Source organism: Pelecanus crispus, chromosome 5 (assembly GCF_030463565.1).
Source record: "Pelecanus crispus isolate bPelCri1 chromosome 5, bPelCri1.pri, whole genome shotgun sequence".
NCBI classification, from domain to species: domain Eukaryota; kingdom Metazoa; phylum Chordata; class Aves; order Pelecaniformes; family Pelecanidae; genus Pelecanus; species Pelecanus crispus.
This window is the reverse complement of record NC_134647.1, coordinates 49,802,147-49,946,325: the sequence shown is the minus strand read 5'-3', so window position 1 is coordinate 49,946,325 and position 144,179 is coordinate 49,802,147. Positions and strand designations below refer to the sequence as shown.

The 144,179-nt window shown below is 40.8% G+C and overlaps 1 protein-coding gene across 1 annotated transcript; it reads left to right on the top strand.

Moving 5' to 3' along the window:
* The first annotated feature begins 32,063 nt into the window (after positions 1-32,063).
* PLA2G4A (phospholipase A2 group IVA) lies at positions 32,064-106,939 on the top strand. The gene is made up of 17 exons (XM_075711067.1): positions 32,064-32,096; positions 39,790-39,871; positions 55,871-56,019; positions 59,822-59,935; positions 63,221-63,258; positions 65,422-65,563; positions 76,752-76,888; positions 80,924-81,146; positions 82,403-82,517; positions 87,920-88,057; positions 88,361-88,453; positions 94,413-94,484; positions 96,462-96,704; positions 102,001-102,185; positions 104,650-104,845; positions 105,055-105,212; positions 106,808-106,939. Exons 1-17 carry the CDS (start codon positions 32,064-32,066, stop codon positions 106,937-106,939), a joined length of 2,250 nt encoding a protein of 749 aa, XP_075567182.1.
* The last annotated feature ends 37,240 nt before the right edge of the window (positions 106,940-144,179 follow it).

The window sequence follows — 144,179 nt, the reverse complement described above, 5'->3', positions numbered from 1 at the left end:
ACAGGGTTCATGCCTCATACAGACTAGAGCAGCACTAGGTATGCAAGACTGGGGCAAAGCAACCTGCTTTGTGCTGTTACTGATGTACTGTTACAGTCTTAAGACTAGTCAGTTTGGCACTCCACACTGCTCAGCACTCCTCCCACTTCTTGCCTCTTTAGACTAAATTGTTTGGGGAAACACATCTGCTAGCTGTGCTTTTGGAGGTCAGTCACATTGTGGCCTTAGGCTTGGTGGAAGCCCAACAACTCAAATAACAAGAAGATAGCTAATAACAGAAATGGCAGCTCTTTGGAGGAAAAAAAATTAATCTGACCCCGGAAACTTTCAGTCTGCTCTAGTGTTGAATTGATGGAACAAAGCACATTGTGTGTCAGTCTGCCTGCAGGTTGAAATAGCCTCCTCTAGGTGTATGTTCCTGCTTTAGAGATTATAATTAAAAAAAATAAGTGAAAATTTAAGAGAATGAGGGAAGGTATAGGAAAATCACTTGGAGTAACTCGAAGTTGTGCAAAAAGGCAAATCAAAGGATATTCCCAAGCCCCAGGTTCTGAGACATGAAATGCAGATTTTTTTTTTCCTGCTATATTGGGTTGCCCAGGTTTGTCTGTAGAACTGTAAAAAAATATTTCTGAATGCATATGTGTTATCAGCATTTCCATGTTGATCTCTGTGTTGGTCACTTCATATATTTCTAGGTTTTACTTCTATTTCTTAACTTATACTTGCAAAATTGACTGTCATTTTGTTATTTTGAAGAGAGTGACAGATTGCTGCAGGGTGGGGTGATGTTGGTGATGTTTGTTTGGTCTTAACATTTTCTAGCAATTTCTGGGAGCAGATGTCTTTAATCATTAGAATACTTTACTTTAGAAATAAAGAATGGAAGTATTCGTAACAGTACATAAAATAAACTGCCAGGATCAATTTGATAAGTAACAGAAACTCAGAAATTCAGCTTTCAAATAATGGGAAGTCTTTGGGTTTACTCTTATTCGGAGTGCCTTTAACCATTTATAAGATAAAGAAGGGATTTCATAGTTTCTCAGTGAGAGATGTTTAAGTCTGTATAAACTCTGAGAAATAGCTGCCTTCTGATTTTCTTGGGTTTATTTGTATACTAAGGCAAACATTTGAGACATGTTTAACTTCCAAATTATCTATTCCTTATAGTGCAAAACAAAAACAAAGCCAGAAAAAGATACAACTTTCTCATTCTGCAAATGTAAAAATTGTTCACTTCTGTGTGCATTCTGCAAATTTGGACTCAGTTCTTCCCAAGCTTTAAAAGTTGCAGGTTGAGAGATTGATCAATACAAGACTATCAGATGCTTGATACCAGATAGCATGTGTACATTGGGGTTCAGCTGTTCTAGAAGTATTTTGAAAATTCAAATTCATCCTCAGTACACTAAAATGCATTAGTTTCCTTGTAACAGAAAAGGACTGCGGGTCCATAACTCTTACTGGTAAAACGATTTTCTATTTGAGTTTAACTTGTTTTACAGAGTTGTTTCTTCGTGATTAGGGAATATTTTTATGTGCTTTGCTTTTGTCATAATAATATAGTAGATTTAGACCATTAGGGAATAAGGTTTCCTGATAGCCAAAGACTTCTTAATGGTATCTAGGAATTTCGCTGAATATTAGAACATATTAAAAAATAAAGCCACTTCTCTGCCTAGCATAATTTCTCAAATTGGTCTTTGTTATAGGTTTTTTATGTCTAACTTAGTTTATGGACATGAGACAAATGAAATAACATTCAGGAGAATGAAGACAAAATAATCCAAAGACATTAAAGCAGAATTTATCAGCAGAAGATGCAATACTCAGCAAATGCATTTCTCAAGAGCTTCTTCATGTTGGTCTGTCACAGCTGGATTCCTGGGCGTGAGCACTCCCTGGAGACTTCTCTGCTCTTTAGCAGCAGGAGGCACTCTTTGGAAATAGCACCTGAGATTTTCACTACTCCTAGGCTTCCATTTTAATTTCTGTGGGTGTTGAGCCTCTTCTTGTGGTCACAGCAAAGCTCAGATCGATTTTAGCCAGAGGAGAAGCAGAGTAGTAACGGGCATTGTGAAAAAAAAAAAATTCTTTTAGCATATAGGATAAATTGGAAATCTGGGCTTAAGTAACAAAGACAGAAGACTGGAGTTGAAATGTTCATTGAAGAGGATGCAGCTGAAAAAATGCTTAACCTTCTTATGTCACACATTTTCATTTCTTAACTGCCTGAGCAAATAGTTCCACTACAAACAGAACTGTATTAATCTGAATAAGAAAAAACATTTCTGGAGTATTTTAAATGTTTAATTGAAACAGACTACTGCAAAAGAAGAAACACTTAAAAAAAAAAAAAACTTCAGAAGAAAAATTAATGCCAAAATAAGACATCAGAGATTTGCTTACAGTGGTTTGTTACAGTAGTGGAAATTTTGTCGTAAATAATACAATGAGAATCTTTGCCATCACAAAAAAAAAAAGAAAAAGACATTATAACAGAAGTGCATTCATTTAGGAGAGGAAATGTGCAAGTTATTCTTTAACTGGAGTGTTCCCTTTGGAGAACCTGAATGCAGTATGTAGAAAACCAGTGATCTGTGATGTTAATAATAGTGTGTCAAGAGAATGTTTATTATGCAGTAATTCTCAAAAGGGCAAACAAGGTTGTGCAAACACTACCTTCAGCTTTTTAACAGAAATATTTTATCTCCTGAAAAGCATCTCTCAAATATAAACTATGTGTTTCCTTCAGTTTTCTTGTGATAGCTGTGTGAGTTCTTTGCAGAAAATATAATTTGCTTGATTGAAGCCTTAGTCCTCTCCAGGACTACACACTCAAGCACAGCAAGTATTCAGGCTGCTCCGTACTGTCAATGTCAGAAACTTATTTCTAAAAAATCCATATTTTTTTTGAATCATGCACCCCTTCCAGTTCCTACATTTTTATCTTGAGTCCCACTACTGGTCACAGTTGAAGACAAGATATTGGGCAAGAAGGAAGGTGGGAAATTACAGTGAGGACAGCAGATCTTCAGAATAACTAACTCCATACCATTCATGTTGTTAAAATGATTTTTTTTTTGTCTCTTGCTTCTTTTTGTGACTGATTTTTGTTTAGACTGAGGCAACTATATTTACTTCTATAATGTAAATGGTACTCCAGGTTATAATAAAATATTTGGTCCTGTACTCATCTCCTTTAAAATGAATGCTTTTAAGTGGTCCTAGTATAAATAAGATCAGCTTAGTGTATAATTATTCTAATTTGTTGAAAAGTCACATGATTTTCCTGTCAAGCATGTGGCAAAGAAGCTGGTAGTACCATGTATGAGTTTTAAATAATGTAAAACTACCTTGAAACATCAACTGCTGTCAGATTACTTAAACTGACCTGGCAGGTCACAAACTGGCTCTGCGGAGCATTCAGCTGGCCCTTCAGGTTGCACTGATTCGGGGGGAATCCAAGTGATGTGTCACTTCATGATAGACATGGCTGTTCACCAGTTCAGGATCCAATGTGAAGTAGAACAGCTCTGCCTGTGGGGAGGGGATCGAGAAGATGGACCCAGGTGGTACATGACTGGGTATGTGATGGGGAGACCTTAGCCAATGGCACAGGCTGTCCAGAGAGGTTGTGCCATCTCTATCCTTGGAGGTTTTCAAGTTCCCACTGAATCAAGCCCTGGGCAACCTGGTCTGACCCCAGAGCTGCCTCTGCTTTGAGCAGGAGGTTGGACCTTCCAGCCAGAGTTATCCTATGATCCTATCATTTTATGAGGTCAGATGTTGTAGATATAATAGCAGACAATTATAGAGGCTAACTTCTTCCTTAATATGAAGGTTTCAACCGATGTGCTGTACTTCAAGCTCTCAGAAGATATTTCAGGACTGTAGGATTGTGTCTGAAACCTGCTGTTATTTTAGCCCTTCATGTTTGTTTTCATAAGTGCCATGGGTGACTTGGCCACAACCCCAGAAAACCACCATGTAGGTGGAAGGAGGGACAGAAAGAAGGGGTCTGCCAAAGAATCAAACACGTGAGCATAATTCTCTTTGAGTGCAAATTTCCTCATTCGCAGCGGAAAGTCCTCCAGAATGATTAGTTATTCTCTAAGTGATAGGGGAAATGTTTGCATGTGGTTGTGGGGAGTAAGTGCAGAGGCAAACTGGCTTAGAGGAAATTTCATTTTTCCGCTGTACTGATATGTCTGATAAATTGTCTTAGAGGAGTAAACTGGAAATTAAGAGTTTATTCTCCCAAATGGCAATGATAGGAGGCACTGGATAGCTGCTGCTAGCTGAAAATCCAGCTTTAGGCAGGGACCCAGCTACACCATTTCAGGTTATGCAATTGAGAAGCAAATGGCTATTTTTCATTAGAAGCAATCTTAATAGCAAGATTTACAATTTTTCACCCCTGTGGTGTTATATACAATGGATTAAATTATTTTCACCACAGAAAGAGAGATATTTTATCTTGACAGGAGCAAATGTCTCAGGCCTCATGGAGGACTCAGGAATGTGGAGTTGGAGGTAGTCCTCTATGGAATAGCTGGGGTTTGTAAGCCTGATCAAAGAGTGATTTTTTTCTGATACATTGTGAAGTGTCTGTGCTTAAAAATGACTGGAAGAAAATACTGGGTTTTTGTTAAGCATCTGACAAAATATTCCTTTTTGTTTAATTAGTTGCTTGTTTGACCTGATACACCCAGTCTCGCTTTTCCGTGGTTTGCCTAAGTTGTGTCTGAGCTTTGAGGCTCTCGAGCAGCACCCTAAAATGGCCTCTATAATTTGTCATAGCTTCCCTTACAAGTCTGCTTCAGAAGAGACCTTTGTCTGCTTTGTACTTCACAATGCCGCTTTCCACACCCTCTAATTGCCTCACTGCAGTTCATGGCTTGTTTCCACTGTGGACCAGACATTGTCAGGGAGAAAAGCTAAGGAGGCAGCTCGTAGTCTGGGGGCTCTGGCAGATCGAAACATATATACAGCACGTGTTGATCAGTGGGAGACAGAATTTACATTTCACACTGCAGGGTATTGCAGAATGAACAGCAGCAGCAGGTAGTTGTTAGTGGGTTGAAATCGTCTGAGATTAAAAAAACAATAACTTCACATAAAGAGAATGGAAGGAGGTTTCTTAACCCATGTAATTCAGAGATTAGTTGACAAGGTACCCCACAAAATCTTACACAGGTGAGGTGAGTAAGAGGCTACAGTGTGTGGGGAAGAATGAGAGATGGGGAAGGCATCTGCTAATCTTGTTTTGTCACAGGGAAAAAAAGATCATGAAACCCTATCCGCAATTTTCTTGAAAAACGATTAAGACCGAAAATAACTTTCATAATATTATATGAAATAACAGGAACAGTCATAGTGTAAAAGAAAGCTTTTAATTTCTTCTTGCGTCAAAAGAAGGGAAGAGGAATTTTTGCTTGCCAGTTAGTCAGCTCCTTATCAAGAGTCTGTGTTGTTTCCTTGGACAGGAAGAAACCAGAGTTTTGCTACTCAGAACCAAGTCAGGGAGTTTTGATAGAAATACTGGAGTTCCCCTATTTTTTGGGTTTTGTGTTTATTTTTGCATTTGCTATCTGTAAAGTCACAAAGAATGAATATAACCTGAGCCATACCCTGGGAATCGTGTTTTGTGTACATTTAAAATGCCAAGAGAGAGAGTTGGAGATTAAGCCTCAGTTTGCAGATAACCCTTGCTTGGCACAGTTCAGGGACAGCTAATTAAGCCTGTCAGCAACATGTGGCTCCACAGAAGTTTGTATGTGGCTGGAGCAGGACTGTGCCAGGGTGGAGATGCCTGGGAGAAAGTCAAGCAACAAGACCCCTAGGAACACAACTCGTATCTGGGCTGGAGTGATGGGTGCTTACAGTCACCTCTGATACATATGCAGCTTCTGGAAACTCTGCCTCTCCAGCGCTCACCAGTATGTAGTACACGTCTTGGACACTTCAAAAAAAGAAAATTTGGGGGATTTAGAGCATGGGAACGGTGGTCATACCCTCAGCCTTGCCAATCAATGACCAGTCAAAGGGAATAAAGTAACTAACTTGCTAAGAGCAATCATATTCATGCCTTTTGTCATTTCAACATGTCTCAAGACTATTACTGAGCTCTTCTGACACATTGTAAAGAGTCCTTTCCTACCAGAAGATGAATTGATGGTGATCTTCAGACAGTAGTTGACATGGAAGTCAAAAGGATCTGAATGACACCATCATGGTTTTGCTGCATTTTTCTGGTTAATGTTGCCTCAAATAAGCATGATGAGGAAGTGGGTGAAGAGGTTGTCCACATCAAATAAGTGCTTTCTGAGCTGGCAGTCCTAGGTTTGCTTTCTAAACATAAACTTGCCCTTCTTTGTGACAGCACTTACAGGACCGCACTTTCCTACCATGCCTTTTTTTCCTTACAAGATGAGACAGAAAACTAGGTTAAAAGTAATGGCCAGAGTTGCTCAGCTCTTGCAGTGCATCATAGCAGGAGACCAGTAAGATGATGGAGAAAATGAGGTTTCTGGCTTGCATTGCTTTGCACCAAGGAGCAGCTTGCTATCCTCTAATTGTGGCTACCAGTTTGCTACACATTAAGGAGCCTTGTTTACAGAATGTGAATGCCACTTACTTACCTCTCACTTGTGGAAGTGTACCCTTTGGTTTTCTGTGCTTTGAGGAGGTCCTAGTTGAGTCATTTAAGCCATTTTTTTTTATCTCTGCTTTTTTTATGGCCACATTTTTCAAAGAAGTGAGTTCCTATTTAGACACTGAGTATGTGCAAAGCCCCAGCAAATTCCATCATAAAAGTTAAAACTGGGTATTGGGAAAGAGCTTGATACCAACATCAAAGTGAAACTCAGTCTCATCTTTTGGTGTGTCTAGAGAAGAACTGGCTTCTTTGAGATCTGTTGAGAGCACTAGTTATGGGCGAGCAGCAGCTGAGGTTCAAGCCTGTCACGTTCTCCCACTGACTCTCTGTGAAGTCCACAAACCCAGGTGGGAAATATTTATTTGGGTGTTACTGATGCAGCAAATAATATAATACTTCAATTTATAAGTATACTTCAGTATATTTCAAAATACTTCAATTTTAAATCCATTAAAGCAAACCATAAAAAACGTGGAAGGGAACTTTAAGGTCATCTTAAATCTTCACAAAGGGCAGAAGTGATAGAATTAATAAAAATGACTGTGTTGCCATAGAAAACAAACAAAACCAGCCAGCTGCTTCCCTTAACCCCCTCCTTCCCACTTCCCCTTCCTCCAGGAAAGACCATTGCACATAGCCAAAATGTGCAACTTTTAACATCGTATGTGCCAGATGAGAAACCAGTGGCATAATTTGAGTAAGGTGTGTTGGGGGTGTAGTTCAGACTAAAATCTTTAATAATGCTGAAGTGTGAGGGGAAGCAGTAGCCTGACAGTGAAGACTTAGTGACAAGGAATGACTTCAATGTGTGCATAAGCTCAGCTGCTTTGCATTGGTAAACCTTAGGGTGGTAAAATACTAACTTGAAAGTCAGATTCTGTGCTACAGAGACTTTCTTCTCACTGAGCTGAAGGATTTCTGTGTGGACCAAGACACAGAGACTTCGCAGGCATCCAGCAAGCCCATGTGCGTGGCTCAGTGCAGAGCCATGCAGGTACACTAGGCTGGGCCCAGGCAGTGTAGTATGGGGCACTGACCCCAAACTAATACCCTGGCTCCCTAGTTGTTAGTGACACTGTTGGTATAGAGGTTCTGGATCCAAACTGCCTGCTTACTGATTTACCGTGCTAGCAATTTAGGTATCTCTGCACTGAAGTGGGCATAATTTCATTCTGTTGCTCTACTGCTTTGATACTGTTCTTTGTAATTCAGGCCCATGGAAGGGAGGGGAAGCATCACCTGATAGTTTTAAAAGGAGATTGTAGTACGTGTTGTGTTTAATAGACAGAATTCCCATTCCTGTCCATAGCTCTGAGGATTTTGAGTCCTGATAAACCCCTGGTGTCAGGCCCGAAGCGGGCTGCTGGCTGATGGGCCAGAGGGCTGGTGCTCTTCCACCTGCATTGGGAAGCGGTCACGGGCTGAGGCAGCTGTGTCAGGGTCAGGAGATTCACACTGGTGACAAGCAGGACTCGAGCACTTCAGCCTCCCAGGCACTGCTGAGGACGGTATCGCAGCCCTAACACGCTAGAGACCGGCTGCTGAACAGCGGCTTGGCCACCACGAGCAGCTTCTCCCCTGTTCCCACAGCACCCAACACAGTGCTGCTGCAGGCACTTGGGGAGCAAGTAAACGCGGTATTGAGTATTTATTCCCACATGAATATCCTCAGATTGTCACTGCAGCAATGATAGATAGTTAGATAGTTGCCTGTTAGATAGTTGCTTTTTTTTTTTTTTGGTCACAGCCAATACCTGGTTGCTTTCTACGGCTTCAACTTAACGCTACTCGTGAAAAGGCCCCGCGGAGAGCCGGTACCACCCGAGGCGGGGCAGCACCGCCCGTGCTGCCCGCCCAGCTGCCGCCGTCTCCCCTCTCCTGTCCTCACGGGAGCGCGGGCCGCCGCCGTTGGGCGGGCAGGTCGCCCTTAAGGCTGCCCGCCACTCCTCGAGGCTGCCTTTTCCTCCGCGGAGCCTGACCACCGCCGCCCCACCATCGCCGTGCGTGCCCCCAGAGCGGCTGAAGGTAGGAAAACCGTGCCAAAACCGGGCGCTTTCCCCTCACAGCCGGCCCGGCAGGCCGGCGCCTCACGCCTCCTTAAGAGGCGGCGGTCGGCTGACGGCTGGCGCCTCCCCCGCCGCGAGGGTGAAAAGTGCTGTATGCCCGCAATGGGGAAAGGGAGCGTGCCCCAGCCGAGAGGGATAGCCGAGCCCGCGGGACCCCAGGCAACCGTAAGCGCGGTGCCTCCTTCTTACGCGCTCAACAGCGGCCCCTCCGCGGGGTGGGAGGGGAGGGCTGACAGGGCGGCTGCTGCGCCCGACCCCGCGGGCAGGCAGGGCGCGGAGGGCCCGGGCTGAGGAGGTTGAAGCACCCGCAGGGGTGGGCCAGAGGGCGGCGGTGAGGAGAGGCGCTGGCCGCCCTCTCCCGCGGCAGGGCAGGCGGCTGCTCGGCCCCCCCTTCTGTGAGGGGCGCCGAGAAGGGCGGCCGGAGCCGGGGGAGCGCCGGGCGGTGCGGAGCGGAGCGGCGTCTTCCCATGGCTGCCGCCTCAGGCACCTGCCGCTGCGCGGCCCGCCCGGCCCTGCCGGCTCCCCGCTCCCCGCTCCGGAGTGCGCGGCCGTGGCTGCCGAGGAAGGCGCGCTGTCCGCTCGCCTCTCTGTCGGAAACACAGTCGCTGTACGGCGTCCACTCTCCCCAAGCACATGCGCGCGTAAAGCGAAGCTTTCATGAGGTAAAAGAAGGGTGGCGAGGGGTAAAAAAGCGCTTATAACGCTCGCTCTGTGTGCCAGAGCTGCGCAACGTGTGCAGCGAGAGGTGCGAGGGCATGCCCGTGGTGATTGTGCAGCAAAGGGAAGGAGGGACTGCAAAGTTACATAAACTGCATTACTCATCAGTCCCTCAGTCTTGGGGCGGTAGGTTTGTGCTTGTCTGTGTCCCCTGTCACTGGAACTGATGTTGGCAACAAGTACTGCGAATTTTGCCATCTCATTTACTTAGCCTCACAGTATGTGCGATGAAGCAATCCGTTTTGAAATTTATAGGGAAGTGGAACAATACAGCTGTTAAGGAAAAATGTTACAAAATGTCTGCGACAGCAGCTTTTCTTTTCGGTATGATTAAAAAAAAAAAAGTCTCTAAGAGTTCCTGTTTGATTTACATGCTAGCAGATGCCTGCTATATTTGAAGTATGATCACAGATTATAATCCCTTATTTTCATGGGGTTACATGTTTCTCTTTGGGAACAAACTTGCATGCTGTTACTGGCAGAGGTTAATTTGTGGTCCTGGTTCACCTCTGGTCAGTCCTGCTGCATCATTTGGAGGAGCTGCTGCCTGAGTGGTGTGACCAGTTCCCATGCTTCCCTGCCTCTAGCTTGGTGGTTTGCATTGGTACAAAGTCGGTCACCTTCCCTTGAGCAGCCACTGCAAGTGGGTTTGAACTACTGTGCTGGGCTGTGAACTGGACTTGTCTGTCAGCACCTTGTGTCATACCTTTGGGGAAAATCCCTTTGGCCACCTGAAATGTGGAGTGTGAAACTATCAATATGGAGGCTCCTTGCAGATGAAGGCATGCAGACTCTGAAACTAGATAAAGATCTAATCCCAAGTGAGGAGCAACATGTGGGTAGGACTTCAAAGCATCAGCTTCTTTGTGATTACCAAGAGTTGTTCAGTATACTAAGACTTGCAGAGAGAAAATGTGAACCTAAAACTGATGTGCTTATTTTATTTTCTTTCTGTTATGGGGAAGGTTTTGTATATACATTGTAAAGTGCTCCTCTGCCATTATTGTCTCTCAAAATCTCCAACTTGTCCCTTTATGACCACCTTTCTGCACTCTTGTTCTGCTATGGCAGGGATACATAACAAAAGAGAAATGGAAATACATATTTCTACTTGAATCATATAATTTAATCTCCTCCTGTATGGCCACTTAATCTGCACTGGAAAAACACCATTTTGACTCTTGGCAACAAGTGCTGTTTATGACTTGTTTTTCTTAGAAGAATTAGACAAAAAAAAAATTCAATGCTGTTGCTTCACTAAGATTGCATACTTGATTTCATCTTAACTTGAATGTATTTTATTGAACATAGTACTATAAGATGCCCTTCTTGAATTTTTATGATACCTTGAATCGGTTACTTTTGTCAGCTGGACTAAAATAGCCAGAATAGGAAATGTTTCAGCCAATCTGTTTTTGCCTTAGTGTACTTCAGTGCATAGCTTTTAGTCATACGTAGGGGAAAAATAGTCAGAGCTCACTCCGTGCTCATTATTTCCCTCAGAGGTATTCCTGCAAAGCCATTGAGCAGGCTTCACTGACATTTTGGGTAACCCCTACTCTCTTCCTTGGCATATTTTCCTGACAGTACCAAGGGACTCAATCCAGTGCAATGTAGCAATGACTTTCCAGGTGCGCATCACTTCAGTAGTAATAGAAAATGGCTGTGTTTGAGTCTTATTTTAATTGACACACAATATTCAGGTATGCAGCAAGTCACAGAAGTTGCATATAGGATGGAAGAGGACAGCATTGGTAGTAGAACTGAAGCTGTTCTAGATACTTGGGAACTGTGAATTCAAATTGGATTAAGTTAATTGACCAGCTTGGGCTGGAAGATATCAGGGATAGACTTGCATAGCAGCTAGAGAAGGTGGTGTCTCCTGCTTGTACCAAGAAGTTCAAGCATATGAAAACTGACTACAAAATATGAGAAAATACTGAGTTTTCTGTGGAAACTCTCTAGCACAACAGGTAGAAGCTCAAAGTATGGTATGGCCCATGGTTAGTACATGGAGTTGAGAGATGGGAGATTAAGTTCAAATTTATTCTTTACCTGATACAAAATAGTGATGTGGATCAAAGTCTGCTTACCCTTTCAGGGCAGCATCTTAACAAGGGGAGTGACCCTGAGGGAGCAAAACCAAATTTTTGACTTATTGTTTACTTGACATTGATGGGGAAGCCCATGTTTCAGTGGTTGCTGTAAAGACAAGTACATGTCAAAAATATCTGTGACTTACAGTCCTGAGGTGGTTTAACTGATAAAATCAAGTACTTCCCTATAGCTCTGGTTCAGCTGGTGTTTCAGCTCCTAGCTAAAGCCTGGGGGACCAGTCATGAGACACATTTTTAAATTGAGTTTACAACTGGTCTGTTTTTTTTTCTTTTTCATTTGCCTCTTTCTAAACAGAAGCTCCATGTAATCTGTGGAAGGATTTATCTTTGACTTCACAGGCAGTGGGAGCAGAATTGGCTATCATCTTCCTGAGAGGTGATGAACTCTCTCATGTGTTTGCCATGCCTCAGTAATATAACTGCGTCTTTCTCACTGGCCATAAAAACAAATCCCAGAACCTGTCTTAGTAATGGAAATGATCTCATCACTGCCCTAGGTTATAATAACGTGATGTAGTAACAGAATACTTTCAAAAGAACTCTCTCTTGGAAAAAAACAAAACAAAAAACAAACCACCCAAAAAAACCCCCCGAAACCGCTCTGGTATTCAGACTTTCCTGAGGGCTTTCATTTACTGTTTACCTCAGAGAAATGATACGAATTTCCTGAGTGTACCAATTTCCAGTAGCCTGTGTGTCAACATCTGGAGCAGCATTACTCAACCCGTGGTACGGGGACAGGAGGTGGTCTCTAGGATATATAAAAGTGGTCCACAAAGCACCAAGAAGCTCCAAAGAATTTTTTTTTTAAACAGATTGTGGGGAAAGTGAAAATAACTAATGAACATTTAAACTTCAGCCTAATTTTTTAAAATGGAAACTATTGTGGCAATACTGCAGGAAAGAATTGGTGGACTATCCTTAGAAAGATCAATTAGTTCTTCAACTTGAAATTATTGTATAGAATGAGATGATTTCTATAAAAAATAAGACCACAGTGTTGGTGAGGGTAAAAATATCATACATATATTGATAGATGATGGGGCCATCACTGTACTGATTTTACTCATTTTTCTCTAATGTTTGTAATGAAATCCATGGGCTGTTGCCAGTGGTAACTCTGAAGCCTGTCTTGGTCCTGTATCAGTTGGCAGGTGGGCAGGGGCACAGACACTGCAGTTTTTCTCCCAATGTGTTTTCCTTTCCCAGAAAGATTGTTGCTGGGATGACACTTTCCATCTTGGCTCATGCTTTTGCTGCATGCTGAGGCTTCCACGACTGTCAGCATGTGTAGTGATGGGAGCTTTTGAAATCTGAACTGACAAATACAGACATTGTAGAAGTTGATGTGGGAGTGAGTTGCCCAGACTCTTCAAGTAATCCCCGGAGGAAAAACAGGCGCTTCCAGGATAAAATTAATGTGATCCTAAAGCAGATGCTTAACAGGCCACATAAATTATGTGCTAGGAGTGCCTCTTTCTCTCTGCTAGCTAAGCACAGATGAAGACTTTTATATGGTAGGCATTTGAAGTTAAGTGAGGTGAATCCTACCTCTGGGGTGTCCTGGTTTTGGCTGGGATAGAATTAATTTTCTTCCTAGTAGCTGGCATAGTGCTGTGTTTTGGATTTAGTTTGAGAATAGTTTTGGTAACACTGGTGTTTTAGTTGTTGCCAAGTACTGCTTATTCTAGTCAAGGACTTTTTCAGCTTCCCGTGCTCTGCCAGGTGCAAAAGAAGCTGGGAGGGGGCACAGCCAAGATAGTTGATCCAAGCTGGCCAAAAGTGGTCTGTGACATCATGCTCAGTATATAAACTGGGGGAAAGCTGGCTGGGATGGCTGTGATTGCTGCTTGGGAACTGGCTGGGTATTGGTTGGTAGGTGGTGAGCAATTGCATTGTTGTGATGGGTTGACCCTGGCTGCATGCCAAGTGCCCACCAAAGCTGCTCTATCACTCCCCTTCTCAACTGGACAGGGGAGAGAAAATATAATGAAAAAGCTCATGGGTCGAGGTAAGGACAGGGAGCGGTCACTCAGCAATTACCATCACAGGCAAAACAGACTTGACTTGGGGAAAATCAGTTTAATTTATTACCAGTCAAATCAGAGTAGGATAATGACAAATAAAAACTAAATATTAAAACACCTTTGCTCCACCCCTGCCTTCTTCCTGGGCACAACTTCACTCCTGATTTTCTCTACCTCATCCCCCCAAACAGTGCAGGGGGACAGGGAATGGGGGTTGCAGTTGGTTCATCACACGTTGTCTCTGCTGCTCCTTCCTCCTCAGGGGAGGACTCCTCACAGTCTTCCCCTGCTCCAGCATGGGGCCCTTCCCATGGGAGACAGTCCTCCTCAAACTTCTCCAATGTGTGTCCTTCCCATGGGCTACAGTTCTTCACAAACTGCTCCAGCATGGGTCCTTTCCACAGGATGCAGTCCTTCAGAAGCAGACTGCTCCAGTGTGGGTCCCCCATGGGGTCACGAGTCCTGCCAGCAAACCTGCTCCAGCATGGGCTTCTCTTTCCATGGGTCCACAGGTCCTGCCAGGAGCCTGCTCCAGCGTGGGCTTCCCACGGGGTCACAGCCTCCTTTGGGCACATCCACCTGCTCCGGAGTGGGGTCCTCCATGGGCTGCAGGTGGATATCTGCTCCACTGTGGACCTCCATGGGCTGCAGGGGGACAGCCTGCCTCACCATGGTCTTTACCATGGGCTGCAGGAGAACCTCTGCTCCAGCGCCTGGAGCACCTCCTCCTCCTCCTTCTTCACTGACCTTGGTGTCTGCAGAGTTGGTCCTCTCAAATATTCACGTTCCTTGCTCCAGCTGCAGTTTGTGTCCTGTTGCTTTTCTTTTTTTTTTTTTTTTTAATCCCTTCTTAAATATATTATCACAGAGGCACTACCACTGTTGCTGATTGGCTTATCCTTGGCCAGTGGTGGGTTTGTCTTGGAGCTGGCTGGCATTGGCTCATTGGCTCTGTTGGACATAGGGGAAGCTTCTAGTAGCTTCTCACAGAAGCTACCCCTGTAGTCCCCCTGCTACCAAACCCTTGCCACGCAAACCCACTACAATTGTGCATTACTTTTGTATATTATTATTATTATTATTTTCCCTTCCTTTTCTGTCCTGTTAAACTGTGTTTATTTCAACCCACAAATTTTAGTTTTTTGCAGATTCTTTCCCCCATCCCACTGGGGAGAGGGGAGAGTGAGCAAATGGCTGTGTGGTGGTTAGCTGCCTGCTGGGTTAATCCACAACATGGGGTCTGTGTCTCTGAGCTCAGTAGTCTCCTGTGCAGACTGCACAGCTCTGTTTGCAAGCACTCTTTTTAAGTTTCAAGATGCAGTCTCCTTTCAAATGAGTGGTAGCATTGGTAATTGTGCATGCTAAGGCTGAGCGCAAAGAATATAGTGCTGCTTTTTGTCTGCTGATAACAAAATTACTTTGGCAGACACTTATGGACTTACGTACTAAATTAAATGTTGCTCATTGTTAATTTTCTCCACCTTAGGATGCTGAAAGTGTATTTTTTGAAATATAAAGTAGGCTGTTTGCAAACAAGAATCCTTGTCTCTCCATCGTTTCAGCTTTCATCCCTAAATATGCAGATTTAGGAAGGAGACAGAAAACGTAGGGTCAAAAGCTTCCACATACACAAGTTCAGAACTATACATGATTTGACTCCATCACATTTGTGTTTTTTGTGGTTATCTGATAGTAAAGCCATTGAACTGACTCATTTGATATTTATCTAATATTTTCCTTAAAATGATCTCAGCATAAATCAGTAAAACTTTTATTTCTTTTCCTACTGGTATTATCAGACAGTTATATCAGGACTTATATCCTTAGCCAAGATCTATAGGAATGTGCACTTTCATAATAAATTATCATTTTGTATTTACAGTGATTATAAAGTTATATATTTATTTGCACACATGGAGGTTATAATAAGATCTGTGCAAATGTCTGTTTACTGTAATAAGTGGCAGCCACAGCCCCCAGGGGATTGCATTTTAGAAGACGTGCACGATGAACAAGACTGGTAAGTGGAATGTTGGGGTAGATGGAGATGATGGCGTAAGAAGCATGGTGAATGCATCTGTACGGGCTGTCTCATCCCATCTGGTCCATTGCATTGGCCAGACTATTTAATAGAAAGATCTGGCTTTTGGAAAGCCTTGTAGGTTAAGTGTGGAGGTTTTTTTTGGTTGGTGGGTTTTTTTTTTTTCCCCCCCTTCCTGTTAACATGTCTTTGTTTCCAGGATATAGACCGTAAACAGGGCTTAACTACTAGAACTGTATTTCTCATGCATTTAACTTATTGCATTGTCAGCTGGATGCTAAAAATAAATGTCCCCAAGTAGAGGATTGATTTTGGCCTGTTCCAAAACCCATTAATGTCGGTGGCAAAACAAAAAACAGTCATGGGCAATTGTACCAAACACAGAGAAGCTGTCGCTGTGGCCTGAACCATTACTTTGCATGCTCTGTCAGAAGAATTGTGCCTTTGTACTCAACATGCAAAAGTGTAACTCTATGCAAAATCAGCAGCTGGTGCCTAACGTTGCAGTCCTGTTAGGAAAAAACCAGAACTACAACTCATTTTTGGGAGAAGGTGACTGTGTAGACCCTTGGAATGTAACTAATTAGAAATCTTCTGGTTGTTACTCTTGGGTACTGTCTTTTAAAAATAACTTATAATGGAGAATTGTAAAAATGTTGCACTTTTGAGGCACTTCTGTTCTTAAAAGTTTTGTAAATATGGATGCCTGCTTAAATGAACATCTGGAATAATGATGATATCTTGACCTAAGCAATTTCTATGAAATATGACACTAACCATTTGTATGTTGCTGTTTTGTTTGACTCCTTTTTCCATTTAATCCAGAGAGAATTGATAATGAGTTTCTAACTGTAGCACTAAGTGCAACACACCTTTATCTTTTGATAAAGGCATGAATCTGCAAAGTTTTCAGAACCATGGTGTTTTTGGACTGTTGTCTTATGTGGGAAAAATACTTCACATAACCAAAACCCTGCAACTATGAATCAAGGACAGCACTAGTGAAAAACCTCAAGACAAATGAGAATAGCAGCTTGTATGATATCTAACAGGATGATGCTAGGGAGCAAGTCCTGGCTCTTCTTATATCCATTTTATTTTTATGGGTTTGTGTATGTTCAGGAATGATACTTGCAGAATCTTTTTTTTTTTTTTTAAACCAAGTAGTTTAAGGCTCCTGTAGGAAGTTAGTGTGATGTCTATGGTGACAGTAATGAAAACCATTTTTTTTTTTCCCTAATTGCAAAATCTGCTAACATCTTGCATTTCGCTGGTGTTTTCCACTTCGAATAGCACATGCTCACACAGAACTTCCTGGTAAGTGACTGATTACATTTAATGATTACATGCTTCCAAGTCTTATTTTGCTTTTTATACTTAAATTCCTTTTTCCAAGAATCCCAAATTTATTAATTTAATGAGCTCTTCAACTCTCCTGAGGCCTAGTGAATATGGGTTTAATTTTTATAAGGGTGTTCTTGATACAGAGAAATTAAATAGCTTCTTCCTCATCATTAAGTCAAATCTGAATCAAAATTATATATAAAAACCTAAAACTGTGTCTCATAGTCTCACCTTAGATATTCTTCCCTCCCCGATCCACAGTGCTATGAAAAAATGGCCACTATAATTATGGTGAATTTTATTAGGTATTGTTGTCTGAACAAAATTAAGGTGTGAGCTTTTTTTTTTTGGCTTATCTTTTATGTGCTTCTGAGGATTATCTCTTGTAGTTTAGGAACTAAAATAAAGCAAGCGTGAAAAAGATCTTTGATATGGCTAAAGCAGAAGGAAAACAGGTTTTGTTGCTTGTAAACTTTTTTCACCAGTGAATGCCAAGTAAGGAGGATCATATGAACTGAGCCTGGCTTCTCCCTCCAGTTCCTTCTTCTCTTTAAAATTCCTGTTTTACATAGGTCTGTCTATGATCGGCTGTAATGCTGTATAAATGTTTCTGAAAGAAGCTCAGAAAAAATGGTGGCACTAAACAGGGTGGAGCAGGACAGTGCTGGCTAACACACTGCTGTGTGCAGGAGGAGAGTAGTGTCCAACCTGTTTTATGCATAGTTCAGATGAAGAATTTGACCTTGAATTTTTTGCATGCTAGAGAAGAATGTATGTATGGTTGTGGGGCAGTCCTGCTTCTTGGTTTCACTCACTATGCATAATGAAGGGACAGAGAACAAGCATTGGGGATGAGGGAGATCAAAATTCATATGCCTGCTTTGAAGCTGAGCGTATTAGTCTCTCCCAACTGAGAGTGACCTGGCCACATACAGACTGGCAATTTTGAATTAACTTCATAGATGTGATAAACTCTCCCAAAAAGAGTTTTATTAAAACTGATGTAGTTCTCTAATGACAGCTTTTTGCTTTGGCAAATTGACACTTTCTCAACAAAAACTCTTGTTGAAAAGTGCTTGAACATATCCACTGGGTATTCCTCTGTCCTGTAAAGCCCTCGGTGTCTTAAGAAATAGTCAAAAGTTTAGACAGTTTGGTAAGAGAGTAGTCATAGTTCATCTAAGTTTTGCTGAACTTTCTCTGGCTGACCAATCCTCTGTGCCTCAGAGAAGAGCATAAAAGTCCCCCTTATGTCCCTAATTTTGCAAAACTGTTTTAACAAGGGAATATGGACATTTGGGGTTTCTTCCTGACTTTGATTGCTGTCCTTTATTTCTTGAGTCATTGTTTGGGTCTCCTGAGTGAATTGGATTGTACCGCATTCCTGAAGACCACAGTAAGGTCTGGGTAGCTAGCAGTTACTGCTTTTTTGTTAGTTTTGTGGTTTTTGTTTGCTTTATGTAACCATTGGTGTAGCTAACCTTTTGGTACTGGTAGAATCGGATTACAGTAAGGTTTGACATGTCTTCTTGCTTATGATAAACAGAAAAATTTCCAATAATTGTGTTAAACCAAAATGTTATTTTCAGTTTTAACCTGTCTCCAAAGCCTTAGTTGGTAATGTTGTGTGTCCATTAATAGTGGCTTAGATCCTTTCCCTCATCCTCTCAGGCCTTGGCTGTGTTGTTAACAGTAGCACTTGAGACGGTTGTCTAAAAATGAAGCAAGCATCACCCGATTCAAAGCTCTCCTCCTAAATCAGCAGAGGGATTGCACTAGAGCTCTTGCAGCAGCTTGGTGTTTTTGCTGTTGTTACTCTGAACTCAGTGGAAGCGGTGGAGCAGAAAATTCAAGCCATTTTGATGCTGCTATTATAGCCATGGGTAAAGAGCAGGCGCAGGCACTTGTTGGCTGGAACATGGATGGCAGGGATGACCAGGGAACAGAGAGCGCCTCAGAAAAGTTGAGAGGCATGGTACAGAAAGAGGAAGCTCAAGAAGGGGCAGAATAATGTGCCACTTCCTTGTGCAGTCGCCAAGCAGGAAGATAGCTTGCTGCTTACCCTCTCCAGCTGGGAGAGGAGGACTGTGGAGGAGGCACCACAAAGTCTTACTGGAATTTGCAGAGAAAATCGAAACCCCTGAGAAAATGCTTTGCCGATGTAAGTTTGGCTTCAAACACAAGCTGGTAACTCGGGAGCTTTTTTCATAACTGCTGAAGTCCTGGACTGAAGGTCTCTCAGGCTAGAGGCTTGGCTATGTGGGGTCAGGCAGGCTTTGCCCCAGGCTGTTTGGCTTTGTGTGGAAGGTGGGTGTTAGATACAAGATGAAGAACACTGCACTTTCTGTTGCAAAAGTGTCGCACTGCAGACTTCTCAAGAAAATGGATAGAGCAGTTAGGCTATCCTGCTAGGTCTAGTATTTATTTATTAAATCAGTTGATTATAAATTTATTTATATATGAAAAATGCAAAGAAAACTTTCATAGTAGAAGTTTACCACTAGTCTCTCCCCTCAGGAATATGATATATGCAGTAGGGATGTCTACCTTTGCCTTTGTGTCTGTGTGTTTGTGTGTAAAACATAGGTTTATATTACTTACTCAGACTCCAGCTTGGCAATAGCCATAAAATATTTCTCTATAAATTTTACTTATGTTGTTTAAAAGAGGCTGAAAAATCTCAGCATCAGAAGTTTGTTCATGACTACTTTTACTAGAAAGTCCTGACAAATTCCTTGAGTCACTCTTAACTACTTTGTCATGCTTTTAGTGTTATGATCATATAGACCAAAGGAAGTGCAGCATAATTTTCCCCTTTATTGCAGACAGTGACCAGAGCTCATATTTTGAGTGAATAGTCCAAAACCGGAACATGAAAGTTGTAATGTTGAGTCATGTTGTACAGACACTATGAGTGTAAGATGATGAAACTCACCTTTTGGGTGCAGTCCTTTCTCCATCCCTGCAATGCCAGTGTGACAGTAGCCTGTGTGTGCTGGCTGGTGTTACAGTTAGTGCTGAAATGCCAGGAAATTCAGAAGAAATAGAGCAGTTTGGATAACATGCTCTGGATACTATATTTAAAGGAAATGTTTGCCTAAATTTCAGCTAAATTTGTTTTATTGTTGACATGCATTACCTGAACAGAAGCTAGCTGTTAATTTCATCAGCTCCTTGCGTTTTTAGCTATTATTGTGGTTGTTCTTTGTGCGTAACCAATGCATAACTGTAATGCAGAAGGATTGTCATCTGCAATTGAAACCTGAGAGCATCAGGCAGCTTTGCATGCTTGTCTCTTCCCAAAAAAGTCAAACATAAATACTTCAATAAAAATTTATTCTAATATTTTACCCAAAAGTTTTTTTTGTTTTAAATCATCCCTATTTTACAGCAGGGAAACAAAAGAAGGAATGAAGGTGTAGATAAGTTAAAGATATACAAGAACCGAACTCTCATTATTTTAATAAAATCTTTAGAAGGTGTTGGCCCAGAAGTATTTAGAAGTTGGATGACATCCCTGTTGTCACCAAGGGAGAGTGAGGGATTTAGATTGAGATCTTGGAGTCTAGATCTAGTACCCTAAAACATTCAACAACAGTTCTTTCCACAGTGCCAATGAGGGTTCTTAAAGGGGGTTCCTGGCGGTTTTAGCAGGCAACAGCTCTCGGCCAGCACACTGTAGCACAGTAGGGGAAATAGAAAGTTTTGTCAAAGATCCAGGTAAGAATGAAATGCAGGGGAGTTTTTTTTCTTTTCTTCCCTTCACCTAAGTTTTTAAGGAATATATTCAACAAACAACTCTGTCCAGTCCGGTGTTACACTTGATATGTATGTAATTTAATGTTGGGAGTTATTTTAAGTGTTTGCATTTTTGGCAACACTTTTAAAGCTGCCACTGGTATTGAGTTTTTCCATTTCGGGAAGCCTGGCTAGACATCTCAAACATGCTAGGTACTTGGGGCACCCATTATCAAGTATGAGTTTTTGCTCTCTGCTGCCTTAAGTTGGGCTTCCAAAAGTAAGAGTACTCTTAAACGAATAACTGTCAAACATAAAAAGTTTTTGTGGAATAACTAAATTCTAAAATCTCAATGTACAGAAATGCTGGGCATTTTTTAATCTTGCTTTTCTTAATTACAGTGTGCATATAACAAATAGCCTACATACAGCTATGTACAAAATAGCCATATGATTTTCTTGAAATTATTTAAATAATAGGTGGACTTGACTGCTGTAATTGTTTTTATGGGGAATAGATCTTAAAAATTATTCTTTTTCAGGGAACTTCCATCAGATTTTTCACATTTTTCTTTGGTTTTTGGCCCCCTTGCTAGAAAAGCAAGCTAGCTGGTTCCCATGTAAGTCCCACAGACTCCACAGGGAACTGACCTACACAGTGGTGATTACTGAGCAGGTGCTTTTAGGTTTTGGATGAATTTTGAGACTCTGCCATCTAAACTATCTGTCTTGTAGCTTGCCTTTCTGTAGAAAAATGCAGTGATCTTTGCCATTGTTAAAGAATATTCTTGGAGTTCCTCAGCTGAGGTTTTTTTTTTACGTTCAAGGCTGTTTTTTATTTCTAGTGCAGTTTCAATTGAAGAAAAAGATATAAGACATTGGAGAAAAGTTATGTAAAGGTATCAACTCAAGTAACACTTTCATTCTCAGAATAAATTAACTCCTCACTTTGAATTTACTTAATTCCACTTTCTAATATTTCTGTAAGTTCCCCATACAGTAAAATCATGTATGATGACATGGCTTTTTCTCGTAACCGCTTGCAAACTGTTTCAGTGAGTGTTTCTTGTTAACTCTCCTTTTGCATAAGCAGTATAATTGTAAGATAAGCCATCATGCCCTGAATCAGTTGCCTCTTCCTTCAGGCCTGTAGTTAGTGTTCATGGTAAAAATACAGTACTCGGCTGGATAGGAAATGTACTGGGAACTTCCATGGTGAACATGAAATAGGTGCAGGTATTCAGGCAGAAGTGCTTCCAGCCTCTTCAGTATTCCTGTTGGTAAGGTAATTTCTTGCAGAATGTAAGATAGAGATTTTTTTTTTTTCTCTTGGTCTAAATCCAGCTTAATTATATTACGGGAGCATGTCTGATTTCCCCTGACTCACCAAGTCTTGCCTCCTGTTACAGGAGGTTACTGTAACATGGAGTTCTCCAGGAGGTGCTGGGCAGTGGTATGTAGAGAACTGGCAATTATTTTATCACTTCTGTCTTCCTCATTTTTGGCCTCTAAAGTAGCCTCCAGCACTAGATAACATATAAATTTACCTTGCTCAAGATTTCTGCGATGCTTCCAGAGTTTCAGCCCTGGTAGGGTATTTTATAGTGCTCTCCTTCCATTGAAAGGAAATCTTAGTTACTCTGTGTCACCTCTAGTTCAGTAATTGCTTTATAGGCTGACAGGTCATCTTTCAAAAAAAGATTCACAATCTTTTCATCTAACAGATGATCGTCTTTAGCAGGAAGTCAGATGTGGTTTCCCAATCTTAAAATCTCCTGTCTAGCTACTTATGCTATGTCAACTTCCTTGCCAAACTCTACCCCAGAGCATCCTCCAAAAATGTGGCACAAAGGTTGAACTTCTTGCTTTGCTGCTCAAAATACTTCCTTCCACCCATGCTCCCTTAGCAAGGCAGGGGAAGAACAGTCATCACATGTCAGCAAAGTATATACTTTTTCATTTGTGATGAAAATGGAGTGATGGGTGCTCTACACAGAGTAAGAGGTAAACTTTGTTTCTTGTGTGCGAAGACCTAAATTAAGAAGTAACATTACAGTGTTTTCTAGGATGCTAGACAAAATCATGTGGAAACAGATTATTTGTTATTTCTGTTATACAATCGCAGGATCAATCTGTAACCAAATAAAACCTAAATAACCTCCTTAAAACCAAATAACCTCCTGATCAGCAGCAGCTCTGACTCAGCATGGGTGAGGACAAGAGTGACAGTGGCTAAACCCCCTCACATACAAGAGCAGCCTCCAGCAAGCACGAGCGAACAGGGCGAACAAACAGGACAGCCTGTGGCAGAAGGGCGTGGTGTGGCAGTTTGCAGGGACAGGGCGTGTGGGCAGGACGTGCAGGCAGGGTGCAGTCCGCCTCCTGGCTCTAAAGGGAGACTCAACTAGTGGTCCTCGCCCTCCCAGGAGAGGACCTAGCTATGGTCTCCACTTGCCTGAAAGGCATTGCCAGAAGGAACGTGGCAACCCAGACAGATCTCCCACACAAACGTACAGCAATCCAGGTCTCTGGGTGCAGGGAGTGCCTGAGCCTGTCACTCATACCAGAGGGCAGCACAGACAACAGCTGCTTTCAGTATGACCCGGTGAATGATCTGCTCAGCCTGGTGGCAGAGCTGAAAGAGGAAGTGGAAAGGCTAAAGAGTATCCGGGAGTGTGAGAGGGAGATAGATTGGTGGAGCCACACCCTGCCATCCCTGAGGCCAAGGCAGCGGATGGATCTCCTACCCTCTTGGCAGCAAGCAGAAGGAGGGGACCTAAGAGATGGGGGGAATGGAAACAGGGCCCTGCTTGGGGCGGCAGGTGAATCCCCTCCCGGCCTCCTTCACCTTCCCAGTTGCCCTTACACAACATATATGGGGCTCTGGAACTTGAGGGCCAGGCAAATGAGGATGTAGGTGGAGGCCCATCCAGGGGGTTCCCTATGGCGAGTCAGTCAGCCCCATGCATTATGACTGCTGCTGTTAAGAAAAAAAGGAGGGTAATTGTTGTAGGTGATTCCCTTCTGTGGGGAACAGAGGGCCCAATATGCCATCCAGACCCATCCCACAGGGAAGTCTGGTGCCTCCCTGGGGCCCAAGTTAAGAGGCATTACTAGGAAACTCCCTGGTCTGGTACGGCCCTCTGATTGTTACCCACTATTGGTTATGCAGGTTAGCAGTGATGAGGTTGCAGAGAGAACTCATAAAGCGATCAAAAGGGACTTCAGGGCACTGGGGCAATTGGTTGAAGGATCAGGAGCACAGGTAGTGTTTTCCTCTATCCTGTCAGTGGCAGGGAAGAATGCTGAAAGGAACAGAAGAACTCACCTGATTAACATGTGGCTCAGAGGCTGGTGCCGTCAGTGGAATTTTGGGTTTTTTGATCATGGGGAGGTTTACACAGCACAGGGCCTGCTGGTGACAGGTGGAGTTCAGCTGTCTCCAAAGGGGAAAAGGATTCTTGCTCATGAGTTGGAGGGGCTCATTGAGAGGGCTTTAAACTAGGTTTGAAGGGAGAAGGGGATATAACAAAGCTCACTAGAGAGGAGCCTGGGGGTGGCATGGCAGTGTTGGGGGTGAAATCGGTAACCCAGCTCAAGTGCATCTATACCAATGCATGCAGCATGGGCAAGAAACAGGAGGACCTGGAAGCCCTTGTGCAGCAGAACACTATGACTTAGTTGCCATCACAGAAACATGGTGGGATGACTCTCATGACTGGTGTGCTGCACTGGATGGCTATGAGCTCTTCAGAAGGGATAGGCAAGGAAGGAGAGGCGGTGGGGTGGCTCTGTATGTTAGCGAGTGTTTTGATTGTATAGAGCTCAATGACTGTGATGATAATGTCAAGTGCTTATGGGTAAGGATGAGGGGGAAGGCCAACAAGGCAAATATCCTGCTGGGAGTCTGTTATAGATCACCCAACCAGGATGAAGAGGTAAATGAAACATTCTATAGGCGACTGGCAGAAGTTTCACAATCGCAAGCCCTTGTTCTTGTAGGGGACTTCAACTTACTGGACATCTGCTGGAAATACAACACAGCAGAGAGGAAACAGTCTAGGAGGTTCCTGGAGTGTGTGGAAGATAACTTCCTGACGCAGCTAGTAAGTGAGCCTACTAGGGAAGGTGCCTCGCTTGACTTGCTGTTTAGAGGACTGGTGGTCAGAGGCCGTCTTGGACTTAGCAACCATGATACGACAGAGTTCTAGATTCTTGGCAAAGTAAGGAGAGGAGCCAGCAAGACCACTACCATGGACTTCCACAGGGCAAACTTTGGCCTGTTCAGGACACTGGTTGACAGAGTCCCTTGGGAGACAGTCCTGAAGGGCAAAGGGGTCCAGGAAGGATGGGCGTTCTTCAGGAAGGAAGTCTTAAAGGTGCAGGAGCAGGCTGTCCCCACGTGCCATAAAACGAAGTGGTGGGGAAGTTGACCGGCCTGGCTGAACAGAGAGCTTTTGCTGGGACTCAGGGGAAAAAAGGAGAGTTTACCACTTTTGGAAAAAGGGTCAGGCAACTCAGGAAGAGTACAGGGATCTCGTTAGGTCACGCAGAGAGAAAATTAGAAAGGCAAAAGACCAGCTAGAACTCAATCTGGCCACTGTTGTAAGAGACAATAAAAAATGTTTCTACAAGTACATTAACAAGAAAAAGAGAGCCAAGGAGAATCTCCATCCTTTACTGGATGCAGAGGGGAACATTGTCACCAAGGATGAGGAAAAGCCTGAGGTACTTAAAGACTGAGGCAAAGAAGGCATTAATAGCCAGACCAGTTATCCCCAGGATATTCAGCGCCCTGAGCCGGAAGACAGGGATGGAGAGCAGAATGAAGCCCCCATAATCCAGGAGGACCTGCTATGCCACTTGGATGCTCACAAGTCTATGGGGCCGGATGGGATCCACCTGAGAGTACTGAGGGAGCTGGCGGAGGAGCTTGCCAAGCCACTTTCCATCATCTATTAGCACGCCTGATGACTGGAGGCTTGCCAATGTGATGCCCATCTACACGAAGGGCCAGTAGGGATCAGTCCTAGCCAGCGTGGGTTCATGAAAGGTAGGTGCTGCCTGACCAACCTGATCTCCTTCTATGACCTGGTGACCCACCTAGTGGATGAGGGAAACACTGTGGATGTCATCTACCTGGACTTCAGGAAAGCCTTTGACACTGTCTCCCACAGCATTCTTCTAGGGAAGCTGGTAGCTCATGGCTTGGACGGGTGTACTCTGCACTAGGTAAAAAAACTGTCTGGATGGCTGAGCCCAGAGAATTGTGGTGAACGGAGTTAAATCCGGTTGGTGACCAGTCACAAATGGTATTCCCCATGGCTCAGTTTTGGGGCCAGTCTTTTTTAATATCTTTATCAATGATCTGGAGGAGGGGATTGAGTGCACCCTCAGTAAGTTTGCAGGTGACACCAAACTGGGTGGGAGTGTCGATCTGCTCATGGGTAGGAAGGCCCTGCAGAGTGATCTGGACAGGCTGGACCGATGGGCCGAGGCCAACTGTATGAGGTTCAACAAGGCCAAGTGCCGGGTCCTGCACTTGGGTCACAACAACCCCATGCAATGCTACAGGCTTGGGGAAGAGTGGCTGGAAAGCTGCCTGGCTGAAAAGGACCTGGGGGTGTTGGTGGACAGCCGGGTGAACATGAGCCAGCAGTGTGCCCAGGTGGCCAAGAAGGCCAACAGCATCCTGGCTTGTATGTGGAATAGTGTGGCCAGCAGGAGCAGGGAGGTGATTGTCCCCCTGTACTGGGCACTGGTGAGGCTGCACCTGGAATACTGTGTCCAGTTTTGGGCCCCTCAATGCAAGAAGGACATTGAGTTGCTGGAGCATGTCCAGAGAAGGGCAAGAAGGCTGGTGAAGGGTCTGGAGCACAGATCTTATGAGGAGCAGCTGAGGGAACTGGGATTGTTTAGCCTAGAGAAGAGGAGGCTGAGGGGAGACCTTATCGCTCTCTACAACTACCTGAAAGGAGGTTGTAGTGAGGTGGGTGTTGGTCTCTTCTCCCATGTAGTTAGCGATAGGATGAGAGGAAATGGGCTCAAGCTGCACCAGGGGAGGTTTAGATTGGATATTAGGAAAAATTTCTTCACGGACAGGGTAGTCAAGCATTGGAACAGGCTGCCCAGAGAGGTGGTGGAGTCACCATCCCTGGAGGTGGTGTTTAAAAAACAGGTAGACATGGCACTTTGTGACATGGTTTAGTGGGCATGGTGGTGTTGGGTTGACAGTTGGACTGATGATCTTAGAGGTCCCTTTCATCCTTAATGATTCTATTCTAGTTTTAGTTTCATTAAAACTAATCCAGCCGCCAAGCCAGGAAACATGAAATTAATTATTACTCTCCCCTTAATTGGTTTAGTGGTGGACTTGGTCGTGTTAGGGTAATGGTTGGAGTGGATGATCTTAAAGGTCTTTTCCAACCTAAATGATGCTATGATTGTATTCTATGAAAATTCTGTAAACTGATTTGATAAAAATGGATGGTGACATTCATACCAAAGGCCTGAGTCAGTAGTTAGTTTATTCTGTACCCCTTACTCTTATCGTATTTGATTGAGCATTAATGACTGTACCAGTGAGTTGCACTTACTCACTTTTTTAATTGTATGTGTCTTTGTCTTTTAAGAATTGGCCAGCTGAATATAAATAATCTCCCCTTTATGATTTTTCTTACAGTCTTGAGGATGCGTTCTGGTGGTGACATTTATACTGTGCTGTGATTTACTCATTTTCAGAGCTTTTCCACTCGGTGAGACTAACTGTGGAGTAAGCTCACACTCAGTGTGAAATGGGGAAATCTCATTATTCTTCTTGTCTGTTGTCCTTGATATATATCCTGTAAAACTGGATTATCTGTAGGAATTTACTGGATTAACACTAAGAATGGTTCCAGTAATAATCTGTGTGTGTGTGTAACTTGTTTTTGTGGAACTGCTGTTTTATTGTCAGTCTTTAGAGACAATAATTCCTTATCTGTTTCAGTCTGTCACCTCAAGTGAAAATGAGCTAAGATCACAGAAGAGTCTTGATTTAAACAGCGATCCACCTATCCACTAATACCATGTTACTTTTGATGTCTGGAACTGTGCCTAACAACTAAATGCTCTTGGGGTGACAAAAGTAGAGTTCACTTTTGGGTGAAAGTGCGATTTAGGAGCTTAGCAGAAAGCTGTCTCTGTATTACATGACCAGGATAAACTGCAGCCTGTTCAAGAGGGTATGTCTGCTATGAAGTTTTTGTAAACTTGGACAACTTGTAAACTTGGACATTTGTCAATAAAACATCAAGAAATAGGTTGTTAATCAGTCTGGCTAACTTAGTCAATTTCGGTGATACTGTATGAATTGGCAGAATTTATGCTTGTGGTGTTGCAGAGGCACTGCCTGTGACGTGCTTTGCTAGTCCTTTAGGAAGGAATGCTATCAACCCTGGGAACAGCACAATCCACAGATGATGCAATACCACCAGATAGCAGGGAAACAAAAATTAGTGTCCTTGAAGATCTGCTTAGAGGTGCTACTTCCCCTGCAATATGTCAAGGGTTGGCCTGCCACCAGCTTCAGCTTGAGTTCAGTTCTTTGTATGTGCTTGTGATACAGTCCTTAATTAGTTGATGATTTTTCCATTAGGCTTTGTGGGATGGACAGTGTATAGTGGCAGTATTAAGTGAGATAATTTTGGGATCACAGCTCTATTTACTGCAGATGTTTGAAGTAAACATTCTTTAGGACTTTCTTTGTGGCTCTTTATGAGCGTAATAAGTAGCTTCTGTTAGTGCTGTATTTTGGCTCCTCTGCCAAAGTCCTCTAAGACTTTAGACATAAATACATTAGTGTGCTTAACCCAAACTCCATTGATAACATAGTGCAAGCTTGCAAAGGATGTAGTGTAATTTTATTAGGGTCAAGTAACTGATCTGATTTAAATCCACTGTAAAGGACATTAGTATTCAAGTCACTTAAACATAGATGTCTGATAGCACTTCAGATGTCCTCCTGGCTTCTGGCAGAGCATGGATACCTGTCCATCAGCACCCAGGGTGCCTCAGATACACTCACATGTCTGAAATGGCACTGGATGCCTGTCTTCAGGTACCTGCCTCTGTTTATCACATCCTGAAAGACTGATTAAGACAGCAAACCAAGAGCTCCAATTTGGAGTAATACTAACATGACTAGGGCTGGGATCCATCATGCTGTTGCTTGGAGCTGTATGGAAAACCAGGATATTGGGCTTTGTGTATCGCATCAGGGTCTGTTTGGTCCGTGGACCTTTTCTCCTTATTCAGAGACTCTGCCTGTGTATCTTTAGCTTGCAGTTTGTGCATGTGTGTTTGTGATACAGTTGTTAATTACGTGATTGCATATTTGTCTGTCTGCATGATCCTTGCCTCACTGAACATGGAGGACAGATGGTGCTCAGGGATTCATTGCGGCTCTGTAGTCAAAGAGACTGTTGTTTGTAGGACCACTAATTTGTTTCCTGCAGATGGTGAAATAAATGAGGCAGGGGGTTACAGGAAAAGAGAGGATGATCTCATGTCTCTTGACCAGTTGAGTGATGATCTGGAGAACTGGAACTCTGCCTTTAGGATGCTGGACAAATAACTTGAACCAAGCTTCTCATCCTAGGCCTAACCCATTTTCTTATTTCCACAGATAGACCAGTATCCTCAGTTTAGTTTCATGTATCCTCTCAAAAGGAGTGTGGTAACTTGTTGATAGTTTACTGTGCAGTTAGGGGGAAACGGTGTATTTTCTTTTTTATGACTTACAAATTTCCTCTTCATTACAGCAGTTGGATAGCTCTCACTGTTCCCTTTTTTTGATTGCCTTTGAAGTTTGCAACATTTCCTCAAAACTGATACGGCAAGGCTTGTTTACCAAGGTTCTCAAATGTCCTACTTTAAGTAGGACAGAAGGTAAAATAAACTTGAATGTAACAAACCAGCTACGCTATATACACAATGCTACTTCCCTCCCATCTGCCTGTTTATGCCACTGATTAATTTGGCTGATAGAATTTTAATAAAAATAAGTCTTTGCAATTACTATTACAATAGGAGAAATAATGGTGGATTTTTGTGTTAGAGATCTTCCTTTAAGTCTGAAAAGCTACTTGCTTTCTGTGATAAAGATGGCTTGTTCCTGTTGCCCTGGTATTGAGCTGCCTTGAATGAAAACTATGAACTGAATGTATGTTAAAGTATTTCTTATTCAGACTTCCTTAGATAAAACCAAATAAAACCAGGGTAATTTCTAGCCTCAAGCTATTGTTAGAGCTGGCAGGATCAAAGAAGGGATATCGTAATGTTCTAGTGATCATAATGAAACAAAATTTTTATGGAAATGGCTGCATCTAATTGCTCAAGAGCAAGAGTTTTGGGAGTGACATAAATCATCATTCTTCGGGGCTTATTCTGCCCTTTCAAAATTGGGGATTAGGAAACATTTCCTTGAGACCAAGCCCTGACACAGTGCTTTTCTTTTCACTCTGAAGCTTCTGCTGATGGTTGAGGTCTGACTGTGGTCCAGGTGAATCTGAGAACTGATCCTGTCCAGCAGTTTCCATGGTTTTTTAGATGCAGAAAGGAGTAACCTCTCTTAATATACTTACTTTGATGGTTGGAAACAGTTCTGAAGTTTAAGACCTCTGGTGGCCCCTGATTTCAGTAGAAATCTTCACAAAGTTCAGAAATGTCTTGGTTTCAGCTGGGATAGAGTTAATTTCCTTCCTAGTAGCTGTTACAGTGCTGTGTTTTGGATTTAGTATGAGAATAATGTTGATAATACACTGATGCTTTAGTTGTTGCTAAGTAGTGCTTACAGTAAATCAAGGACTTCTCAGCTTCTCATGCTCTACTGACTGAGAAGACTGGAGATGCACAAGAAGCTGGGAGGGGGCACAGCCAGGACAGCTGACCCAAACTGGCCAAAGGGATATTCCACACCATATGACATCATGCTCAGTATATAAACTGGGGGAAGGCTGGCTGGGGTGGCTGCTGCTTGGGAACTGGCTGGGCATCAGCTGGTGCATGGTGATCAGTTGCATTGTGCATCACTTGCTTTGTATATTCTATTATTATTCTTGCTCTTTTATTTCAATTATTAAACTGTTCTTATCTCAACCCATGAGTTTTCTCACTTTTACTCTTTCGGTTCTCTCCCCTGTCCCACTGGGGGGAGGGTGTGAGTGAGCAGTTGTGTGGTGCTTAGTTGCCAGCTGGGGTTAAACCATGACAAGAAAACAGTGGCCTATGAAGAACCTGTTTATATCCTGCCAGCTGGTTTGCAGTTTGCCCATCAAAGCCTCTTGTGGATCTCTGTAGACAACTGGGGTGGCCAGGAAGGTCATACACAGCTTCAGCTGGAATTCCCTTCCCAGGTTTACAGAGGGCACTATTGCTGCTCATTTATAGTTAAATGAGCAGCTGCCAAATGAACTCTCCTGTGAACTAATCCTGCTGCGGATTAGATGCTGGAATTTGTTTTCTGTTACTGTCTTACATGCAGTTAGTGTGACTTTGGGAATTTGCTGTTTGTGGAAAAAGCTTTCAAAGTGAAGGTGGTATGAAAGCTGTGTTAAAACGGCTAAATGGACCCTTACACAGAGGGTTGCAGTTGTCTGGTGCAAGTTGCTGACTATCGTGCTTACGGTCTCCAACTGGCTTTTCAGTTCTAAAATTCATGTCCATTAGTGTCAGTGCAGGACATATCCTTGTACCTCGTCTTGTATAGGGAGGAGGACACAAAGAGAAACTTCATCTCTGTCCTGTCCTGAGCATGTGAGCATCTTAATATAGAAGCAAAGCGTGGGAACCAAGAATCTGTCACTACAGTAAAAAGACTATTAACTAAACATGGAGTGGTTTTTTTTTAAACTAGGATTATAGTGCATGGAAGCATATACATTTGAATATATGTAATGGATAAATGTCATTGCTCTATTCTTTTGTTTATCTGTAGAGCTGCTAGAAACACTTGGATGATTGAAATTCAAGATACTTGGTTCGTGCTCTTACCCTGAGGTACAGGAAATAAGTGCAAGAAATTTCTCTAGTTCAGGCAAGTAAATATCTATACCTCCATAACTTATATGAAATTAAGTTCTTGGTAAACAGATCAATTGTGGGAACCATCCTAAAGTGGAGGAACTCATTTGCTCTGTTATAAAATATAGTTTAAAAGGAACACAAGAATTTTAATTTTTTTTTTTTTTCATTATTTAATAGTTAAAGGATCTGTCATACTGAACTCTGCTTTGAAAAACTGGGAAACGTCTTCCTTGTGGAATTGAAGTGGACATTCGACAGTTGTCTTTAATAAAAATTAAGGCAAAAATGTCCGTCATAGATCCTTATCAACACATTGTGGTAAGTAGCTTTGAATCTTCTATGTATACGGTTTTGTATAATATATACTGTCTCATATAATGTATCCTATTAGAAGCTACTCTAAATAAGCACACAGCATTAGTTATCATTAATTCCTTAAAGAAATGGTAAGTGTGGTTAGAACAAATTTCTTCACACATTTATATGAATGAAATACTCAAGTGAGCTTTTTGAAGGTTTGAGTGTAGTTGCTCATGTGTAGGCCAAAATGGAATGTGGGCTCCTAACAACCCCATGGGTATGATATTGTAGGGTATTGTTCTAAAGGACTTGCCTGTTCAAAGTATTTCATCAAAGTGCCAGGAGTTGACTATTTCATACAAGTTTTTCCACATGCTGATTGTCAAACTGAACTGTAGTCTACAAAAGTAGACTTCATCATGTGTCTAACTTTCTCCCTTATGGTACAATTTTTTTTGTACAATTCTAGTTACCTAATAACTCTTATCTCTCTATCCATACTGATGAAAAGGGAAAAGTTGGCAATTTTGGATATTTGGATCTTAAACCAGTGTGTATCAGTGATGTTGATTCAAAGAGAATATTCAAAATACAGCCTGCAAACTCTAGGTAAAGGTCAGTGAAATGATCTGTGCCACTCAACAGCGCACCGCTGCCAAAAGCTCCTGCTCCCTCCTTCCTGCTTTATTCCAGTGTTCCTGCTGCATCCCTTGTACCAGCTCTCGAACGTATCTGATCAGAGCGAGCCAATTGACCTTGCTGAATTGGCAGAAAAACAGTTCAGTGCAACAGATTAGTTCTCTGCTGTCAGAGCTGGCCCAAGATAAGGGTACAACCATGTGAGCACAACCTGTATAAATAGAGAAGTAGGGGCAAGGGAAGGAGAAGGGAAATGGGAGCAGAACTGCCCTTTGTATGGCAAGCTGGTGGAGTGGCTCAGCAGCTTGTTGAATGCTGGCTTGCAGCTGTAATATTCACTCTTATCTTTTGCTTGAGTGTCTTTCCAAAATAAACACTGAAATTGTAATTCTGCTCAAACTGAAATCTTGAAACAAGATGGGTGTGTTCATATCAAGCACTTTTTGTAACAGTCCCAGAATCTCATGGCAGGAAAAGTGATAGTTACCATACACTTGTCATAATGTCGAGCATTTATGTTGCTAAAAATACAGTGTATGCTTCCTTGAAATGATCTCTTATCAATTATGTGGTTTCTACCCCACACAGTCACATCCTTTACATGAGTTTGCAGCCAGCAGATGTCAAACTTGTGTTTCACTCGTTCTGTAGTTCTGAACGCTTCTGTAAAGACAAGTTTCAGGTTGATGTCTGTATTTAATGGTGTTAAAACAATACGCTAACTTACTCCTTTCTGCATCAGTGCCCTCTCCTGGATGGAATGCTTGATCTGATCTGTACCTTTAGGGGAGAAGTCTCTGAGGCACTTGGTTATATTTCATTGAATCATTCACATAGAAGATCTTTTTTGATACCAATATATATACTATAATGAACAAAATGGAGCCTTAGAAGTATATGTAGTTACAGTCCTTTGGCAATGCTGAACTGCTGCTGTGGGAATGTTGCTAATGCAGGAAGGAACACTGTTAATGCAAGAGCTGATCCTGTAATTGCTTGAAAAGTGGATAGAAATCTTTGAGGTTTCTTAATTCGAAAACTGAAATTGCATAGAAAGTTTTACTAAAATTTAGAACAGGCAAGGGCAGCAGGCTCATATCAATATCAAAATCTTGAATTTTTAATGACAGTTGGCAATTGAAAGACTCAGAAGAGTTCTGCATTTTCCAAAAGTCCTTCTGTTAACTATTATGTGTTTTCCGATCTCTTTATTTTTTTTTTTATCCCCTCATTTTATGAAAGACTTGAAGGAATAAAATAAGGCATTCACAAAGTTACTGCAGGTACGGCACAAATGACTGTACTAAAAATGCTTTTAGATTCAGAGAATAGAGAATTAAGACGTATAGCACGTCTTCAGTTACATTGATGCGTGGGATGAATATTATAACAATGGGAGAAATCACTTCAAGATGACATTTGTGTGTGTGTACACGCACAAATGTTTGTCTTAATTGTAATACCCTGTGAAAGAAGAGCATAAGCTTTATGCAAATCTCTTACTTAAGAAAACAGGCAAACATTTTGTTTTGTCCAGCCCAATTGTCAGCTCAAGTGTCCTTAATGTTAAGAAAGTAAGAGTAATAAATACTTATTACACAAGCTTTCTATACTAGAGCTTCCTGATTGGTATTTTGTGTGCAAGTATATCTCCTGATTGAGTTACATTTTTGTGACTGGGCATTCTGGGATATGAAAAATACTACATTCAATGCATGCAAATCCCTTGCTTTCTCACTAAGTGCAGAAAGTTCGTAGGTAAAACCCGATTGTGGTACAGGAGGTCTTAGCATGTTGTTCTGTTTCCCAGTCACGTAGTGGGAAGGTAATGGTGTTTATGTACATACAAATGCAGTCATAGGTAAAACAGAGGAAATCAGATAATTAGGGGAATTTTAGTGGGAGGAAAAAAAGCAGTCAAAAGTGGGAGAGGAACAAAGGGGGCAAGAGGAGGAGTAAAAAGAGAAGGAGAGCTGTGGTGTGCGAACAGGAGATATTGAACCATAGCTGTGCAGCATACTTGGAAAACCTTGTGCATTGAACCAGTACAGAGTGAATACTGTGCACAGGAGTTTCTGTAATTCAGAAAACCCATGTTCAGAGAGGGCATATTGAAAAGTTTTCTTTCTCCTTTCTTCTCTAAATTTATGGAGAAAGAGGAAGTGAAATGAAACACATATGTAAAGCTAGGTCACTTTGGATGATAGGATTTAGGTTTTTGAGTTAATTGTGAGCTTCTGAAATTTTTAACCTGGCTTAGGTTTTTAAAGGTATGCAGATGTTGCTCCACTCAGTGTTGCAATGTTTAAGTGATTTACATAACATTGTCTATTTTTCAGAAGTAATTGTGGAGTTGGCAATGTACAGATTTTTATCAAGACTTAAGGTGAACATAAGTCACTTTAGAAAATGCAGCTTAGTCATCTAAACTAGCAAGGGCTGGATTTATAAAGGTATTCAGAGTCAATACATTTCTTGTGGTATTTACAGAGGGCATCTTTAGAACTCAGTCTTTCTAAAAACTAACCAAAAAATGCTTCTGAAAGTTGTGCTAGCTGTTAATATGGATATTTAGGCCTCTTAACACCCTTAGAAACTGGATCCTAATTGGAAAATTGCCTTAATTTCTGGTTGCACTTAAGTTGCATGAAGAACGTTTATTTTGGGGTAAGAAAAGATCTATCCTTTTGAGCTTCCTGTGAATCTCTGAGTATTTTTTTTTTTTTGCTAAGAGGGAGATTGTTTATTTTAGTAGTTGCAAATTTCTTCCAAGCATGTGATTATAGCCAAATATTAATAACTATAATTATAAGCCTCTGTGTGTTATTTGGGTGAGGCGCAGGGAAAGAAGATAATGTTTCTGTTTTGCCAGACCTCTGTGTACTCACATTCATTTTGGAGGATATGAGGTTTAACAAGGTCAAGTTCCAGGTCCTGCACTTCGGTCACAACAACCCCATGCAACGCTACAGGCTTGGGGAAGAGTGGCTGGAAAGCTGCCTGGCTGAAAAGGACCTGGGGGTGTTGGTGGACAGCCGGCTGAACATGAGCCAGCAGTGTGCCCAGGTGGCCAAGAAGGCCAACAGCATCCTGGCTTGTATGTGGAATAGTGTGGCCAGCAGGAGCAGGGAGGTGATTGTCCCCCTGTACTGGGCACTGGTGAGGCTGCACCTGGAATACTGTGTCCAGTTTTGGGCCCCTCAATGCAAGAAGGACATTGAGTTGCTGGAGCGTGTCCAGAGAAGGGCAACAAAGCTGGTGAAGGGTCTGGAGCACAGATCTTATGAGGAGCAGCTGAGGGAACTGGGATTGTTTAGCCTAGAGAAGAGGAGGCTGAGGGGAGACCTTATCGCTCTCTACAACTACCTGAAAGGAGGTTGTAGTGAGGTGGGTGTTGGTCTCTTCTCCCATGTAGTTAGCGATAGGATGAGAGGAAATGGGCTCAAGCTGCACCAGGGGAGGTTTAGATTGGATATTAGGAAAAATTTCTTCACGGACAGGGTAGTCAAGCATTGGAACAGGCTGCCCAGAGAGGTGGTGGAGTCACCATCCCTGGAGGTGGTGTTCAAAAAAACTGGTAGATGTAGCACTTTGGGACATGGTTTAGTCTAGTCTACCCTTGATTGGTTTAGAGTGGACTTGGTAGTATAGGTTAATGGTTGGACTGGATGATCTTAAAGGTCTTTTCCAACCTAAACGATTCTATGATTCTATGATCAGATCTTACACCAAACTTAACTTTCTTGCAGAACAACAGCTGGAATGACAGGGTTTGCTGCTTAAGTCAATAAAAAGCAGTTCTCACGGTAGTATTAGCAAAACAGTTATCAACTTACAATAGAAAGTAATAATGATCTCTGTAGTGCTGTAATGAGAATATGCTAGTAAGTGGTGTTTTGGCCTTGTTTTGATGGTAAGCATTTTATTTAGGCATATGGGTTTTATGAGTAGGGCTAGGAGATGCCAGAAAATTACTTTACAGAAGTGCTTTTTGTCAGTGAGCATCTTGTAGTATCCATTTTACAGCCAGGATTCTGGGGCACCAGAATTGCACATGAGTTCCATGTTGCAGCTGAGAACTAAATCCAGCACGCCCATGTCCCATACTTGTAATTTAATAACAACTCCATCCTCTTTGTTGCTAAATGTTCAGTGATCTCTGATCTGTGGCCTCTAGTGAGACTGTTTCTTAACAGCTAAGAATAAGGAGAAGGGTGGTGTGTTTGGTCTGTTTCTCATAATTATAAGGTTGTATATGACAAAGGAACTACATCAGACTGTGTGAACAAACTCTGGGGCCAGTGCTGCATTGTGAAACCAACACTTCAGCGATCTGGTGGGGGTGTGTGCGTGAAGGTGACACACACTGATAAAACAGTTTTGAGCACTTTCAGGAAGCAAACTGAAAACGAGGGACAGTGAGAGTCATTTTCTGCAGATTCACAGCTTGTAAAAATTCTTTAAGCAGGGTAAATGACAGCTGGGGTAACTTTACATAGCTGTGTTCACACTAGTACCAGCTGTTCCCAGATACCCACTAAAATCCCCATTTATCCTGCTGTGATGGACTCTGGACTTTTTTTGCCATGTGGCAGAGGCAGAGGTTTGTTCAGAGAGAAGTTCATCCATCCACTCTTGGAAGATGCAATGCAAAAGGTGATGGATGTCACAAAATCATTGGTATGTCTTCATGTCAGCACAAGGCAGGCTGTAAACATGTGTTGCTTCTTAACAACTTTGAATTCCTATATCTAAACCCATTGTGTTGGGTTTGATACTTTTGAGGTGAGTTAACAGTCCCATCTGGGAGAATCGATTAGAGTATGGATTCCATTTTTACTGCAGTTGGTGAACTGCTTGCTGTGCAATGACGATTTCGGTATACCAATTGTAAGTGAACAGTTTACATTGCCACAGTTTTCCCCCTGCCTGCTTACTTGTTCTTTGAACCTGACAACTACAGCTTACAGCGGAAATATTACAGAGTTGAAATTTACTGCTGGGCAGACTATCATGAAATGAGCCTCTAGCAGTTGTCACAATGTGTGGGTGATTACAGCCTTAAAAAAGATGCAACAGTTCAGTGTCTGGGTCAGCCAGTGTCTGCAGTGAAGTCATACCCTCAGTATCACTGTGGGCATTTTCTCCTAGATATTTTGCCATGGTGATGTGGCTATGCCTTTGCAGGTCTTTATACTACAGACTTGTGGAGGAGCTTGTTGGTATCACTTGTGTTGTTTTTTAATATGTTCTGACTCAGCTGTTACTTGAGGATTTGCAAGCCACTTTTGCTGTCTCTAGAAGATTGTTTTTTGCACTTTTCTTTTTTTGAGAAAATTATATATAACCTATAAGAAACTGTCATGTTTTTTTCTTTATTTGTATTAGAGGGATCCAATTTGGTTCTAGTCTCTGGGTGTGAGCATGTTGTAGATGTGAAATAATGAGGCTTGGCTGAAGCAGCCCATTCTGAAATAGTTATGAGAACCACCTGAAGGCCCTTACAAAGTCTAACAGTTGAAGCAGCAGTAGCTTAAACAGAGGCATGTGCCACTGTTGAAAACTAAGCCATGTATGGATTGAGGGGTTCTGTTGGCTTATCTGTTGGTCCTTTTAAAAGGGGGGTTTAAAAAAAAAAAAAACAGGGAACTATCCAGATGAAAACATAGCAAGAAAGCAGCAGGCACAGCCTGAATAAGCATGAACGTCAGCGAACTTCCTGATTCTGGTACTTTTCCTTCTGATTGGAATATGTTGTAAGACCTTTAATATTTGCTTATTTGTTTTGGTCCTAATAACTGATGTGCAGGCATTTCAATGTATTTCACAAAGTAAATGGGTGGTTAGGAAAAGACAGAAAATATCACTGTTTCAGTTTTAGAAATGGAAATCTGAGGTAGAGGTGTACCGCTGTATATGATAGGTGACTACTTGAGGTCCCACAGGAGGTACGCTTTTGATACAGTGCCTTGAGCTGTAAGAGCCGGGCAGATTGGACTTGATGCTCATTGCAGAGGCAGAGCTCAGGTGTGAGGTGGTCCCCTCCTAGTGCCCAAGTTTCTGTTGCAGGAGAGCGAGCTGGCTATCTCCAGGCTGTACCAGTGCATGAGTCAATGTCTAGGCACTGTGGGCAGTCAGGCAGCTTGAGTGTCTTAAGACTGGTTTTAAGATAGTAGTGTAGATGTAAGTGCTGAGAGGCAATTAGAACTGATCCTGGTTCTAATGCATAAAACTTAACTTACCCACAAGCTCTGTACTGTGTCCCTGTAAAGGCCAATGTTGTCTGCTGTGCAATATGCGTGGTGATTCTTGTAACGGTGTTCAGTAGGTTGGTCAAACTCATGGCTATGTAGATAAAGTAACAATAGATGTGAGTTACTGACCTCTTTTCATTAAGGCTTTTACTTTTGTTTCTTAATTTAACACCTTTTTCTACTTCCCTAGTTCATTTAGGACAGACTTGCTCTGTGCTTGGGTTTTGCAGGAAACAGGAAGCTCCAGAAACTGCATGAAATTTGCTTGTGAATGTTTTAACAGCTTGCTTTTCATGTTCCCCCCATTGTCTTCAGGACACTTGCGCTTTGAATATTGGTGTGTACTAAAAAGGTATATTCCATACACTGCTAACTATATCCCTTGCATGTGCAGCATGCATATATCTGTTCCAGAACATATACTTTGAAATAATTCCACCCATTCTTTTTATTGGGGGAAGGTAATTACAAAGACAAGCACACTGTAGAATAGCCCCCTTTTTATTTTTTTTTCTTACCATGCCAAGTTGTCCCTGACTGACTAAATGCCTTAAAGCAGGTTCTGTAGAGAGGAGGAGTGTTACTCATTGAGATTAGTAGGTGTGGCTGCAGGAAAATCAAGCAACCCTAGTATAAGGTCTGACCTTTCAGTAAAGCTACAGGGTGCAGTTCAGCTTTAAGATGCTCTATCCAGTATGAGTTTCACTTACATTTTGACTGGGTGATTTCTCTCTCTGTTTTTGGACAAAATGAAACCTATTTTGATAGGTAGTTTTTTGGTTCTGGAGCTTAATCACCTCTAACTCTCTGACTTCCAGGTGGAACACCAGTATTCACATGTATTCACTGTGACAGTAAGGAAAGCCACAAATGTCACAAAAGGAGCGATTGGTGACATGCGTGAGTATTTCTCTTTCTATTTCATCTTTCTTCTACGAGACTGTTGCCATAGGCAGGGGCAGATGACACATCAAGCTTGTCATGCATTAAACGATTGTTAGTGGGTTGGTGGTTTTTTGTCTTGCTTGTTAAAGCTAGGGCAATGTACCCATTTCATTGCTCACTCTAACTCAGAAAGCAGATTTGCCGCTCCTTGTTTCCATTGATCCAAAAAAGCTGAGTGAGTTGTAAACAATTTGCCTACAAGCGAGCAACACCTACACTCAGTTTTTTGGCTCAGTCAGAATTGTTGTTCTGAGTATAGTGAAACTGGCAATTGCTGTATCTTCAAAAGGCTGTGGTTTGGTGGTGGGAACACTTAAAAAGAAAGAAGCCCAGAGCTCTGCTGTGTCGATGCATTAAGAAGAAAAAAAGAAAAAAAAAAAAATCCAAACCAGATAAGCAGATCTCATGGTGGAGAGCTATATAAGACACCAGCACTTCTTCCCCTTTCTGTTAGGCTTCTGAGCCTCTGGACTTAGTGGCTGAACAGGAAACCACTAGAAGAATGACCCATGAAAACTCTTGTCTGCTCTTAAGGGGGGAAGAGGGAGAGAATAATATATTGGCTGAATCTGTAAAAAGAATATTCCTGCTTCCTTGATTATGACTGTTTTGCTGTTAGGTTGTCTCTCCCTTTCCCTGGTGCTGCATGCAGAGTGTTGCATAGCCCAAGATTTGCAGGCTGGGGCTGGGAGGATGAGTGTGGTACCTTGCTCCTGCTCTCTCATCAGGCTCCTTTGACATGTGATTGTTTCTCTCCCAGTACATTCCTGGAAACTGCTTTCAGGTCAAGCTACAGCAGCTGATCTGACACACAGCTTTGCTTCAGTGGGTTAATGGGTTTTTTTCATAATGAGTGTTGCTGTTAATACTAAACTTGGGGGGTAAGTGTGAGGGACAGTTGGAAGGGTAATGTTCAAGAGCCCCAAGTATGAGGGGCAAGAGGGGAGCCCTGGCAGAAGGGGAGAAGAAGGAATTGGGAATCTGTTTAGTATCTACTGTGGGGTGAAGGAAAGGAGCACACAGAGAAGATGCAGTGGGGTGTTATCCTGGTGGCGTCTGAGAGGGTCTTTTATATAAGAAGACCTTGGGAAAGGTGCTGTCAAGAGTAGAACAAGGGGTCCACAGGTTTGTGTGTGTAAGAAGATGGGTTAAATTGAAAGATGCAGGTTCTCAGACACAGATGTCTCTGGCATGAGACAGTGTGGGGAACATGGGAAGGGAAGAAAGGGGGTTGAAATGGGGGACCCCATGATACGATGTTAAAGGGATTATGGAAAGTGTGAAGAAAGCCAGAAGGCCATGGCATTCCCCTCCTCCACCCCCACCTCCTACCCCCTCAGGACAAGTATGGTCCTGTAGTATAAATTCCAAATATTATCCATCAATATAATTGGAATTTTTTTCCAGACAAAACTCTTATCTTACCAAATCATCAAAGCCAAAAAGCTACTCAGGAAGAACCTTTTAGTTTGATAAAATCTGACAGAACTGTGCTCAAGGGCCACTGAAACCTGCTTGGTTTCCTGTCTGAGGCAGCTATGAGTGCTCTGTAGCCTGAGGCACCTGCAGTCTGGGGCATCTCCGAGTGAGCTTCCAAGTTCCTGGGGCTTGCTCTTGGAGTCCTGGCAAATCTGCTGAAGTGAAAAAAAACCACTTTTGGGAAAATGAAAAATGTTTTTATTTCCCATGTATATACAAAGCTTGGTGTGTTGGAGCCCGGAAGCTATTTGATCAGATCAGTAATCATCTTAATTACTTAAGAAAGGTACATGAAGCTGTGAGTGGTAGAGGGTCTTTACAGTTGATCATGCCAGCCTATATGTTTGGGGTTTTGGGGTTTTTTTTTTCCCATTTGATTTGCCAGAACTGTAACTTGTTTAAGGAATTTCTGAACTTTTACATTGGGTTTCTGATCTTAAGGATAGGATTCACTACCAGGGAGAGTAGCTGTGATACATAATATGAGGTGCCTTGGTTGAGGTGGATACCTGAGTGTTGCTCTCCCATGACAGACACTACCAAGCTGTTGACTCTTCTGGTGGGTTTCTCCTAACTTACTCTGTTCTTGTTGCTACAGTTTGTGTAGACAGTGAACTGCTCTGTGGGCCGGAGAGGTAATTTTACATTGTGGTGGTAATGGAGGTCCTGGGGAATATGAGATGTTTTGCTTTTCTTCTTTTTTCCATATCAGTCTTTCCAAGACTTTGTGGAATAGCTGTGAAAGATCAGAGTAAATCTAAGTTTTGTGGTTTTTTTTTTTTTTTAAATACATGGAAGTGCTTATAATTTTGCTGTTTGTATGATAATTTTCATCTTAAGGATTTGAGGTCTACCTTTGCGCAAGGAGTTTTGATGAGAGGTCTAGTGTGCGTGGTGCCCCACCTCTGTGGGTGGGCATGGAGGACCTGACTTCTCTGGCATAGTTACCCACACCTGTGTCTCCTCAAGCCTAGGCTGGGGAGATATACAGTATTTTAGGCATGTTTTTCAAGACTTCTTGAGCTCTTCATTAATGGAGAGCATAAATGGTTGTGTCATCCGTAAAACTAGGTAACAGATGCCCACTACACTGTAACTTCTACAGGCAATGTATTTCCTTGAGTGAACAGTTCACACACACACAGAACTGCTGATTCAAGACATATTTTTAGTGTCTTGGCTAATCTGGGTGGCTGGAACAACAGAGAAAGCTGGTGCTAGGATTGCTTCCAGCCTTCTATTTTTATTTTATTTGGCTGAGATTTCCCATTGTCTTTGTAAGATTTAAAATTTTTGTAGAGTGATCTGACAAAGACAAGCAATCAAATCTGAATCTGGGTCATACCAGGATCTGAGCAGCTAAGCTACAGTAGCTGCTTTTGTTTCTCACTGACAAAGCACATCAAAATAAATGAAAATGGCAATAATTGCATCGTAGAAGTTTTCCATGCAAATGGTTTTCATACATGAAGTTAGTCTACTTACATCAGTTTGTCATTCTATGAATGTGTGTGTGTATGATAAATCAGAATTACTGTAAGAACACATGACCCAAGATGTTTGGGAGGGTGGAAAAAAAAAAAGTTGAGAGCAGACTCCCTCTTTCCCAGGAGTTCATTCAAGTCCCTTCTTATTTCAGGTATCTGCCCATTTAGTGTTGCCTTTGTATAGGAGTACTTCCTTTACTGATTTCACTTGTTTTAATTTTATGGTGTCCCTTTCAAGGTGACTCTCACACTCTAGATACTGTCCTACCAACACCCAGTTGATGCAGCTCTGTCTTTAGAAAAGATTTAAATTCTGCTTTGTTGACTGTTGCTCTAATAGCTGTGCTCCACTCTTCTGGCTAAGTCTTTTTACAGGCTGGAAGACTTATGAGATGAGCAGCTGTAGCAGATGTGTGGTGGGTTGACCTTGGCTGGCTGCCAGGTGCCCACCAAGCCACTCTATTACTCCCTCCGCCATCAACAGGATGGGGGAAGAAAATGCAATGAAAAGCTCTCATAGGTCAAGATGAGGACAGGGAGATCACTTGCCTAATTACCATTACAGGCAAAACAGAATAAATTTGAGGAAATTAATTTATTCCCAATTAATTGTAACAGAGTAGGATAGTCAGAAATAAAACTAAAACCAACTTCCCCCCTACACCTCCCTTCTTCCCAGGCTCCACTTCACTTCTGACTCTTCTACATCCTCCTACCAAGCGATGCAGGGGGATGGGGAATGGGGGTTGTGGTCAGTTCATAACATGTCTCTGCTGCTCCTTCTTCCTCACATTTTCCCCCTGTTCCAGCGTGGGGTCCCTCCCACAGCATAAAGTCCTTCACAACCTTCTCCAACGTGGGGCCTTCCCATGGGCTGCAGCCCTTCAAGAACTGTTCCAGCATGGTCCTTTCCATGGGGTACAGTCCTTCAGGAATGTAATGCTCTAGCATGGGTCCTCCAACGGCCACAGTTCTTGCCAGAAAATCTGCTCCTGTGTGGGCTCCTCTCCACAGGCTGCAGCTCCTGCCAGGAGTCTGCTCCTGTATGGGTTCTGCACAGGCTGTGGCTTCCTTCAGGGCACATCTGCCTGCTCCAGCGTGGGATCCTCCACAGGCTTCAGTGTGGATCTCTACTCCACCATGGTTCTCCATTGGCTACAGGGGGACAACTTGCTTCACCATGGTCTTCATCACAGGGTGCAGGGCAATCTCTGCTCCAGCACCTGGAGCACCTTCTCCACCTCCTTCTTTACTGACTTGGTGTCTGCGTAGTTGCTTCTCTCACACTTTTTTGTTCCTCTCTCACAGCTGCTGCAAGGTGTTTTGTACCCTTTCTTAAATATGTTATCACAGAGGTACCACCAGTGCTGCTGATGGGGTCAGCTTTGGCTAGCAGCTGGTCCATCTTGGAGCCAGCTAAAACTGGCTCTGTCTGACATGGGGGCAGCTTCTGGTATCTTCTCACAGAAGCCACCCCTGCAGCCCCCCTACCCCTCTGCTGCCCCAAACCTGCCACATAAACCCAATACAAGATGGAATATCTCAATATCTGCATGTTTTTGGCAAGGATTTAATTATTTCAATTGCTTAGCTTTCTGCTGGTTGCAAGGGTCAGTAGACCTTGTAAAATCACTTCTTTGACTGGAGCTTTTGGAAAAGACCTGCCTTCAGTCCAGTGAATTCTTATACATTGGATGTTTAGGTTTGAATCTACTCCAGATACCACACCATACTGTAGAGCCTTTCCTTTCTTCCATGACAGCACAAGAACTTGTAGAAAAAGACCAGAATCCCAAACTGCAGCATTCTGGAAGAGAAATGCTTGCAAACTGTGGTGGTTCTTTACATAGGATCCTGTCCCCTTCTGGATTTTCAAGGGGTGTGGTGGGCCAAGGGAAGTATCATAAAATTTGTCTTACATCTTTGAAGATCTATTTAAGTATACTGGCTTTCAAAACAATTGGTAGCATGTGCAAAAGAAAGTAGTTGTATGACTATACTCTTAATGATCGCTAATCTTGCTTAATCCTGTTTTGAATTTTCAGGTTTTTCTTCATCTACTTTTGATGTTATGATAATAAACAGTGTAATTCTGGACATTTTAAGGAAATGTTTTGTCTTAAAAATGTTTAAAGTTTGTATAGAAGCTGAGTACCAGTACCACAAGCTATACCAGTTTCTGGCCACCCAGTTGGAATTAAGGATGCATTTCCACTGTAGTTAGGCTGCTCAGATACACAAGTTAAAGTATTTTGCGAGCACTCCTGTCAACAGAGCTCAACCCTGCTTGCAAAACTTGTTAACATGGAGGTGGAAAGCAGCTTCTGTAAGTGACTCTTGGCATGGTTAGCCCATGCTACTGCAACCAGCAATAGATGTCCCCCACAAGTCAAGGAGATGTTCTTCCACTGGGGCAGTGTCACTGATGTGCTTCCTGGTTGTCTCTGGCTTCTCTAAAGGAAATGAGCTGTGGCATTGTGTGGGACAAGTGTGCACCTTTCCCTGCCTGCAGCACCAGCCTGGCCCTGGCTGTAGGATCTGCGTCAACAATGTGGATGGTGATGTCCAGTGCAGTTTCAGTCACCATTTCTCTCTTCATATGCCTTTACCCTGGGGAGCTGTTCCCTTTCAGCCATAGCTCTTGGTGTTGAAGTGGGCTCATTTAAAGCCAGTCACAGTAGTCTGGTGCAGTTTAGGCATACATATGCAGTGTTTTAAACCTAAGCTAGCTGAAGGGGAAGGAATTGGAGATTTGCCTGCTTGTGTTAGAGCATGGCCAGAATGGTGTATTACAGCAGCTCATTCAGGACTAGTCCAGCTGTTCTCTGTATCACAGCTGACTGGTCTTGCACCACGGCTTAGCTACAGTATACTTAACTGTTGAAGTGTCATCAGATAATACACTTCCTGCAAGGCTGTGAAGCAGGACCTGATTTTTGCAAGGGAGCTTCAAGAGGAAAAAACAAGCCAAACTCCTCCCCTTTGCCAGCCTAACAACCTGGAAAAAGTAGGTCAGAGTTGGCCAATCTTCCAAGACCTACAAGCTGCACATGCAGATCTTCACATGGCCGGGAGCCACAGCTTATAGATGTACTATATGCCTAACAGAGTAAAGCAGAGGAGGAATGCTGGAAGTATCTTGCAGGAGGGAGATAGAAATATTCCCATTTGGACCCATGCTGCTCCAGTCTGCGCTGGGGTGGCCTGGATGAGCAACTGAGTCCCAGGATGACCAAGATCCACAAGCCCCAAAAGGGCTTGAACAACCCCTTTGATTTGACTCTTCCTGACAGCCCTTATACCAGCCCTACTGTTGGTCATGTCCCGTAGTGGTCCATGCTCCATCGCCAACCATAGCAGCTGACTCTGGCTCTAGAGGCATATCCTTAAAAGATGTGTATCTTCAAAAATGAACAATACTAGTTACAACTGCTCATGAAATGTCTACTGCAGATCTCGGTCTAACACTGAGGCAACTGTAGACTAGATTTCAGTTTCCTTGACACATGCAATATTTTTGCCTTGTTGTAGGGTTAGCCAGAAGCAGTGCTGGGAGGTGAAAGTCGTGTTGGAAACAGGCTTATGTGTTCCACAGTGAACTGATCTAGAAAATGCTGCTCTTTCCAGTTGCAAAAATACCTTTTGGATGAGAACCAAATTCTATCTCTGAACATTTACCATGTAGTTATTGAGGCAGGAACTGTTTCTGTAAAATGTTAGGGAAAACTTGTTTTCATCCTAGAGGAAGGCATTCCTGTTACTCTGTTACACTGTAATGATAACATCAAAGCAGTCATGCTGACTTCGTCCAAGGATCCATCTTGCCTGATATTCTGGTTGAAAGACCTCCTTGTCTTCCTGCCCTTGCCATGCTGTGACCAACTGCAACCCCAGGAGAATGAAGCTTGAGGGTGACTGGGGACTGTTTCTGTGTCATGTGCTGTCATGTATCCAGGCAGAACTTTGAGGTGGGGCTCTCCTGCAGGGAGTTGTGGACACAAATGCTTCTCCAGTTTGAGCCTTTCACTCCCTCCATTTAGGAGGGGTGTCCCTCCTTTTATTCTATTTGTCCTCTGTAAAAATTTGATTTCTTCCCGCTTTCTTTTCTTTTTCCTCTTATCCCCCTTCCCAGGGAGGGCTTCAAAGTTGTGTTAGGGTTGGGCTAATGCCTGATCCTAAGGGAGAATCAGGAAGAACATAAGTCATAGTCAGATACAAAGGAAAAACACAAACAGGGTAAGCATGTGATACTTTCCTCTGATCATCTCCAACCACTCGGCTGTCTTCAGTAAGGGACTCTGAGCTGGATGTGCTTCTGATGTGATTAGTAGCCCTCACTGAGTTTCTCTTGCATAAACTTCACTGGTTTTCCTTGAATCCACATAAGTCTTCTCATCCACAGCTTCTTTGACAAGGAGTTCTGCAGGTTGCTATCTACTGCATGAAGAAGACTTCTAATTTGTTTTGAAAATGTGTTTTTAAAAGTGTGATTTGAAGCATCCTCTGGTTACTTGCATTTTACAGGATGCTAACTGTCCCATATATTGGTCTGTATCAAAGAAAAGTTTTTATGCATAAATAAATATGCTAATTTATATATTTGTGACTGAATGTATTCTGAAAGGGAGAAGAAAAAATATCATTTAATCTTGATCACTACAGAAAGTAACACTTTTGTAAACTGTCACTAAAAGCTATGCTCTATCAAAGTGTCTGGTCAACAGTGTTATAGGACAGTTGAAATACAGGGAATGTCTGCTTAATGCTAGGTTGCTCCATGCTTAGCTGGACAGATTAACTCAGATGCACAATCATCCATTTCCCTTTATGGACCTGTTAACGTTGGTGGGCATATGTTCTTCTGCCTAAGTGCTTTGCAATCCGTTCCTCAGTCCTGTAAATGAAATGCCTGTAATAACCCAACTGAGCAGCGAGGTTGGGGCAGACACAATTCACAGGTGTCACTTTATTTTTGAGTTTCCTGTAATTGCTTGCAGTAGCAATGATGATGGTTTTACTAAGATGTGATGTTTACATAGCCAACCTGAGGCTATACTTAGCTACAGTTCTGCCCAGTTAGGACAGCTCCAGGTTCCTGACAATTGTCTGAGTTAAAAAGTCGAAGGAAGAGCCTCTTCTCGCTCAAAAGCCTGGAGGCTGCACTTCAGCAATATAATAAATCAAGCTCTAGGGCTGCTGGTAAAGGACCAAAACCTCTAAAGCCTCCTGATACCAAACACAGATCCAGTGTAAACTTGTTCTGTGGATTCAGAAAACGTTGCCAGTTTAAATTTGTGTTAGCAGACTTTATGCCAGACTAGGTATAATCTGTACTCCATCAGCTAACATAAATCTGGAATAAAAGTCATATTGTGGGTTTTGAGTAATTTACCAGGAATGTGATGATATGCCTAAACCTACTCTAAACCAAATTATCACTGCCCAGATCTGGCATTACTGTGGACCCACAGTCATAGCTGAACTAGGCAGCCATGCCGCCTATTCCTTCTCTCCTGCTTGTGTCTTTGTTGGCAGAGTGAAATGTTTCACAAGTTCAACACTGAAAAAGCTCTTAAGAACTAGGGGTTTCAATTAATTAAAAAAAAAAAAAAACAAATCCCTTAGATTCTGGCATACTACTAGAAAAACAGATTTTTCTCTGGGCTGTTGCAAGCTAATGTTTTAGACACTTTTCACTGCTGTCTGTCTGCAAAGGGAACTGTACAGGTAATGTAGAGAAGTGAATATTTTTTTGGTCTTGGAACTTCTACAAATTTGGTTTGAACCTACTGAAGAGTTCAACTCACTTGTTTGGGTTTTTTTTTTTTTTCCTTTCAAGGCTGGATCAGCAAAACTGCTAGTGGTGTCCCACCCCAGTAACCTGTGTGAGTGCACAGCCTGTGCTGGGAGTTCAGTTCTTTCCTTCACTCAAGTAATGCCAGAGATGAAAAGCGCTGTAATACAAGGCACTAATAATCTCTAATAAATGTATTACCTAATCACAGGATTTCTCATAGCATAGCTGCTGCTTTGGGAGCTGCCTTGCTTCACTTGTACTCACCTTCCGCTCATGAAATCTCATGCTGCATCATCCCCGTTGCAAAATCCCTCTTGAAGATGAAGGGCAAAAGCCCTGGCATTCCCTGTAGTACCTTAAACACAGGCAGCAAATAACCTGTCATCTCCTCCTTGGGACCCCTTATGTGTAGTCTCTCTGTGTACTCCTGGATATTTTAGGTTCCCTGTGGCCTTCTGGCATGTCTCCGGACTCTTAGTTTAGCATCTGTATTACTGCTAGACTATGAATTTGTCTGTTTGAAGACTCTCAGAAGAATCTGCTCCAAGTGAATGGGAGGCCTGAATTTATAGTGGACTCAGCTACAGTCCTTTTTGAAAATGGAAATTCAGAACATATCCAAAAAGACAGATCAAAAGTTCAGCCTTGTTGCTGTTAGCTGCTGCAGTGTTTTATAGTATTGAATAGAGGGCTTGTGATTTTGCGGCTTTGGTAGTTTTTAACGCAAAGATTACCTAAGAGAGTGACGAGATGTGTTTGCATGTGGCAGCCTGACACAGCCAGTTCTGCTCCTGGCATTCCCGGGCTCCACCTCTTCAGGTGGGAGAAGAACTTCTTGGTGTCCAAAATCATACCCGCCAGCCTCTGCAGCAAAGACTCTACATACTGTTTTGTTGCCTGTGAATTGGCAGGGAGGGTACACCAAGCCTATGTCTTACCCTGAGCACCCAGCAGCGTAATCGGACTGTTTACCATCCCCTCCATCGCGTCACACAGCCAGGTAGCTTTGCTGGCTGCTCTGTGGGGGACCTTGTGGCTCTGCCTTTTTTCCATTCCTCCTTGCCCATCTGATACTGAATTAATTAATCAGTTACTGGTGCCTATGTTCTTCTGAACACAGGAGACATCTTTTCTTAGGCCCTTGTGTTAGTCTGTCCTTTCACTAGTGTGCAGCAGAGTAAGGGTAAGCCAAACCTAATAATTCATATGTTTGTTAATATGTTGTTTGGGAAACATTAATTATTTGGGAATTACTGATACTTGACAATTATTGATAAGTACTGTTTTTAAGAATTCCCTTTTTTAAAACTGGAAAATTGCATTAAACTGGGAAAAAACATTATTTTAAAATTCATTACATTTTCACCTGACTGTGGCAGGGAGATCAAATTGTATTTCCATGCCACTGTGAAGCATATGGTCCAGTGAGCCCCATAAAAAACACTATTTGAATAAAAATTCAGTCATTGTTTTTAAACACACATCAAAACTGTGTTTCTGGCCTAGGAAGAAATTCATGTAGTTCATGCCATGCTGGTTTACTGTGATCGATACCAGTTAACGTTCAACCCATTGAAAACACCTTTGTGCCCCCTACTTTGTGTTTCTCTAGGGAAATGGTAGGTTTGATAACTTCTGTAAAATTCAGAGGAGCCATGCAGCCAGACAGCAGTGAGTGTGTGCTGCACAGCCTGCTCAAGCTCCCTTCACCAGCCAGAACCACTTGTGCATAAGGCACAGCTGGCATTTTTTAGCTTCCTTCCCCTCGGAGGAGAGGGAGGTAGTTCAGCAATTTCCATTATTAGCTTGGCTTCAGTCAAGCCGCTCAGCTGTACGTAACTTCATGCTAACCAAGTTGTACTGTAGTACAATAAGCCAAAAAAATGGTGGGAAGTAGACAAAGATGGTCATTTGTGACCTAGTAAGATTTTATGAACGGGGTTGTGCTTAATGGTGGAGGATGTTGGCTAACCAGAAGGCGAAAACTCCAATGAACCAAACTAATGTAGTTCTTCAAGGAAGTTGTGCCATGTACTTGCTGGAATATTCCTGTAATTGCATAAACATGGTATCTGGAGATCATGGGTCCAAATAATCTGGATCCCGATTTACTTTCTATAATGTTGATGTATATATTAACTGAAATTGAAGTTAATATAGTTTTATTTCATATTCATTATGAACACAAGTGTTTATGACATGCTCATGTGGAAAAAAAGGACAAATTCTTAGGGTGCAGAATTTTTTTGTAGCAAACCAGATTTTGGAATACTTCAAGAACTTTGTATTTCTTTCAGCTTTTGATGGACAAATGAGAAATTTTAATGTATGATGGTAGTGGCTTCATCCTTGGTATTTTATATTTGAACAGGCTTTCTATAGTTCTTTAATGTCTATTATGCTATTGAAATAATTGACATTGGAATGACTGAAATATAAATCATATGTCTGAAATGTTAGTTGTATCAATATGGGGGCCTGATGACAGTCATCTCACCAAATTAGTAACATAAGATCAAATGGTTTCCAGTCATTGTAGAAAATTTTACAGGTTTCTTTAATAGACAGATTGCTTAAAGCATTACTCATTTTTAATGTGAAAATGATTGATCCTAATTACTGTCCATTGTGTGTTTCACTTCATGATTCATAATGTAATTTAGAGTTAGAATTCTATAGCAATTACTTAACCAGTAGATAAATCAAGTGAGGAAAAGTTATTGAATCCTTACTTCCTACCTCTCAGCCATTTCTTAAGCCAGTGTGTTTAAAAATAACATTTTAGATGCCGACTCGGCTTTTGTTATTGGATAACTTTCTTCAACCCCTGGAGATTTGGTGGATGCTGTAAATCTTACAAAAGGATTATTATGAACATTTTGTTAATTACCTTTATAATTCATCTAGCTATAAGCTGCTAATTGCAGGACCCTCTGTTAGTTCCATTGACATCAATGCTGAAACTTAGTTTTATTTTTTAGTGTAAAGATGGGGTTTTAGATACACTTTTTACTTAATTGTCAGCTCATATTAATTTTTTCCTGAGAATACTAATGGAGTCTGGTCCCTCTATTCCAGAGCATTATCTATGCCATTGTGTATGAAGCTCTTTGGGAGAAGTATGACATTTTAGTTGCATGCACATGTTGAGGCACTTATTGTAAATAGTCAAAGAGTGCCAGGAAGAGAGGAATATGGAATCATACCATACAGTTACTGTCTTATGGTAGTGCATGTGTCCATTTGCAAACCTTCCAAGTTTTCCATTTGGAAACGTTCCAAACTTTACCTACATTAAAAAGTTGAGATGCACTGCAGATAGCTAGCCCACAAATTATGCAGTCATGCGAGAAGTCATGCTTGTGCGAAGAATAGCCCAGAGCCTAGCTGAGCTGTATAGAAACTTAATTTTCTTCAGAAGTGTACTGAGGAAGAAGTACAAATTCTTACATGTTGCTTCTTTTGAAAAGTCTGTGGTTGCTATTGCAAGTGGGCTGCTAAAATAAAAGAGCAATTCCATGACAGTGTTGTCTCTACATACATAATTCTCTTGTATTGATTACACTCGCAGAACACCAGCTTTTGACCCATAAACAATTTAATAAAGATGCTTCCAGCTAAAATCAAAATATAGATAACAGCAGTTACCTGATCAAGCTACTTTTCACTTACATTATCAGATTAGTTTTTTTGAAAAACATACCTGGCAAATCTACTAGCAAAAACAAACAGAGGAATAAATACATCTGTGCGAGAGGATACACAGTCTGTCTGCTTTATCTGCTTTTGGTAACTTTAATGTTTTGAAATACATTAAGTGAATACTTTTGTGTTACTTGCCAGATTTCTGGTAGCTGGTTTTTGGTCCCCAACCAATAATGAGTAAGATTTGATTACTATAGTATAGCTTATAGCAATATCTTAATCGGAGCACACAGTCTTCCAGTATTTTTCCTCTTCCTCGGAAGAAGGAAGTTATAAAAGAATAGATTTTCATTTTCTTAATTGAAAATAGCACAAAATAAGCTTTAAAACATGAAAGGGCAGATGATTAACTCTTTGCCTTGGGTTAAAAAAGATAATAAAGCCAGGGAGTGAGGAGGCGGCTTGGCAATACTGATCATGAAGACTGATTTTTCTAAGTTTAGTTGTTCTGTGCCTTGGGTTTAGTTTCTGTTTCAACACTTATTTGGAGTCTGTCTGATACGAAGTTAGTAATGGCACCTGTATGCCAGCTGTGTAATGGTATGGGGTTTCCACATGCTTCAGGATTTTGAATATAGATAGGAAACCATTTGCTGTTTGTGTTTAAAAGAAAAAATTAGAGTTTTGTAACTTAGAGCTGATCACATAATCACATAAAAAATTGAATGGAAAGGGAAGCATTGACATTTTTCCCAGAACATTGTTCAGAACCAGTATTTTGGTAAAAAACCAAGCTATTGTAGGCAAGATCAGTCTCTTAGCAGAGCAAGTCTGTAGAGTTTATTGCCAAAGTAGTGCTCCATGTTCAGACTTACCAGATGCGATCTTGTCACTGCTGATTTTGGTAGGTATTTTGCTGTTTAGTTTCAAGGGGCCTTGATTCCCTTCTTTCTGGCACAATTTTGTGTAGTAATTCAAGGGAGCTAATGTATTCAGTAAAAGTTGGCAATTAGTTACATCTGCCAGTGAGAAAACAGATTTAAAAAACACTGTGGGGTTGATTCCCCTGTTCCCCTGACTTTAAATAGGAGACAACATCAGACATAAATTCTTAGGAGCTAATAAAGATTGCTGTTTAAAGGCTTTCCACACTGATCCCCAACTTTAAGTAGCTGCTTGTTGATTATACAGGCAGCAGTGTGACCTGCCAAATCACAGCAATTAGGTAGACCCCACAGATACGGAGCACAGCGTAAAACTCCCTGAGAAGTTCTGGGGAGTGTTGTAGCAGTCCAAAGAAATTCTCACACAGTGAAATTTTTGAATTACAGTCTATTTACATACAAAATTTTAATTGGGGGAGCCTGAGTCTAGGAGAATGTTTGTTTACTGTCCCTAAAACTTCCCTGGCTAGAGGAGCACTTAATTCAAACCATGACTCTTGTGTGTTATTCTGCATTTTCAGAGATATTTGAAGCACTTTGTGGGTAAGTTCAGTATCTTCTATGTTTGGCAATGGCATCAGAAGATGTGTTAGGTCTGGCTGATGTGCCCCACTAGAATTGCCGGGAGGCCAAATGTTTTGAGTTTTGATTCCGTTCTGCCCTGGTACACATACAGAATCTCCTGAGTGGTTTCAAAAAGCCTTTTATTGGTTTTTTTTTTTTTTTTTTCTTTTTCAAAAAGATGATTGATTACCATCTGAAAGTATCAAACTTTTTTGTTTTGCTCTTTTCCTCCTTCTCCTGCCTGAAATGACCATGTGGTTCTGGGCCTCAGTGATCTCACTGATAAATTTTAATTGAAATCCAAGAGTCTCTAAAAACATTTGGCTTTGTTGAAGAAAGTATCTTTAGACTTAAAGTGTGTACAAGGAGGAGTGTTCAGACCTGTTTTACCCAGTAATGGGTTTTAATCTCTTTCAAAAAGAGACCTTTAAGGCAAAGATTCTTGTTTTTGGTGGGTATTCTATTTGCTTGAAAATGTTTCACTAAAGCAGAGGACAAACTTTGAAGAGAGGATGCTGGAAGGATGTGCGCGATTTACAGAGCAGAGCAGGTGGCTTTTCATGATCACCAAAACCACAGAAATAACTTGCCATGCTTTCCTGTGAAGCATCTGAGCAATGTTTTAGAGAAATCTGTAAAGGACTATATCAGCCTTGGCCCAATTTGACAGAAAAAAAAATCTTATTGGACAGAAAAAAATTACATGCTTTAACCGGTTGGAAAGGTAGGATTTTTAGGGCTGCCAACAATGCATTCTTTGCTCTCAGGAATGGCTATTATTGGACACATCAGATGAGTTTTTGTCAATGTGTATTTTTCTCCCACTGATAATTCTGATTAGCTATAGTTGGCATATGTTTCTGTATTTTCAGTTAGTGTTCTGCGCAGTTGTTATTCAAATATACTGTGTAAATAAGATCTTGATTCTGTGGTGACCTCCACAAAGCTCTGGTGATTGCAATTGTTTTGGATATGAACAGCTCTCCTTATGCCATGTTTAGCAGTACATAAGTGGCTGGACTGATTGCCTTTATGATTTGCCAAACCAGCAAAGGTGAAAGAGGATCCAAAACTGTATACCAAGCTGCTTGTTTTCGTTGTTAACTGAAGACTGTTTTTGTGGAATACTTACTTCTGTGACACAAGCCAAAGTAATTAAAGGCTAGAAAGAGAGGAAGGGGTAAGAGTTTTTAAAAATAATTACCACTGCCTGGTAGAAGTATACGTATTTCCAATAAACTTGAATCAGTTCCAGTGCCATTCTGTTTGTTGAAGGCTTTTCTCCTCCCCTCTTAAAAGCATAATGTCATTTTCTTTTTGGGAGATTGTTAATATCATTGTGTCATTCATGTCATTATATTCATGTAATTTCTATAGTTGAGTATTTTTCAGTCATAGACCATGAGGTGATGTCCTGGTTTTGGCTGGAATAGAGTTAATTTTCTTCCTAGTAGTGGGCATAGTGCTGTGTTTTGGATTTAGTAGGAGAAGAATGCTGATAACACACTGATGTTTTAGTTGTTGCTAAGTACTGCTTATACTAGTCAAGGACTTTTCAGCTTCCCATACTCTGCCAGGTGCACAAGAAACTGGGAGGGGACACAGCCAGAAGACTTGATCCAAACTGGCCAAAGGGCTATTCCATACCATATGACGTCATGCTCAGTATATAAACTGGGGGGCAGTTGGCCAGGGAGCAGCGATTGCTGCTCGGGAGCTGTCTGGGTACTGGTCGGCGGGTGGTGAGCAATTGCATTGTGCATCACTTGCTTTGTATATTAGTATTATTATTATTATTACTATTTTACTTTATTTTAATTATTAAACTGTTCTTATCTCAACCCAGGAATGTTTCTCACTCCTCCGATTCTCTCCCCCATCCCACCGGGGCAGGGGGAGTGAGCGAGTGGCTGCGTGATGCTTAGTTGCTGGCTGGGGCTAAACCACAACAGGTGATTTGTGGTTTCACATAGTCGTATTGATTATTACAACCTAAACTTGAGTTTTATGTAACTGGAACATTGGTTTTCCTCTGTAGTTGACACTCCAGATCCCTATGTGGAGCTGTTCATCCCATCCGCCCCTGACTGCAGGAAGAGAACAAAACATTTCAATAACGATGTGAATCCTGTGTGGAATGAGACCTTTGAGTTCATTTTGGACCCCAACCAAGAGAATGTTCTTGAGGTAAATCACATGGCTGAGCTGTATCTGTGAAAATGGAAGTTGTACAATGTCTGGAAGATTAAAATAACAGTAGCTTGTATGTGTATGGCATCTGTTGTCTCAAGATTTCAACTGTTTTTTAAACATTAAAGGCTGGTTTTTGCCTTTAGGCATGGTGCTAAGCAAGAGGTGTTGTGTAAATTGTATTATTTAAGGAGTAGCCTTGACAGTCATTGTAAGGTATACCTCTGAGTCATTTCTCCGACTGCTCCTGAGGGCTAGTAGCTTGCTATTCTTCATAGAATCATAGAATGCTTTGGGTTGGAAGGGACCTTTAGAGATCATCTAGCCTGAGATTCTGGGCTGCAAGTGCACATTGTTGGCTCATGTCCAGCTTTTCATCCACCAGTACCCCCAAGTCCTTCTCTGCAGGGCTGTTCTCAATCCCTTTATCCCCCAGCCTGTATTGATGTTGGGGGTTGCCCCAATCAGCCATAAATTATTTTCTCCCTTCTTCCTGCACTGATACAACTCTTATGGACAGTGAATAGCTGGGGGTAAAGTCAAGTCTCTGCCCATTCCCTGCTTCTCCCTGAGGAGACAGAAAGCAGAAGCATGGTTCTGCTTTTTCCTCTATGCCTGGAGCCAAGGGCTGAGTAGCCCACCCAGTGATGTTTTGGGTACTCGTATTCCATATGCAGGCTTGTTAACAAAGGCACCATTAAGTCTCAGTATGTTAAGCCTTTCCGGGTTGTGTACAAAAGGTGACTGTTAGGTGTAACTATTTTATAACTGGGCATTGCAAGCATTTAAGGTTATCTATGGCCCTTTGTTAGCTTGGTTCTTTGTAGGCGATGGCCCCAACAAATGAAGTCTTCTGATCCAAGCTTACCGAGTTTCAGTCTAAACTGGCCAACTGCAACAGAGGCTAAAGCTTGTGAAGCTTTTCATTGAGCTCGTAACCGTAATCTCTTGGGGCTAAACTGTTCAAGATCTGAAAATTGAATTGTGCTTCCTACAAGGCTCCCCTGCATTCCTGAGGAGAGGGGTAGGTTCTACAGTTCAGGGAGGAAGAATCCCATGATCAGCTCAATGGACCGTGAAGAACTATCATATGTACCTTGCACAAGAGGCAACAATACTAGGGAATTCACAATAACTTCACTACTGCTTTGCAGAAAGCTTCTACCAGGTGGTCAGGTGCAAAGTCACCTGAGTTGATTCTTACTAAATGTTTTGGTTGTAGACATGCAAACTGCCCACATGAAACTTGAGAAAAGTTTGAAATCTCTGACTGAATTCTTGCTTTCTAACAACAAGTCAGGCAAACAGGTATCACGAATTAGAAAGAGGAATGGAGTGATTCTGGCTTCTTTGTGAGAAGGCATTTGTGGAAATAGGAGGAAGAAACGAAGAACTTGGGTTCATCAACCTGCCTTTGTTGCAGTATGGGAAATAAAAATTGTTTCAATTTTGTCTGTTAAAGCCTTTGTAGATTCTAACAGAAGTCCTGGGGCAGAGAGTTTTACCTGTCTCTTAGCAGATCCTGTGCTGTTTTGGAAGATCTGCAGGAGCTACAGCTGGCTAAGTAATTGACGTGATCTATAGTAGCTCTCATGATCTTCGAAAGATGAGTGGAATGGTAAACTGAGGAATAGCAAATAATAGTTAAAATACAGTCCCTTGGTTTTACTGGCATTGTATAAAGACTGGGTCAGATTCTGCTTTTAATTATACTTAGGCAGCTTCCCTAGTAATGTATGAATTTGTTGAATACAAAATTTTATTCAAGGATTTTTAAAGGATAAATTATTGAAGTCACAAACAGCAGCAGCCAATGGCTTACCTGCTGCCTTCTTGGGAACAGTTCCACCTCTTATACTCTGTATCTTTATGCGTTCTGATGTGAAGAAGTTGAGATGCTTGCAAGCCACTAATTTCTTACTGTTACATGATCTCACATATTTTTGGCCATGTGGAGGCCTGGGTCATTCACTTCCTTCTGTGGTGATAACGTGGCTAGCTCATTTTCCACCAAGATGAGAGCCCCCAGTTACTAAAACATCTTTTGTAATTTGGCTAACATTTTGTTAGGTGTTTCTCAGTTTCTAGCATGCTTTTATGCAGTTGTTATAAAGTACAGGATTTTGTGACCTGGCACACTGTTGATTTCCAGCACAGTATGGCCATAGCTTACTTCCAGGTTCTGCAAGTTTCTATCTCCTGTAACAGAACACAAGAAGATTGATTATATAAGTAGAATTTGGAAATGTATGTTTACAATAACTAAAGGCTGTTGCTTGTTTCTGAGACATACGATATAAAATTCCATGAAAATTGCCTGCAAAGAGCCAGTGATACCATGCAATAATGGTTAATTGTGGACCTGGTTGATATGTATGTTTGCATACATGTATATGTGTTGTTCATGGTAAACATTCTCTTCACCATGAAAGGGATAGTCTTTAGGTTAAATCTGATGTTTGTTTTCTGCCGTTGTTGTACACACACGCAGTGCCTGGCAGAGCCTTTGGATTCTGCATGGATTGCAGTGTCAGAATTCAAATCTGTGAAACCACATCCCCACCCAAAACCTCATTGTGAATTCCCAAGCTCACACAGACTCTACAATCCTCTGGACTCCTCAGATTATTTTAATCTAAATCTTTAACTCTATCCCAAGTGCAGTTTTCACTCTGAAGTGTTAGAAGCTCTCCAAAATCCCATTAAGAAGTTTTTGCTATTGCTATTGGTTTTAAAAGACAGCCCTCAGAGATTACAGCAATGGGCATAAAGTTCTGCAAGGAAACAGAAGAACGTGATGCCATTAAAATAATGTATTCTGTCCTAAAATACAGTTCATTTCAAAGAGTTGCTTGTGGCACAGGATGAAGAAGATTCTTTATAGCTGAGAAGAAGCTGAACCCAGATGTAGTAACTAGTTATTCAAGTGATTGTATCTTGATTTCATTTGTTTTATGCAAAAGATATGGTCCAAGCCACAAACTTATGATATTTTAGAAGATGCAATTCCCTAAAGTGGAAAAAAACCGTAAGCCAAATGAGTTCGGAGAATTCATGTAATAGAAACCATGTAAATGGTAATTTGAAATTCTTTTTACACATCTTGAGAACTTGAAAGGCTGCCACTGAGAAAAAAGACTGCTAGATGTAGACCCACATGGATTAGAGCAAAAGCATTGAACAGTGTTTGTGGTATCCACATACATCTTCGGATAGTATCATATTTTGAAAAGGCATATGCTCTGACATGGAGACTATGCGAAGAGACTTGAAGATCTGGCTGGATACAGAGAAGAGTTTCGTGTAATTTGGAATGCTGCATGTTTTGCCAAATCATTGCTATAAAAATCTTGGTCTGTAGATACAAGGCTACGATGTGTGAATACTATCTTCACTGAAATGTTTTTTGGTGTATCACATTTAAAACTATATTAGTTTCTCCATAGAGAAGTTTTACTAACTGGAAGTTTGAAGTAATTGTATATTTTATATGTATAATTTGAAGTTACTATTTCTGCTTAGAAAGATGGTGAGATTTACTAACAAATGTGCTTAGATGAAAAATGCTTTGTAAATGATACTGTTGTACTCATGCAATTGGATGCCTTGAAGGTGCCACCTGCACTATACATGAGCTTAGCCTGTTTTAAAAGAACATGTCTGTTGGCATTGGGCATTGACTGGGTTGGGTTAGGCCTATTCCTTTTCTGTATAATTTTTTTTTACTTTAGGCATAGCCTGTATGGAATGAAAAAGGGATTAATTGAAGCAGAATTGAATACCTATGTATCTTTTCTAGGTTACTTTGATGGATGCCAACTACGTTATGGATGAGACTCTTGGCACATCCACATTTCCTATATCTTCTCTGAAACTGGGAGAGAAGAAGGAGGTCCAGTTAACTTTCAATGATGTAAGTTGCAACGTTCATAGCTTTGCCCTGTGTTGGTGCAGCTTTGAACATGATGGAAAGTTCTTAAAAGAGCACCTGAACTGAGAGACCTAAACCATTGTGTAGACCAGGACATACCACGTTTCAGTCCTTTATCAGGTGTCTGAATTTTATCTGTGTCACATTCTGGTTAGATAAAGCTTCTTCACAAATCAGTAGAGGATGGTGCTTCTAAAGGCTAAGTGATGTCTTAAGGACTCTCACCAAGTCTGATGTTACTCAGAGCATCCCCTCAATCACTTTCTTGAAATAAGAACGTTTGGCCTGCTTTTGATACTCATCAGAAGTACATCTTCCTAGATGAATGGAAATCCAAGACTATTTCTGATCCCATCAGTCTACCTCAGTACTATGTATGTATGTGTTTTCATAATATAGAGCTAAGTTTTGACTTCAAGAAGGGATTAGGATATATCATGGAGGGGGTAAGGGTGGCAGCCTTTCAGTCAGGAAATAGCTGAATATGTGGGGGCACAGGAGGGAGTATCTCAGATGAGGAGTGTTCTCTTCATATCCTGTTCTGAAGCTCATTTTCTCAGCATTCACTGTTGTCCATGGTTAAACACAGAGTACTGGCCTGAAGGCACTGTATTTATCTTGTTACAGTCCTGCTGAGAGGAGAATTAAGCAGTGCTACTGAATGCCTTAGTGTCCCTTCTGAGACAAGCCTTTTTAAAAGTCTGGTTTCAAACTTTTGCTTGCTAAACCAGTTTGAGCACCTCTTGGTTCAATTTAGTTTAATGGTCTTTGTTGGCATGAGAGGTTATGCAGATTTTGCTGGTCAGTAGATATGTATACTACTGATGCCTGTGGCTTCCAGAAAGCTAACAGAAATTCTTTTATTATTATATGTTTCACTTTCAATAAATGGCTTCTTGTAACACAGCCCTAGTTAATGCGCAATAATGCATTAATGTGTACGCTCTAAAAAAAGGCAAGTCCGAATTGGATTATTCTCTTTAAACACATATACAAAACAGGTGGAGACAGTTTAACAGAGATTGTCTGCCTGCTTGGTAACTCCTGGAAATTGTTAAATCTGTGTGTCATTGAGCTTGTTCTGCACATACTAAAATATCGTCATTTATTAGAGTAATATATCACAGGTCATTCTGAACGTAATTCAGTACTTGTAGTTATATCCATCACATCTGGTTATCTTTATATATATACACACATTGTACACATATATATGCGCATACATTGTATGCATATACTCTATGTATAAATACTGTCTGCATTTCTATTTTGGGCTATGGTTTATTATATGATCAGAGGTCTTGGTTTGTGACTGCTCTGCTGTTTTCCATGGGATATAACTTCAAAAGTGTGGTTACAGCAAATAACTGGTTAAGGCCTATTTATTGGAAATCAGAGAGTTTCTTATGTAAGAGTTAGCATTTATTAGGTGTAGCCTTAGGGCAATTGGAATTTTGATACCCTCACTTATTTTCCTTTTTTTTAAAAGTTACTACATTTTTTGAAGTTTCTGCATATTTATTTCACTAAGTGCTTTGGTAACATGGGCTTCCAGAGTGTGGGCTGACTGCAGATGCCTGGTTCTGCCAGGCACGAGGTGAGGTAGTGAGAAGGAGCTGATGAATACATTTTGAAAACACAGTTTGCAAAGCTCATGCCGGTAATATAAGCCCTTGCCACATTACAGATATGCTTTGACTTCTCATCAGCACTCAGCAAAGCTTGACAGAGCACATAGGGGAAAAAAATCAGTGAAAAAAGCCAAATACACTCTGAAATTTATAAGCAAATGGTAAGGGAACATCAAGTCAATTTGAGCCCAATGTAGACAATTTGTATACACAACATGTATTCCTGAAATTTCTGTGGTAGTCTGTATAAGGTATAGAAAATGGCATGCTATTTCCCTATTGGAACATTGCACTTCAAGGGTTTATTTGATACCGTGTGCGTACACTTTTTTTCAACCATTGGATCACTGCATGGTTTCTGAAGTGCTTTCTAAATTAGTAATACCAGGTGCTGCAATAATGTAATTACTACCCTGTCTTTGAAGTATTTCCGTATATGACTCTTCACTCTGTTTCTTCATGTTCTCCCTTTGTTATTTCTTCGCCTTTTCTTTCTCCCACCACACTATTAATACTCCACCTCGTTTACAATTCCCATTTTAGAGGGCAGGAGTGAAGTGCCAGGTTTTACCTGGCCTGTTGGTAGGTACACGGGATGTGGGAGGCCAAAGGCAGCTTTGCACTTCCATGTCCTTAACTACTCTATAAGTGTCAAGCAAATGTTCAGTCTGAGGTGTTCTAGCTCTGTTCCTAGTGATCACATACCACAAACAAGGAGAATAATCCATTTATAGCTAGAGGTAGAGTGAAACAAGACATGGTGTGTGAGTCTGGTACACATCTACAAGGCTGTACCAGTGTGTCAGTGGCCATGGTGTATGAGAGAGCTTGGGGAGATGAAAAATCCCTGTCCATTCTGTTTTAGTTCTAGCAACCTCATACTCTTGAATTTTGCCTAACAAATGCAATTGGTGTTTTAACCATTGTTTTTTAACCTTTTGCCTGCAGGCAACCCCTTTAAGTGCTCTGCGAAAGGCAGGGGAGACCAGCCCATAGCTTATGGGTCAGGTAGTTCTATGTGGTCTGCAAATGAAATTAGGTAGTGACATTTATTAGTTTACTTGCCTCTTTCAGAAACTTGTAAGCAATCACTCTTCCTGATTGATAATTTAAGCATATTTAACTGTGGAAAGATACTTGGTGGCTCATGTGGAAGCGAGAACAATCATTCCTTTACAAGTCTTTGTTTCAGATACAAGTGGAATATGAATTTACCCAGTGAACTGGGAAGCAAGTGGCAGATAGACTGTGACTGGCAGTAGAAACAAAGGATCAGAAGTGTGTGAAGACAATTAGATCCCTTCAGGCCAAAGATGAATAGCACTGTCAAAAAGTGATTGTCAGTGGAAGAAAGCCAAGACACTGGGATCTGATGAAAGAAAGTCAGGACCTAGCAGCACCTAGCAGCATTTTCTACTTTATTCAGTGCTAGTGGTGTATTTTGGAATCACATTGTGTGCTTTTAAATAAAAAGTTCCATAGAAAAGAAACTCATTCATGTATTTCAGAAATGTCCTCCTTTTTAAAAAAAGCCATTTAAAGAAAAATTCTCACAGTAATAGTTTATATTCCAGGTGTGTTTGTGTTTTTTCCCATCTGTAGGCGGTGTAACCATATTGAAATATTTCTTGTTTAGGTCACAGAAATGACTTTGGAACTGTCTCTTGAAGTATGGTAAGTATCTCATTTTACAAAAAAAAGGTGGAAAACGTATTAGCAGCAAAGGTATTTTTTATTTTACTCTGTCTGTTAGAATTTTCTTAAACACATGTCAGGTAGAATGCAAAAATTCCTTGTTTTAACATAGAAATACCAAGTACTGTAAAGTCAGGAGGTTGTTTTGAACTGACTGAAAACAACTGAAGGTTGTTTTCACATTGTAATTCTGTCATTGACTTAAACACAGTTACTGTGCTAGTAGGTGTGCCCTTTCCAAATGTTTGCAGGAACAAGGCCATCATATATGATTTTCTCATCCTGGTTTATGTTAAGTGCTTTCCTTTTCAAGGGCTTTTTCTCTAATAAACTTACAGACATCAGGTTCAGCTGTTATCCTCATTATTTTACCTTCTGTGGTAACTTTGCATCTCACGTTAACTTTCAGCATATATGGATACTCATTACAAAGCTGCCTCTGAAATGTATGTGAATGTTAATACCATGCAGTACTGAAGTCAAAGGTGAAGATCTCAGCAGGGCCAGCATTTCACCATGTGTAATGCTAAGCAGATGCCTACCTTTTTTTTTCCTCTCTAGGTGTCTTTCTCCCTCTTTCTTAGCCTATCTAGGTGAAAGACCAAAAATCACCTTGAGGCATAATGCAAAAAATATCTTTTAAGTCTAAAAATGAATTACTGAGAACAAGTCATTTAGAGTCTTTTTTTGTCTGTAACGATAAATAGCAGTGCTGAGCACTGTAACTGTAAATGTAGAACTCTTTCGTTATGACTCTGGAGACTGACAAACATCCCCCAGGGATAATTTCTGCACATCATTTTGTACTAGTAAAGATGCATATGTGGGTGGTCCTTGAGACTACCCCTAAACATTCCAGGGCTTGTTTTTTACAAGTATTTCATATCTCTGACATTAAATGAACAGAAGATGCTTGGCTATGTCTTGCTGCTCTTACTCAGTACACTTTGAAAAATGTTAAACAGAAAGATCTGATCAGGTTCTGCTCTGTTATTCTGGGATGGTCGCACGGATTTTGGATTCTGTGTGGACCTCTTGTTCATGGTATGATATATATACCTTCACAGAATGTTGCTTCTAGGCAGTCTTTTTCACCCTTTTTCTTAATCTCATTATTTTATTACATGGCATTATTATCTGTGCCTAAATAGATCCATTTCACCATTGTATGTTTTTCATAAAGGACGCTTAAAAATGCTGCCTTGTAACTAACATGTCAAAGTATCCACGAACATTTTTAGCTCATTTTCATAAATACGGGAATTTCAATGAGGCAGATACCAGGATGAATTTGTACATTTCTCCTCATTGTGGTCTGCTAGAGGCAGTGCTGCTGGGAGGTATTGTAGTTAAAACCCTTTGAATGACATACAGGCTTAGTGAGTTAACTAGTCCAAATGAGATGACAGTTCAAATTGTTTATCCTGCCTTGATGCCTGAAATGAGAAGTGGGAGCTGAAGTTGTAGCTTTTATTTAAGTACAGTATTGAGGTGTTTACACAGCCCTCTGTAAGTTTTTGATCACGCAGTGTGGGGAAAAAGCTAGAGAAAAAGGCTTAGCTTTTCCTGTGGCCAGCCAGTACAATTTGTGCTGAGATCCGTAACGGTTTTTGATTGTAAGACTGAATACCTAACAGAGTCAAAATTACCCTCTCCTCCCTTAACATGAACCTCTAACTTAAGAAGAGTATATGCTAGTAGGAATGTATGAAAATTTTTCATTGCAGTTCTTCGTTCAGCGGATAAGCAGAGAATTCAAATTTCTAGACTGTGGATTTATAATTGTATGTAAGTGCTGAACTCACTTGCTATATTTCAATTCAGGTTTTTTTAAGACCACATAATATACCACTAGAAGCTGCATATTTTGTGTTTGGTTTTCACTAGTATGTGAACAGTGAGGGGTTTCTATATAAAATATATATATAAGATGTAGTGTGCCGTTGTTCTTTGCGTCCATCACTCCACGAATCAGCTGATGCAACTGTGTCACATGAATAATCATAATTTTATTTTATTTTATTTCATCTTATGTAAGTTAATGAGGAATTTACTCTTACTTCCAGTCATTTCCCTAGGGGATATTTTTAATTCTGTTTTGAAATATGTCTTTTGTTAAAGCCTGTCTGTTTTGCAAAATAGCTCTTCAACTGATCTCCGGTTCAGCATGGCTCTGTGTGATGAGGAAAAGAAATTTCGGCAACAGCGAAAAGATAATATCATGCACAGTATGAAGTCATTTCTAGGAGAGGAAAACAGCAAGAACTTGACCACTTCCCGTGATGTAAGTTTGGAGGGTTCACATCAAGATTAGTATCACCTTTGGAGTGCTGCATTTGTCTCTCAAATGAATGAGACATATGAGGTAAAAGGGTTCAATGTAAAGACAGATGGCAGAAACAAAAAAATTTATTTTTCCTCTGTGCGCATACAGTATTTAGACTGGAGAATCATTTTCTTGTGCTCTAAATTTATAAAGTTTAAGGAGACAAAATCCTGTGCCAAAATGAAGCTGCACTTAAATACGATATACCCATTCTGTGCAAAAGGACAATACTGTGTAAATGCCATCGTAGGATAGAAATCACAGCTTTTCATTTGCACTTAAACAAACTGCTGTAACTTTTATCCGGTTCTTCATTGTTTTAATCCTTAGCAGGCTGTGTGTAGGTTAAAATTGGGCAAAGGAGATAAATCCATGCTTTTCATTTTCCTCTGATTCTGAATTCCAAGCTTTGTTAAAGATGTTGGTTCTGAGCTGAGATTGTCATCTGAAAAATGCCTAAAGGGCATGTGAAATATCTGCTGCACAAGAACTGTGTGGTGGCTCTGGGCACATGCCCAACTGTAGAATCTGCCCTTGCATGCTTGATATTCAGCCTGTGCTCTTAAAATGGCCTTGGCTGTATGACCTTCATGTCTAAAGGATTAGGCAGGAAATGAGCTGTTTTAATGTTAGAGTCAGCTTAGAAATTATTTTCTTTCTTTCCTTTCTTCTTTTCCTTTAGCCCATTTTATAGGATTAGAATTATGAAGTTTATTTCTTAGAGAATGTGAGAAACTGCAGCTTTAATTGAATGGCTAGTGCTCTGTACCAAGCCAACAGGAAGTCAAGCCAACAGATCTAGATGGACTGGTGGTGGTTTGGGTCACATCAAAGTGAGGAAGGGTGCTGAACCCTACTGATCTTTTCAGTGATTTTGTAAAACACTGCATTCTTTTGAGTTAATTAAGGATACACTTGGTACAGATGCACTTGTTTTGTAGTAGCTTTTCCACCCTCCTCTTTCTTCCTTGCTTGTTCCCCATCCTGTTCTGCTCTCAGAATTGTGATAGGAAGACTGTGTGTATGTGGGGGGTGTCAAGCAATGAACAGAGTCAGTGAATTAATCTGGGTTCATTAATTCATTGATACTGATTCCTTTTGTGCATTTTTAGTATAAGCAGAATGTGACAGTCTTTTGCAGAAACTAGAACCAACACTGAAGAATTCCTTTTAAATTTCTATGACATTTTGAGCAGGTGGTAACCTTGTTATTGTTGTATACTTTTGAACTCTGACTTGCATAGTAAAATGAGCTTGTGTGAGCTTTTGGAGGAAGATGAAAGAATTTGGCAAGTATTGTATATATTTTATTTGTAGGGATATAAATTGTGCATATTGTGAAGCAACATTTTCAAGGTTTTTTAGTTTTCAGTTCAGTTGTTTTAATCTTAACACATGCAAATCTTATCAGAATAGATATTTGTGGATGTGACATTGGTTTGATCTTCTACAGCAGAATAATGTCTTTCTCAGAAAGGATGCAGATATTCTGCCAAGATCCAGTTAGGACTGGAGTGATACTCAGTGCCTGAAGTATCAGTTCTATGCAGGTGATATGTGTGCATGAATTATTGTAAACGCTAGGTAAGATTTCATACTCTTTTTGTCATCATCTTCCCTTGGTATCCCTCACTGTCTCAAAAACTGAAAGTTTATCAGTTAAATTGCATCTTCCAAGACCAGACGGTAATCTCTAATTGTAGGCTTATCAACCCTAGGAAGGACTGAGGTAATGTGATCCTCCCGTTTTTCATAGGCCAAGTGTGTACTTTTAAGCTGACTTGTCAGAATTTTTAGCTGCTTCTAGCGATGAAAAAAACCTTTTTGTTCAAATTAAAATATAGTTTTGTCCTTACAGCCTGTCATTTTTACTTTTATTGCTACCGATGTGAGATAGCAGGAGGATTTATAGGATGTTTGTAGTCTTAACATGGCATCAGAAGTCGGGACACATAATGAGTATTCTTAACTGCCTATGAGTCATTGTTTAATCTTAAACAAGTCACTTACTCAAAGTTCACCTAAGTTTCTTCATCTGTGAATAGCAACGTGTGTGCCTTGCAGGGATGCTATGAGACTTTAATACCTGTGAAATAATTATACATCCCTGGATGGGGAAGTGAATACTTCCAAATTTCCTTACTTAATCTTGAGGCACATTCTGAAAACACAGAGGATGAGATTTCTTGTACCTGTGTTATTGCTCAGTTTATTTTGTAATTTTTGTTGTTTTAAATAGTTTACTGAAAATACCATAATCAATTAAAGAAAGCATATAGTTCTCTAGGACTGGATCTGCAGCACAATTTTTTAGTAATCATCTGTGTATCCCATGGCAATTTTTTTTCCACCACAGGTATTCTATCCAGATTTTGTGCACTTTGTTTCCAGGGCATTTGGATAAAAACATCTACACCACTCATTCCCAAAACAAGATTTAATAGGTTTTAGCTTTTTTTGCCAGATTACTGGAAAATATGATTGAGATCATCTTTTTTGGAGCTCGCTTTTCTTAAAACATACCTTGTTTCCCAAATCCTTTTCATTTTCATGCCCAGTTTGGTGATTAAGCAATCGGCACTTGTTGAGATGAGGCGCCCATTGACTGAAGTGGAACTGTATTGTGCTGAGCTTGTCCACACAGTACAGTGCCCCATGGATCCTAGAAACAGTACAGGTGTATTGGGAAAACACTTCATCTGCATTGTTAAATCCTGTTCAGTGGAGTTTGTTTGGATGATATCTAGGGTGGTTTATTGAAAACAAGCTTGGGTCCCTCAGCATTGTGCCATGCATAGGAACCGTAGGAAAAAGAAATTGCCTGGCATGGCCTTTCGGTTGTTCAGAAGTGGGCACAACCATATAGAATTGAGTGTGGCAGTGTGGCCACGGATTAGAGCAATGGGCTTTTGTCTCCAAGACTTCTGAATTCAATTCACATTTTTGCCGTTGACTCACCGCATCGCTTTCTTGTGAGTCACTTACCATTTTGGTCTAAGTTTACTAATCTGCTTGAATGGGTTTAGTACCTCTGCCCTGGTTTTACTGATTATGTACAAAGGACTTTGGGTTCAGAGTGCCTTGAAGAGTGGAGTGTGCCAGCCCCAGCCTGCGTACATGGTGAAGTGTGCACGCCTTAGTATCCTATCTTTTCTCCATTCTTTCTCAACTGTGAGATGGTTTCTTGTTTTTTTTCCCTTTGTACTCTGTCTGCAGCTACTTCCCCCCTGCCCTGTTTATCTTAGGGGGCAACTTGTAAGATGGGTGTATGTAATTTCAGATTTTACCATTTCTTGCCCTTAAACGTGTTGGAAACCGAATTGCAGCTAAAAAGCTGCTTTAACAAATCTACCTGCTTGGAAACGTGCTCTACCTTCCTCCGCAAAGCAGGAAAGGACTCTTAACCTGTATCACCTGACTTACACCTACAAGTCAACTTGTATTCAGTTGGCTGAAATAAATGAATGTGAATGTGCAGTAGATGCTTCTCTTCAGTTATATTTTCATCATTTAAAAGCTTTATTTACTGTGGGAAGCTTACTTAAGCTGCTGCCCTCTACTCTAGAACTCTTTAGTCGAATTTCATTTCTGGAAATAAAGTAGCGATTGCAACTCTTCATACTTTGCTTTGGTATCAAGTGGAAATGAAGAGATACTGTACATACACCTACTTCTTGATACTGTACATACACCTGCTTCTTGGTTGCTTGACCAACCTGATCTCCTTCTATGACCTGGTGACCCGCCTGGTAGATGATGGAAAGGCTGTGGATGTCATCTACCTGGACTTTAGCAAAGCTTTTGACACCGTCTCGCATAATACCCTCCTCGGGAAGCTGGCAGCTCATGGCTTGGACAGGCATACTCTTCGCTGGGTAAAGAACTGGTTGGGTGGCCGAGCCCAGAGAGTTGTGGTAAATGGTGTTAAGTCCAGTTGGCAGCCGGTCACGAGCGGTGTTCCCCAGGGCTCTATTTTAGGGCCAGCCTTGTTTAATATCTTTATCAATGATCTGGATGAGGGGATCGAGTGTGCCCTCAGTAAGTTTGCAGCTGACACCAAACTGGGTGGGAGTGTCGATCTGCTCATGGGTAGGATGGCCCTGCAGAGGGACCTGGACAGGCTGGATCGATGGGCCGTGGCCAACTGTATGAGGTTCAACAAGGCCAAGTGCCGGGTCCTGCACTTGGGTCACAACAACCCCATGCAACGCTACAGGCTTGGGGAGGAGTGGCTGGAAAGCTGCCTGGCCAAAAAGGATCTGGGGGCGTTGGTAGATAGCCGGCTGAACATGAGCCAGCAGTGTGCCCAGGTGGCCAAGAAGGCCAACAGCATCCTGGCTTGTATCAGGAATGCTGTGGCCAGCAGGAGCAGGGAGGTGATTGTCCCCCTGTACTCGGCGCTGGTGAGGCCACACCTGGAATACTGTGTCCAGTTTTGGGCCCCTCTATACAAGAAAGACATTGAGTTGCTGGAGCGTGTTCAGAGAAGGGCAACAAGGCTGGTGAAGGGTCTGGAGCACAGGCCTTATGAGGGGCGGCTGAGGGAACTGGGGTTGTTTAGCCTGGAGAAGAGGAGGCTGAGGGGAGACCTTATCGCTCTCTACAACTACCTGAAAGGAGGTTGTAGTGAGGTGGGTGTTGGTCTCTTCTCCCAAGTAGCTAGCGATAGGACGAGAGGAAATGGGCTCAAGCTACGCCAGTGGAGGTTTAGGCTGGAAATTAGGAAAAATTTCTTTACGGAAAGGGTGGTCAAGCATTGGAACAGGCTGCCCAGAGAGGTGGTGGAGTCACCATCCCTGGAAGTGTTCAAAAACAGGTAGATGTGGCACTTCGGGACATGGTTTAGTCTAGTCTACCCTTGATTGGTTTAGGTGGGCTTGGTAGTGTAGGTTAATGGTTGGACTGGATGATCTTAAAGGTCTTTTCCAACCTAGACGATTCTATGATTCTATGATTCTTGGTATACCCACCCTCCCCCAGTATAGGAATCTATGATTCCCAGGATGCCTGTGGATTAGGTATACAGAAAGCATTTGCCATCAGGATGCTAGTGACTATTCTCAACATTCTTTGTTGATTCTGCTTACAGATTTCTCTGCATCCTGAAGAAAACTCAGATTTTCCCTTGTGCTCATGCCACTGCACTGATGAATAGATTTGTTGAATAGTGATGCTTTGGAAGTGTTCTCACATACTTTTTCCAGGCTTGCACCTGCAAACCACCGTCTTCATCCTGTTGGGATTTGTCTGTGTAGGTTAATTAGGTAGTGTTTGTAAAGAGCTTTCAAAGCCTAACATACATTATTAAATTTGTGATTAGTAATATGGCTCTTCTGTTCAAAGCAACTGCTCCGTTATTGGGGTGTTGGCTTAACAAAACAGGCATGTCCTAAATCTTTACCTTTGTTTTGTCATTTTTTGATAGATAGCTATCTCTGGAGGTGCATGATGAATGCTGATGCCAGTAAATACCTGTGGTTTCTATTACTAAAGCTTAACACTTACGAAGATAATCAACTAATCTTACTGCATCAAGTTTTTGTGGAATGGAAGCCTCGAGAACCATCTCAACATACTCGGTCATTCTTCATGGTCATTTCCATGTGACTCTGCATTTTCATTCCGCAGGGGAGTTTCACAGCTTGGAGTGTGGGGTTTGCAGAAAGAAACTGAACTCAGTAGTCACATGGTTCCTTTTCTTGTAACTAATCCCGTCTATTGGCACCTTAAATTGCATTTCAGTGATTACCAGTTTGATCAGATAGGGGCTTTCTGCACAACTGTGTAATTCTTTTCATGCTTAGTAACAACCAAGAGGTTGCTACCTCATCACCATTGAACAGTGGAAAATTCTTCTAGGTTTTGGAAACTGCAAACCGGGGACCTTTGCTGAAACGCTTGATGATGGTAGCAAGTTAATGTTTAGAATCACAGAAACATAGAATATTGTCACTATCCAAACTGGGCTGCCCAGGGAGGATTGTGGTGGTTCTGGGATTCCCTTGGGCTAAATTAAGGTGAAACACCACCAAACGATCAATTAAACACTTTATTGATGGCAAAAATCCAACCTGAACTTGGAAAGTGTAATGGTAGGCAACCTGAACCAGGAAAGTGTAATGACAGGCAACATGGGTTCTAATGGAAATACTTACAAGAGGACAGGAAAAAGAAGAAAAGCTGGCGGTGGGGCGGGTGGAGAGAGAGATCGAGAGATCACCACCCTTGAATCCTGCGATGTCGGTGGTAAACGTGGCAATCCTCTGGTAGTGGGTGTGCATGCGGCAATCCTCCAGCGGTGGGCACGCTGCTCTTGGAGTGCAGGGCCTCCAGCTGCGCCAGCAGTGCCAGTACTGGGTGGGAGAGGCAGGTCTGGAGCAACAGCAGCATGGAGTCCTGGAAGTTGTGTCTTTTATAGGCTAGTCCCCACCTCTGGTCCCACCCCCCCGAGGTCCCACATGGTTCTCGTTCCAGAATGTTCTTCATCTTCTGCGCAGGCACCGCTGTGGAGGGGGTGGTCGTGAGGGGTCTTTCGGGTGGTCGTGAGCCCCTTCCTCAAATGAACTCCGCATGACCTTCAGCCATCAGAAGATGGAACTTTGCATCCTCCAACACACCTCCTAGCTCTGTGCCAGTCGGCTTCTCACCTGTGGTGCTATGCAGACCACCAATTTGTCACCATGGAGACCTTAAGTTGTCTCTGTGCAGACCTTAACTTGCCTCACCACAATGTTTGAGACACTGACTCTTTCAGTCTCTCACAAATATCTCAAGTTGGAAAGGACCCATAAGGATCATCAAGCCCAAGTCCCTGCTCCTTGCAGGACCACCTGAAACTAAACCATATGACTAACAGCATTGTCCAGATGCTCCTTGAACTCTGACAGGCTTGGTGCCATGACTGCTTCCCTGGGGAGCCTGTTCCAGTGACTGACTCTTAGTGAAGAACCTTTTCCTAATGTCCAATCTGAAATTCCCCTGACACAGCTTCATTTCATTTCTATGTGTCCTATCGCTGGTCACCAGAGAGAGGATATCAGCACCTCCCCCTCCACTGCCCCCCTTGAGGAAGCCGTAGACTGTAGCGAAGTCACCCCTCAGCCCTCTCTTCTCCAAGCTAAACAAGCCAAGTGACCTCAGGCACTCCTCGTAAGTCTTGCCCTTGAGGCCTTTCACCATCTTAGTCACCCTCCTCTGGACACACTCTAATAGTTTGATTTCCTTCTTATATTGAGGTGCCCAAAACTGCACACAGTACTCAAGGTGGGGCCGCACCAGTGCAGTATAGATGGGACAACCACCTCCTTTGACTGGCTAGCGATGCTGTGCTTGATGCACCCCAGGACACAGTCAGCCCTTTTGGCTGCCAGGGCACACTGCTGAGTCATATTCGACTTGCCATCAACCCAAATCATAGAATCATAGAATGCTTTGGGTTGGAAGGGATCTTGAGAGATCATCGAGCCCAACCCCCCTGCAGTAAGCAGGGATTGAACCTGTGAACTTGGCGTTATTAGCACCATGCTCTAACCAACTGAGCTAACCCGGCCCAGGATCTCTTTCCATGGGGCTGCTCTTCAGCCTCTTGTTCCCCAGTTTGTATGTATAACCAGGACTACCCCATCACAGATGGAGAATCCAGCACTTGCTCTTGTTAAATTTCATACGGTTGGTCATGGCCCAGCTCTCTAGTCTATCCAGATCTCTCTGTAAGGCCTGTCTACCCTCAAGGGAGTCCACAGTTCCTCCTAGTTTAGTATCATTGGTAAACTTACTTAATGTACATTCGATTCCTGTGTCCAAATCATTTATAAAAACATTGAAGAGCACTGGTCCTAAAACTGAGCCCTGGAGAACCTCACTGGTGACTGGCTGCCAGCCTGATGTAACCCCATTTACTATAACTCTTTGAGGCTGACCCATCAGCCAATTGCTCACCCAATGTATTATGGACTTGTCTAGCTGTGTGCTGGATGTTTTGTCCAGAAGGATACTATGAGAGACAATATGAAAAGCTTTGCTAAAATCCAAAAAACCCACACCTACCGGCTTCCCTTGGTCAACTGGATGGGAGACCTTGTCATAAAAGGAAATTTAGTTAAGCAGGACTTTCCCCTTGTGAACCCGTGTTCATGCTATGTAGTAATATCAGATGGTTCTGTTATAAAATGTGTTTTTAAACTCCTAGCCAAAATATTATTTGTCTCTTCTGTTTCTGATTAGTAACTTTTACAGCTTTTGGCTCTGTCACAAAGGTATCATTTGGATTAAAGCTGGTGTTTGGATTGCTTTAAAAATTTCTGTGGTTTTGTAACTAAATAGTTTATTTAAAAACTAAATTTAATATCTTCTCTATTTTGGATTATGGGTAAGGAGGACAGACATTCTAAAGAAATTCTGAGTATATTTTTATTTACAAATCTTGCTACAAGTGGTGACTTCTTTAACTAGATTCTAATTCTTCAGAAAGCAGGCAGTTAGAGTTCTAAGTACCAGGGCATCGTGGGGCAACAACTTCCTAATGCCAAGACCTGATGTGGTTTATTCACTGAATTTGTAGACTTATTGGTTGTATTTTAAGGTCTGAAGCAGTGCCACAAATCTGTGCGAGTGAACTGAACTATACATTATTTCAGTAGACAGGAAGCTAGGGAAGGTCATAATGATAGTATTTGACTTTATATATATATATTACTATTTGACCAGAAAAATCAGGCATTACCTTTCTGTGCCTGTAAGGAACCTAAAATGGAGGATTCTGTGCAGTGATAATATTGTTCCCTATTAGCAAGTAGTATTGAATAAAAAGTATGATATAACAGATCATAGAAATACTGTTTTGAAGGGACCTCTGGAGGTCAGCTAGTCCCAGTTGCCTCTGAAAGGAGCGCTGTTGCCAACACTCAATTTAATGCCAACAGAGAAAATCAGGGGGATTCTGCTTAGCAAGTCCCAGAACAATCCGGAGTTTAGTGATTTCCAGAGCCCTAACTCTGATGCTCACTTCGCAGCCTTGGTCTGATCCTTAACTCAATCACTTTGTGAGTACTACAACCCAAGCAGCTCCCGGTGGCCGCGTTTGCCCCTGGTTCTTTACTATTCATGAACAGCAGGTGAGGTACAGCATTAGTCAGCCCCTCCAGCATATTCATTAGGAAATTGTCACCAAGGCAGTCTACAAACTTCCTGGATGGCTTGCACAATGCTGACCTTTCAGCAGGGACTTAAAATCCCCTGTGAGGACCACAGCCAGATCAGGAGACTTCTTCTGTTCTTTAGAGAAAGCCTTACCCACGTCATCCCACTGGTCAGCAGTCTGAATCTGACTGCCACAACATCCGTAGTGTTACTTTCTTTCTGATCATGACCCAGAAGCTCCCAAAAGATGTGTCTCTGGTTGCATCCTGATATTCTGTGCAATCAAGGAGCTGCTTTCTTGTAGAGCACATCCCCCTTACACCATTTTTCCCTGCCTATCTTCCCAGCCTTCACCCATCCATGGCAGTGTGCCAGGCATGCATGCTGTCCCACCAAGTCTATGGCATTCTGATTGTGTCATAGACCTGTAACTGCACTTGAACTTGCAGTTTTTCTTGTTTGATGTCTCTGTGCATCAACATAGAGACATTTGAGGTAAGCCTCTGAACACTGTTCCTTCTGAGCAGGAACACACAGGTCTCACTACTAGCTTTCTCCTATGCATTCCTCCTACATTTGCAACATTTGCACCCTTTGCTCACTTAGGTCCCCGTCACTGAAGTTAGTCTAGTCTTCCTCATTAAATTAGCAAGTCTGTTCATGAAGGTATTCCTTGCTCTGTTGGTCAGGTGGATTCTTTATTTTCCCATGGACCATCTTCATCAGCAAGCAAGGCTTCATGGTCAAGAAGCCAAGTCTCACTAGTGACACCACCTGAGCCTGATAGCATCTGCTTGAGCCATTGCTCTTCCAGACTGGAAAGATCAAGTCCGCAGGCCACAGCCTTGGGTGCCTGTGCCCCTCATTCTTGCTCCAAGAGGGGGCAAAGCACCTCTCATCTGCTCAAGGTCTCCCCTGCTTGTATCACTGTTGCCCACATGATGAGCAGTGAGGAGTAGCATCTGGAAGATCAGGTGACTCAGCCATTCTCCATGCCATCATGCATCTGGAGTCTGGGCAAGCAGCAAACTTCCACAAACAGCGTCTGGCTGGCAGGTTGGCCTGTGTCCCGTAGAAGACGGAGTCATCAGCTACCGTCACTTGTCACTTTCTTATCCAGTAACCTGTGATGTCTGGTCCAAAATTCTCCCTGACAGCATTTGTTCCTTCTCTGTCAGCAGGGCTCTGAAGTGAGGCCAAGAGCTGCAGGTGGAAGGGGAGACTTCTCTCTCTGCCAGAAGTAGCAAGCTTGCAGCTCCCCTCTCCTGGGAATTCATGCCTTCTTCCAGCCCTTCTGTTGCCTCAGTCATGCCTTCCTTCTTGCCAGCACAGGAGCTAGGCACGTTTAGCTTCCATTTATGTCCCTGCATGCCAGGTGCTTTATTACATGCCATCTGTTTGCACCTACTAGTTGCTAATGGTCCCTAGGTACAAGATAAATAGGAAGCTGGAAGGAAGTCTACTCTGCCCCTCTGTGAGATTTCCACCTTGGCCGACAGAACCTCTCCTGCTGCCTGGTTCCTGGCTTCCCTTGCTCATGATTGGCAGTGCTCTCCTCCCATGCTGCAGTCCAAAAGTATTTCTGCCATCCAGCTCTTCGTGAAGCAGAAAGCACTGAGTAAATGACGTACAGATATTGTACATCGGTCTTGGGCCCAGAGAACCGAAGACGGACACATAACTTCATGGATGGGATTACGATACTGTTCCATTCTAAGAACAGTGTTTAGAAGTCACATTTCAAAGCACTTTATTGAAGTATTTTGCTGTTCTCTTACACACACACCACTAAGAGACTGCACAATATCTTCCTTTTGGCTTGTTAGAACTTTTGTGCACAGATTTGGAGAAGCACAGACTTCTCTGCTGTGAGGATCTCTGGATGGTGACCTATTAATTGCACAAGGCTGGTATTTGTGGCCAGTGATCGATGAATAATGTTTACTTACTACTTTTAAGTCTTTATCAGAATTGATGTGGTGATATGCTATTCTTCTCATCTATGCAGGTACCAGTGATAGCGATATTGGGTTCAGGAGGTGGATTTCGTGCCATGGTAGGGTTTGCTGGAGTCATGAAAGCACTTTATGAATCAGGAATTTTAGACTGTGCGACTTACATTGCTGGTCTCTCAGGATCCACGTGGTAAGGGTTTTTTCTTTTTCTCCAGTTTTTCTTCAGGAAGTTCAAGAGTGAATTTTCATGACCTTATTTCTAAGGTTATAACTCACAGCAAATTTTGCACATACACTGTCAGTATGGAAAAGACATATGGAGACAGCTGTCTTGCAGCATAGCAGCTCAGTGGAGCAAGTCTGCTGGTGGAGGTGTTTCTGAATGCCTCGAAGGATAAGGAGAGCTCAGTCTCCAGGTGATCTTCCTAGGACCTTTGATAGCAGGAATGGATGAAAAGAGGTGCTACACATATGCATGCACATTTCTGTATCAACAGCCAATACTGTATGTACTAGGACTGTGTAATTGATTGTTTCATCTTGATAATCAAAAAATTAAGAATTCAAGCCGTTGGTATAAATCCAAAATATTTTTTGTGTTGCTTTGTTTTCCTGATGAAATTAAAAAAAAAAAAAACCCAAACCTTGCTATTTGAAGATGATGACTCATTCAACCCAGAATGAATTATATCCTTTTGGGGCACTTTTCAGAGATTCGCAAAATCCACAGATACTCAAAATCACTGAAAGATCTTTTGCTCCATTTTAGACTCAGTAGTCCCCTTCTTAGTGGATTTACTGAGGATATCGGGGACCTGATTCTTTCTTAGCCTAAGGAGATTTGAGCAGAGAAATTTCAACTTGTAGGAAGGAATGCCAACTGACTGCCATGGTGCAGGGCATCCTGCTGTGGATTGCCTTGTATCACTCCTGTTGTCGCTATTTAATTTAGAAGTTACATTGTTTTTTAAAATAGTTTGTTAGTCAGATGGGACAAAAGATCTTCCAAGATGTCTCAATTAGAATGCCCTAATCAGGTAGTTACGACGTCCTCCTGTCTGACTCAGTGAATTCTTCAGTCCATTAACATGAATAACATCACCAGGAGAAAATCAGAGTGACTTCACTGTGTGAAAGGCAATCTCTGGGTCTTACGATCTCAAGGCTTTGGAGGCAGCAGAATACTTTGGACCCCAGTATTATGTCTGCCTCTGAGAGGGTTTCTCTTTTCCCTGCCCAGTTCTATGAACCTGCAGCCTTTTGTCTTCTTGGCTCTTAGAAAAATTGTCCCAAATGGCACTTATTACAAATGTTGAAACTATTTGTTTTGACATTTCTCAAATGAAATGATGTAACATATTTAAAAGCTGTGTGATTTTCATCAGCCAAAGCCATCTGACAAATTCAATCCAAATATCTTAACTGTTTGGACTCCTTAACACTACATTTTTTTCATTAAGTGAAAAATTGCAGACTCTTTTTTGTCCAACTGTAAAACTTGGTTTTAAAACCAAGTGGCTTATCCTGTCAGTGGATCAGGTTGCAGTAGAGGATGTTACATCTTAAGAAAATTTTGAAGTTTTCAAGGGAGTATCCCAGATGTCACAAAATACGATTTTATCATAACCACTTTTTTTTTTTTTTATGTACCAGTTTGAATACTGGAGCTGCATCTGAATCCAGGGCCACCTAGTGCAAGAACAGTGTTGACAAGCTGGATTAATTCCATTAGAGTACCACCTAAGCAATTAGGGGACTGGAGCACATGAGAAAGTGAGGCAGCTGGATTTGTTTAGCCTTGAGGAGCAGGCAAAGGTAGTGGTGAGGGGAGATCTTACTGTTATCTTCAGCTGCCTAATGGGTAGCTGTAAAGAAAACAGACTCTTTTTGGAGACACACAGAGAAAGGACAAGGGGTAATGGCTGTAAGTTACAGCAAGATAAATTTGATTAGCTATTAGGAAAATTATTTTGCAGTGAGAGTGGTCAAGCACTGGAATGTATTGCTGCATCCTTACTTGACTGGGCTGGGTAAGGTGTCATCCTCTCTCTATCTGACTCAGCAAATACTTCGTGTGAAAGTAGAACTTGACTGAACAAAGCCCTGAGCAACCTGATCTGACTTTTAAGTTGGTTCTGCATTGAGCAGGAGGTGGGAATAGAGACCTCGAGGTTCCTTCCAGTCTAAATTACAAGATTATATGAATATCTCATTTCTTTGAGAGTAAGGGAAAAAGACTTTTGTTGGAATAGCTAAATATAAATGAGCAGGGAATCTGCCTGGAATGAGTTTTATCCCCTGGTTTAACTCTAAGGAAGCATGTGAATTTTGGTTCCACACGTTGTAAGGAAATAACTCTAACCTGAAAGCTGTTAACTCTTTTGAAATAGATAATGATCTGTTCTATTCCTTGTGTTTTTTTCCAATTATTTTTCACTTGTGTGAAGCTTGCTTCCCCCCTCCCAGACTAGATAGAAAGCTTTCAGAATGCCAGAAGGTTTTGAAATGCCAAAAGTGTCTATCAACTAAAGTAAGTTTCTTGTTCAGATTGAACTATAAAAGATTGGCATCCCTGGAAGCTGGGTTTTCTCTCACTAGTGGTTGGGGGGCCAGATTTATCACTGTCTATTGAGAAATCAGGATGTACTTTTGTGAAATTGCAAAAAGTGGAAGATATCATTTGGCTGGATGAAGAACAATTGAGTAGTGCAACACAGTGTGAAAAATTTTCACTGTGTTTCAAGGGAATGGTATATAGTCCATGTTCTGAAAAGGCATCAGTCAGCTGGCCATGAGGTCCCTTTTTGGGAAAACCCAGGTGTGAATACATAGTTGATCTAATGTAAACCTATAAAATCTGTATTAAAGTAGCAAGAGTATCTGAACTGCTTCAGTCAGGAGCATATGTTGGAAATAGTTGTTTTTAAACAAATTTGCTTTTGCTGTCTTGATGATGTTACCTGTTCAGAATTTCCTTGCTTGATTAATAAAGATTGACACTTTGGCACTCTCTTTCTTTTCTTTTTTTCCATGCAGTCTATTACTTGGGAATAATGCTCTTTTTTTTTTTTTTTTTTTTTTTTTTTCCCCTGAAGGGTGGAGAATTCCTTTCCTGCAGGGAGAGGCAGGTTTTTGCTTGTTCACTCAGATGCATGCCTAACCTTGGAGCAATGCATTTACCTCCCTGATTGTTTCTGTCATGTTGCTTCAACCTTGTACTGAATTCTTCATCCTGCATTTTCCTTTCTCTGCTCACATGGAAGCTTGCTGCTGTGTTTGTTCCACCCATGAGCTGACGTGCATGTTAAGTTTTAGAGACTGCGCAAAGGACTAATGAATCAAGTTCTTACATCATGCGTGTGACAGGGTTCATCATGCTGTCAAGTAAATTGCTGGGCAGTGATCTCAGGGCCAAGCTTACACAGTGTGTATCTCACTGCTATGCAGAATTATGCCTGCAGTATGGTATGTATATCTGAGCTAGCTAATTGAATAAATAATAGTGAAATGAGTGTCTAGTAGATTAGAACGGCCTGTCTTGAGCCTTCACCCATAGTGTTACTTAAGCCAAACCACAGTTCCCTGCACGTGTGTCTAAACTTCAAGTAAACAAAACTTCGGTTTCCAGAGTTACTCAGTGACAAAATCAAGATTTGCCCGATAGGCCTCTTTTGAGTCCTCAGACTCAATTAGATCTCTGCACACATTGTAGTTACTGTGCTTCATCTTATTATGAAAACATCTAGATCCTGGAAAGCATGCCATATACTAATATATTTTAGAAATTTTTGAGTAGTAATAATGAACTAGAGAGTGACAGACAGAGGTACATCTTAGAGTGAAAGAAGTGCACGTGTATACTTATAGGACCTCCAGTCTGCCAAATTGAGGTATGCTGTGACCACTTGAGAAGCTGTTTTTTCAGCTTATGATGATTCTGTCCATTGTCCCTTAAACAGATAAATGAGGAACACTTTTATCTTTTGCATCATACACATTATGGAAGTGTATGTTGAGTGTTTGATTGTATGCTTACATTTAAAACAAATTGTTTAGCTTTCTATACCTTGAGAAAAAAGAAATTACAATTCACTTTATAAACAGTGAGTAAATTAATCTGATTTAATCAGTAATTGTATCAAATTATTTATGAGTTTATTGTACATTTCAGGGAGCTGACATTGAACCAAGCTTTGATACTTACAGAGCCTATTTTCCATTGCAGGTACATGTCAACTTTGTATTCACACCCAGATTTTCCAGAAAAAGGACCAAAGGAGATTAATCAAGAATTGATGAACTCTGTGAGTCACAACCCACTTCTGCTGCTCACTCCTCAGAAAGTCAAACGCTACGTTGAAGCACTGTGGAATAAGAAAAGCTCAGGCCAGCCTGTCACCTTCACAGATATCTTTGGAATGCTAATAGGTGAAACACTTATCCATAATGTGAGTTCATTGTTTTATGATTATTAGGGTTGTGAAACTATTGCATAATAACCACTGTTACTATTATTTTGAAATGACCTTGGTAATATTTAACAAAGCATGTTTAGCAATAGAAACATTTAAAGTTATAGCTGAACAGATACTGGATAAGAAACTTAGAAAATGTTTTCCTTGCTCTGGGACATGTTTCTGAATGGTACTCATTTCTTTAAGAGCTAGGAAAACATCATGCATTCATATGCAACAGAAATTAACTCAACTGCTGGGTACTTGCAGCAAGCTCTTAATATTGTGTATTATCCATTAAAATTACTGCTCAAGCAATTTTGACAAATTAAAAATGGTGTAACCTCTTTATGCATATTTTGCTAAAGAAAAGCAGCATTTGCTTAAGAAAATACTAATTTCAAGGTGAAAGTTCTACATCGTTTTATTGTTACTTGTTTTTCTGAAAAAAGACAATAGGAGGGCTTCATACTGTTGTATTTTATTATTGACAAATCCTAATTGACTGAATCAGACACACAGACTTCAAGTTCAAATGAGTGAGGTGAGCAGAATTTGGATTTGATCTTACTGTAAGATTGAAATGCATTTATAGATTCACAGTCTTGTTTTATACACTTGTATCTTTCATGAGTATGCATTGCCGTTAGGTTTTAAACACTCTAAAATACTGAAAAAGAGGCAACACAGCTTTTAGTAACTGTGATATATAAGGTTAATTTCTGATGATGAAGGGATGTTAATGAACTTGTGAGGTTGGTTAGAAGTCCCTGTTTCATAAGGAGTTAAACAAATGAACAGATGTTTAGGTTAAATCTGAACCTGACACAATCAGTGAAAAATGGAAATAAGGCTCTTGGTTATTCACAGATAGCACATCTTAGTACTATCATGTCATAATGACTTTCAGTCTGTCTTGATTGCAGACTCCAGAATATTTTCTGCAACCTTGCTTTGTCCAGCAATACTGTTTTCTTTTTGTCCATGTTATTTTGAATTCTATAACACATGCTTATTTCATCTTCCTATCATGTCTTCTCCCACTCCTTCCTTCCTGAACTGTGCATTTAAAAGGTATTCAAGCAGATTACTTCCTTCTACAAGAAGTTCTTCTGCTCTGTTTTTCTTGGAAGTAACTGAATTTGTCCATTTTCCTTCTCTTTGAGAATTTCAGAGAAATGAGTAGTCTCCCAAATATCAACAGGCCTTTATAGGATCGGTTTGGACATAATGTCTTTCTTTTCATGCAGAGAATGGACACCACTTTAAGCAACATGAAGGAGAAAATCAATAATGCACAGTGTGCTCTCCCACTCTTTACGTGTCTCCATGTCAAACCAGATGTCTCAGAGTTGATGTTTGCAGGTATGTTTTCAATCTGTGTATTGAGTCACTTGTGAAAAGAAGAGAAATGCGTGGCTGAAAAAAAGCCTATTTTTTTAATTCTTCTGAGAGTAATTGTATCCTGAAACTTGGTACACGTTGGAATTATTAGTCTTATGGAAAGAATTAGGAAAGAATTTACCATGATATGAAACATTCTTTGGGGCTTAACAAAATTCGCATTGTTATGAGCTGAGTACAGGGAGATTTTAATTTATAAAAAGAATAGGAAGTTGTGATGTTGAAGGATATACCAACAGGCACATCATAAGGACAATTCTGATGGGTTTTAAAAGGTGATGGGGAAATGGACACATTTGTGTTCAGCGGCTTCTGGGAATCTGACAGTAGAGTCTGGTAACAAGAAGTTACTCAGGGATAAGTGATCACATACTTAGGTAGGTGGATACTTATTCAGTTGGTGCAGTATTTGCGTCAAGGTTACAGGATTGTGGAGAACAGGCATCAAATGGACATATTCCTCATGGCATACCATGGAACTGAGCCTTTTGTTGGCTTTTATTATGCATCTTTTCCTGTCCATGGAAAGACAAACAGACTATATTTTAGGTCAATGGCCTTTTATTTTTCTATCATTCTTGGGTTTGGAGACTTATCCTTAGACCATTTTGTAGACATTATTTTTTTGTTTTTTTACCTGAAAATAAGTCTAACACAATAACAGCCTCTTTAGGTTTCTGTGAAATGTTAAATGGTGGCCAAGTTTTGTTCTCTATATATTATAAAAAAAAAGATTTCCTAACAGTTGAAAAGAATATTGCTTATCCTTGAAGTAGCTAAGTAGAATTACAGAATCGTTTAGGTTGGAAAAGACCTTTTTTCATCCAGTCCAACCATTAACCTAACATTACCAAGTCCACACTAAACCAATTAAGGGTAGACTAGACTAAACCATGTCCCAAAGTGCCACGACTGCCCGTTTCTTGAACTCTTCCAGGGATGGTGACTCCACCACCTCTCTGGGCAGCCTGTTCCAATGCTTGACTACCCTTTCCGTGAAGAAATTTTTCCTAATACACTGCTGGAGTCAAGACAAAAAGAAAGCTGGTGTTTCTCCAACAGCAGAAAGCTGCTTAACATTAGTATATCAGACAGGTAAAGGGAAATGTCTTCAGTCATACAGCATTATTCCTCTTTCTAAGAAGAGTGAAATTAGAATTGAACAAACAACTTAGATATACTCTCTTTTTTACTTCTTGCACAGTGTAAAGTACTGTTGGTAACACAAAAGGGGCTTTTGCTTTTGTTTATTCCATAGGTTTTAATCCCATCTAGTAGCCTCAATTGAGAGTGTGTCCAATTGTGCTAGATGCTGTACAAAGAAAGGAATATGTATCTCTATATAGTTATATATAAGACTGAGAAGGGAAACACCAAGTGGCTTGCCCAAGGTTTATACATCAGGCAATGTATCCACACTTCCTAAGAAGATTATTTGGAAAAGTTGCTGTCAAAACTTTGTTTGTAGTGGAAAACAAGGTTGTAAATTAGGTTAATTTTTTCATGGGAGAATGTCTACTGTCCTCCTTAGGAAACTGAAAATTTTTTGTTTGAAAATAAAAGTATTTTGTTTTTTGATGAGATTCCGTTTTCTGAGACATTTTATTTGGGTAACTTATTTACTGTTTAAAAACAAAATTATCTTTAGTTAATAATGGCCTTCTCAAGCAAGACCAGAAGCACCTGAAGGCTGGTCTAATTTCTCTAAACTTACCAATTGGTCTAAAAAAGGTATTGCCTCTGCCAGTGGATCTTATTTTTGCTTTTTTGAGACTATCTTCTATATCATTATATAGGATTATCATTTATATTGTAAGCTTTTTCCCCCCCTTTTAGAACTGAACAGCTATTCTTGATATGAAATATATAGTAAGTTTTGAACAGAAATATTTACACTTTCTTATTTACTAGATTGTAGATGTAGGTGAGATCGTTCATGTTGTTTCAAGCTGAAATGCATTGATTATATCAGATAACATTCCTTCTGGGAGCAATGGTGCAAGATTCATGCAGCTGCTAATAGCTTTCATGCCCCAGGCACTGCATGTTTTCCCTTACCAATAGCATTTCTGACCTAGGTAGCACCAGCCATACCCAAAACTGCAGTAATCATTTTAACTGAACATAAAGTGATTTAGTTAAAAACAGCTTTTTTTTTTTAATTATGATAGTTTCTTTAATGATGAGAAATTACCTGAAGATACTGATTTCCAGTGTTAAAGAGGGGAGTGGAATTTAATGTTTGGCTTTGTATTACATGCTTCCATCCCCTAACAGCCTTGTTCACCAGCTTGGCTGCTGCTGCAGTGCCAGACCAGTCAAAATTTGGATTTTGGGGTTTTGCTCTTGAAAGCCATTATAGTAAACTTATGTCTGTGAGAGGGTGAGTGTGTATGTGTTACTCCATAGCAGTAAGTGCTGCAGAATTCATTTGGGAAGCAGAGCAGCCTTGAGGTATGGATTCATAGCACTTGGAACCCAGGCTTCAGGTTTCAGAGGGGTCCTTTAGTTGGTGCTCAGTTAGCTGTGTTCATCACACATACTGGATTGGGTATGTGGTTTTGATCTGCCCGCATGCAGCAAGGCTGAACTGTAAAGTGAATCTGGTCTCAGTGTGTGAATACAGTCCATGCATTTATGTGCCCAATCCTGAATTTTCCAAATGCTTAATGTTGGCAAAATATTACCTCTGTCTTCCCTTGTGAGAACAGGAAAAATCTGTTGCATCTTCAGCTGGTATGAAGCAGTGTAGAGTTACGATCGAACTTACATCATGGGCCGAAGCAAATGTATGAGGTTCAACAAGGCCAAGTGCCAGGTCCTGCACTTGGGTCACAACAACCCCATGCAACGCTACAGGCTTGGGGAGGAGTGGCTGGAAAGCTGCCCAGCAGTAAAGGACCTGGGGGTGTTGGTGGACAGCCAGCTGAACATGAGCCAGCAGTGTGCCCAGGTGGCCAACAAAAGGCCAACAGCATCCTGGCTTGTATGAGGAATAGTGTGGCCAGCAGGAGCAGGGAAGTGATTGTCCCCCTGTACTCGGCGCTGGTGAGGCCACACCTGGAATACTGTGTCCAGTTTTGGGCCCCTCTATACAAGAAAGACATTGAGTTGCTGGAGCGTGTTCAGAGAAGGGCAACGAAGCTGGTGAAGGGTCTGGAGCACAGGCCTTATAAGGAGCGGCTGAGGGAACTGGGGTTGTTTAGCCTAGAGAAGAGGAGGCTGAGGGGAGACCTTATTTCTCTCTACAACTACCTGAAAGGAGGTTGTAGTGAGGTGGGTGTTGGTCTCTTCTCCCAAGTAGTTAGCGATAGGACGAGAGGAAATGGGCTCAAGCTGTGCCAGTGGAGGTTTAGGTTGGAAATTAGGAAAAATTTCTTCATGGAAAGGGTAGTCAAGCATTGGAACAGGCTGCCCAGAGAGGTGGTGGAGTCACCATCCCTGGAAGTGTTCAAAAAATGGGTAGACGTGGCACTTTGTGACATGGTTTAGTGGGCATGGGGGTTTTGGGTTGATGATTGGACTGCTGATCTTAGAGGTCCCTTCCAATCTTAATGATTCCTAGTTTTTACTTTCATTATAAATGATCCAGCCACCAAGCCAGGAGGTGTGGGGTTGCTACTCTACCCTTAATTGGTTTAGGGGTGGCCTTGGTAATGTTAGGTTAATGGTTGGACTTGATGACCTTAAAGGTCTTTTCCAACCTAAACGATTCTATGATTGTATGATCAGGGCCACATCCAAAATGCAGTGAACAGAGCTGAGAGGTTTGACTTCAGTACATTTTGGATTAAGCCACAGTCAAGGAACTAATCCAGTCTACTGGGTTATGAACATTAAATATTTCTCTTGGTATAGAGTTCTAGTCTCTTGGGACATTCAAGTCCTGCTCATTTAAATGACCACTGGAGCTTCTGGAATGGCAGAAGCTAATGCTGAAGCCCTTTAATTTTAGGGCAGAAATCTTATTTCCCTAGGCAGGATATGTGATTTGAGAAATCATTTTCTTCAGTGCAAATACAAAAATGAAAGTGGATTATCACAGATTAAACTAATTCTAATTCTTATTTTAATTTTGCTGTCAACACAGTTCTAAACACGTATCTGCAAATTCCTGTTTATATATCTAAAGGGAAATACTATTAAATTCCTGGGTTGGGTCTTCAAAGGAATTTCCTTCTGTTCCAAGAAACGTGAAGATTTGTGGGTGGTTTATTTGGAAAATAGGATGTTGTATTTGACTTAGCATAGATAAGCATTGCCCCACAAAACAAAACTCTCAGCAGTCATGATTAAATCTTCCCTTTTAAGGACGAGTGGTTAACCTTATGCTTAACATGCTCAACAGAAACACTAAATATCTTAAGGTGTAGATGACATCCTATGACTTGTGGGGCTTTTTCAAAGCTGTTTCTTTTGCCTTTCTGTTTCAGAATTATTTCTGATTTGTTTACGGAAGCAGTCAAATCAATCACTACTAAAAATATGGAACATAAAATAGATGAATGGGTGAAATACTAAAAATGTAAGGTATTTTTTGTTTGTATTGCTCCCTTTTTGAAATGGATTCTCTGATGTAAGCAACTCCCCTGGTTTCAAAGAAAATATTTCAATATCAGCTAAAATCCATTTTCAAAAAAGGCATACATCATAGAATATAAAACACTACTAAAATTTTCTGCTAAGATCAGAAAGTGCATTTGAACATTTTATTCCATATTTTTATTGAGCTCTCTATTCAATAAAATGGCATGTACTTTTAAAAATATGGTTTACATCATTTGGTATTAATAAGTTTCTCAGCTGCCTCTCAGCTTTGCCTTTTCATGTTGGATTTCACTGGAAACTTTTGGTTTTGGTGGAATCCAAATGCCTTTCCTAGAATCTTTCACAACTTTTGTGATATTAAATAACTTTGCTGCTGCCTTTGCCACTGCCCTCCACAGTTTTGGTAGGATCACAGTGAAAGAAAAGAAAGTTGGAACTTAGACCCACATTGCATTTCATGTGACAGGGAATCATATTGAAGCATGAGATGAAAAACAGAGGTAATTTTGTTTTTCTCATTTGTGATCACTACTTTTATACTTCTGTTTTTACAACCTCATATTTTTTCACCAAAGTTTGTTGTAGTAAGAGAGAATGAGAATTCCTTCTCTGCTGAGACATTAGACTGTCGTTCATTGGAAATCAAAGTTTTGACTTCTGCACAACATAAGAGATATTCCTGTTGGTTATTTAAGTTCCCATTTAACTAAAATTTCTTTGCTTGGACAGAGGTTTCATTCGTTTATGTATTTTCATCCTGTTTCTATTCAGGTTGAGATTGCTAACTAAGCACAATTTTGTTTCTTATTTTGCAGACTGGGTGGAATTCAGTCCTTATGAGATTGGTATGGCAAAGTATGGCACTTTTATGTCTCCTGATTTGTTTGGAAGTAAATTTTTTATGGGGACAGTGGTGAAGAAGTATAATGAAAATCCCTTGCATTTTTTGATGGGTGAGTATGTGACAGAAAGAGACTTTAAAATAAAACTAATGTCAGTAGTTCATGGACAAGGGCTTTTAAATACAATCACACGAAGTGTGAGACAAGAAGTAGAGTTCTCAATTTGTTGGAAGATACCCATTTGAAAGATTTCACAGACATGGATTGGCATGTCCTGGTACATCTGAGGTTATGACTTAGCATGTTCCAAAATTAGATGTGTGTTCAGAGAGCAAGCAACTGCTGAAATAGTGCAGAATATGGTTTTTTATTTTTCTTCCAGCCTCCCTTCATTGTTTACTTTTTCCCTTTCAGGTGTCTGGGGCAGTGCATTTTCTATATTATTTAACAGAGTGCTTGGCGTCTCCAATTCTCAAAATAAAGGTCCCACCATGGAAGAAGAATTAGGTAATATTAGTAAATAATTCTTCTACTGTGCAAAACAATTACTAGTAAGATTCAGTGCAGTCTTAGTCTGTGGAAGGATGGCACTCCGCTGGTAGTCATTTTAAGAATGTGGAATTCAAGTAACTTTAATTGCTAAAATGCGAGATGCTGATGAGGTAAAGGAAAGAGGGTTAGTAATTTTCTTTTCTTTCCCTTTTGTTTCTGATCAGCATCAGAGGCACTGAAAGTCACTTGCATATATCCAACTATTTTCATGAAGTTAAAAGAATCCAGATCCCTTTTTTATTTTGTTATGCTAGTTTTTGGAGATCAGAAGCTGACAAATACTTGATAGTTACTCGTGAAGTCTCTTGACACTGGACTGTATTATTCAAGGGATTAGTAAAGTAAAAACAAATTTTAGCATCTCTGTATTGTTAGATTTTTCCATTCTAACCACAAGTCACCTGTTGGTATCTGATCCTTTGCTTACTAATTTAATGCTTTTCATAGAATCATAGAATTGTTTAGGTTGGAAAAGACCTTTAAGATCATCAAGTCCGACCATTAACCTAACACTACCAAGTGCACCACTAAACCAATTAAGGGGAGAGTAATAATTAATTTCATGTTTCCTGGCTTGGTGGCTGGATTAGTTTCTAATAAAAGTAAAACTAGAATAGAATCACCGGGGTTGGAAAGGACCTCTAAGATCATCAGTCCAACCATCAACCCAACACCACCATGTCCTAAAGTGCCACATCTACCCGTTTTTTTGAACACCACCTCCAGGGATGGTGACTCCACCACCTCTCTGGGCAGCCTGTTCCAATGCTTGACTACCCTTTCCATGAAGAAATTTTTCCTAATATCCAATCTAAACCTCCCCTGGCGCAGCTTGAGCCCATTTCCTTTCGTCCTATCGCTAACTCCTTGGGAGAAGAGACCAATACCCACCTCAGTACAACCTCCTTTCAGGTAGTTGTAGAGAGAATAAGGTCTCCCCTCAACCTCCTCTTCTCTAGGCTAAACAACCCCAGTTCCCTCAGCTGCTCCTCATAAGGCCTGTCCTCCAGACCCTTCACCAGCTTCACTGCCCTTCCCTAGACATGCTCCAGCACCTCAATGTCTTTCTTGTATAGAGGGGCCCAAAACTGGACACAGTATTCCGGGTGCGGCCTCACCTGTGCCGAGTACAGGGGGACAATCACTTCCCTGCTCCTGCTGGCCACACTATTCCTCATACAAGCCAGGATGCTGTTGGCCACCTGGGCACACTGCTGGCTCATGTTCAGCCGACTGTCCACCAACACCCCCAGGTCCTTTTCAGCCAGGCAGCTTTCCAGCCACTCTTCCCCAAGCCTGTAGCGTTGCATGGGGTTGTTGTGACCCAAGTGCAGGACCCGGCACTTGGCCTTGTTGAATCTCATACAATTGACCTCAGCCCATTGATCCAGCCTGTCCCGATCCCTCTGCAGGGCCATCCTACCTTCGAGCAGATCAACACTCCCACCCACTTTGGTGTCATCTGCAAGGTTACTGAGGGTGCACTCAATCCCCTCATCCAGATTGTTGATAAAGATATGAAACAGAACTGGCCCCAAACCTAAGCCCCGGGGAATACCACTTGTAACCTGCTGCCAACTGGATTTAACTCTGTTCACCACAACTCTCTGGGCTCACCATCCAGACAGTGTTTTACCCAGTGAAGAGTACACCTGCCTAAGCCATGATCCACCAGCTTCCCTAGGAGAATGCTGTGGAGGACGGTGTCAAAGGCTTTCCTGAAGTCCAGGTAGATGACATCCACAGCGTTTCCCTCATCCACTAGGTGGGTCACCAGGCCAGAAAAGGAGATCAGGTTGGTCAAACAGGACCTGCCTTTCATGAACCCGTGCTGGCTGGGACTGATCCCCTAGTTGATCTGCACTTGCCTATTGAGTTCACTCAATATGAACCACTCCATAATCTTTCCTGGCGTCGAGGTCAGGGTGACAGGCTTGTAGTTCCCCAGGTCCTCCTTCCGGCCCTTCTTGTAGATAGGCGTCACATTGGCAAGCCTCCAGTCATCTGGGACCTCCCCTGTTAACCAGGACTGCTGATAGATGATGGAAAGTGGCTTGGCAAGCTCCTCCACCAGCTCCCTCAGTACTCTCAGGTGGATTCCATCTGGCCCCATAGACTTGTGAGCATCCAGGTGGTGTAGCAGGTTGTTAACTGCTTCCTCCTGGATTATGGGGGCTTCGTTCTGCTCTCCATCCCTGTCTTCCGGCTCAGGGCGCTGAATACCCTGGGGATAACTGGTCTGACTATTAAAGACAGAGGCAACGAAGGCATTAAGTACCTCAGCCTTTTCCTCATCTTTGGTGGCAATGTTCCCCCCCTGCATCCAGTAAAGGATGGAGATTCTCCTTGGCTCTCTTTTTCTTGTTAATGTACTTGTAGAAACATTTTTTATTGTCTCTTACAACAGTGGCCAGATTGAGTTCTAGCTGGTCTTTTGCCTTTCTAATTTTCTCTCTGCGTGACCTAACGAGATCCCTGTACTCTTCCTGAGTTGCCTGACCCTTTTTCCAAAAGTGGTAAACTCTCCTTTTTTCCCCTGAGTCCCAGCAAAAGCTCTCTGTTCAGCCAGGCCGGTCAACTTCCCCACCACTTCGTTTTATGGCATGTGGGGACAGCCTGCTTCTGCACCCTTCAGAACTTCCTTCCTGAAGAACGCCCATCCTTCCTGGACCCCTTTGCCCTTCAGGACTGTCTCCCAAGGGACTCTGTCAACCAGTGTCCTGAACAGGCCAAAGTTTGCCCTGTGGAAGTCCATGGTAGTGGTCTTGCTGGCTCCTCTCCTTACTTTGCCAAGAATCGAGAACTCTGTCGTATCATGGTCGCTAAGTCCAAGACAGCCTCTGACCACAACATCTCCCACCAGTCCTTCCCTAGTAGACTCGCTTACCAGCCGCGTCAGGAAGTTATCTTCCACACACTCCAGGAACCTCCTAGACTGTTTCCTCTCTGCTGTGTTGTATTTCCAGCAGACGTCTGGTAAGTTGAGGTCCCCTACAAGAACAAGGGCTAGCGACTGTGAAACTTCTGCCAGTCGCCTATAGAATGCTTCATCTACCTCTTCATCCTGGTTGGGTGATCTATAACAGACTCCCAGCAGGATATCTGCCTTGTTGGCCTTCCCTCTCATCCTTACCCATAAGCACTTGACATTATCATCACTATCATTGAGCTCTATACAGTCGAAACACTCGCTAACATACAGAGCCACCCCACCGCCTCTCCTTCCTTGCCTATCCCTTCTGAAGAGCTCATAGCCATCCAGTGCAGCACACCAGTCATGAGAGTCATCCCACCATGTTTCTGTGATGGCGACTAAGTCATAGCTATCGGGCTGCACAAGGGCTTCCAGGTCCTCCTGTTTCTTGCCCATGCTGCATGCATTGGTGTAGATGCACTTGAGCTGGGTTATCGATTTCACCCCCAACATTGGCATGCCGCCTTTGGGGTCCTTTCTAGTGAGCCTGGTTATATCGACTTATATTTTGATTTCATTCCTACTGCGCAAATGGTGTAATGACAGTAAGGAAAGAGTTGTAGCTTGGTTTGAGTAGGCTTTATTGTGTTTTCTTCAAAGGTGCAATTGATAATGAAAGGTTTTTTTAACATTTTTTCCTCTTCAGAAGATGGCATTGCAGGGAAATATATAACCAATAAATAAATTGTACTAGACAACCAGATTTTTCTGAAGACCTTGGAGAGAAAATGCAGATTTAGTTGATTTAAAAAAAACAAACCAAAAAAACCCCAAGCCCCTTAGCTGTCTCTGTCTCCTAATAGATGGTATTCAGCTGTTTGTTAATGTGATTATTTATGGATGAAAATGAGGCCTGTGCCTCCAGGTTCATATTTCTGATACACCTCATGAGTGTTAACCCCTACTAATGGGGGATCTCTGTCAGTAAATTTGCCAGTGGAAAAGTGTGTGTTACTGCTTTTTAAGATGTTGAGAGACAGAATGTTCTCTCTCATCCATGGCTCATTTCACACATAATTTAAAAAATATGGTTTGAAGTGGGATTAGATGTGAAAATACTAATGTGACTTGAGCCACAATCTATTACCAGAGCTGTAGATGTCCCAGTGAAACCTTGATACCAGCAAAGTGAATGGCAAAATGCCAGTGGACATTGGAAGAGCTAATGTTACACACAGCATGTATAAATCACATCTAGAAGCAGTAAATAATAAATTTTGTATGGGGATTGCTTTAAAGAGATGGTTTGATATCAAAAAACTGTATTTGTTGGTTTTGTTAGCTTCCTTTTGTGGTCACTAATTTTTATTTTGAGCTGTCTCCTATGTCATCGCTCAAGAATTTGTACGTATTTGTCTTTGGTGTGTGTTTGTCCATGGACGGTATTTCGTATATTGAAGACCCACTGAGTATTAGAAAGTATTTAAGGAAAAATACATGATGACTAAGCTCCTTTGTTTCTGTGGGGATTTTTACAGTGTTGTATGTAAGTCTAAGAGGACATAATCCTCTCTAGAAATAAAGCAACAGTGGTGGTCATCTGTATCCAGTATTCATTACCAAGGTAATAAAGCTGTGGGTTTTTACACTTGATATTAAGGTGACTCTTTCTTCAGTCTTCTCTTTCAGCCAGGTATGCTCATAGGAATTAGATTTAGACTTAAGCAAGAAGTGTAAAGTGTAATTGCCATTGTTTTGATACTGCATTTGGTAGGAATTGCAGCATTTGTTGGAAATTACAGCCTAAAGCAGGGGTATGCCACTAGAGACCAACATCTACATTGTCCTTCTGTGAGAAAAAGTAGATGTTATTTTATTTTCATTTTTTAATGGAAAAAACAATTATTTGATATTTTTCAAGTTCATTAGGAAACAACCCTCATTCAGTTTATTTTAACTGGCTTCAAATTTCTATTAGAGATGATTCCTAGCATACATTATACTAGGGAGTAAAGGGTTTTAGTTTTCAAAAGTCTTCTCTTGGATACAGTTGCATCACTGGACTTCAGTTTCTGTCTCCAGTCTCTGTAGGATAATAAGCTTCCAAGATGAGGCTGATCATAAAACATTGCAAATCTACTGTATTTCAAGAAATGCTTCCCTCCATAATTAGTGAAAATAATGTCAGCCTATAATCCATTTTCACAGGAATTCACCTCCACTATAAACCTTACCTGAGGAGTGGAATGTGCTGCTTTTTCAGTACTCATTTTGACTTTAAAATAATTCCTTGAGATAGTAAGGAAGAGTTAGCAATCACTTTGTGGTAGTTTTGGAAACAAAGCTGTTAACCCTAACAAAATACAGATTTTTGCCAGAGAAGTTCACTCATTTCTGTTTTTATTTCTCTCACTTCATTTTCTGAAATGAAAACCATTGTCTTCTCTACCTGTGTAACTGCATCGGCCTTTATTTTTCACACATACTCCAGTAGAACTTTCATGACCATCTTGGCTTTTGTTTTTCCCCCGCTATTTTTAAGGGTACCGTTTCGTACAGATATGAATAAGGTTAAGCATTCATCTTTTTTTTTTTTTAAGTTAGCAGGTAATTAATAGAAATTAATGTTGTCTTCCTAGTTCACTAGGAGTTATTGAGAGGACAGAAGCATATATCTAAATTCTAATCAAGGTGAATCAAATGTGTCAGATACGTGGTGCAGAGGTGAGTGGTAGGTGCTGCTTTAGGATTCCATTTTGTTTTCTCAACCCTTTGGCTAATCTCCTTAGTGCAGGAGCTTTGCAAAAATTGCAGGCTAAAGCAAATGTGTTCTGATCAGATTCTGAACATAGAGATGTCCACAGCAGATTGAATCTCTTCAGCTGTATTTTCTATTTTGTAGACTATGACAGTTTTATCACTCAAATTGTTTTGAAATTCTTAGCTGTTCTGGTAATTAAACCCTAGAAGTTTAAAGTAATTTTATATTTCTTTCAACAGAAAATATTAGGCTAAAGCACCTTGTAAGCAATGACAGTTCAGACAGTGAAGATGAATCACAGCATCCAAAAGGTAAGGAAATCCTCACATTTTATTTCATAGTTTACTGTTTTCATCAGCTTTTGCGTAGCATAGTCAAGTTCATGGATGTTGATAATTAGCCATAGCTGGTTTTCTTTAGTCTTACTAATAGTCTCTTATAACTTCTATCATATATACCAGTGATAAAGCTTAATTGCCTAGCCCAAGGACCAATTGCACAAGGAGCCAGTGGCTCAGCAAAATAGAGAAATGTTGAATAAGACACCTCAGGAGGGCCTTTGGCTTGACTTCATGCCTCCTGCTCAAGCTGATGATCAAATGGTTCTTTCATACATCTTCAATCTTGGCATCAGCCCAACAGGGCTTCACAGAGGTCTGCAATTCCACATACACCCAAAAATTAGGCTTGCTGAGCCAGTAATCACCACAAGTCTGTTGCCAGCAAGCTACTGAGCTTAGAGGCATGTTCAAATTCTTATCAGCCCAGCAAACTAATGCTATCCATTGTTTTCAAGGGTTCCTTGATCAAATATTAGTTTGTTTCCAGCATTCACAGATGTCTTCTAGTACCTTTACAAATAACATCTGATACAGGAAATTCCTAGTGCTTGGCACAGTGTTTTAAACAATGCCCAAATCCAGTTTCCCAGAAGAGGCGCAACCACAAGGGGATCATTGGGCAGTGGGAAGGAAAGATCCTATTGAAAATTATCTTCAGGCACCTAAACCACCTGAGGATTTCTGTGATTTTAGTCACAGTCTCTGTCTTGTTCTAATAATGCTTTCTCTGTTTGATGATACTTTTGGGGACAACAGTGATTTTCATCTGAAGAAATCAATTATGTTTTTAACAACTAAAGCAAAGATGGGAATTCAGCTCTTTGTAATTTCAGGATCTACAAGAAGAAAAGAAAAACTTGTGCAATGAGACAGTTAATTATGTCATTAGCTCAGTTAAGTGATTACTTCTTTAGTTCCCCTTATGTGTAAAATAATAGAGGGTGATACCACATTTTGTGTTTATTTGCGGATTTCCTGTTTAAGCACTATAGCCAGCACTAAACATTACATTTCTTTCATAGTTTGTAGCCATAGCGGATAACCTACAAATCTGTGATTTATAAACACTTGCTAATCCCTCTCACTTCTGTAGAATATTATTGTACAGATGTTGGACCTCTAAACTTTGTGGTGTTTGATGCTTGTTTTCTCTCTACTTATATAAAAATCAGTTCCTTTACATCCTGTATTAAAGAGGCGCATTTCAGTGCTGGATTTAAAGTATGAAGCCTGAGCCTGAATTATCTCCATATACAAAACACTCAAAAAGTCAAGTTTTGACATCAATCGAAGTTATTTTTACTGTGACATCTAGCTGTAGACATCTAAGTCTGGATGTTTCATTGTACTCTTTAGTTAATTAAAACCAGATATTGATTGCAGTCTACAGTTTACTGAAGGGATATTTTCATATATTTTAGAATTCCCATGCTATAGCATTGTCTTTTATGCAGACTGACTTTTCCTTCTTAAGGAAAGCTGGGTTTCTAGCAGTCAGGAAAGGATGGAGAAGGGTGTCAATACACAGCCAGATGAATTAGGTCTACATTCAGAGCATGGATCTTGGCAACTCAAGTCTGTCTCCTAAGCCCAGGAGAGCTTGCATTTTGGGTGCTAGCACAGACACAGCCATATCCTCGTTGCACTTGCCATCCAGACTAGTTAAGTCTGGCTCAGGTCATCTAACACATTCCCGATCTATTTTCCTGATGGACACATCCACACTACTATACTGCAGATGAAAAGTTTCACTGGCCTGTGAAGGTAAGAGGATGGTTTATTTCAATTCCTCTGAACATTCAGTCCATGGCTCCTTGAAAGAAGGCTGTGACCCACCCAGTTCCTTTTATTTTAATAGGTCCTTTATTTTAGTAGACCCAGAAATCTGGATTTTATACTTTATGTGTTAGCTGTCTCACTGTTCGTTATTTTCATTTTCCTCTACAGGCACTGAAAATGCTGAGGCAAATCAAGAATATCAGAACAGCAGCCAAGAAAGCTGGGTGCAGCGAATGCTGATGGCTTTGGTGGGTGATAGTGCCCTTTTCAACACCAGGGAAGGGCGTGCTGGGAAAGTGCACAACTTCATGCTGGGATTGAACCTGAACACCTGTTACCCGCTCTCTCCTCTGGCAGACCTTCTTACTCAGGAGTCTGTGGAGGAAGATGAACTAGATGCAGCTGTTGCAGGTTAGTTCGCAGAAAGCCTATCTTGCTGCATATTCATTAGTAAAACCAGAAACTGTGTGTGGTAACATCGAACTATGAGGCTTACAACAGCAGGTACCTGAAGGCAGGAGAACATTTCCATGGCAGCAGTCATGAGTATTGATCAGCAGCAGAGGTTATGAAGTGACTGGGTGTCACAGAGGAAGGGCACTGCACAGTGACTTCTGTTTGCTGCCTACCTCCTGTGTCCCCTGGCAGAGTGTGCAGGACAATCAGTACCTTTCGGAGGGGAAGTGGCTCTTTGTTTTGAAGGAGTTGCTGGCACAGGTGACCAACCTGCTTTTGTGTATGGTGCCCTTCATTAAGGCCACTTTCTCACTCTTGTGGACTTCTCCCAAGGGTATCCTGTGTTGTTCCTTTTCTCTTATTGGTGCTAGGCCTTCTGGTGGAAATAAAACCTTTCCTTGTCCTCCTACAGGGCTTCCTTGTTGCAAAAATTTTATAGCTCATCTGCTGCCTTTTTCTTCCTCTGAAAAACCTGTGGAGGCAACATGCTTCTTTACGTGTAGATCCCTGCTTTGCTGACACCATGTTCTTCCCAGTGTGGCTGGTCTGTCACGTACATTGACATTTCATGTGTGACTGATGCGTAGGTGCATCCACATTTCATGTTGGCATAAGCAGGAAACAGGAATGTGGATGGCAAATAAGAATTTCAGAAAAATGTTAATTTGCAAAAGATGTTCGATGTCTTCCCCCACTCCATGAAGTACGGTGTATATGGTGTATATGGTGTATATGGTGTCTGGGACAGTAGCTGCAGAGAATTAGGAATCATGTTTGATTAGTATTTTGAAGATTTGCTATAGACAGTGTTCATTACAATCTTCTCAATGAGAGCTAGTGAATTTTGTAGTATTCTTCTGGCACTGGTGCTTTTTTTTTCTTCTTAGTAGGCAACAGAGCACTGAGTTAAGGATGTGAGTTTCCCTATAGAAAAGTTACATCAGAGTGAAGATGCGTACTTGGTGGAGCCTCCACATACAGTTTCTGTGACACAAACTGTAATGCTTCTGGATTATTGTGGATTATTACTGACATCCATCAAGCTGAGGAACTACCAATCTCTGAAAGTGCTGTTCCTCCCATGTTCTTGTGTAGGGGCACAACATTGCCAACCATCCCTTGTAATAATAGTAGTCACTTCAGCCCTTATTTTCTATTCAGAGGAAAGAGATTGTCCTAGCTGGTCATTATGCAACAGTAAATACCAGATGTCGTTTAAAAACTTAAGTAGCAGACGCGCTCTAATGTGTATTGGTTAATGTAACAAATCCCTTTGAGTGGTTGTATAGTAATTTCCATCTGTACTCCACTTTCTAAATATTTCTGTCATCTCAGAGGTGTTTACAACTGGGTAATCTTAATATTTATCTTAGTTGTAAAAGAGGCAGGAAAGCGGGTAGTAAATGTATGGTTGGAAAAAATGACAGTTGATGAGAATTTTGCATAATTAAGACGTGGATAATCTTCAGAATCAACTATCAACTTCCTGGGTTTTAATTTCAATTGAAATAAAATGCTGGTTTGACAGAATGAGCCTGCATGTCTGAGGCAATTACTTTTGAGTGCCTGAAATTTCTTTGGGTAAAATGTCTGGCAAAAGTTTGACATAACTGCAATTTTTTCAGTGTTAGCTGAAGCCCACACTCATAAACCTGAACTGACAACTCAAATGTAACAGCTATGAGTAGTTGCGACATTATGGTCAAGAACAGTTAAAAAAAACTCTTGACATTTCAGTAGTTAATATAAAATATAATCAAATCATTTGGTAGTGTGATTAAGTGTATCCAGATCTTAATGCTGTGAATTTTGCTAATATATGTAAGAGCCTAGGAGCCCAGAGGAGTAAATAAAAAGCAAACTTTGGTGTAAGTTTCAAATATTATATATTACCAAGGCACTGGATGCATTTAAGCTTTGCATATTTATTCGTACCACTAGCAGTTTACCTATCGGCTTGAGTGCAGAGAGGAGTCTGAATTGCTTTAGGACTTACTTTCTCTTTATTACCAGACACTCCAAAGGACAAATAAATGAATCAAAAAGGATATAAATAATACTTCACATCTTCAGTTGTCTCAGACCTTCTGTAGAACCACTGAGTTGCACTGCAGAGGATGAACAGTGGCAGACCTAAGCCGATGTTACAGTCATTACTGAGGATTGAATTTAGGGTCTGCAGTGCATATGGCAGAGATCCCAGCTGCTTCATCTGAAAATAATATGCTTGGCTTTGCTTTCTTACGGATTCTGTTTATGCTGAGCATTTTCTTAATTGATGTCAAATACACTTTAAAACTTTACATCCCTTGAATGATTTCATTGTGAACTCAGAGTTGTTCTGTTTCTGTGCCTTGATATTACAACACACAAAAATCACTTGAAAAAATGCCAAGTGAATAACAGTAGGGAAAAAATAACTCATAATCTCTGCTTCCTTATTTCAGTAGTTACGGAAACTCTGTTATAGTAGACGCACGTCAGTAGCAAATGCCCTTTTCATCTCCCATACTTCTATTGAAGCTGCCATCTGTGACAAAAGTTTGGTCTCTAGAACATGCTCTCTTTTTTATTTCCAAACAGTTCTGAATATCCGTTTGTGTATCCAATTACTGCAAATCAGATAGGCATGCTGTGCTGGTTTACCACAGAGCTGTACTCGTAAACGTCTTGTGCTTCTCCCAGTTTGCTGCTTGATGGACTGAAAGCTTCTCATAATATGGATGCATCTTTCATAAAAGCAGCTTGCAAGGGCTGAAAATTAATGTCTCAGGCTCTCAGAGCATAAATACTCCATTCAGTCTTCATAGTGTTTGATGAATAATGATGGATTGACTTACCAGGGCTGCATATATAGAATGATTGTCCTGGATTCATGTGTTGTAAAGTATAAAAAACCCAAAGGTTTCTTATCCAGCCCTTCAGAATAACTACAGCACAGGTTATAGAGTAGGTGACGCTTCTTTTAGCATCAGGGCTACTTATTGTACATTACACCTCTCCCAGGAGCAATTGCAGGCTCACCTGCAGTGTCCTGACCCACAGTCTGCTTGCTTGCCTTGTCTCACTGGGGTATTGTGTGCTGCTTTTGGCCTCTGGCTCCAGACCCTGTGTAAATCAAATCAAATTACATGCTGAGTCTACCTTTAAGGTCATGTCATTAAAATAACACTGGATTATCTTCATTGCTTTTTGATTTCTGACCCCATAACATGGACACAAGTTCTATTTTGGAACTTTTCTTCTCAGTTCAAAGATTAGAAATGTACTTATAAAATGAATTATAATAAAAAGAAAAACCTTTAAGTTGAATTTCTCCTGTAATCACAGAAGACCAGAACTAATAAAAACAATCTATGTGGTAATTTTAAATTTATTGATGGCATCATTTAAAATATCATAAAATTATTATGACAGATTTGATGATAGAGTCATGAAGGCTGTAAGCAATAGCAACAGTCTTGTTATTCAGTGCCCTTTTTGTAGGAAGTTTGTGTATGCAGTAACACTTCCATCACAAACATTGTTATAGGTGGTACTGTTCTTGTTTAAAGGACCATTGTTGACTTTCAAATTCAAATTTTTTAAAATAAGATAATACAAACTTGAACAAAAACATTTTTGCAAGTTTTTAAAATTCTATTGAGAACAAGGGTTAAATTATGTTTGAAATGTTGTCTTTGAAAAAGGAGGGGGAAAACAAAACTGGGTAACTTGTGCTAAAAGGTTCTGTAGTTAAGTGTATTTTTTTACCAGTGTTTTTTTAATTATGATGAATTCAATAAAGAGTAATATTTTTTTCGTTGATTTATGCTAATTCATGGTTATGAAATATATCTGGTTCTAAAATAGGTCTGTAAACACACTTAGCCCTTTAGCAACAGGCAATGATTTCAAAGTGTTTTATCCCTTAGAAATCAAAGCAAATGTTAGAAAACTGGTGCATCATTTCTTAGCAAAGTGCCCTCTAATAAATAATAATAATAATAACAGTAACAACAACAACAGAAATAAAAAGTCAAAATATCTGTTCTGAGATTTTTTTGCTGCTCATAACAATACAGTTTTCTCTTGGATCCTGAAATGATAGGAACTAGAGTTTGAATTATTTTTGATGGATTTTCTTCACATTAAAATATCTTTTTTCAGATTACTTCAATTGCCAATAAGTGCTAGGGTGCTAGGGAATTTAATTATGCAAGTAATAATTATATTATTCTATTCAGCATTCCGTAGATTACACTGCCCTCTACAGATTTGAGCATTAATTTTTATTCAAAAGGCAAAAACATGCACTGGAAATATTTTTAAGATGTAGAGCAAGAAAAGACTGTCAGGAGAAAAGTTAAGTACTGCAGGGATCATTTAGTAGTACCCAGAGACTTAGATAAATGCAAAGACACTTACGAAAAATTGCTTGTTCGTTTCTGAGCTGCACCCAGGGAATATTAGGGTTAAAGGGGAAATACCATCTTCTTCAGCCCTCAGTTAGAGGTAGGAGACTATTTTGTGTTATACCGTGACAGTAATAGCAGTAAGTGTTTACATGTAATTGTGCCCGATGCTTAAATTTCAGATACAGATATGGGTTACTGGTTTTTTTTGTTCCTAGTATAGTAGTGAGTATGAGGTCAGGAGATTTGGTGTAGGTTGAAAAACAAATAATTTGACTAATTTTAATCCTAATTTTAATGGACAGAAACAAACATAGAAAAGCATCACCCCAGCAGAGCCACATTAAGGCTGTTAGGCAAATTTCAGTTATTTGGGGAGGAGGACCTGAGAAGGACAGGGGGTTTGGGAGTGAACCTGGGGGAAGAGGTTTGGGCAGGGCTTGTAGGACACTGAGGGGATGTACGTTAGGAATCTGTCTCTTAATGTCCCATAAATGCTTTCCTTTGTGTATGGGTTGTTAGGGATGAAGGGGTAAAGTTGAGAAGGCTAGGGTAAAACCTGGGCATTTGTGCCCTTTGGTTTTGCCTCGAGCCAGCCTGCTTCTGCCTTGGGAAAGGGCGTTTGTGTACTTGACCTACTGAGGTCTCTTCCAGCTCTGTTTATTTCCCCTCATTCTCCAGCTGTTAAGATGAGAGTTAAGGTTACAGATGAGTTCACAGTATGCTTAGCTGGGATACTGTACCTTTTTAATTCTGTGGAATCTTCAGTACTTGGGGAAACACTTGAAAGCCCATCACAATTTTAGTTCTTAGCTTGTGTGTTCCTGTTTTGTTTTGTTTTCATTTGTTCTGCGCAGATCCTGATGAATTTGAGAGGATATACGAGCCACTAGATGTGAAGAGCAAAAAGATTCATGTAGTGGACAGTGGTCTTACCTTTAACCTGCCATACCCACTTATCTTAAGACCTCAAAGAGGCGTTGATCTCATCATCTCTTTTGATTTTTCAGCGAGGCCAAGTGATTCCAGTCCTCCTTTCAAAGTAAGTAATACAGGCCATTCCTTTCTTTGTGTTCATGAATTTAAGTTGACTCAGTTGTATTCTTCCAGTCAGGTTGGTTGCACATTTCATGGTTCCAGAAGGCCTTAGTGTTATTGTATCGACAGCATTGGAGCAATTTGTTTCCACATCAAGGCAGAATATTGCACTCTGCCTCAGTTCCTGTTTACATGACTCACATGAGACAACTGACACAAAGAAAGCTAATATAATTTGTTTGAAGTAGTAGTTCTGTTGTTTTTATGGAAGTCTTGCCTTCACACTGAATTGCAGAATTTTATTTTATGTCAGTATTAAACAATTAAGTAAGCAATTTACCATTGTGCTAGTGCTCTAGTGCTGTACAGCTGTTCTCCTCTGTGATGCTGTGATGTAAATGAATGGTTTTCTGTCATGATCTTGCAGAAATGTGTCTCAGTCACTCTGGTATTGCTAAATATATAACATTTTGGAAGTGGAGCTAACTGTTCATTTACATCTCACTAGGATCTTACATCATCCCAATACTGGTTTAAGTAGGATTCCTAAATCCATTCAGGGAAGAGCAAAGCAACCACAGAAAAATCCAGCACGTTTGGAAAACATAGCTGTTATTCTGTATGACCTGTACAACCTATGCGTCTAGACAGCTTCCACTGATCGGAAAAGTTGAATGTTGGACCATTTTGGTAGCTAACACAGAAAAAAGCAGCACTTATGAGACTACTGTGAGGTACTCAAAAAAGAGGCAGTATTTATTTGAAACCTATGTGGATTTTAAAAAATAATTTTTAAGGAAACCAAGAATACTTGCCTGTTTGAGAAACAGTTGGCATTCTTCATTGCTTTGCAGAGAAATTTCAGTTAGAGCAGAGTATTTTCTTCCTTCCTTTTGCTGTCAAGGGACGAAACCCCAAAACAACATTAGAAAATAACAGCAGTAGCAAAATGAACTCTAGATCAGTGTTGTCAAATGCAAAATCCCCAAGTTTCAGGAGAATAAGGAGGAGTAACTTCTGTAATCTCTAGGTCTCTTGGGGACTACCTGGAAGAGTAGAACACTGAGAAGACTTGTACTGGTGCTGAGATCCTTCATTTTTCCGTAATTGACTGAATCCCACAGTCTGTTTCTTCCTTTAATTTTCTATTTGTTTAAGAACTTGCCTCCTTTTTTGTCATGACTGAGTATTTTCCCAGTCAGCTAAATTTGCTGACACAGCACTGCCATCTCCTCTGAAACATCTTCTTTTTCCTCCAGCTACATTGTGTTCTGCATGTAGAGTCTGTGCAAAAGGCTGTGTATAGTCGTCTTGGTTAGTCTTAGCCTATGCGTTGAGCTTTCCGTCTTTGTCAGCTGCAATTTTCTATGCTGTTTTGGGGAACGTAATGTTACATGGAGAGGTTGATTGGAAGTCAAGTGGTGTCCTGAAGGTTTTTCTGTAAACTCTAATTTCAAAAAGGAAAAATCCTTTTACTCAAGAAAAAATGGTGGGAAAATTAAATGGTGCCTCAGGTTTTCATGAAGCCACCATTGAAGGGAATGGTTCATTATTTCCAAAGCACAAATATGTATATAATAAAAAGAGTGACGTACCTCCAGCTAATACACAAGTATAGTGCACAAACAGGCTGTATGCTAGTGACCTAAAGGACAGAAACCAGTTTAGTTTACTGGCTGTGCAATCCCATTGGTTCTGCTTGCATTACAAAGAGTAAATGCCAATTCAAGAGTTGGCCTATATCTATGGTAGCGCTCTAATATACTTTTATTACTCCAACACACAGGGAAATCAGCCAGCTGAAGTCAATGACTCTACTCTTATTTTATCATTTTATACCCACTATCTTTTAATCTCTTGCGTATCCAAAACAGTTACTCAAAGAAGGGTCCTATTTCATTCAAAACCAAGATTAAAGATGTTGACCTTCCCTCTCCTCCCTCTCACACACCCTCATTACATGCTTTTGAGTCATTATTTACAGATTATTTTGTTTACTGAGTTGTCATGAGGAAAAAAAAGCCTGTTTTGCAGACTTAGTTCTTCACTTAGCCTGCTTTCAAATGCTGGTCTGTGCTGTAATGTGACTCTGAACATAACAACACGTGGATTGGTGTTTATTAACTCTCATTGGTTTCCATGGCACTGATACTCAGTTTGCAAGTAAAATTACAGATGGTTTTTCCTAGCTGTCAGCTCTGTAAATTCACCCAAAGATTTATATGACAGACCAGCTCTTTCCTTCCTGTGAATCATCGCAGGTGGTGAAGATTGGGCAGGCTGAATTAGGTGTTCAGTTTGCCATACTGGGTCATCTATACAAAGATTGACTTGATCAGTCCTTCTCCGTAAAGAAGCGTAAGTTAATAAAACTGCTTCTAGTAACCAATTTGATCTGTGTCTCTCTACATAAAATCTCACTCTGTGGTGGATGCTTATATGCACCTGAGTCTTTGCTATCTTTTCAGGAAATTTTGCTTGCTGAAAAATGGGCCAAAATGAACAAGCTTCCTTTCCCGAAAATAGACCCAAATGTATTTGATCGAGAGGGTATGAAGGAGTGCTATGTTTTCAAACCAAAGGATACCTCTTCAGAGAAAGACTGTCCAACTATAATCCATTTTGTTTTGGCCAACATCAACTTCCGGAAGTACAAAGCTCCAGGTGAGCACACGGTTTCTGATGCTAAATCTAGCTGTTCCTTTGAAGCTTTATAAAGACATGTTGATTATATCCTAGAAATGTTTTGTCTCTGAAATAACTCTTAAGTCTATCTGTAGTAGTTAGGGATTTCAAAAGAGCCATTAAAAATAAGATAATAAGTCCTCAGAACTAACATTTAGATTGTGTTTTTGTATTTGTTCTGTATGCAGGCGTTCCAAGAGAAACACAGGAAGAGAAGGATTTTGCAGACTTTGACATTTTTGATGATCCAAATACACCGTTCTCTACCTTCAACTTCCAGTATCCCAATGAGGCTTTCAAGAGGCTTCATGATCTAATGGAGTTCAACACTCTCAATAACATAGATGTATGTATGCCAATGTGGAAGGGGCTTAAAGGGTCTAGATTTTTAAAGGGGGAAGTAGATGATGTGAGTAAAGGTCTGAATCTGCTCTACAGAAGGTACAGGTGTTTACTTCAGTGTTTGCCTGATTGTTATGGCATACAAAGAGCTTCCTGCATTTAGTTGTACCACTTGCTATTCTCAAAGTTGTGGCTGGGTCAAAGCCCATTATAGTTAGTGGAAAAAATCTGCTTTGTTTTAATGAGGGCTGGAGTATACCCTATGTAAGTTCATATACTTTTTAATTTTGTTCCTGTGGTTTTTTGTCATTTTACCATCAAAAGTCCTGCAGGATAACTGAACAATGGTGTCTGCACAGGATGTAGACATTATGTTCAGGATTTTATACTCAGTTCTTTATGTATGCTGATTTTCTAACTGGGTGTCATGGTTTAACCCCAGCCAGCAACTAAGCACCACGCAGCTGCTCACTCGCTCCCCCTGTGTGATGGGGTGGGAGAGAGAATCAGAAGAGTAAGAGTGAGAAAAACTCCTAGATTGAGATAAGAACAGTTTAATAATTGAAATAAAGTAAAATAGTAGTAGTAGTAGTAGTAATAACAATATAATAATAATAGTAATAATAATATACAGAGCATGTGATGCACAATGCAATTGCTCACCACCCACCGACCGATACCCAGACAGTTCCCGAGCAGCAATTGCTGCCCCCTGGCCAGCTCCCCGCAGCTTATATACTGAGCATGACGTCATATGGTATGGAATAGCCCTTTGGTCAGTTTGGATCAACTGTTCTGGCTGTGCCCCCTCCCAGTTTCTTGTGCACCTGGCAGAGCATGGGAAGCTGAAAAGTCCTTGATTTACTGTAAGCACTGCTTAGCAACAACTAAAACATCAGTGTGTTATCAACATCCTTCTCATCCTAAATCCAAAACACAGCACTGTGCCTGCTACTAGGAAGAAAATTAACTCTATCCCAGCCAAAACCAGGACACTGGGAAAAAAGGAAAATGGAATTTTTTTGTAAAGATCTCTGGAAATGTCTTTATCAACTAACTCAGTAATAATTATTTTTAATGGATACTAGCTGTAACACAAGACCATGATCCCAGAATCCACAGAGTGACTTGCTGTATTCACAAGTGTAAATGATCATCCCAGATAAATAGATTTTTTTTCAATATAGTGAACAAATCTTGTTACTTCAGGACAAAGGAAGCAAAAATGAAGATTTACTCTTTCTCAAGATAATAATTATTATCTGTAACCTTTAAGTATGGATTTTCTCAATGTTTGATTTACCTTTCAGAATTGGATTGGGACTTGGATTAAATGGTATATATTCTTGTGTGACTTCTTTGACACTGGTGGTATTCTGTCATATCTTTATATACTAACTACATTAAATTAATTGTTTTATACAATCAAGAAAATAATGCTCATAATAATACTAGTAATCACTTAGTTCAATGATGCAGCAGTGATAAAAAAAGCAGGAGCAACAGTTGTTAACATCTGAAGGGGTCTTTTCTATCAATTAATAAATCATTAAAATGTTAGTTATTTCCCTGAATGACACATTGTTCATTGTTTTCCAGCTGATCAAGCAAGCTATGGTGGAAAGCATTGAATACAGGAAAGAGAATCCATCTCGCTGCTCTGTGTCTCTTAGCAGTGTTGAAGCAAGGAGATTCTTTAATAAGAACAATCTTAACAACAACCATACGTAGAAGATGTGTTGTAGGTCCCCCTCCTTCAAGAAGCTGGTTCTGTCAAACTGGAGTCAAAAAGGCATTATCAGAGCATCACTGCTCCTGAACAGGGTTGTGCAAAACTCCTGAGAATGTTTTCTTGTGAATTTTCAAGTTTCAATATAATTTTGTACTTATTTTTTTAAAACAAAAACATTGAAAACATTTCAGTATGCTGATATACTTATTTTTAAAAATATGGAATTAGTTTATTTTTACTGTGGTCATTGGGTTCAGCGTCTTTTTTTTCCTTACAAAATTGTAAACACTGGTTTCTCATAGTGGGGCCAATTGTCTAATTTTTAAGTGATGTGAATTGGGTGTATCTTGAAATGGAAGATGGAATTAGAAACACAATAGAGTAAAACTTTAATAACAGAGACAATATGTGCACCTGGGCTTGGGCTCAGATTCCACTCTGCTTTGTATCAATGAGAAGAAGTCCTCTGACTTTGGTTTGAAAAGTCAATAATTACTACGTGACAGCAGCTCTCTAGTATATGAAGTCGCTTGGCTGCTTACTAGTTCTGTTAAGGTTGATTTCTTATACTGGAAGGGGTTTTTCTCAGGAATAACCATTTGCTACATTGGCCTTACCAAAACTCCATCATCAAGCTGTGTTTCAAATTTCACTTTTCTTGCATGAGTGGTGTCTCTTAAAAAAACCCAAGAAACTTTTGATAACAAACAGGCATCAGAAATGGGGTTTATACATCTTTGATATTATAAGTAGGATCCTCAGCTGGTTATTAATGCTAGTAGAGCTTTTGTAACTGATGCTAAGGAGGATCTGCTCTTGAATCTTTTAATCTCAAATATTTTCACAAATACTGAAATCCCCTTTACTACTCTCTAAGAATGTATGTATCCACTCAGCAAAAAATCCAGCCTCTTCTATTTTCTTTCTCTTTTGTTCCACAAAATTACATTCCTTGAATTCTTGAGTTAGTAGCACTTGTGTGTTAAATTATTGTTAGTTCATGTATTTCTGACCAAAATGTTTATAGATAAATTAAAAGTGATTTTGCGTTTGATCATGATTAAAAGCATCACATTTCTGCAAAGGGACAGTGGCAATGTTTACTGGGAATAGCTAAAACATTCCTAGCTAAGAATGTGAAGTAGTCCATGTGTTAAGGGCTATTTTAAAAATATATTTTTAATACGTTGAATAATGAAAGACCACACATAGACATAGATTATTTTAGTACCATTTCAGCAAGTGTTGAGATAACTATGCAAATGCATAGAAAAATGCAGTCGTACCTCCGAAAACTTCCAGCCTCCTTTAAAATAATGTAATTGGCAAGTGTGTAACATGGGAAAGAGCAAAAGGAACTGACGAGGTCACTGATGGCCTTGCACTGTGTGCAAGATCTAGGAGTCACACATTGTCGCAGCACTTTGCTGGCTTGTTTCATTTTTTTAAAATTTGTGGGATTAACTCTCAGCAAATGCACCTGGCAGTCCCAGCAGTTGTTCCTTAGCTGCTTTCTTCTGGAGTTTGAAGAAGATGGCAGGGGCTGAATAGTTTAGTTCAAGGCGAGGTTGCTGTCGCTGACAGCTAATGCAGAAGAGCATACAAAGGTGTTTGCAGAGGTGAGAGGGGAAAAACACATCCGCAGCTGCCCTGTGGGTTGCTTGTCCAGCACTCCACAGCAGATGGAGAAGAAAAGCACTTCTTTCGCTAGGAATATCATCATGGTGAAAACAAAGCACGTTTTATGTAGGGTTATTTGCAGTATCGTGGTCAGAAGGTACGTGTGTTTGTCTTCAAGAACTGTAAGTGGAATTTTGGTCTCAAGATTTCTGCTGACGTTAATAGGGTTCCGATTTCACCCTCTATCTTTCTGATAGGGCTGTCAGGATCCTAGCAAATGCAAAGACCATGATCTCAGTGAATGCCATCACTGTGCACAGACTATTTGAAGCATAGCTGATCCTTTTGTTTGATAATTTTCTGACAAACAGTTTTTACAATAACTGCTCATTTATCAGAGTTTATTGCTAATTCAGTGGCTGTTCCTTTTATCATGAATTATTGAGCTATTTTTAATTGCAACAATCTGTAAGCCCATGGGAAGGGAAGTAATTATAATGCATTGCTTTTAACAGCCAGTGCATCATCCCTCTTTAAATGTACATGCAATGTTATGCGATTAATAACATTTTCTGTATTGATTAATAGATTTTGTTTGAGTTAGTGCATGTTTAAAATCAGGAGAGAAAATAAAAGTAACTTAACTTAGTGCTGCATAAACATTTTCGATAAATTTTGTAATACAGGAAGAAACTGGTACTGTTATTTTATTGTAGTGTTTTTAATGTTTTTTTGCCTTTGTTAACGTAATATTTGTATTTTTATTTCATAATATGTACTTACTCTGCTTTATGGAAGTGTTTTATGCTTTATACAGTTTATATTATCACAGTGTTATCAGACAATAAAAAAAATAACGCTTAACTATATTTGGCACCTACTGTTTTCAGACAGTTTCTTTTGATCATTTACATGACATTTTCACTTTTATTGTGAAGAGATGTGGGACAGCTCACAAGCAGGAAATTTAAGGTTTTGGTTGTTAGTCTTTTTGGTTTAGATGTTAAAAGTACAACTTTTTTGAGTAGTTCAGTGTGTGGGGACAGCACATGAATCTGTTTTTATTCTAGTGATATATTTTGGTATCAGCACTCTGCCAGATATTTTGTGCTGTTCTGTTAAGAGCTGCTACAGCCAGTGCAGGTTTGGGAGTTGGGTCTTTGCTGCCTTTAATCTCAGATTTCTTAAAAAGCAGGTCAAGGAAGGAAGTTCCTCCAAACCTGTTCAGATCAAATAGGTGCTGGCCTGTTGCTTCTGTTTGCTGAAAACCGGGAAGAGTCTGTCATTTGCAGGTACTTAAAAATGCAAGGGCATCATTCTGATAGAAAATATGTAAATATTTTTCTCCTATTACTGTATGGCAAATAAGGCTAAAAGTCAGCTACGACCAATAGGTCTAAAAGTAAAACATTAGGGGCATCAAAAGCTGGGGGTCTGATATGTATATAGGGGGAGTAACAAGTGTCTCAATATGCCCAAATTCTTTTGAGCCAACATTGCTGAGACCTTACACTGCTGTAGGTACCAGTATACATTTTCTCATTGTGGAGCAGACTGTCTGCTAGGGCAGGAGTCCCTCTTCCTCTGCTAAAATCACATTTGTCGTAAAAAAAACCTAGTTCTAACTTTTTCAAACATTTGAAGTGTCTTAGGCTCCCCAGAAGCTCATTGGTAAGTTCCTAAGTGTAATTCCACTATAGTCTCATACAAAAAATCTCTCTTATTTCTGGGTCCATAAGCTTCTAATGGAAAAATCCATTTTGGTGTGATCAGAAACTTAGAAATTGGAACCTTATTTCAGTTCAGCTGCAGAGCAGAATACTAGAACTTATAGTCTTAGTTGCACATTGTATTAAAAATTACTTCAAAGGAGAATAATAATGCAGAAGAAACCTCTTCCACTTCTGACAACGGATGCGAAACCAGGAACATACACTTTTTTGCCTTAGCCTAAAAAGTTAGTCCTTTGGTTCTCATTTTCCCTTCCTTCAATGCCTGGTTTGTCTGGTTTACACCTGCAATATTTTTTTTCCAAATGAATGTATTATAGACAGTAAAAGGTGGGTTTCAAGAACAAATTATTTCAGATGTCAGAAATTATTTTAGGTGATGACTGTAGGATATGGAAGTGCCATCATGCTAGCCCAGAGTGACTGCAAAGAGCTCAGCCTTGCAGGTAAGCATGGCTCCTGAAAAGCAGACGTGGACTACGTGTCTGTCCCGCTCCAGGGAAGCCTGGTGCCAAACCTGGCCCTGGGGTTGCATTTCTTTACTGTAGGACCTTTGGGCAGTCTCCAGCTGCTGGGATGGGTATCTGAAATCTCTGCTTGCATTTTTTCTTTAGCAGTGGAAGCGAATGCTCAGAGTAATATCCTATTGACCTGGAAAGCATGAGAGCGTGAGAGCACTGACCTCAAGAGTGTTTGCATCACCGAGAAGAGAATTCATTTTGGCAGGGAAATGGTGCCGCAACGAACGTGCTTTCTGGTTTGACCCAGCATATTTTGTCTGTGGGATGAAACTTGAGAAGTCAGTGTAAACGGGCTGCACTGTTCTCTTTTTAATACAGCCCAGATCACCCACGGATCTCTGCCTTTAGAGCACCAATAGGCTCATTTTTTAGGAGAACTGTTCAGCCGCTCTGTACACACAAATGGATGTGAGATCACTAACGCTGAGGAGCGAGTTGTGCAACCACATGCATTTACATAACACATGTTAGCTCTGATGCTCACTCAAAGCAAAAGCGTGTAGACATTTCCTGAAGCTGTAAATTCACCCAAGCTGTAAATTCACCCATCACTCTTACTGCTTTTGCACTTCACAGGCAGGCTAACTTTGTGTATTGATGTGACTCATCCAATTAAGTTATATACACCGGCCCTTCTCATGCTAGGTAAAAAGACTGTCACAGTTCACAGGCAAGGAATTTCCCATGACAACAAAAACATGGGACTATTTTGCATGCAAAGAACAAGCAGTGCGGCAATGAAGTTGACAGAGCGACCTGTTAACCTTTAGACTAACTAAAAAATACAGTATTTGCTACAATAGGAACAGGAATTCCTTATGTGACCATTTAACCCTTGAGTGCCAAGCCACACAAACTTGGCTCAAGCAGAAATTAAGGACCAAAGGCCAAGCCAAAAGACTTCTGTTGTCTCTAGGTTTTGTCAGGAGATGTATGGGAATAGAAGAAGAGAAGTCCCAAAGCAGGAGACTTCAGCTTGGGAGGAGACACCTGGACCCCAGGGGTGCCACAAATACAGCCAAGTCCAAGAAATAGATGGGGGCAAAAGGGGCACTGAAAGGGAAACCCCAGCCGCGATGGGGTCACCGGGCAGTTGTGCAAGGGCTGGGGCGGAGGGATGCCTGATGTCTGCAGAGGGGAACCATCCTGCCGGTGCTTTGGGCTTCCCTGTGACTCTGTCTGTGCCAGGAGTCATCAGCCTGTTCATGAGGACTTCCCAACACCAGCCAGAAAACCCTTGGGGAACTGAACCTTGACCCACCTTTATGCTCAAAAAGCATTTTGCCTTTAATCAGTGCAATGCTCTTCCAGTGCGTCCTCCTTGAAGCCTGTGGCCAAGCTAGAAACAGAAACCTGGGCACTTTGGGAGGGTTTTTGGCCTTTGTGTTTCCCTCTAATTCTCAGCCAGATGTATTTTTTCAGGCAAGTCAAAAGTGAGCAGGGAAAAACAGCTCCATTCTTATTCAGGTGTGAAACTGTAACTTCTGTCATTGCAGAACAAGCTGCATAGGTAAAGTTATGCAATTTTGTTGTTACCATTTTCTTATTTAGCTTCATATCTCTCCTCAGCCAACTTTCTGGATGGGGTCGCAGAGACGCATGGCTGGGGCCAGCTCTTGCTCTGCAAGGGAGATGGAAACTCACCTCTTCTGTAAGACAGGTCATTAAGTGCTTGAGACGAGGAGGTTAATATAGGATGCATGTTCCACATCCAGCTTGTGCTAAACATGTTATAGACATTTTGTTGCCAACACATTGTTTAGGGTGTGTTCTGGAAAATATGAAATGGAATTAATGTGATGACATTAAAAGAAATTGAGGAAACTATTTTTCCAGTGTGTTTGGAAACTGGAAACACTGATATTTTGCAGCTGTAGATTTAATACAAATCCTTCCTTCTGGTCCAGTTCTGCTAAACCCCAGGGATTTGCTACAGGACATTTTTGTATTATGGTCAAACACTGTTTATGACACTAACTAATCCATGCTAGCTGTCAGCAGAAATAGACACAGCCTGAATGGCTGTTATAGTATCTGCATGCTGGCAGATGCGGTTTTGAAAGTCTGTCTGTCTGCCTGTAGCCCCAAGGCTCTTGCTTTCAGGCAGGACACCGTGGGCGATGGCTGTGGAGGAGCCATGACCTCGTTTGCCTGCAGATCTTGGGTTGGGATGAGCGCACATGGCGGGAGCAGAGACTGAGACAAAGTCAGAATCAGTGGGCGAAGAAACCCGTCAGTGCTGAAGTGAGACTCATGCTGTGGGCCATCTCCGAAGTTTGTTTTTGCCAACCTGTTGCAGCACTCGCAGCTGACGATGAAGGCTGGGAGGAACCAATGGCCCAACAGCCTGAGCAGTATTTAGCATTTTTCTGTTTGCCTAGTAAAGCTGATGGAAAACACCAGTTAACAAATTTTGCCTCCAGTAACCTCTTTGTGTTTTGAAGTGGTGCTCATTTGACCTTGGGGAGGTCCAAAAAGTTACTAATGCGGATTAACTCTCTTGCCATTCTTCCCTCAGTTTCAAGTCTCTTTTAACAGCTTGTTTAAAGCTAGTTTTTGCCCCCCTATACTTAGGTGGAGAAGCCTCTTCCAAGCAGGTTTAGAGCAGGTTTCAATAACCCACTGGACAGTAAACCTTCTTCTGTTACTGCAAGCCCGTGTGTCTTTCTCTTTTTTTCAGGCAGTGTGGGACAAAGCGCTTGCCAGAAAATAAATGAGGTAATAATTTGGCACCTGAAATCCTCACTGTGTCTTTATTGATCGCTTCCTTTTTCTTCTTTTATTTTTATTTTCTTTTTGAGCCCAAACTGTTTCTTCCTTAGTCTGATGTGCTATGCCAAGTGAATGCTGTTTTCCAGCAAGTAGGCGGTGATCCTAGGAGCGATGGCGTACTGACAGCACATGTGTCACGGGAGGACTTTGCGGCCACGGGCTTCTGCAGCGAGACACAGAAGCTGTTCACCAGTGTTGTATGTTCTTAATTCCCCAAGAGGAACATCTGTGTTCTCTTTTTCTTGTCACTCTTCCATGGCACTTCTGAAACAAGATATGGAAATGACACCTAGATTAGTGAGATGCCTGTAATTGGTAGGCTTCATTAAGTCACTAACAAGTAATGGTTGCATCCAGCAGTTAAGGAGATCATGGAAACTGTGAGTCTCATTATCAAATATGATTAATAGAAATAACAAAAGGTTACAGCTATTTTTTCTTTATTCCACAGAAGAACAGCTTAAAATTCAGCTTGCTTCCCTGCCCACCCCAGCACGCTTGTCTTCCCACTGCAGCCGTCTGCTCTTATGTACTGCATGAGAGCAGGCAGGCAGTTAGTGTCCGCCAAGACGCTGTTCTCCAGGCCAGCACAAGGGCCAGGCATGTTTTGCCTTTTTATGATTTAGTTACATGAAGCTTTGCAACACAGCTGTGAGCTGGGAAAGCCAGAAGATCCAGCAGTGGGGTGTGAAGTGGTGTGATGGAGCATCAGGCAGCTGCCCGGTAGCTAGGCAGCTCCAAGATGTGAGCCTGGCAAAAAAAAAAAAAAAAAAAGAAAAAAAGAAAAAAACCCCAAGAAAAAAGGTTTCTGGTTACTGGAAGTTTCACTTTCAGTATGGAAAATACCAAAGGAAAAGCAACTGGCCTGCACGCTGGCCCTGCGGCCACCCTGGAAGCTGTTTCCATTGCCGTTTCCAGCTCCCCTGATTAGCTGCTGGCACTGTGGCATCCCTTGCCCTGATCTGGACCCTTTGGGTGCTGCTCCCGCACCATAGCCCTGGCCTTGCCAGGGTCCAGATATGGCACTGGTCCTTCTCTGCACTACATCATCAAAACCAAGCTGTTTCAGTGGAATATGTGTAAATAGCTGTGTCCCAGAATTCTCCAGGCTGCAAGGAGCTAAAGGCAGAGCAGTGCATGGAAGACACCCCTCCTTCGCTCTGCACATTGTAGACAAAAACCTGTCATTTGCAGTGTGCTTCAGATGATTTCTTTTCACCCGTAATTCACAAAAATATAGGAGACTATAATACACCATTACTCACCTTAAACTTTATATTTTCCAAGTGGAAGCATATGGGGGAAATAAGACAACTGTCTTTTTCTCAAATCCTCCCTCTTCCCCATCTGCTTCTGGCTTTCAAGCCTCCTTGGAAAAATAGAAATCTTCCCTTTACGTCCAGCTGCCATGAAACAAGAAGACGTTTGAGTACTTGAAACTATTTTAAAAGGTCTCCACCAACTGGTTGAAATACAAGAAATACAGTCTTCTAGATAAAGAACATAGATATTTATACAGTTAGCTACGTATATTTAAAATGTATCTTCAACGTATGAACTGTCATTGCTCAGGAGCAAACCCAACCCACTTTTCTTCTCATCCCTGTAGTCCAGTGCACGTTTCAAGCTAAGGGAAATATTAAAAGTAAAAAGGATCATTGCCCTGATGTTTAGTCCATGTGTCAGTAAAGGCAGCAGAGTGACAGGGTCGCAGTTTGTCTTTTTGCTTGTAAATAATGTTATCAGTAGCAAGAAGGGTGAGTTGTGCATGCAACAAAATGTGATGGAAGTGACCTTCTAGGTTTAATAAAATGGCTAAAAACTGGGAGGACATGAAAAATAGGTAAACACTGAGGGATACTGATTTACCTGGTATGTGCTTTACACACTAACAGAGGTAGAAAGCCTCTCTCCATCTTGAAGGCTGTAGCCTCAGGTGTTTCATACGGCATACACTTTAACAGAGATGTTTTTCTTACGAGTGATGATAACTAGCTGCCCACAATAGCAGCCAATTTTCAGTCAATTTGAGTGAAAATTCAAAGGCACAGACTTCAGTCTACAGTTGTGTTTTACACTAAAACCAGCCGTTCTTTCTTCTGTCATGAGTTCCCCTTCTGTCGAACCAAGGCAGTTCTGACCCGTTCCTGACATGGTGTAACCCAGGTGGCAGGTGGTCTTTAATTAAGTGTCTTTTTTTTTTTTTCTTTTTATTTAATGCTTTGTTTTTAAAGCACATTTTGGTGCACTGATTTCAAAGGATTTACCAGGAGAAATTTGGACCGGACCAGTGACATTTGCTATTTTAAATTTCGTTTTCTTTCAAATCAGAATGAGTAGTCGGAGTCCTGTAGCTGAACCAGTTCTAAACAGCTCACTTTTTGGTAAAGTTTTAACATTTCACTTGAATGTAAAATTTCAACATTTATGTTCTATAGTGTGATGAAAGCCAACTTTTCTGCTATGTTGTGTAATGTAATAAATGTCAGATTGAAAAATTCAACTTAATTGAAATGTCTTTTCATAATTGCCCATGATGTTGTAAGATGCACTTAGCAAAAATGTGTTTACTTAATAGATGCAATTGAATCACGGTTTTTTTTGATGGCAAACCATCACAGTGGAAAACAGCCTTTGCTAATATTTTCCTAGTTCCCTGTGTGGCAGGACACTGAGGAAAGCTCTTGCAAAACACAAAACTTTGAATGTACAGGTAATACCCAAGTGATGGTCTTTTGCCTTCTAAGTAAACACAGCTTATTTAGGAAAAATTAAAATAATTTAAAATTCCAGCCTTCATCTCCCAGCCAAAGGAAGAAACAGTGTTCAAGTGCTTCCCTAGCTCCAGCTTTGGATCCTTTGGTGTTCGCATGGTGACCACCCCCCCCACCTCCTCACTGCTGTATGCTGATGGTTTTTAGCAGAGTGATGTAATCCTGTTCAGTAAGGACAGTTCTGGGGAGTGATGCACTGCTCCCCAGAAAGCCTGGGCAAGTTCAAACCTCACTCATCCCACAGAGGTGATAAAGCCCTTCCCCAAATGGGGACACACAGGCAGAACGAGGTGCTAAATGCTGTGATTTATTAGCTCAGTAAATGGGGATTTAATGATTCATGAGTTTTCTCCTGGATGCACAAACACACTTTTTGCAGGACATTAACATTAAGTGCCTCTGAGCAATCTGGTTGCCCATCAGGTGAGGAGGATGTAACCTGCTGTAGCCAAATGAGTCCTTCCCGTGACTCGAGGACAGGCCACCACAGAATCAGTCCATTGAGCTGCAAAAAACCTAATTAACCTTGGAACAGAAATTATTGCAGTGTAAAACTGAACAGGTTTCAGCCCTCCTTTATGGTAGAGCATGTGTGCCAATTTGTCATAACATTTTTTTCAGCAATCTTATCCCAAAATGTTTTCTACTCCTCAGTGATATCACAATAGAAATAATTGTAAGTCTACTTATTTATCCAATAGAATTATGTATATAGATATGAGACGTTCATGAACGAAGTGTTGAGCAGCTTTGTGTTTTGTGGAGTCTGTAGTTATGTTTAAGGAAAACATGGAGAAGACACTGTCAGTGCCTCCATGCGCTGAGCCTCTGAGCTTACCCTGGTTCATTCCACCTGTAGCTGCTGTTCAAGACTGTTAGCTTAGTTAGTTAGTTAAAGTATGATTATTTGCCAAGTAACTTGCATATCAGTCCACCCACTTCATAGCGATCTATGGCTATAAAACACCCTTGCCAGCCTGCAACTTATGTTATGAACAAGGACAAGAGAATGTAAAAATAAAAAGAAAATAAACTTCTGCTTCTAAAAGCAGGAAAATTCAGATTTCCAATGGTTTTGTGGTGGTGAAAAATCAAGGAAGAGCTTCTGGCCCTGTCTCTTATCTAGTAGGAATTGCAGTGAGTCAGTGTCCACACAGGAGAGTGGCCTTAGCCGTGTTATTGATAACTGCAGCGCATGATCCTCATGCATCTCCTCTGCCAGGGCCATTGGTGTATACATGTCTCAGGTTCCTGCCAATTCTGCATGTGGGACACTGGAGGACAGTTATGTCCTCTGGGGCTTCTGCTTGTGTTTTACATCTAGTAAGATCCTATGCCACTGTTGTGTTACATATGGGTTGATAGTAGTTGACAGGTCAATTTCAGCTGTAGGGGAAAAAAAAAAAAAAAAGAAAACCTTACTCAGCTCTTGTGATCAGTCCCTGCTGAGGATTTAGTCTTAGGAATGGAAGGTAAATCCATGGGGAACAGGGTTTCCTTCACAGGCTAGCTAATATTTTGCTCTGTGCCTTATTGTTTGTCTTGCCTTTAGGTATTTTCAGATATAAAGACCTAACAGATAGATAGCTAATATATTATTATGTATCACTCTGGGCTGAATAGGGAAGAAAGAAAATAAAACTCTATTAGTTGGACTTAATTTTGACACATAAGAATTTTATATGTACATACATACATACATATATTTATAGCAGTTGTTCTTTAGAAGTGACAGATCCAACATAACATTCAAAATGTGTTGGATTTAATATCAGATGGTGGAGGAATCCCCGGCTTTTTGTGGGCTTTGGGTTGTATCTTGGGCAACACCTTCTGGGTGTGCTCTACTGCAGGTTGCTGCAATTTCAACTGCTGTCATTCCCATACCATATTTTCATACATAAAATCTATTGGTTAGTTTTTTTTTTTAAAAAGGAGGTTGATTCAGATGTAGCGTGGATTATTTACATGCACTGATACTATGATGGCAGGTTTGATCTCAAACCCTTTTTTCACCAGTAGTAGAAATTCCTGCCACTATTTCCTAAACTTGCTTGCTCTTCTCTCCCATCTTCATTTTCCCCTGCTCCTGATCCCATGAAGGCTATGAGGGTTGAATATACCACCTAGTGGCCTCTGGGACTTTTTACATTTTGTAAGCAGTAGGTGAAAATCTCTGATTAAATATATACTTTATCAGAATTTCAGACTGAGGGGAGTCACAGAAATGCAGGGATGGGGGAAGAGCAAGAGGAACGGAGGTCGACCAAGCAAAAGAATAAATTTCAGCATGTCTTCCCCACATACAGCCATAGGTATCTCTAACAGCTGGACATCCATCGAAAGACTAATCAAAGTCTTCCTGCCCTTTTTTCCTAGTTGTTAGCTAGTAACACTTTCAAACTCCCCAATTCTCTAGCCAAACAGGAATACTAATTAGCTGTCATGTTTTTCCCAGGTGTGTACAGCATTGTCTTCAACCCAGAACTAAACAAACTTTTAGTTCCTTCTTAGTTAATATTTACCTGTGTAAATAAGGCTGTGATTATTTCATGGGTTGTCTTGTAATAGTTACTGTTTTATTTTTTCTTCCTGACAATGAATGACAAAATTCTGAGACTGGAAGACAACTAAAATATTGTATCAAACTGTAGCTCATGTTCATCTGGATTTCTGCTTAAGGACAGTTGCACCAGGCTCTGTATTTCTATCCAAAACAATCTCTCTCCAATTAACAGCTAAATTTGTTTTGGAATTCACCAAGTAAGTCCATAATAAGAGTTGTTTCAGAATTTAAAGAAACTTCCAGAATTGTGTAAAAATGACTAGAAATGTCTCCAAAGGTCATAAATTTTGTAAGGGTGAAAAATTGTAACAATTACTTTAACAGTTCTTTGTTTTAGAATTAATACAGGATATTTTTATTTGATGTAAAAAGAAAAAAGAGTCCAGAGAAAGGTTTGTCAGTGTAAATAGGTTAATTTTAAATTCTATTTCTAGAAAGTCTTAATTCCATATAATGTTACTTCGTAAGAGTTTAAACCAATTAGGCAATTGGGGGTAAGGCTTGGTGCTGAAATCCCACGTGGTTAAGGTTCTGCAAACACTTAACCACAATGATGACCATGGATGGAATAACAACATATTAAACATTTTCCTGAGTTACTTTTACAGACCCTTGACTCAAAGATGAGGCTAGTTCACCCATATGGACTATTGTTGTTATTGCAGTGAAGGTATTAATTAAAGTCAGGTTTACCTCCAAAAATGGATGTGAATGTGAATTTACAAGTCAAGTATGGTCCTGCCCCCACCCTACAGAGGGGGAACCAAGTAGCATTTCTGCAGGTGTTGGTTGCTTGCAGGGGCCTGTCTGAGTGGGTGGCTCTCCAGAGAAGACCATTTCCCAGCTGAGAACAGGTCCTCCCATCACTAAGCCAACATTGGTTGTCATATGTTTGGCATCTGGCTGCAGAAATGGGATTGTTTCAGGGGGACCTGGAAATGATCCTGGTTAGCAAAGAAGTCACTACACTCCTCTGTGTGGTGGTGTGTCATTTGTCACCGCTGTTGAGGATGGAGCAAGAGAGCAGTAGGGCAGACCCACATTGTGATTGGGGCTGTGCCCTGTGTCTCATGAGCTGAGAGCTGCTGCTTTAGTGCCGAGCTGAGTCCAAAAACCTTTCCTCTTTTGGGCTGTCTGGGGTGACTGGTGCTAACGCAAATGCTACCCATGCCATATATAAAACCCTGCTTGGGTTAGTCCATCAGTGTGGACACAATATCTAGTGGCCCAGAAGTCCAACATTTTTTCCCTGTTTCTCCTTTGTAAGTTCTGCCAGACCCTGTGTTTGCAGCAGTGCTCAAATTTTGCTCCTTTTCCTCTTAAACAAAATGATTCAGCCATACTACATTAGTTGCTTGAAGGTCCATCTAGTCGACCCTTTCAAAAGTGTTCAACTATCCTCTGTAAATCAGAATGATAGGAAAGATAAGGCAGACCCAGTAATACAGGGTGGGAAAAATACACCACTGTAAAGACTTTTCATTCTGCTAGGTGTAGTATTTAAATTCAAATGCCATTTTTGTGAGTACTTTGAAGAATTTTGTTTATCTGTTACACTGCTTTGCACTCACAATAAATGGTGTAAATAAATACAGAGCACGCACTATGTTGGATAAGAGGTTAATTTTCCTATGCTTGAAAAATCTCCTAGTAAAGACAGAGAGTGCTCTTCTAAAGTAATTTATACTTAGGAGAAAAATGTAGAAGGCATGAAAAGCAGTAGAGTTTTCCACTGATTGCTTGCTAGTAAGAAGATCAAGCAAATTACAAAAGCAGCTGGAGGTGACTTTAGACATAAGTCAAAAAAAGTGTGCTGTAAGGAATGGAAGAATATAATAGGCTTTTGCCACATTAATATATACATGAAAGACTTCCTTTTTAAGTGAAATATTTCAACCGTATTGTTAAGCTTCATGGGGAGAATAAATATATTCTCCCGTTTGCAGAATTTCCAGTTAAATCAGCACCTTGCTGGCAAAGTAGCTACTTATATCTGTGTTGGTTTTTACCATCATCGCATGAAGATTGCCCATTGTGCTAATGACTTTTGAGTCTGTTGTCATCCTGCTGTTAGGTGGAGAGCAATCGAAGAGGAAAAAGAAGAAAAAAATTGTACGCCATGCAGACAGAGAAAAAACCTAAGCCGGGGGATGAAAAGCAACGCATAGTCTTTGCAGAAATTATGTGTAAAGGAAAGAAGACTGTGTGGCTGTATTTGACTTTACTGCTCTGCTGTCTTGCTATTATGCCATGAAAATAGTTCAATTAAAACACTTACAGCACTCCAGATGGAACATGGCTTTAATGCAGGTGTATACAGCGTGAAGCCTACAGCATGAAACCTCCAGAGCTCTTTTTCCCTCTTCAAGAGACAGAAGAAGGTCCATTGGGTTCAGTGCAGAATGAAATCTCAGAGTTTTCTTAAAAGTATGTTTAAATATTGGCAGCCCCCCCCATTTTTTTCTTTTTTTTGGTAAATGACAGCTATGAGGTAGACTGCTATGAATCTAGACAAGTACTGTTTAATAAAGTTGTTAAAAGATTGCTTCAGCTTTAGTTCCTTTCCTTTGACAAAATCATGGATGGATTTATGGGATGTTTTTCTTGCTTCTAATTGGGGTTAAGCTTGGAATGTTCTTCATCTCTGTTCAGAAAAGCTTTAATACAAGCAGCTATAGAAAAATCAGCCCATAATAGTTATAGCTCTTATTCATTGACTGAGTATGCTGAAATACTGCCTTATCAATCTCTCAAAATCCTGCAAATATATTGTTTATTCGTATAAAAATCTATTTTTTAAATACTTAAAATGTCTTGGCCTCAGTGAAATCTCTTGACAGTGAATTTCATAGACAAATTTTAACCAGACCCTACCTCCATTCTCTTTTTTCCTCTTTCAATGTATTGCTGATCATCAACTTGTGTTCATAGCATGAAAGAGCAAGAAGTGATAGACTTGCATTTTGATTTTTTTTAGCTTTATTAATTTCTACACTAAAAGGTTTATTTTTCTCCATCTGGGAATGTACTGAAGCTGCAAGTCAGGCCAGTTACCTGTCCCTTCACCTCCCCTATTCAGGAAAACTGAGGCACATGGTGATGGAGATTTCCCCATGGCTGGCTAGAAGCAGAGCCCACAAGGTTACATTATACTATGTTTAGTGTTTTCCACCCTGTTACTAATGGATCCTAAATGTTGGACTCTATTTTCTGACATTACCTGAAAAGGTCTTTCTTTTTGCCAGTGTTTTTTGTGCATCTACTTTTATTTTATCCTTGAATGCTCCTTTTGGCTGTTTGTCTCTGAACTGGACTATATGTAAATAGATTTTACCCAACCACATCCATATCACAATGGCATGGTATAGAAATGCAAGACTTGTGATGAAGATATGAAGAGTAATCCAAAACTTCAAGATAATATAGTCAAAAACTTTGAATCTCCAGTAGTTTGTGCTTAAATTGTGAATATTAGATATTCACTTCTAACTTTAAAGCTGAGAAATTTCATCTTAATGAAACTAGAAAAGGGACTGGAAAAGCCTATAGGAGATTTTATTATGGAATTTTGCATATACAGTGTTCAAATGTTCTTCTAAGGTGTTTATACAACAGAAGCCAGGGCCAGTAGAAGAAGCCAAGAGCCTGTCTTGAATAATCAATCAGCAAAGATGTAGGAAAGGAGCAAATTGCTTATTTGGGATATGCAATGCTATAGGAACCTGAGATATAGGTGCTTGGAGCCTGAGGAGTCGGGAAATCTGCCAAATCAAGGCTGGAAAGGGCTGTTCATCTTTTCATACAGTTTACCAAAAATGTGCCAGGTTCTGATATTTGTTTTTCACCTTCCTTGATAACCCTGATCCGAGCAACATGCTGCTGGGCGGTTCCCCCCCGCCTCAAACCAGTCTGGCCGGCAACATCTACTGGTTTCTGGGCGCCACCTCTTGGTCGCTGGGGATGGATCATTGCTTCTGCTGGGCTTGTGAAGCTCCTGTTCTCTACGTGCTCTATTCATTTCACACTGGGCTTTCAAGAAAATAATATTAAAACAAATGTAATGCAAATGAGAACCTTACATTATTCACGATTTGGTTAAAAGCAGAGCAATATTACAACAGTGCTCTACAACACAGTCTTCAAGGAGGTTGCCTCCTGTGAATATTGGCAGCAAAACTTACCAGTGTTAGTGAGAGCTGGATCATGGTTATGTGATTTCAATGCATTTTCCGTATCATGCTCTTGAGCTTCTCTATACAATGCTGAGATCTGGGGTGTGTGGTCTGGTCTCCTCCATTTGATATTGAATGCGGGGCTGATGGATGGGTTCTGCCCTGGATTTCTGCTTGTTGGTGCAGAGAGCCATGAACATGAGTGGCAGCAGCTCATTTGAAGCATCCCTCCAGCATCAGCTGGAAGTTTAGTAACATCATACCAAGGAAATGAGAAACATCTGCATCTCTGAAATCAATTCTAAGACTGCGTCTGTAAACCACACATTTGTGAGCAGAAACAGAATCTAATGTTTTGGATCAGATCAGGTTTGTATAGTTGTTTGGTTTTGTTTCTTTTATTTTTGTTATTTTTGGGTGGGGGTTTAGTCCCTAAGACTAGCCCATGCCAGATCTTTCAAAGAAACCCTCTATACCCTACAGGGAGAAAGTAGGCAGATGTGAAAACACCAAAGGATGAGATTCAGCATCCTTTTTATTAACTCACAGAAGCACAGGTGGAGTTCTCCATTGCCTTTCTTTTAATTCATCCAAATCCTTACACAACTGATTAGAGTTTCAATAACTGATTAAGACAATGCATTTCTGTTCCTTTGTCATTGTTCTTGGGAAAGCAGACTTTCCCAGCATGGTATGTGTTGGAGGGTTTTATATGATGATCTGCAAGCCCCTAGTGACGTTCGGCGAGAAGACTGAGCAGATGGTGACGGCTTTCCCTTGGGATCCCATGTTAACATTTGGATGAAAATCTCATTTGTTAGTTCCTTAATATTGAGTGCTTGAGTGACTTTTGGGGCATTATCTGAGGAATTGCAAATGAAGGAGTTCTGCATAACCACAGGTAGGATGGAAGGTGAGCATTTTAGCTTAAAATAAACCTTTCTGTCCTGTGCCTGCAGTATCTAAGCCATCAGAGTATCTGAGCCCTCCAATGTCATCATCCTCTGAGCCTTCTTATCAAAAAGGTTCACCTCCCTGCTCTAAAACTAAATGCACTTTACTGACTAATTAAGGGATCTGTGCCTTCGGGCCACTTTCTACCTTTAAAGGGCAGGAATTGCAGCACTATTAGTGGTGCTAATTAAATAACTTGTGTTGTGTAGCCTGCCTCAAGTCCTTGAAAAAGGAGCAGAAATGGAAGGAGTTAACTGCTGCTGCTTTTTACAACAAGGATTTGTGTCGCAAAGCTCTAGGAATGACTTGCTGACTTACGGTCTGCCTCTGCTTGCAAGTTTTATGATGCCACCCAGGATTAACTGATTTTGCCATTAAAGGGAGATAAAATGATAAAACTAAAAAGCAGTCTGTAAATTCCAGCAACAAGGGGTGCCATACTCTGCGTTATGTGATGGATGGGACTTTGGCATTTTTATGTTCCTCTTTATTTGCAGTTTGGCTCTAGCTGGGGGAGACAACATTAATTGCCAGGAGGTAGAGAGAGAACAGTGCAACTAAAACCAACATGAGTTTATAGGACTGTGGGATAGTTTGGAAAAGCACTAGGATATTCTTTCATACTAGTCTATCTTAATCAGGTATTAAGGAATCATTAAAAGAAGCAGTAGAAAATTTTAAAGGAATGGAGGAAGGTCTACAAATATTTAAAGAGTAGGCTGGAAAGTCCAGGTAGTGAACACAAATCAAAAAGTAACGTGATTAAGCTGCGCCAGTGAAAATCTAGTGTAAATGTTTCCTCTTTCCCCACCCTCCCCATGTAGTCTTCATTCTTCTCACAGGTATGACTTGAGCATCCATCACATCTGAGAACAGCCCCAGATTTTACAACCAGAAGTGGAATTGCTTTCGGCCTTACAAAACCTATGGCTGTCTTTCATCACAGGGTACCTACACCCTACGATCGGAGAGGTCAAGCACCACTCCCTGCATACTCTGAAGGTGAACAGCAAACTGCAGGTTTTTGTTTTGCTGGAGGGCTCAGATGAGCTGTGTTCATCATAGCAGTGTTATTCAGTCACAACAGACTACTATTTGCATGCTCTGAAGAAGACTTGGTAAACTTATGCTTTCCTCTTGGCACAACTTGCAGTGACAGCATTGCTTTTTGTGGGTTTTTTCCCTTTCAGAAGACATTTAGCAGAACTCTGCTCAGCTATGCCCAAAGTCAGTACGATCATTAAGAAGGAAAGGAATTGGAAACTGGTACATCTCTGACTGGTTGATCATTTACTCTTATTACAGTTTGAATTAACTAGGACAGCAACACCTGGATTACTTTTTTTGATTATTATATTGGATTTATATAATCCAATTTATAATGGATTACTTTTTTGATTATTTTTTTTCTAAAATGAAAATGGGATGATCTGTCCCCCCCCATCCCCTGCCCAACCAAATAAAGGTCTTTATTTCAAGTGCATAATGATGACTGTCAGCTCTACAAAATATTCTCTTATTCACTATTTTCCGCTGCCTCAGTCATAATTCAAGGGACCAGCTTTGTTCCATAAAAGTAAAATTGTTGTGAATGGATTATGCTTGGAGTTGAACTTTGAAGCATGAATTGCAGACTAGTTTTCATCCACAGAAAGGAGCTCACAGGGATCATTACTCACCTTGGGTAATTTCTTTATTCTTGTAATCTGAGCTAGGCACTGAAGACAGACGAGAGTTTATATAACTGTAAAACATTCATGATCAACCAGCCTGTTCAGCCACATTATCCTATGGGCCACCCCTTAGGATGGCCTTAAACATGTGGCATTGCCCATTTTCCATATGGTATCTCAGGGACCTGTATTCTCATTGTCTGGCTGCTACATGCAAAAGTTGGGAGCCTCAGAGGGATCTTTCTGTCTATGCACCCAGATACTCATAAGGCTTCTAACACTGCAGTATCTTGTTTCTGAATATTTGGTTTTATCCTCCTCTAGGTCCTATGTAGTAGGCAGTAAAATTGGAATTATTCCATCAAAACTCCTTGTTTTTTTCCTTACCTAGAAAACCAAAAGTTTCCTTGGCAGGGGTGGGGTGGAGGGGAGAAGAAAAACACAAGGGCAAGGGAAAGAAAAGAAAAACAGGTAGAAAATGAATTTGCTAAAAATAAAAAAAATGTGTTTTCTATTTTCTCTCTTATTTGGTAGGGGCCTAGAAACAAGCTGAAATGAAATCACGATTTTAATTGTTTAATCTGGAGATTAAAAAGCTATGTGAATGCAAAAATTTAATTTGAAAGAGAAATTCCAGGTAAATTTAGCAAATATGTGATGTCCATGCTGAGCAAATGAGAGTCAAGGCACCGGCTGCTGAAATTAGTTAGCTAATATGGGATTTTGAAAGTCTGTGTGTATATCCTGGGCCTAATGCAGACTGAAATTTTATTCCACTTATTTATTCCTGTAAGGAGTAAGTCAGGGAAAACTGAAAGTGGCTCAAAGGATGGTTTAACTGATTAGTGCTTTGATCTGATCTTGCAAAGTTGAATTTTGAAAGAATACTATTATAAGTATTGCAAGAAGTCAATATGGATGTATTTGTATGTACAAAATGCTCTGTAAATACTATGAATTTCCCTTTCTAATTTTAACCTCAGTTTTGACCATGGGTCATTATTTTAATAGAAAAAGTAAATGAGAACAGATAGATTAGCATTGAAAGAGGCAATCTGTAGTCCAAGTAAGCACGAAGTAACAAACTGAATTACTCTTAGGAAATTTTTCTTTTATGGATAACACCAGCTCATAACGTCTTGTTCAAAATTACATTTTTATCTTTTTGAGGGGAGGGAATCAGAGAGATTGTGACAGGAATGATGCTAATGTGTCACTTTGGGGTCTAGCAAGCTTCCACTGAATACTGGGATATAGATGCCATCGGATAAATTCTCATTTGCACATTAATGTTGCTAAATTGGTCTTATAGTAAAAGAGAATTTAGCCTCTTCTAGATATCATACCTATCTTTAAAGCTAGAGGAGTAAAATGTGACACACTTTTGTCCCTCGGGGCTGCAAAGCATTTCAGCTGAAGAACCCTGAATATTAAGTCAGATGATCCTAAAATGGAGTGTTTGGGAATTTTGCTTTCAAGGCTGTGTTATTAGTCAGGCCCCGGTTTGCATGAAGTACCCGAGGCTGCCCCCAAGGTGATATAAAGTTTTATTGCTTTCCCAGTGGATGGAATGGTGGAGAAATTCTCTGCAGGAATATATTTACTTGCAATTTGCTTGGTTAGTGTACTGTGACATGGAAATTTTTTTTTTTTTTTTTGGTGGAAATGAAAAGAGTATGCAGGCTCTTCCTGGTGTCTCTCACTCCAGGCAGTCTTTAACTTCACCACTGTTACTGACCTCTTCCTTTCAGTGGCTCAGTCCTCAGGAGTTCCCCAGGTGCAGTATGTTTGTGCAGGGGTCCCTGGGCACCCATGCTTGAACAGGTATATTATATCGAGGTGAGAGTTGGTCTGCCTCATGGGGCCCCACTGGCTGGCATAGCTGATTTCTATTTCTGAATGCCACTTCCAGTTTATTCCTGGCGGTAACATTTTTGTGACAAACTTAATGAGGTTTTTCTTACCTTTGGGAAATTTAAAAAAAATAGTAATAATTTATTCAGAGCTAGTCTAATATATTTTCAGGGATGACAGGAAGAGATTAGAGGGAAGGGAACACCTAATGTGTTATGAGCTGGTGGAGGAAACCAGACTGTGGTGGTCTGACTTCTCCAACAATGAGAAATTACCCAGAAACAACAAATCCAACCATCAGTTTGACTCCTGAGGAAATCAGCTCACAATTCTCAATGTATTTAAGAGCAAGCATAAGACCACAATAGGTGGGATCCAGTTTCCAGGAGAAGCTGCTAGAAGCTGGTAATCATGTTAAAACACATACAGAGCAGATACCAGTCCTTTTGGGTGGTTCCTTTATCACAGCTGGAAACTTTGCGGAAGGAGCTGGAGCAAAACCTGAAGCAAGCAATAACAAACAATTAGGAAGACAAATAAATGAACCTAAATATGATGTTCCTGCAAAATTTGCCCCAGAGAGGGTGAGCTGAGTTATTAAAATTTAATTCTTTAGATGTTTAAATAAAATTTCAAGTAACCATTAATTATAGTTCATTGGGAGGTTCAGAGAAGGGTCTGGAGTGGAAGTCTTAAATTGCCAAAAGATTGAAGGAAACTAAATATCAAGATCTGCTGGTAGTACAGTGATTTAGAGATGCTTGGTTTCATGTGTAAATAAGAGAAATGTAGTATTTCCTCTAGAGCTTGTGGCTTTCCTTCTAGTTCTTCACCAGAAGGTACCAGCAGGAAGGAAGCTTCCTGCTATGAGCTCTCAGTAATGTGAGAGTCCAATATGTTGTAGAGCAGTCTTGATGGTATACCGGTGAAATTGCTGTAGTTATTACTGTATTGTTAGTAAATGGTTACCAGAACAGTGTGTCTGCATGTGTCTGCATGTATCTGTACCTTCTAATGGATCACTATCTTTACAGAGTGCACCATTCAGTGACACTGGAACAAGGATGTATTGCAAGTAGCTTGTGCTGATAACTTATTAGCACACAAAAAATAGAAGGTAATAGCAGAGGGCCCAAAAAATGCAAGCACAAGATGCTACAGAGGCCTTAAGAATGTGGGGCACAGAACAGTAACTACTTGTAAACATGTGCCATGAGTGGTCATTACTGGTCCTTAAAGGATGCAACCATGGACTTTGAATAAAGGTATAACAAAGAGTGCAAAGAACAAGTATCCAGCATACAGTAACTCTACCATATACAGTAAAACTTGATATAACATGGAATTTATGCACCAAAGAGGAGAGCACAAGTAAGGAATCCATTAGGAAAGTCATAAAAATAATCCACACAGACTCAAGAGTGAAGAGGAAAAACTCCCATTATCATCAACATAATCTTTCTGGTGAGGAGTGTGGGGTACTGATGATGCTGTAATGACATTCAGTGAAGGGTTGGCATAACACCAGAGAAAGGGGTGGATGTGAGAAAGTTTTGGATGTATGGATTTTAATCATATCATCATTGCAAAAGAGCTGTTATAATTGGATGCTTTGGACTATAAATATTTGTATAATTGTAATTGACTAATAATAATTCTTGGATTAGACTGTCAAGTAAGTTTAGATGATCATTAGACGATCAGTAAATTCTTGGCCCTGCATATCAGGTGGGTTCCTTTGGCTCACATAGGTTGGGTAGGGTGTTAGTAGGGCCCTCTGCCCTTGAAGTCTGTTGTAAAATCTAGACACAACAGTATGTATGACGGATAAAGGGCTTTTCTGTGATCTTTCAAAACAAACAGAAAAAATGGTACAAATGATTTGTTAAAACTAGACCTGTCACTACTAATGTAATAGTTAAAAGAAGTTATTCTTGAAAATGTTAATATTTGTGACCCATTCCTTTAAAATAGGGAGGTTATTAGGCTAGCTAGGATGAAACACCTAAAAGAACCTAGTAAAGTCTGTTATCCAGGCCAGCTAACAGCTAAGGGAGCTACTTGACTGTAAAGAACAAAATTGGAAGACAAAAGAAAAAACAAGCTTTATGAAAGTTTGAGTAGTCAGGCAGAGGTAATGGGTGGTTATCTCTTGAGTATGTACTAAGAGTACTGAAAGGCTTAGAGGGAACAGATCCAATGCCTTCACATCTTCATTGATCCTATCTGTTAAAGCTATTTGATAGTAGGGGCTTTACAATTAAGCTACACATTAATATTCATGATAATGTTGAGGTCTATATACTGTTGAGCAAGTGGGGGAAAATGGAGTGTAGATAGTGGAAAATCTTTTTGCTGGACTGAATGAAATTCTTTTAGGTGGACTGAATTTCATTCCAGCTGATTGCTATTTCACCACTTTCAGCAAAGAAGCTGCAAGTCCAGCTGCAGAAATTTCCGTTAAATTGTAGCCAAGATGAAGCAAAAGGCTTGGAGGCAACTGGCTTTCAGTGGAGATGTGGTCCTCTGGGCAAAAGTTGTGATAACAACTGCATGTTTAGGTAGGCTTTCAGTAAAGGAACAGATAAGGATTGGTTGAATTATGTCTGAGAAAAGTTTCCTGGGAGGATTTTTACTGCTGGAGTCTTCATGAATCTGAAACTTCTGGATACTGGTTCTCAAAAGGGAGCTGTGGGGCAAAAAGTGAGCTCCTAGTTTTAGTAAATGTGTAAGAAAAGAAGAAAGTTACAAAGGAGGAGAAGGTGACCTCCCAAACATTGTATTGGATGTCTTCTAGCACAGTGACAGTCAAACAAGGTTGCAGTTCCAGCCAAATTAATTTGTTTTGAGAAAATAGGAAGTTGTTCTTCCTATTCAGAAAGACAGAGGTTGTATTGTATGGCCAAGCTTATTGTTGAGTTTTAGAGAAAACTGACTCTGACATAAAAGCTACCTCCAAAGTCAAAAAACCCAAAGTGTCCATTCAAGAAAAGAAAAAACTTTCAGATAATAAAAAAAAAAAAGATTAACCAAAATATCCAAACTGAAGTGTTTCACATTTGGCTTTCTAAAATTTTAGATTTTCCAATATCCATTTCTTAATCTGGTTACCTGATTAAAATGATAATTTTCAGATCATTTCTTACAAGAGTTGATGTTTTTCCATCTCATCTCATCAGAGATGATAGTTCAACAGGTAGCTGAGACAGGTGAACAGTGCCTCTCCCATTGCTAACTGTTGACTCTGAGAGAACGGAGAAATAAAATTCACCTTGTTTCCTTTCCCTGAGTTTCCAAGGTTTCAAACTATGCTATAAGACAACAATTAATAAACTTGGCATCCTCTTAGGAAGACAGTGAGTTTGCAGTCCAGTTGCTGCTCCCTGGGTAAAGCATTTTGCCAAAGAATGAGACCACCTCTATACAAAATACAGTTTCCCTTGCTTTGAGAGTATTTCCAGATGGGTTTGTCTGCACTAGCATATTGCTTATGTAAAATAATGTACTGGGACTTTGTAAATTAAGGGAACTACTCTTTCTAGTACCTGGATGCAGAATCTGGGTGCCTGCAGACTGACTTTAGCATCTTCTCCAAGCTCTCCCTTTCTGCAGCCCATCATCCTCTCCCCACCTGCTGTGGGGTTTGCATTATTTTTTGGTGTGTGGGTGGTTAATTTTCCTTTCTTGCCAGCAGAAATGGCAAAGCATCCTATTCAAATTTGGCAAAGTGGCAGTGAGATTTGACTAGGGCTGTTTAAATAGGTGTATGCATACATTTAAAAAAAAGCAGGAGGGGGGTAAAGGCATACCCTTATTTTCTCCTTAAATCTGTTTCCATTCCTAACGGTGAATGTGGAGCTGCAATGTCCCGCTGTGGAAGTTTCCCCCACATCCACTAGATGCTACTATTGCTCTGTAGAAGTGCATTATAGCAGCTATGCTAAATTCCAGACCAAACCTCTGTAACTGAGTGTGTGGAGCTCTTTCTGTGTCAAACCCTTCCCCATCACCAACAACCTCTCCCCCACCATAATTTACTTCTTCCATTGTTACTGTCACATCTAGAATTTACAAAATTGTCACTTAAGAGTAGAAAGTGACAATTTCCTTCCAAATCTTCTAGCTGGGGAGACCTCTCTTGCCCTTTTTCTAAGCACATTAAATGCATCCAATACATGGCAACACTTTAAAGAATAAACCAGCAAAAAGTAAGGCTATCCTTTTTAACTGTTCTGTGAATTTATGACTTCAATCCTGTAAAGAATTACTTTATTATTAGTACGGAGATTAAAGGAGTATGTTGTGAAGTTTGTTATTAATTTTAACTTTGGGTTCTCATGTTTTCAACTTTTTTTTTGTTGTTTATTTACATTAGAACTTAGAAAAAAATATTTTTAAAAGAATTGCAGCTCTTCTGTTGTGTTTGTTGTTCCTCTTTCCCCTCATTTAAGGATACAGCCAAATGAGGAGGGCTAGTGCAAGCCTATCTGCTTACTTCAGTCCTGTCACTTGTGGTCGTGGCTTCCACTGCACCAGCTTCAGTGCTTTACTCATGCTGTCAATGATCCATCAGAAAACCAACCCAGAAAAAAACCCCTGCAAATCTAGAAAAAAAGCTGCAAATCTTTCTGCTAAAGAAGCAAGCTTTGTGGTGGACAAACACTAGGAGGCGGGGGACAGGATCCCATCCTCCATCTCCTTGGTGGTTTTGTTCTCCACTGGCATTTAAGGAGCTCCAGTGGTTGGCTGAGGACAGTGGGAAGAAGCTCCTGGAGTGAGTTGGGAAGGAGTGAACCTATTGCTTTCCATACCATTGACTTTCTAGATGGGCTCAGCCCTAATTCATTGTAAAGCTCCTGAGTTTTATCTCACAGGCTTGACTTCTACCCCATTTCCTTCCATCTGTTTAAGAGACTTGTGGTAGAACATGCTAGTGGAGAAAGTTGTGAGTAGGCTTTCAATCTACTATCACAGTTGGGAGTTTAGAGAGGGTAAACCATCCACATATCCTGCTGAATGGCCCCCAAAACTGTTTCATGATGTCTGGAGGCTCAGGAAGGTGATGTTGGTTATCCTCAAATCACAAATCAATGGCTCTCTCTGCAACAAAAACATTAAAGAATAGCAGCAGCTTCTCAGGTTGTTCAGGGACTCAACGTGCAGAGAGATACTGGCCTTAGCATGGTTAAGCTGTTTAAAACCCAGATTGCATTCCTGTATCAGGGACTTGCTGGGTGGCCTCAGCCTTGTCTTGCCTCTCCAGTTTACTTTTTAGTCACTGCACCAGTCTATCCTTTGTTATCAGTGTGTGTAGTGACCAGGGAAAAAGGCCTGTAGGCTCAGCTGAGTGTGGCACAAATGTTAATTAATAATAGACAACTTACGTTGTGGAAGAGCTGGTTGTGCTCAGTTTTGAATGTTCTTTTCACACATCAGAAAATGTACGTACACCAAACCCTTCATCCAGCTCCTCAGAGGATGGTGGTTGTTTCAAAGCTGTTAAGAAACTTTGGACAAAAGTCACAAAATATCTTCCTCGTTATGTGTGGTGTAAAGCATGTGGTCACACATACATGTTTTCAGAGGAAATTTGCAAATTTCTCAAAGCAAATCCTGGTGGCTTTAGCTCCTGTTCCTAGTTACTTCTGCATGCACTATTTAAAAATGTTTATATATAATCTAATTAATCCAAAGTTTTTCATAATTTTTAACTGTCTGTAAAAACAGCTCAGTAAATTGGCTTGATCAAGCCAACCGTATCTCTTGCAGAAAATATTTAATGTCTGGTAGCTTTAGGAAAAAGTCACAGGCAGATGTGATTTGGCTGATTGACCCCTGGCTGCAGATGCTGTGATGGAGGTAAACAAGCAGAGCAGCCTGGGAGCACTTGTCTTGGTTTAGTTTCTGTCAGGAATTGGAACTGGATGGGAATTTCATTGGTACAGATTATGCCTTGACAGAAAGCTCTAGTCTAGTACAAATGGAACTGAAACTTCAGATTATGCCCACAGGCTTAAAAGAAGAGAATCCAAATCAGTAATGCAGCAGGTGTTGGCCATTTGTAATTCCTATTCCCTCATTCAGGTGATATCAAGCATCCTATCAATTCTGGGACTCGTGCAGCTTTGGCTCTGATGTATCAATGTCAGCAATACCTTTTATTTTCTCTAAAAGGTAATACCTCTGCATATAATTTAACTGGGGTTCAACCTGTATGTCAGTCAAGGCTTTACTAACTTTTCTTTGTCTCTCCTTTTATAACAACTCGCTTTCCACCTGAAATGAACATATTGGGCTTTACTGGCACCTCTGCTTAACATCATCCTTATTTAAAATCCTTGACTGCAAACTTTAGCAAGTCTTGGCTCTGTTATTTAGAAACCATGAAGTATCTTGATGGTCTTGGCTAGCTTGCTGTTTCCTCCTCATGAATTAAAGGGAAAATTTGAGAATAAATTCCCTTGAATTTGCACAGGAAGCGTGCATATTGTCAAGGTAAGGGAGAGTAAGCCAAAGCTTCCAGGAAATCATCACATTATTGACTTATGACTAAACCAGTTCAAGTAATTATGTAATCCTTTTTAAAAATTTTCTAGATCAAGGAGCTGTGTTGGTCTTATGTTTTTCCAGCACTGTACCATTGTAAAATATGTAGTGCTTTCCAAAGCAAGGGCAACATCAGTCTTGGTGCCTCACTGGAGTTTATTTTAGATGGTGATTGTAGTAGATTTGCAAACTTCAGGTTAGCTATGCCACATTTTTGGTATGGAAGAATGGAGTTTCTTACAACAAAGTTCACCCCATGGCAGAAAATATTTGCTTACAGATGACCTCAGTGATAATAATGGAAAGTTTCTGAACCCTGTGTTTTGTTTAGAAGTCCCCCTATGCTGACAATTCTTCCTAACTCTGGTATAAAATAACATGTTTCATTTAATAAATGAAGAGGCAAGTCTATGAGGAAATATTCTGACTGTTTAGTTTAACTTCTAATAAAAAGAGGGGATAGAACATATCTGTTTAAAAAAAAAAAAAAAGAGCTTTTTTGAAAATATTTAGATATAAAAGTTTCTGGGATCATTTGAAAGTGCCACCACCAGAATTGTTAAAATACATGAATCTAATCTTCTGCCTTAATTTGGTTGATGGCTCTTCTTGTATCTTTGGGCTTTCTCATAGATTTATTGGCTAAAATTGAAGAGTCCAATGCCACAGATAAATTCCTCATGCTGGTATTTATAGATCATGAATAGATCTTTTGACTTCTCTTTTGGTTAAACTGAGATGACTGAAGTCTTGGACGCTTTCCATGTGAAGTAAACTTCCAAAATCTATGATTTATTAGTAGACTTTTTAAACCATATGCATCAAGATAAGATGGGGTTTACTCTGTTAACTCTGCCATATATTTACAGATGTACAATTTTATGTTTCTCCATATTTAAGAGTGCTGCTTGCTTTACCTGGTCTCCTAAAGATTAATGTAAGTCTTTATCAGTGACCGCTCCTCTTTCATGTTTTCCCCTGCCCCATTCTTTGTTTCCCCTGCAAGTTTTAGTGATGGTATTATGGAAAGTTTTCCTTCCTCACATCACTAATAAAAACATGAAAGATAGCAATTAATCCTTGTGGGATCCTGCTGAAAACATTCTTGTTCAATTTTGTGTCCTTTCTGCTTTACAGTGGTATTTCAAGAGCTGCCAGGTAGCTGTGTAGCAGCTGCCGTGATGATTTTTTTTGTAGTACCAGTCACTTTATTAAACCACCCATGATACTTAGTCAAAAATTTCTAATAAGCGAAATGCACGGATACTTCAGTTACAGATATTTACATTTTCCAGCATTCCTTTGGACTGTATGGATATTGTAAGGTCAGTCGCAGAGCAGAGGAAGCTGAGGTTAAGCTGTCTGAAGTGCATGGGAAGTCTGTGCCTGGGAGAGAACAGAAACTCCTTCCTTTTGTTTTCAGTCTCATTTCCCAGTCAAAACCAAGATCGTCCTACTTAATAACTGAACCTGTGTTCAGTACAAAAGAGGCATGGGCATACTGCAGGGAGTCTAGACAAGGGATACAAAGATGATGCATAGGAGCATCTCTCCTATGAAAAAAGGCTGAGACAGCTGGGACTGTTCAGCCTGGAGAAGAGAAAGCTCAGAGGGGAACTCATCAGTGTATATAAACACCCTGAGGTGTTTAAGAAGGCATGAAGAAGATGGAGACAGGCTCTTTTCAGTGGCAAAGAGCACAAACTGAAATACAGGAGGTTCCCTCTGAACATCAGGAAACACTTTTTTACTGTGAGGTTGACCAAGCACTGGCACAGGTTGCCCTGAGAGGTTGTGGAGTCTCCATCCTTGGATGTATTCAAAAGCCATCTGGACACAGTCCTGGGCAACTGGCTCTAGGTGGGTCTGCTTGAGCCAGGGGGGTTAGACCAGATGACCTCCAGAGGTCCCTGCCAACCTCAACCATTCTGTGATTCTGTGTGTATTGAGTTGGCATGGCAAGGTTTTGGTAGCTCGGGGGCTACAGGGGTGGCTTCTGTGAGAAGCTGCTAGAAGCTCCCCCTATGTCCAATAGGGCCAATGGCAGCCGGCTGCAAGACAGACCCACCACTGGCAAAGGCCGAGACAATCAGCAATGGTAGTAGTGCCTCTGTGATAACATGTTTAAGAAGAGGAAAAAAAAACCCAACACCAAAATACCGGGACACAAACTGCAGCTGGAGTGAGGAGTGAGAATATGTGACAGGAACGACTGTACAGACACCAAGCCCATGGAGGTCCACAGTGGAGCAGATATCCACCTGCAGCCCATGGAGGACCCCACTCCGGAGCAGGTGGATGTGCCCAAAGGAGGCTGTGACCCCGTGGGAAGCCCACGCTGGAGCAGGCTCCTGGCAGGACCTGTGGACCCATGGAAAGAGAAGCTCATGCTGGAGCAGGTTTGCTGGCAGGACTCGTGACCCCATGGGGGACCCACACTGGAGCAGTCTGCTTCTGAAGGACTGCATCCTGTGGAAAGGACCCATGCTGGAGCAGTTTGTGAAGAACTGTAGCCCATGGGAAGGACACACATTGGAGAAGTTTGAGGAGGACTGTCTCCCATGGGAAGGGCCCCATGCTGGAGCAGGGGAAGACTGTGAGGAGTCCTCCCCTGAGGAGGAAGGAGCGGCAGAGATAATGCATGATGAACTGACCACAGCCCCCATTCCCCATCCTCCTGCACTGTTTGGGGGGAGGAGGTAGAGAAAATCGGGAGTGAAGTTGAGCCCGAGAAGAAGGGAGGGGTGGGGGGAAGGTGTTTTAAGATTTGGTTTTATTTCTCATTACCCTACACATGTTCTCACTCCTCTCTCCTGCTCAGTTTTGACTGGTAATAAATTAAACTGATTTTCCCCAAGTTGAGTCTGTTTTGCCCATGACGGTAATGATGATCTCCCTGTCCTTATCTCAACCCATGAGCTTTTTTGTTATATTTTCTCTCCCCTGTCCATTTGAGAAGGGGAGTGCTAAACTGGCTTTGGTGGGCACTTGGCATCCAGCCAGGGTCAAACCATCACGCTGTGATTCTGTGACTATCCCTGAAGTTTAGTGTATGCATTCTTTAATTCCCTACTTCTTCTGTTTAAGTATGTTCAGCTCTTATTTGTGCTCTAACGTACTCTCTGATAAGTAATTAGAGGAATGAAAGCTGATGACCCTGGGTTTGAGGCCACATGTTCCTCTCACCTGGCTGACACACACAAGCCGTCTTTAGAAAATAAACAGCCTCCCATCCTACAAAACCTACAGAGCAGCAACACTTCCTACAGTATTGAGGCACAATGAGATTTTAGTTTGCACTGATTTTTTTGATGCGAAGGCTCAAAGATTCAAGACAACTTCCTGGCTTGCTGACATCTACGAAATGTGCGCTGTTGACTTTAAGGCCAGGTTTCAGCCTTTTCACAAGGATTTACTGGAGGGCTTGTGTGTATTTGCTTAACAGTTGCCTAAGAGGTTTTCATCTACACTGTTTCATTAGCTGAAATCAGTACAATTAAATTGGTTCTGGGTTATGCTGTGTGGTTGTAGCTGTGAGGTCCTTCCTGTTCAGACCCAAATCTGCATCTTGTCGAGGTATAATACTCTTATACTTACATGAAATGTGTTCATGAAATCTGGTTCTCCACAGCAAAAGCTCCATCTTGCAAAATAATGTGACCTCCAGCCAATTTGTATGAGGAACCACCTCCACCATGACCATACAATAGCCAGGCTACTCATGTGTGCAAGGCTAAATATACGTATATGGTGCAGGTTTGGAGTCTGGCTCCCAGCAGAAACTTCAGGTAAAATCAAATGCTTTGCAAACAGTTTTGCTTGTGTGCTTGTTTTGCATTGCCTCATATACAGTTACTTTGAAAGAGGTAGGCAACTATAGCTTTTTAATCATCCTAGAGATGATCCTTTTACCCTTGAACCCCCCAAAAATGAAGTTAGGTTTATTGAGTCCACCATGGCCTCATATTGCATTTTCAGCTTAGAAAAATTCTCTGATATCAAAATTAGAGCCAGAGAGAAATTTAGTTTTCTGTGTATATTTATTTTTGCATAATTGTAATGAAGAATTGAACACATTTTTTACATGGTATAGTAGCCATCCTGTCATAGACAAAAGGTCCCAAAAGCCAGCTGACAAAGATGAGGGTTGGTTAAATTGCTATTGTGTCCAAATAATGGTTGGTTTGCCCAAATGCTCCCATCTGTCACCTATGCATGGATACATTCCTGTGAGATGGGGGGAATTTCTTCCCAGTGCCTTCCTTCTTTGGGCAGTTATTGCTACTTGGAATGTGGGATTTTTATGGCAGATATGGGAAAGAACCATCAAAAACAACATGAAAACCAAACTATGGAGGGTGGAGACAGGTTTTCCCAGGAGTGGAGAAGCACATGCAGTGGGGATCAGCGCAATGAAGGATAAATCATAGTGAATATAAAAATTAAAATGAAGGCAAAATATCGCTTGAGGTTTTCCAGAAAAGTGAAACAAGAAAATGTCCTGAAACCAATAAAGGAGACTGTAAAGTCGGTAGTATGTCTGTGTAGACATGGAATTCACTCTGTGAGTCTTATTCAGTGAGTCTCTGCTATTTATTGTTCAGAGGAGACTATGCAAATGGTTGGCATTAGCATTTTAACATGGCTGTGTTGAAATACTTGAAAAGAATGCACTGAAGCCTATGAATGCAAAACAGAGTTTTTCTCATCATTCACCCCTATCCCGTTGTACCTCCTATTTGCAAATTATTTTGCACAAATATGGACAGGAAAGAATGTCTAATATTGGAAGTTGTCAAGATGGAGCTGCTTTTCCCAAGCTGTGCTACCAAAGGTATTTGTTTACCAGAAGGATGTTTATCCTTAAATGCTTGATATGCAGTAGAAAGATGAATCAAATGTCTCAGTGGATTTCCTAGGGGACAGATCCTTACCTCATAGACATGAAAAAAGTCCTACAAGGGATGATCTGAATTGGCGATCTTGCCAATACTCTTGTCTGAGAATATCAAATCTTCCCCTGCAGACAAAAATATCTTCCTATCACTATAAATTATTTATACAAATTTTGGTAGTCCATACAAATTCCAATCCTATAGAGAAATGGAGAATGGAGAAATGTCGTGGTTTAGCCCCAGCCAGCAACTCAGTACCACGCAGCCGCTCGCTCACTCCCCCTACCCCGATGGGATGGGGGAGAGAATCGGAGGAGTAAGAGTGAGAAACACTCCTGGGTTGAGATAAGAACAGTTTAATAATTGAAATAAAGTAAAATAGTAATGCTAATAGTAACAGTATAATAATGATAATAATAATAATGATACACGAAGCAAGTGATGCACAATGCAATTGCTCACCACCCGCCGACCGATACCCAGACAGTTCCCGAGCAGCGATCGCTGCTCCCCGGCCACCCCCCCCCAGTTTATATACTGAGCATGACGTCATATGGTATGGAATAGCCCTTTGGTCAGTTTGGATCAACTATTCTGGCTGTGCCCCCTCCCAGTTTCTTGTGCTCCTGGCAGAGCATGGGAAGCTGAAAAAGTCCTTGACTAGCATAAGCAGTACTCAGCAACAACTAAAAACATCAGCATGTTATCAACATTCTTCTCCTACTAAATCCAAAACACAGCACTATGCCTGCTGCTAGGAAGAAAATTAACTCTATCCCAGCCGAAACCAGGACAAATGGTCTAGTACAAACAATTCAGAATAATTCCTCACCTCTTGCGTCAGTTTAATGGAAAGCCTACCTTAGGCACAGAAGTTGCACTTGGTTTGAGAAAACACGAAAATGCCCGCCTTGTTTTAACTGCACTACATAGATACTGCAGTATGCATGTAGAGGTGCTAGTTTAAAAAAAAACAAACAAAACAACTTTTACAATCTATTCTAGTTTTTGGAAGGAGAATAGATAATATATTGGCAGGTATACAGCATAGGTGTATGTATATAGTTTTAACACATGTAGAGTTGTAATCTAACTGCTGTATAGGTCTTATATCATGCCTTTGAACATATTGTAAGGCAGATGCAGGAACTGCGCAGAGAGTGGACCACTAAAGGAACGGAGCTACATAGCTCTTAGCTGTGGTCTTGCAAATCAGGATGAAATTGCTTTCCACAGTCTGAAAAAATTGTTTGTATAAATCCATTGCTTTGTGTTGATTAACTCAAAACACAAATTGTTGAGCTGGCCTTTATTTGCATAACCAGTAAGCATTTTTCTTGAAAGACCAAGACTTTAGAAATGGTACCTGGTACTCAACATATTGCTGTCATAAGACAAGAATGTGCTTTTAAAACACAAAGTAGGGCCCTTCTGAAAAATCCCTAAATATCTCAGATGATGAAATAATTTCTGAGACAAGGGGTGGGATTGGCAAGCAGACACTGAGAAGACGCTGTTCAAAGTGGTTGCCCTGTCATGGTTTCAGATAGGACTCAAGAAAGGACAGAACAGCTGACGTACATCTCTTTGAGTTTAAGTATGTTGATGAGTAGTTTAGATAAATGAGGATAAAACTCCTTTAATCTGCCAGAATGTTATTTGATTTCTTGATGTTTTAAGAAGAATTCCTTCTCTTTTGGTCTGACTGTTAAAACTAATTTGCCTAACTAACACAGAAAAGGAAAACTGTTACCATGCATCCATGGTGCTCAGTGTGACTTGGTGATCTGACAAACAAATGTGGTCCAAAGAAAACAACCTTTCAGCGCATGGTTAGATTTATTTTGCTGGTGCTAAAGTCTGTAGATCTGCAAGATAAAAAAAGGGCACAGAAATCAACCTTCTTGACTCCAGCGTGGCTTTTATCTCACCCTAAGTATGAGGGTCTTAACAGCCCCATTTTCCTTTGTATTACAAGTTCTTTTCTATGGTTAATCTCCTTCAAATTTCTTAGCAGTTGATTAATGTTCTTTTTTCATGACACAGAGGAAAATCAATATAAAAACATGATAGATCAAATTCAGTTTTATTTTTGGAAAAGCCTTAAAAAAAAACAATAAATGAGGCCATAGGTTGAGTCTGAACACCATCCTGTCCTTGCCATGCTTTATTTTTAGAAACTCCTGTTCTGGGCTTTGCCATTCATACCTCAGATCTGATCTAATTGTTGAAGAGAAAGAACTGCTCTGGCTGTCTCTCAGAGGGATAATCTCTTATGCTGAGAAAATCTTTAGACTTAATTAAGACAGTTTTATCATTCCTGTGGACTTCCAGAGTGGCACAAAAAGACCCTATTAATGCTCAGAAACTCTTACTATTCTAATCCAGTGATATCAAGCAGAGGTTTATTTCAATGAAGGTAACAACCCTCTCCAAGTGGGACTTGTTTTGCATAGAGCTGTGGATTATTGTTTTGTCTCCTCTAGAGATATAATTCCAAAACTTACCACACAAATAATTATTTTTACACCTCAACAGTGGTACTAAATTCAAGACCCCAATTAAGCTGTCATTTGGAAAGTATAAATATCCTCTGAGTTTACCTCTTGTAAGGTTATTTTATTTTTATAACTGTTTAACAAGAAATGTAAAGATACGCATCTGATCAAAGAAAGCCCCCTGATGTTTTATGCAATGTGTCTTCCTTTGACTAGAACAAAAAATAGATCTGAGACTACTTTAATCTGTTGAAAGCAGAACTGTACTTACAGTATGCATCAGATCTCAATTGTTTGAAGTGACTTGGATTTTCTCATCTGGCTTGACATTGTTTTACTTCATTGTTTGCATATTTAAGATAAAAGAAAATCATTATTATTTTAAAGTTAACACAAAGAAGTAGTCATGATCAACACCAAAGATTTCCAATTCCTTGTCTGTAGGTTTTCTGGATGCTTTTTTTGAGTGGCTTTGTGTATACTTTTATGTACAGTTATATTATGTTAAATGTTAAATTATTAGTATAATACATTGTGGTACTAAAGAGCCAGAGGACAATCCTGTATAAACCTACAGAACTCTTTCAGGTCTTCACTTTGGTTTGCAAATTTGGACTTGGATCCATGCAGAAAGATGCTCTATGAAGATTATTAGTGTTTTCTGCTCTTGACTGCAGTTTATACACCAATCAGGCAAGAAGCTTTCAGTAAAAAGGAGAAAGTATGGACTTTAGAAGCTTATTTTTGGCTTGAGATTGCTCATCAATGCTTGTCCAGTAATCAGTGTCTATTTTACTCCTTCTTAAGAAGAGGAATTTGGAGGCCTTTGCATTGCAGCTTACCATATGGACCATCCAATCACTGGTGCACAGTTGTGAGATTTTCTTTCTGTTTTGAATGTTTTTACAAATTCCTAGGAGTCCTGCTTTCTGAAAGATGGATTTAACACGTAGGCAGTTTATTCTGAGTCATTGGTTTAATACCTGTCCTATCTCTATGGCTTCTACCTCTCCCAGGGATCTAAAGCCAAATCTGCCACTTCTGTTTCCTTTCAATCTCTTCTGACTAGTTCTCCTGGTGTAACATGTCACACAAGAAGCTCCTGTGCAGCTTCCCTGGTGACCTTGGGTGTTTGGCCCCATGCTACAGTCTAAATAAGTGAAACATTAGCTTCCACCTTGATACCCAGCAGCTCAAATGCAATTCCCATCCTGGATTGTGTCAGATTACTAGCAAAGGGGTTTGCTGGGGGGAGGATAATGGAAATGGCATGGAGGTTGCACTACTGAGGGTTGCAGGAGGATGTAAGGGGAGTCTGAGACTGGTCTGGCTAGGTTTTCCTGGGACTTGGCTACATCACTGTTAACGTCATCCTGCTGTGGATCCTAGAGGAACTGTTGTGTGTTGCCTGTAAGACAGAGATGCAGTATTTCCTGCTTTTCAGGTTACATGTTTCTTATGGTTTTGGGTCATGATAAGAACTAGGTACACTGCTCATAATGTTGGGAAGGTTAGCTACTGTTTCTTGAGGTGGTCTCTTTCCTCCTCCTGCATTTTCTCCATCAGTCTTTCATTTGAACTAGTCATTTCATCCTGAAGAAAGATTTCTTGACAAATCCTTCCTTGAAATTTGTACCCTTCATTGAAAAGCTCTGATCTCAAAAAATCTGCAGTGAAGGAAGACATTTTGCCAAAAACCTCCCGATTTGCTTTGCTCTGTATTTGCTCCTTGATCTATGTCTTAGCAGCCTTTAATCACAGGCTGTTTGCCCTACAAAACAGTCTGCAGGGTCTATGTCTGCCTGACATGGGGACACTGCCTCCTGTTTCATGACAGTGGTTTCCTTTGTAGATAATGACTTGTTCATATCCAGTCTTTGAGTCATCCCAATCTGGTTGTTGCTGACATCAAAGGGAAAGAACTATTTTTGGTTCTGTTGTGCCAGCTGGAGTCCACCATCTTGGCCAGTCTGTTAAATATTATTCCTCCTCTACGACTGCCTGTGTGAGGACTTTCTGACCTGTCTCAATCAAAATCTGCTGTAACTTAAGCTATTTAAGTAGTTTCGTTCCAGATCTTTCCTAAATTCTGTGGGTTGGAGAGGGAGAACAGAGAAGTATTGGGGAATGAAAGTCTCTTTAGCTGCACAATTATAATAAAAAAAGAACATATGAAGAGCAGTCAAGTTTCCTTCCCTACACCTTGTCTAGGGAAGGAACCCCTGGCTGATCCAGTGAGCTTTACCATTTCTGTTTTGATCTACTTTAGCTATTATTACATTGGGTTTTTAACAAGGGAATTCTTCCCAATCAGGAAGTAATTATAATCACAGACCGAAACATTTAATGGAACAACAATCACATTTTTATTTATTTTTTATTGCAAGCATGTTTCTCTCCTGAGTTTTGAAAGATGTTGCTACATCTTCTTCAATCACAGAAAGGAATGAGCCATGACATTTCTTTTTAATGAAAATGCTGATCTACTGTTTATCTTCATAGAGCTAAATGAAAACTTTCAAAGGCTGACTTGGTTGAATACATTTATGGTTTAGCCTGTGAAATGTAGTGCTTGTGAGAAGTTCGACATCTTTTTTTATGTTTAGGGTGATTTTTAAAAGCAGGGGAGAGCTCAGCCTGCTTAGTATTTCATCTCTTCCTGGG

Excerpts from the sequence above, each read along its gene's own strand:
- PLA2G4A (XM_075711067.1), top strand. The coding sequence starts at position 32,064 with ATGTCCGTCATAGATCCTTATCAACACATTGTG. Across the intron at positions 82,518-87,919 it reads CTCAGAGTTGATGTTTGCAG|ACTGGGTGGAATTCAGTCCT; the intron begins GTATGTTTTCAA and ends CTTATTTTGCAG. Across the intron at positions 104,846-105,054 it reads CCGGAAGTACAAAGCTCCAG|GCGTTCCAAGAGAAACACAG; the intron begins GTGAGCACACGG and ends TTCTGTATGCAG.